This window comes from Pituophis catenifer, unplaced genomic scaffold (assembly GCF_029215685.1).
Source record: "Pituophis catenifer annectens isolate HBS135680 unplaced genomic scaffold, rPitCat1.0.hap2 SCAF_2, whole genome shotgun sequence".
NCBI lineage: Eukaryota > Metazoa > Chordata > Lepidosauria > Squamata > Colubridae > Pituophis > Pituophis catenifer.
Genome location: NW_027256882.1, coordinates 121209447 through 121316560, shown reverse-complemented (window position 1 = coordinate 121316560; position 107114 = coordinate 121209447). Strand labels below are relative to the sequence as shown.

Below are 107114 nucleotides of genomic sequence, written 5' to 3'. Positions count from 1 at the left end.
AGTGCCACATGTCTTCCAAGGCCTAGAACAGCTGCTTCTAGAAAGTCATAATTAGCCAGAATTATTAAAAATGTATCTAGTGAAATTCTTTTATTATGTGAAAGGAAGAGCAGTAGCAGGGAAAGAAAAGGGTACTATCAATCTCATGATTTTGTCATCTTTCCTTTCTACAGCAAAAAGTTTGGTCATTGCAGAGGCTTTAGGGAATTAGACTCTCTTCTGCTTAAGTAGTTCAGTGCAATCAAGATAGGACTGAAGTATTTGTAAGTGGATAATAGATGAAAGATGGCGTTGCTCTTTTGTACAATTCTAGAACAATAATTCTTCTGTTATGAACTGCAACATGAATTAGGAGTAAAGTTTCTACACAAGAAAATACTTTTCTTAAACTAAAACTGTATCCTTTTTCAGATGTAAGAAAGAAGTCTAGAGAATTGTGGGAAAATGAATTGATTCAGTTCTTAAAGGCATATTGTCAAGAATTCAAGAAGGTAGTTTTTGCTGTAGTAAGTTTTAAGTAAAGGAGTTTATTAGAAATCTTTGTAACAGAAAGGTGCTGTTTTTATTCCTCATAAGAAATTAGTATGGGTTTATTGTTCTGTTCCCTCTTGGATTTGAAATTTCAAGATATCATGGATTAGCCTAAAAATGTTGGCCTCTAGTAAAGCATATTTCTTCCTCCTTTTGGTTTCAAGAGAAAGCAAGAATAGTCTCTTACAAGGAGTTTGCCTACCTTTCAAGCATGGAAGAATCCTTTCTTCCATCTCAAAGCAGTTAAAATATAGATTCTTTGGTGGGAAGGACTTGGGGCAGTAGTAGGTTTAGGAAGTGTTAAAGACTTTTTTCAATTGTTCAAAATATGGGGTGATTTTAAACACGAAGAAGAAAAAGAGAAAAAATGCAGTTTTATTGCATTTTTAGAATTATTTTTTTAATGTATTGATTTAGAACAAATCTTCGTTAATGTTATTTTTAATCTGGGTGGCTCAATGTTTACAATCGCCTGCCTGACATCTGCTCTTAAAGTGTGTGGGGACATTGGGGTTGGGAGGGGCATCTGTGTGCAGCGTGTGATGCATGCAATTCAAATGGGGATTTTAAAACAAAACTGTAAAAAAATCATGCCAAAGTTAAGGCAGAGATTAGCTGGATAGATGGTTATATTCTAGGCATTAGCAGTTCACTATATTCTCTATATATCATATATTATAAATTTGCATGTTAAAGTAAATAGAAGTAATCTATCCTATACAGCAAGCAACTTTTAACTTGGATTCCTTGTAAATTTGGTCACCTGTCTTGATTCAGGATTGTCTGAACACCTTCTGTTTGATTTTGTTCGTTTTTGTTTTTGGTAGCTACTAAACCTTTATTTTACCACCATTTCATTAAAAGGGCATGATTTCTCCAAAGTTTCATAGAGCGAGTTGAGAGCAGAGCAACTTGAGTTTTCAGCCAGCACAAAAATTATGGTCAGTGGACATTTTCCCAGAGAGTATGTTTTTCTTCTTTGCTGGCCTGTTCTGCTAGAACCTACATGACAAAAGTATTGGAGGACTTTTCACCACTGAAGGCACCTGCTCAATATTATACTCTTCGGAAGGTCAAAAGATTTCAGTTTGGCTTTGTTTGTTCAACCGTTTGCTCTGTTGTTACTTCCAATAATTAAGGCTACATTTGTACACATTTATTTATTGCCCACAGGGAACTGTGTGTTGTTTTAATTTATTTTTTTAAATTTCCCTTTCTTTCACTTCGTACAGAAAATGTATTTTTTTTGTTGATAGCATTCACTAAATAATTAACTGTCAAAGTGGAAATGTGGGACATAGCAAATATACTGCAGTTTTTAGAATTTTGTTCTGATAAATCCCAGCACTGATCCTTTACCAAGAAATTTGTAGTATTTGAACTGTACTTGGACATGGCAGGTTCTGGAATCACGTAACTTTGAAACCCCCAGGGTTCAGTGCCCCATCTTCACGCTGTTCAAGGGACCCAAAAGAAAGCAGATCCTCAGCAAAAGGATAGGGAAGTAGAAAACTTTTTTAAAAGATTTGCTGACAGATTGATGAAATTATTTATAGGCAGTATTGGGAGGAAACACAAGATTGGAAATCGGATGCTCACAATTATGTAGAATTACCAAACTATATTGAATCAGGGGATGTTATTTTGCACCCGTAATTTAAGCTGATGTTGAATATATTTGCCTACTTGCTTTTAGACTTCTAGAATAGAATACATACAGTGTATTGTTACCAACAAAGCTTTTAAGAAAATATATATATATATATTCCTAATACAGATGATCTCCCAAAAACCTAGTTCGCAAAAGTTACGAAGAAAAACAGAAATCTATATAGTTTTGTGGGAGAGATGAAGACACATGTGATAACTAAGCTAATGGGTAAGGTGATAAGGAAAGATGAAAGAATAATCATTAAAATATTATAGGGTAAGCATTGTTTTAAAATGTTATGGAAGCTAAACTGATTGGGGCAGAGATGCAGAGTATTTCCCCATGTCTTTATTTTAGGAATGATGTTTTCCATTATTATTTCTGACAATACATACTTAGTTGTAGATTCTGTGTTTTTCTTCAGAGAAGTTTGGAGAAACTATTTCCTCTCAAAACTTTAAAATTACTTTGAAGAAGCACCTTTTCCACCGATCCTTCTTGAGAGGAGCTTTTTTTTTAAAAAAAAACACACCATAGTATATATTTTTCCAGCCATGTTTTCTTTTTCTGTCTTTTTAATGGTTTGATTCTAGTTCCATATTGGTGTTGAACAAACCATTTTTTAAAAGTAAGGTAACAGTACTTGTACAAAAGTACTAGGGTTATTTATTTAGGCTGTGATGAAGGCTGAAAACCATTTCCAAAACTCAACAATAATTTCCTTAAATCACATGAATCTATGACTTATCCCAGCCATGTCACTTGAATATGCCAGCAGTCTTCACTCCCATCTAATGTTTCATGGAATTTTGCATATATGCCATCTTGACCTTGCTGAAGGAATTTCTCATTAGCATCCTATATTTCTAGGGGCATTATTACAAACATGAAAACTCAAGTGCCAACTGTACAATTTGATGTTTTTATAATAGGGTGGGGTTGACAACAACTTCCCTAAATGGTACCCATTGATTTTGAATTGTTGTTTCAATTGCAAACTCTCAAAATCTCACGAGATAAATAAATTATGCAAAATCTGTGTGCTTGCATAAAAATTCATGAGGTTTGGGCCATTCAAAACATTGCTACCTGTTGTAGTATTGCACAAAAATCCCACATTGGTGCTTGTCCTAAAAAGGTTGATGGCTGCAGAAATCACATATAGAGTATTTCCGCAGGGCAATATGCACGTAGTCTTCTTGGAGTGAATATTACAGTTCACCTGCAAAAACAGGAAGTCTGAGTTATGGTTTACTCTTCTAATACTTGGATAACACACATGTGACCTTGGGCCCACTGAACAGCTTGTGTGGTTGGTTGAGCTTATGGGTTTTCCTACAGGCTGAAAAAAAAACAAAACTAGTTTTCCATTTTAATAATAATTGTGTCTTGGGTTTTAAAGATTGTTGAAGAGGAATTTCAGATGTCTTCAACAGTCTGGTATAAAACACCATTTTGTGTCCCTCTGTTATAAGTGAATCATCCTGTAGGTTCAATAAAGCTATGTATGGCAGTTTTGATCACCTATTTCATCTTATTTGTTTGTTAGCCATTTCTCAGGTTGGGCTCACTGTCCTGAATCCCATTGTCTTATTACTTGGCATGTGCAAAGTCTTAGAACAAGAATTTTCTTACACAGTAGTCATCATCCTTGTTCTATACCGTAGTCCAAACAGTTTGCCAGAAGTATTGTCTGCCTCCAGGTAGTGAGGTCAGTCTGGTCCATTTGGGTGGAACTTTGGGATTTAAAAATACATCAACAATAGTGTAAAGAACATTCTTCATTACTTTTGAAAAGCTTTTTTTACTGTTTGTACAAACCCTCATAGAAGCTTAAAAACAAAATAAAATGTTTTTTCCCTAAATGTCTGTGTTCATTTTACAAGTTTCATCTCTTGTTTCCAAAGATGTTATTCCCCAAATAATATTTCTGTCAGCCACTTGAATCTGAGGCTCACCACATGAGGTGGACTTCAGCCCTAATTCCTGGACAGCATAATAATTTGCCATAGTGCCTGGGAAACAAGATCTGTAGTAATAACATCTAGAAGATACTGGATTAAGATAGTGTACTGCAAGGGGATTGAAAAAAAATGACTGTATTTGCAAAATGTCAGTAGTTAGGGGCCATCTGTGGAGGATGTTCCACAGAACGCAGCCTGTTGTGGAGAAAACCTGACACAGGCTGCATACCACGTATCTCTTGAGGTGGGGACACCTGCCTCCGTGATGTGCCATGAGCTTTGATCACAAGAAACTGGCTTGTGATCCTATTTTCTATATTACTTCAGAGTATGTTTCTTATCATACTCTAAGTGTAATTCATGAAGCAACTAAGAAGATCTCTCAACATCTTTTCAAATGGAGCTGCTTGGAACTTGGATGCTTCATACTTAGCTTTTAGTTTTAATAGGAACACAGTGGGGCAGCATCCTTACTTCCTTAAAACACGAGATGCAAGCAGCGTTAGATCTTCCATGTGTTGGAGTGCAAAACAAGTTCAAGGTTCCTACATAGGGTATGTATTCCATAATGCATGTTTTCAGGCAATTTAAATGGTGTTCCTGCATTCTGTATCCAACTCGCCCACATCATGGTCAAGCAACACCGGGAAGGTGGCTTTTGTCCTGGCAACAGATGATCAGGTATCAAGATCACAGAGTTTTTCCCCTTGGGCTGGCAGCTGCAAAGCAGGAGTGCCCTTGTATGGGGATTACCTAAAAAGCTCTGTTCAATAATTGTTGGACAGCTTGTAAGTCTGCAATATCTCTACCTTATTCATGGCATTCTGTCCTGCACCAGGATTTTCAATTTTGAGATTTACTTTGCAACACTGCCCTTTAATGCCCATTACCATTTAATTTGTGACCAGATAGAAGTACAGTATGGATGATGTTCCCTAATCCATATGCCTTCCATGTATATTATGCCAATCTTCTTTAGTACCCATTAAGGTACTTGGTGTGTCAGCAGATGGTAGATTCTGGGTAGTCTTGTCTGCATTCAGAAAGTGAAGATCAGACTACATTAGTACTAGGATGGAAGACCACTATAATATACCAGGGATGTCAAACACAGTGGGAAATTACAGAAAGGCAGATTTTCCATTGTGATGCTTAGGCAATTCAAGCGTGGGTTTTCTCTCATCTGCTTGCTAGGGACTGAGTGTAGTATTTCTTTAAATCTGTTGTGACCACACCTCCTTTGCTCTGCTGAGTTTCAGTTGTTTCGCTCAGTCTAGCAATAGGGACGTGTGTTAAATTGCTTTTGCAGTTAGTGTAGTTAATTGGATTTTTTTTTGTGTTTTAAATATTTTTTAACTTGAAAGTTTGTTTTTGTTAGGAGGGAGCAGAAGAGGATTTATTTCAGGAACCAGTTGCGGCTGCAGCTGGTTTTCCTTGTGCTGCGGAGTGGGCAGATCAGCTCTGGGGCTTCAGGTCGACTGCCCACAAAGTGGATTTACTTGCAGCGTGTGGGTTATTGCCCTTTGGGAGGGCAAGCCTGTCAGGCTATTTTAGCCTGGTAGTGCCGCCAGCGGTTGAGCTGGTTACCCGGTCCGCCGGCATAACCGCCTCCGTCATTCCTCCCACATAAAGGCTTCAGAGTTACCGCTCGATGGCGCCAAGGCAGGCTCTGTGGAATTTAACCTCGCGGCACTTTTTCGGAGCGGCTTTAGCTCCGGCACCTTCGAAAGCAGCGTTTGGTGGACGGCAAGGGAGACTGGAATCACCGGGACGGAGGAGGCGCTTCGGGGGCTTGGAATTCGGCCTTGTGCCATTTTTGTAAGGATTGCAAGCCGGCTGGGTGAGATTTGAATCTCCCACCCATTTGCCTTGGGCTGCTTAGCGAGGTGGCAAATTGGGGGTGGTAAATCCTCCCAAAGCCTAAATTGTTTGTCGGAAGTGATTGGGATGCTGGGAGGAAGTTTGATCCTAGCTTCTACTTTCGTTTCTGAAGGAGCTGCTTGGAATTGGACTTTCGAGCCGTTTCCAGCAGCTAATGTGGACTTGGACTGCCTTTTGCTTCTCTGCAGCCTATGTGGTAGAGATATTTGATTCAGTGGTGACCATTTCCAGATTTAGGTCACAATGGGGGATCAGGAATTCTCTTCTGATATAGAACAGCCTATTACATCCTCCCCCCCCGCCGAGCTACAAGAGCTTCCAAAAGTAAGTCTAAGACTCTGTCCCATTGGGCAGGAAGGAGTCTGGGGACAACAGACCAGCTACTCCCCTCCCTGTATCAAAATCTTCCATTGGGGATAAGGATGCCCAAAGGAAACAATGCCTTGGAAAAACATTTTGCTAAAGCACAGCAAAAGGCACAATCTTCCAGTGTTCCTGTTTCTCTTCAGCCAGAGGTTCAGGACTCTTCTCTTCAGCCCAACTTATCCCTGCCCCAAATTAGGGCAGATTTGCCAGTATCTGAGGTTCAGGATGCCTGTTCAGTTTCCCACCAGGTTATCTCAGGAGGAGTGCAGGTAGAACAGGCCTCGGGTCACTTGGCTCCAGAGGCGACATTTACCCCTACAGCAGTGGGGCTCCGCTTGGGAGAGAGGCAGGGTCCTGCTCAGCCTTTGGACTTTCAAGCATTGTTCACTAATGCTTTGGCTCAGGCTCTTGCTTCTGGGTTACACCAAGGAGGACAGATGCAAGCAGTGGTGCCAGGGTGGCAGCCTCGGTCTCAGGCCAGATCAGCTCCCAGACCGATGTCACCTGCCCAGCAGGAATCAATTAGTAGTAAGGAGGCCTGGATGGGGGATGATAGCAGGGATTCTGAGTTTTCAGAGGATGAAGGGGTGTTACGGGACAAACTGGCTTTCACCACGTTTTTTCGTCCTTCAGTGTTTAAAACCTTACTTCGGAAGGCCAAGTTGGCTACCAATATGGGTACTAATGTTAATCCTAAAGATCAGGTGTCTGAAATGGTTAAGCCTCATGAGGAGTTGTTTGCAGTTCCTACCCCGGATCAGGATTTTATTCCTTGCCCAGAGTTGTTTTTAGAAGTTATTAAGCGACAGTGGGACCAGCAAGGTGACTTATTGGCACCTAGTGGTCATGATAAGAAATTGTACTGTGCAGATCCTGTTTTAGATGATCTGCTCAATCTTCCCTCAGTTGATCCACCTGTAGTTAGCCTTTCTTCTCCCACAGTCTTGTCTCAGGATGTTGCGGAAGTGTTAAAATCAGAGGATAGGAGAGTAGAGGTTTCCTATAGGAAAACTCATCAGGCAGCAGCTTGAGCCGTAAAAGCCGCGACGGCAGCTTCCTTTTTCAATTGCACCACCTTAATTTGGCTACGACAGTTGAGGGAACGTCTTCCTCCAGAGGACACCAGAATACAACAGGATATTAATAAGATGGTAGCATCTACTGAATATTCAGCTGACGCCTGTTTAGATGCGGCCAAATTTGCTTCACATGCTTTGGCTTCTAATGTAACTTCCCGGAGGCTTCTTTGGCTGCGCCCTTGGAGGGCGGATTTGAAATCTAAATGGAAGTTGGCTTCAGACCCTTATAAGGGATCTGATCTTTTTGGGCCAGCCCTTGACTCAATTCTAGTAGAAGGTAAGAACAAGAGGAAGGTGCTGCCTACTTCTTATTAGAGGCCGGACCGTAGATACTCTCCGTACTCCCAAAGGCAGTCCTTTCGGCAGGAGGCTGGACCTAGTGGGTCCTACTTATTCCCAGGGATTTGATCGGTCCTCAGATAGACAGACCTTCAGAGATCGGGGTAGATACAATTCCAATGCCCGAAGACCTTACAGAGGAGCAGGGCTGAGGCCCGCTAAAAGAGGCAAGTGACTTGCCATCCCAACTTCCCATTGGCAGTCACCTAAGTCATTTCCTCAGCCAATGGGAAGTCACATCGTCCGACATTTGGGTGCTTCGGACGGTGGGGCAGGGGCTCACCCTAGAATTCCACTCCAGCCCTCCAGATCATTATGTTCAATGTCCCATTTCCAGAAAACAGGAAAAGTGTCTCTTTATGGAGGCAGAAATCCAGCATTTGTTAGACATAGAAGCCATAGAGCAGGTTTCCTCAGGTCAGGAGAGAACAGGGGTATACTCAATTCTTTTCCTGGTACCCAAATCTTCAGGGAGCTGGAGGGTGATCTTGAACCTCAAATCCCTCAACAAATTTATTTAATACCGGCGGTTCAAAATGCAATCCCTCAGAACAATCTTGGGATGCATACGGGATGCCGATGTCATGGCATCGGTGGACCTACAGGAGGCGTACCTTCATGTTACAATCCATCCGGCTCATCAGAAGTTTCTAAGATTTGCTTATGCCAACCATCACTACTAATACAGGGCGTTTGGGCTGTCATCTGCCCCGAGGACATTCACCAAGCTGCTGGCAGCAGTGGCAGCGTCCATCAGATTGATTCCGGTATGCATTTTATGCTATCTGGACGATGTCTTAATTCTCTCACCTTCACATCAGCAGGCCAAACGAGACTTGGACACCGAAATCTGCATGGCTTTTCTGTCAACCTGAAGAAAAGTCATCTGCAACCCACCACTTGTATCAACCATCTGGGGGCGATGATTGACTCAGTGAAAGGTCAAGTTTTCCTGTCAGCCGACCGACAGAGGGACATCAGGGACCTGGTGGTGCACATATTGGCACAGAGACAGTGCCCTTGCTCAGCTTGTCTCAGTTGCTAGGAAAATTTATTTCATGTATTTCCATCGTGCCCTGGGCGCGCAGACATGTGAGGCCACTTCAATGGTTCCTGCTGCCATTCCAGAGGGCCAGTTGGGGCAGCTCTCAGTCCAAAGTGGTCCTTCCATCCAAGGTACGTGCTTCCCTCAAATGGTGGGCCTCAGGGACCATTCTGAAAGGGTGTGTGTTTCAGGAACCCAATCGCATCATGGTGACAACAGATGCGAGCCTCTTCAGCTGGGGGGCTCACCTGGGTACTCAAGTGGTCCAAGGACAATGGTCCCAGGCAAATGCCAAGAACAACATCAATTGGCTGGAGCTGAGGGCTGTACACCTGGCCCTTCGCCACTTTCAGAAATTATTAGTCCGTCAACATGTCCTTGTCTTAACCGACAATATGACCACAAAAGCTCACATAATTGGGAGGGGGGCACTCACTCTCGATCCCTGATGTCAGAGACGGAGAGATTGATGAGCTGGGCAGAGACTCACACATTGTCATTGAAAGCGGAGCAAATCTCCGGGGAGTCCAACCTCAGAGCGGACTGGCTGAGTAGGACGCAGCTGGATCCATCAGAATGGAGATTTCATCCAGATTTGTTTCAGGAACTAGTTTGCAGGTTCAGGCAGCCGACCATAGATCTCTTCGCCCGGCCGGAAAACACTCAGCTTCCAAGGTTCATTTCCCAGTATCCTTGCAGGGGGGCTCTGGATTGCAACGCTCTAAGATGCAAGTGGCCTCCAGGCCTTCTTTATGACTTCCCTCCAATTCCCCTCATTCTGAGGTTAATTCGGAAACTGTTAACAGAACAGGCAGAACTACTTCTGGTTGCTCCTCATTGGCCAAGGCGCTCCTGGTATGCTGACCTCGTGAGCCTCTCAGTGTCCTGTCCTTGGAGGATTCTGCAGGACAAGATCTCTCTCAGCCAGGAGGTCGTGGCTCCAGTTAACTGTATGGCACTTGAGAGGATCCTCCTGAAGAAAGACAATCTTTCAGGGAAGGTGATAAACACCATCCAGACCGCCAGGCAGCCTTCCACTACCAGGATATATGATGCATCGTGGAGGACCTTCTATCTGTGGTGTTCCCAACATCATGTGGATCCAACGTTGGTATCCATTTCTGACATTTTAGAATTTCTGCAGTCAGGTCTGGACAAAGGATTGGCCCCAGCCACGCTAAGGCGACAGGTCGCGGCCTTGTCAACGGTGCTAGCCCAGGACGTTCCCCACTCTCTGGCACAGCATCCGAGAATTCAGGGGTTCCTTCAGGGAGCCACCAATCTTAGGCCTCCTATGATACATAGATATCCTACGTGGGATCTGTCCTTAGTTCTACAAGCCCTTACGGCCTCTCCATTTGAACCATTAGCTTCCATTAGTCTACAACTTTTGCCCTTCAGAATAGCCTTTCTCCTAGCCATTACTTCGGCAAGGAGAATTTCAGACCTGGCTGTCCTGTCCATCAGGACTGATCTATGCATTTTCCATCCTAATACAGTAGTCCTGCAGATGGATCCATCATTTCTACCGAAGGTGAATTCTAATTTTCACCGGGTCCAAGAAATAGTGTTGCCTGATTTTTGTCCAGCACCCAAATATCCGTTAGAAGTTGAGTGGCACACATTAGATGTCAGGAGGGCTCTCCATAGGTACATTGCAAGGACTGCCTCCTTTAGGAAAACTGAGGCGCTTTTGGTATCTCTTCACCCGTCTTCCATGGGGAAGAAGATTTCATCCACAACTATAGCTTGCTGGATTAAGGCATGCATTTCATTAGTTTACAGCAGCAAGGACAAGCCTCTACCAGGGAGGGTGTTAGCCCACTCTACACAAAGTGCGGCTACGTCTGCGGCCTGGGCCACTCAGGCTTCAATAGGGGACATTTGTAGAGCAGCTACATGGACGTCGTTAACACTGTGAAACATTATAAGTTAGACAGCTATGCCTTGGCTGAGGCATCATTTTGGGCATAGGGTGTTACAGAGTGTCCACTCAGCTAGGTCCCTGGGGCCCGGTCAGCCTCCCTCCCACTAAGTTTGAGCTTAGGTATATCCCACGCTTGAATTGCCTAAGCATCACAATGGAAAATGGACGTTGGCTTACCTGAACGTCCCTTTCGTTGTGATGCCTGGCAATTCAACCCGCCCGTCAGGCTGCCTGGTTTGTTCTGGCCCGGAGAGGGTGTTTCTCTTTGCTCCGTAGGACACGTTGGTGGACGATGCCTTCGCGAAACAACTGAAGCTCAGCAAAGCAAAGGAGGTGTGGTCACAACAGATTTAAAGAAATACTACACTCAGTCCCTAGCAAGCAGATGAGAGAAAACCCACGCTTGAATTGCCATGCATCACAATGAAAAGGGATGTTCAGGTAAGCCAACATCCATTTTAGTTTAATGTTCAGATTAATGGTTTGACACAAAAACCACTCACCCAGACAGATAGTAAAGGCTTCCCTTTACTGAATGTGTACAAACACAAATTAGACAGCAATCTTTCTTGGCCAATATACAGTAGTGGCCAAAATTGTGGAAACCTTTTGGGAAAAGTGTATTTTCTAAAACTAGCTAATAACACCACTTTTTTTTAGTAGTATCCTAAAATTATATATCAATAGAAAGATAATTTAATCAAGAATGTAATGCAATAACTTTTATGAAGGATTTGCTATTAGAATAGCAGTTACAGTATAAAGAAGAAAAGTGAAACACGTAGAAAAAACAAGATATACAAAAATCGCCATAGAAAAAATAAGATATACAAAAATTATCTCATCAACTAAGTTAATACTTAGTTGGGTAATTTTTAGCATGAATTATGGCCTTACAATGTCTTCCCATGGAGTGAATGAAGACTTTTAGTTCTGCAGCTGTTATAATGTGAAACCAAGATTGAATGATTGCTTCTATTAACTGGGTTTTATTGCTGGGTTGCTTCTGACTAACAAGTTTCTTTAGTGGGCTCCATAGATTTTCAATTGGGTTAAAGTCTGGGCTATTCCCAGGCCATTCCAGCAATGGAATATGATTATCTTGAAACTCCTAAAAAAAATGGTGTTATTAGCCATCAAACCTCAAAAATACACTTTTCCCAAAAGGTTTCCACAATTTTGGCCACTACTGTAATTGGAGTTCTACAGAGCAGGGGGTTGTATGCCCCCCCTTCCAGTTCTGGAACCCCATGGAAAATGTCTGAAAAAAGAAAATGGCAAAGAATTCTGGATTGTTGCAAAGAACAACAATCCTGTGAAACCAGGAGTTGAACTTACAATGCTTTTGAGAGCTCTTGTGCAGTGTCATCATCTTCATCTTCATTAGAGGTTCTTTAAAACTCAAGTGTTTATTCAACAAATTTATATGGCACCCATCTCATTGAATGTGACTCTGGGTGGTGTAATGTGCGATTTACAATTAAAACAATGCCCACTTCCAACCCACAGAGCTCGTCCAAAAGGATGCCATTGATGATACTATCGAAGGCTGCTGAAAGATCGAGATGAAAGACCGACGTATTATCCCTGCTTTGCTCCTGCTAGGGATCACCCAAAAGCGCAATCAATGCCATTTTTGTCCCTTTCCCAGGCCTGAATCCTAACCGAAATGGCTTCAAATCAGTGGTGGGATTCAGCCGGTTCTCTCCAGATTGCATGAACTGGTACTGGCGACTGCCGGAGGCTTTGCCCATCCGCCCAGACATAATGCACAATTACTGCGCATGTGCAGAAGGCCATGCTCATGCGCAGAGGAGGCGCGTACGCTCACATTTGCGAACCGGTAGGGAAGGTAAGTGAATCCCACCTCTGGTTCAAATAATCCTCTTCACCCAGAATCTGCTGAAGCTGCTGTGTAACTACTTTTGCCATGACCTTTCCTAAGAAAAGGAGATTAGATACTGGATGAAAATTATCTAATGTGGGATCCAGCAATGGCTTCTTGAGGAGGGGGCAAACCAAAGCCGCCTTAAGGGGTGCAGGAACAACCATGAATTAATCATTGTTATAACTCCACCACAGATGGGGACTGCAGCCAAGAAATTAAAAGACACTTGACAGCATACTAAAAAGTAGAGACATCACCCTGTCAACAAAAGTGCGTATAGTCAAGGCTATGGTTTTCCCAGTTGCAATGTATGGCTGTGAAAGTTGGACCATAAGGAAGGCTGAGCGCTAAAGAAGTGAGTCTTTTGAACTATGGTGCTGGAGAAGACTCCTGCAAGTCCCTTGGACTGCAAGGCAATCAAACCGGTCAGTCCTCCAGGAGATCAACCCTGACTGCTCTTTAGAAGGCCAGATCCTGAAGATGAAACTCAAATATTTTGGCCACCTAATGAGAAGGAAGAACTCACTGGAGAAGAGCCTAATGCTGGGAAAGATTGAGAGCAAAAGAAGAAGGGGATGACAGAGAATGAGGTGCTGGATGGAATCACTGAAGCAGTAGGTGTGAAATTAAGTGGACTCCAGAGGATGATAGAGGGCAGGAAAGCCTGGAGAAATGTTGTCCATGAGGTCACGATGGGTCAGACATGACTTCACAACTAACAACAACAAATAATAACCCAACCATATAACATGACATATTTCTTCCATACAAATGAGAGCCAATAGATTAGGGAATTGGAAAAGACCTAAGTACATTTCACATTCATTTTGTGATGATAAGGGAGGGGACAAATTGCAAAATCTGCTCACTGGCTACATTTAGAGGTCATTGAAGTACCCCATCGGTGTCCAAGTCAAAAATTGAACTTGGGGCAGAGTGTTTTCCAGAAAGGATTAACTAACGAGAGTAAATGGCTAATCGCTGCATGCTGCAAAATAAAATGTGCTGTGAATTTTATTGTACTAAATAAAATGTTCAAGGATAGTTTATTACTGCAGGAGAAACCTTGGCCTATCTAGAAACATTCTCCAAGAATATTTGTACTCTACTCTGTTCAATAATAAAATGCTTTTGAGATAAGTTTAGTTCATAAAAATTTATGAAAGATAAGAGAGACAAGTCATAGAAATACTGGAAATGCATATATATAAATTATGGTGCTTCTTCCCCACTTCCAAATTCTTTCACGACTTTGAAGATTCTGCATTCAGAGAACAATCACCCGGAATATTTTCCAGCAGAGAAAGTTGAATATTATTTCTTTTTTTAAAATCGTTGATTTATTAAATGCGTTATTAAAGTCCAGTGGAAACAAAACACTCTATGATATAACCAATGAGAGAATTTGTGCTACTGTCCTGATGTTGTAAGACTCCCATTTTCATTGAACTTTCCCAGTCTGGCCAATGACTAGGTATAATAGAAATTGTAGTGCAGCAATATTGTATTCCCCACCCCTGCTTGCAGGTGCTGTGAGTTGCACCTTGCTGTGTGGTCATGGACCAATCGCCTTGTAGCTTGATCTTTCGAGTGACCTTGGATTCTGCCCCTGAAGCTTCGAAAATATGAATACAGTGCAAAACCCCAGGTTATTTACTTAGTTTCTGTCTGACACACACACCCAAACCCACACACTCGGAGCCTGGTCTCTTTGCTGCTTCTCAGAAATCCCTTGATGCTCTTTGAACCCAACTAGTGATCTATTGAAGCCAAATCAATTATTATTATTATTAATTATTGTTATCAAATTTAGTTGCCTCCCATCTCATAGTTTGAAGCAACTTGATTACCTGCAATGTCTCCTTCCAAGACCAATCTTACAAGTGTGTGTGTGTGGAGCGGGGGGGGGGGGGGCAGCATGTCAGCCTAACCCAGAGGGCATCACTTCAGGGGGATCAAGAAACTTGCAAATGATGCTCAGGAAGTTTCTTCCTTTGCACGCCTGCGTTAATCATAAATCCAGCTATCTCTTTAGTAACGCCCACTTGGAGCTTAGCTTTTATGCTTCTTATTTTGTGAGGCTTCATCAGGGGAAGCTTGCTGATTTAGTATCTCTCAGCCGCCACTTGTGCCCTTCCTCCAATCATGTGTGGAGAATCCAAATGCAAAGAGGGACGAAGGGGGAGAGAGGGAAATGGGAATCTGGATGCTTCGGTTGGCAGTGCCCACTCCTTGTCTCGGGAGCACCTTTCCTCCACCGCTGAATTCCTTTACAAATCAACAGCTGCCACACTCTCCATACACCCTCCCCTCCTCACTTGTAATTTGACCCTCCCAGAGCCCTACAGTTATTTTTAACTTTACATTGACCGCATAATTTTCATTATTGTTAAATCATGCTGGCCTGGGGACAAGAGGCACAGACTTGTCCATGATTTCTGCATCTCCTGAAGCAGATGGCACCCTCCCACTTCTTTCCTCCTCTTCAGTTCAGGTGGCAATTGCTCTTCTTCAGCTTTCCTAAACAGCACCTGGCTCCAAGGGCGCTGAGGCCGCTCTGCTGAGGAAGGTAAGAGGGTTTTTTTGGCTGGATCTCTCCAGGGTCTTACTTGCTTTGCCAGCTGAAGAGCCTAGAACCTTCCTTTTCTCCTGGAATCCCCAAGCGTGCAATCTTGAGGCAACTTTACTCCAAAGCACAGCAGTCCATCTTCTGCTTTGCTTCCAAAGCAGCTTCAAAAGGTGGGAGTGATAAGTGAAAGACATTGGAGGAAATCAAGTCAAAAGGAGAAAGATTATGACCAAAGATGGGAGAGAAGGTGGGGGCACATTTGAAGCATGCGGAATGTCCCCTCACATCTTGAGTCCTTGCAAGCACATGCTCAAGATGGGCCACTGGAAAATCAACTGGAGGGGATAATGAAGATTAAATGGACCAGTGAGCTATTGAAAGGAGCCAGCTTTTTCTCCTCAAAAGAGTCAATGATTTGTGGGATGCTGTATGGAGAAGTGTAATCCAAGCACACATTTCTTCTATAAAGCCCTAAAAAAAATAAGTGAGCATATCTTGTCTTTAGTAAGGCACTCAGTACATTCAGATTTTGTGTGGCTACAGCATCTAGGGAGTAGACTTAGGGTTAGGAACTACAGTTATTCCTCAATTTATGACCACAATTGAGCTCAAAATTTATGTTGGTAAGTCAGATAGTTAAGTGAATTTTGCTGCATTTTACAACCTTTCTTGCCACAGACGTTAAGTGAACCACTGCAGCTGTTAAATTAGTAATGCGGTTGTTAAGTAAATCTGGCTTCCCCATTGACTTTGCTCATTGGAAGGTTGCAAAAAGCGATCACATATCCCTCGGACACTGCAACTGTCATGAGTCAGTTGCCAAGCATCTGAATTTTGATCACATGACATGAGGATGTTGCAATGGTCATAAGTGTGAAAAATGGTCATAAGTCACTTTATTCAGTGCTGTTGTAACTTTGAAAGGTCACTAAATGAACTGTTGTGAGTCGAAGAGTACCTGTAAGTGACTTCCATTTGAGACTATTCAGACTGAAGTTTTAAGGGCAATTTGGGGAAGTAAATTCTGAACTCAACCCATAGACATACCTAAGAAATATCAGATTGTTGGGAGCCGGGGGGTGGGGGGGAAGGATATTTAACTTGGGGCTATTTCCTCCCATAATGCCTGGCCTTGGCCCCTTATTAGTGGTAGAGCTTTTTCATGCATCCGGGAAACTAAAGGTAGGCTGAAGAATATTGCAGAACAGACTTTTTTATCCAGGTGGTGGTGGTGGTGAGAATATAACCCACCCCTCCATGGAGACAGTGGAACAGAGGCGTGTTGATATGGCTACACAGGAAGATCAAGGCCGGGGGAGGCGAGGGAAACATCTGCAAGCTAATCCTGGTATTTGAGCTAGCCAAGGCCTTGGCCAGGACTTAAGGTCCAGAGATCAATGAATATGCTGGATGCACACAATGAAAAGAGGAACTTGGTTTATGGATATCTTGCATGCAACAGGCTGGTAAGAGGATTGTATGGAGTAAATGAAGAGCGCTTGGTGGTGTGTGTTTTTAGTTATTTATACCTTTGTATCTCAGGTAGCAAGAAGAGAAGTAGAAAGGTAAGTGCTTGGTAAGTGCTTATCTTCAAATCCGAACATGAAATTAAACTGTCTAGGAATTTTGAAAAGCTTGGAGGTTATGAAACATATTTTCCTTCGGCTCTCATGCTTTCTTTGGTCTTGCTTTTCTACATAGGTTGTGACTAGTAAAAATCTACAAGTGCAAATGATGTGTGGCAGTTATCAACCAGCCAGTTGTCGATGGAGATGGTGCTTATTGTTTGTCCTTTGGACTTGCTCTGGAACAGGTAAAAATGTGGTTGCTAAAATTCAGCTGTCCCTATTTTTAATCCACAATGAATGATTTGTTAGGGCTGATGCACTCTGTCCAAAAGGTAGAGGTGGGGAGTGTAATATCCCATGTATTTACCAATGTAGTATGGCTGTAGTATTATTTATCCTTCTTTTTATCCTCTTTACTCTCATCTCTTATCAATATTATTATGATGATTATCATTATTCTGTTACTTTGCATGTACAATGAGAGCTTCTGGACAGGAGACAAATTCCTTGTGTGTCTGATCACACTTGGCCAAAGTATTTAATTCAATGCAATTCTTCTTTTCCCAATCATGTCTATCATGGGATTTTTGTTTCACTTGCATCCCTGAGCAGCTTGCAACGTCAAACCATTTCTGACCACAACTATGAAAAACTAAATGGGTTGTGTAGTAGCAGCTAGGCATGCAGGAGGCATAAAACCTTTCAAACTCTTAAGTACAGAACACTGAAGTATTTGTATGTGTGTATGCATAATCAAAATATTGCATATTTGTTTGCCATAATTTCTTCAACAAGGTATATATGGAGTTATTCTCAAAATTTCAGCCGGTACAATTTAAGTTATGGTAACAACAGTGCAAACTGAAATTGGAAGGCTGTGGTTATGCTGCAAAACACTTATTCAAGGTTCATGTTCAATCTAGAGCCAAAAATAGCTGAGGGAGTTCTTTTTCCCAAGTATTCCCTTCCAACTCTTTAGATAGGGTTGAAAGAGATATTGGGACATCAAACGTCTAAAGGCAGAAATCCAGATTATCCCCAACAAATGGCTGCCTGGTTTCTGCTTAAACACACCAACTGGACAGAGCCTACCATCTCTTTGGGTAAAGGGTTCCACTTTTGAACTGCTTTCATTGTTAAGTAGCCACCTTCTTGGAATTTATATTAATTACTTCATGTTCTGCCACTGGAGCATTCGAGATTATCTCTGGGATTTATTCTTCTGTCCCTGAAGATGATTGCCAAATGCCCTCTTAGTCTCTTCTTCTTAAAGCTAACCATTCTCAGAGCATTCAAGGATTCTTTATGGGACCTCATTTCCAATTCAGTGACCATCTGCATGGCTTTATTCTGAACCTATATTCATTTTTCTAAATCCTTCTTAAAGCCTTATGCTCAGAACCAAACACAATACTAAAGATGAGATCTGATCAATGAAGAATGATGTGGAGTCGTTACTCCCATGATTTGGAAAGTGTACTTTTCATACGGTTGCAGCCTAAAAGTTCGCTTCTGTTTTTGGAAGCCATTGACTCAAATTCAGTTTCAATCGACTGTTCATCCCTCTTTACAAGCACTATATACCAAATCAGATATCTCTGATCCTATGCTTGTGCATTCGATGTCTGTTTAATAAATGAAGAACTTGCCTTTGTCCCTGCTAAATTTAATTCCATTATTTCAGTCAATTTCTCTAATCTATCAAGATGATTTTGAATTTTTATTTATTTATTTGTTATTTTTGTCTTCTGAAGTGTTGTCTATCCCATCCAATTTTGCATGATCTGAAAATTTAATTGAAATTTCTTCTACCAAAGAATTGATAAAATATGGAAGATACAAGGCCCAGAACTTATTTAGAACCTCTCCAATTTGATGAAGAATCATTGACGAGCTTTTGGAGTATGATTTTTGAGCTAGCTTTGCTGAAATCATGATATATTGTAACAGCATGATTCTCACAATCTATTAAGAAAACTACCCGATTAAAAAAACAAAACTATACAAGATTTATATAAGAGACTCTTTAAAAAGTGAGATAGTTTATTAAGACTTTTTGACATATTCATACTGGTTTCTGCTAATTATTGTATTTAGGAGCCCATGTCAGGTTAATTACCGTATTTTCTTTTCAGAGGAACAGTATTTGATCTTCTCCAATCATTCGGCTCTTCATCAATGCTACAATGCTACAAGATTTCTCAAAAACAATACAAAAAAAATTGTGCCCAGATTGTCACCAAATTCTTTCAGTACCCTAAGATGTAATTTATCTAGTCCTGTAATGGAACTGCATTCAAAGTAAGCCATTATTCCCTGAACATGTTTGTAGCGTTTTCAAGCTTCACAATTCAGCAGTGCCACAATTGCCTAACATTCACCCTCTTGTGTGGGAAAAAAAAAACCTAAAACAAAAGTGCATATTTCTGCTTTTTCTTAGTTACTAACATTTGTCATTTTGCAATTGGTAATTGGCGATTTTCCGGTTGAATGTTTTATTTTGAATGAATTTAAAGGAGCCTTATTGTTCGTAGCAACCTCTGCCAATTTCAACTCAGCTAAGGATTTTTGTCACCATTTTTAACCTTCCTGGCTACTTGTGAAGTGACACAACTGTATTGACAAGTACTGACTGCATTTTTTTATAGTGACATTTTCTATCTTCTTTTTATCGTTATTGTCACTGCTGTTTTCACTTTTTTCCTTTTCTGTACAGAAACATTGTTCTCTTTGGAATGCTTTGCAACTGTGTTTCACTAATATCCAGCTTTAATTAGTATATAAATCTAACAAATAAAATGGAAATCTAAAATCAAGAATTCAAGACTTTGTTAGTATTGTTCTTTAAAGTTCCTCTTACTTCCATTTCCTCAGTTACATCTTCTCTACTGATTAATTTCAAATTAATAAGAAGTTCCACTACTTTAATTTGAACTTAATCAATAGAGATGATTAAAGTAATGATTCTTCTTGTTCTCCTCTTCCTGATAGAGAAACATCAGAGACAAATGTTAGGGACTTCCTGAAAATAATTGACAGATTTTTGTCTCCTACAATTTTGTTAGGGTAATTGAAGTCTTCTACCACAATACCTCATGCCTCTTTGATAGATTCGGAGTTTGCTTTTAATAAGCAACGTCCATCTTTTCTTTTTATCTGCGCAGGTGAAAGTGGGCTCCAATGGTAGTATTGCATGCATTAATTCCTCTGCTTATTTTAACCTGGATGCGCTCTACAATATCCCTGAGTTCACTCTTTTGGATTTCTTGGGAGGTATGGATACTTTTAGCAATCAGCCCAATGCTTCCTCCCGTTCTACTGTTTAGATTCCTTTTAAAGGAATGATGTTTTCTCTTCAGCTGAAGTGTGGCTACTCATTGTTCTAACCCTTTGACTTGTTCTTCAAACTTTCCTATAATAGATTACTGAAAATATATCTCAGGCTGTTTTCAAGCAAAAACAGACACATGACACATTACAGATGCAGGTACTCATCTGGTAATTTTCACTTTGTTTTTTAAGCTAATGCCAGTGGAAGGCCTCTGCATCTCCTTCTCCTTCTCCTGTTCTCAGATTAGCCAAGTACGGACTGTTGATTTAAAGGGGAAAATTCCCTTCTTTGCTCAGTGATAGGAATGTCCTTTTCCAGTATTTTTTTTTAAAAAAGGCAATTTTGTTGGTCTTTTAATATCTTAATGTTTATTTTATTAAATATTAAATTTACTAATTTAATTTAAATTGCAGCATAATTGAAGGCTTCAAGTGTAATTGTTGAAGAGAAGCTGGGCTCCTAGAAGTCATGGGCTTCCCCAGGGAGCTTCTTTAATGTGCTTTCCTCCAGGCAATGAGGTTGGGCAAAATTGTGAAGCCAGCAAGTGGGGCACTTTTTACAGTATCAACATGGGACAAACTGAAAAAAGTGAAGAATGGATTCTATACTTTGCCCTTAAGCCATGCTTAAACCATCTCCCAGAAACCAATATCATCTTTCGCTTTTCTGGGGAGCAGAATCTCTATTAACCTAGAGATTGCCATCGAAGTTGCAGAGGTGTAGTAGAGCAGCAGGAGAGGTATTTCAAGAGAGGCTGGCCATCTGTCAAGCGTCTGCAGCTGTGGATTATTTTCAAGGTCCCTTTCAAACCTGGGATGGTCTGATTCCTGCTTTAGTGGAAAACTCCCTCCCACTCAACCACAATATTCTCTGCCTCTCTCTGACCATTTCTTTGCCTTTCTAAAAACACCTGATGGGGCACTGACAATAAGGGGGCTGGAAGGTAAAATTTCCACTTCTCCTGCCAGCCAGCCCTCACATTTGTCCTCTCCACCGCTCATTACCGGAATAGCCATCAAAAGCTGGTGTCACTTTGCAAAAGGGAGCAGCAGGCACTGGACAATTTGTGTTACACCAGATTTGAATGTGGAATTATTAGTAATAGTGATTCTTCTGATGGAATAATGACAGAGAAGGAGAGTAAGATTCATTACAGCTGCTCATTTCAAAAGACACTTGGTGGATCACATCAATATATATAATTGAAACAGATAATAATTAAATAATAATAATTAAGCCAGAATAGTTTAAAAAAACAGAGATTTCACTGACACCCTAATCAGGTCTGGTCTTAAGAAGCCCAGGTGAGTGCCATATATATCTTGGGGTGGGGGATGCTATTGCAGTGGGCTGGGCCAGCAACAGAGAAACGCCATAAGATGGCAACATTTGAGTGAGGGGGCCCAGTTTACACCCACTTTGCCCAAATGCAACCGGCTGGCAGAACAATTGCAGAAGTAAAAGGCTTTACTGTATTTTATGAAGGGAGTTCCCTTTGTTGGCTTTTTGTAAGCAAAAGATAGATGTGGATGTAGCAGATTAAAGTGGCCAATAGATGCTGGGTAGCTTCCAGTCTCTAACTGGGTCATCACTGCAATCATGCTAAAGCTGCAGGAAATCATGCACAGAGGAAGGCATATCTTGGGAATTTTCCATCAGTGTCACAGATACTAAGCTAAGTGGTCCCAGACATGAGCTGGGGATAATCCAAAGGCTGCCTCATGAAAACCCACCCTTGGATGATGGTCTGCAAGAACTTCAGAGAGAGGGACTGATGGAGGAGGCTGTGATCTAAATGGCAGCAATCATGTTTTTCCAGAACTGTATATATATATACTGAAAACATATAGTATAAATGGTATAAACCTGTTGAAAGTTTGTCCGGTGTTGGGTTTCAAGGTCCTTCTAATGATGCCAGCCACAGTTGCTGGGGAAACATCAGGAAATCTGTCTAGACCACAGTCACTAAGCGCTGAAGCCCAACACTGCCCAACAGATGCTGGCTGTGAAGGTCTAAACAAATGTGCTGAAAGTTTTGCATGATTATATACTCAAGCCCAGGAAAAGACACAGCTTCTTTAAGGAGCCACAAAGGGGTGCAATGCAATAGTAGTTCCAAAATATTTCAGTTTCCACTCTGAATTGCTGCACACTCCTACGTCATCCAGACATCACTCCAGCAATTTCAAACCTTACTCACTGCTCTATTGGTACAGCAACAATAAATGATATGTGTTCCTTCCATTTGGCTGGGAAAAGCCATAGAGCCAATAAATTGGGATGTACCAAGTTAAATGATTAAGTCTGCTTCCAAATTGTTAACAGGCAAAAAAAAAAAAAATAGAATATTTTGTTTAAATTCTCTTTCTCTCCAAGAAAAAGTTTGGATTAAAAAAAAGCATACAAAACATAATCATACATAATCATAGAAGGCAAAATAAGGGAGGTGTTTGAGAGAAAATCAGAGGCATTCCCACCCTAAATATACCTGATGAGGACAGAGCACACTCAGGATCTATTAGGAAAAAGAAGCAGAGAAAAGGGATATACCAGTTTGCTTAGTGCAGAGGAGAGCAACCAGGATGATTAGGGGACGGGAGACTAAAACATATGAAGAAAGGTTACAGGAACTGGTCCTGACTAGTCTAGTGAAGAGAAGGACCAGGGGAAACATGATAGCAGTGTTCCAATACTTGAGGGGCTGCCACAGAGAGGAAGGGATCAAGCTGTTCTCCAAAGCACCTGAGGGCCAGACAAGGAATAATGGATGGAAACTGAACAAGGAGAGATTCAACCTGGAAATGAGGAACTTTCTGATAATCAACCAATGGAACTTGCCTTCGGAAGTTGTGGGAGCTTCATCACTTGAGACTTTCAAGAAAAGACTGGACTGCTATTTGTCAGAAATGGTGTAGGGTCTCCTGCTTGAGCGGCGGGGGGTTGGACTAGATGACCTATAAAGTCCCTTCCAACCAGCAGTGGGTTCTAAAATTTTTACTACCGGTTCGGTGGGCGTGGCTTATTTTGTGGGGGTGGCTTGGTGGTGGGGGTAATGTGACAGTGGGCGTGGCCAACTTTTTTTTTCTTTTAAAAGCATTTTTTTCTACAATCTTAAGAAGAGGTTGTAGAAAAAATGCTTTTAAAAGCCTCTGACGACCCCAGCTGAGCCGCGCGATCATCAGAGGCTTTTTTTTTTACTTTTAAAAGCATTTTTTCAGTCAAAGAGGTTGTAGAAAAAATGCTTTTAAAAGTAAAAAAAAAAAAAAAAAGCCTCTGATGAGGTGGGCGGCGTAAGTGAGTGGCGACCAGGCCGAGGACCAGTTTGGGGGCGTGGGTCAGCCAATGTTATTACCGGTTCTCCGAACTACTACAAATTTTTATTACCGGTTCTTGCGAACCGGTGCGAACCGGGAGCAACTCACCACTGCTTCCAACTCTGTTAATCTGCTTGAAGCCCTTCAGCATATATCTGATCTGGGTATAATTAACTGAATGGTTGGAGCTGGATATAATTAACAGCACCCCCTGAAGAGGGTGGGGGCATAATCCAGATACACTTGCATGATCTAGTAGCCGAATCCTCAGAGAGCAGCAGCACTTGAACAATTGAGAGAGATCTCGTGAGCCCTGCCCCCGATGACCCTTTCTCCCCAGCGTTTGCTCCACTCCTTGCTTTTCTTGCCCTCTGTCCTCATTCATTGTCAGATGTTTCATATTCTTCACATGGGAGCATGGAGTAGATGTCATAAAGAAGTAAACAATTTCTAAGTTCAACCTCCTGACTGCTTTGGCATAGATTCAGTATTTGGGAATGAGGAGAAATAGAGTGAAGGCAGGTTTGGCACCAGTGGTACAATCTCTGTTTTGCTCTGCAGTTGCCTGGCATCATCTCACTTGTCTGCCTGAGTCTTCCTCCACCTCCCATCCTATCCTGGGTTTTCGGGAGGTCTTGCGAAAAGGCAAAGGATGCACCAGCCGGGGACTCTCCTCCACGGGTCAAGAAGTGCACGTCATCAGCCTGCGCAAGGGAAGGCCTGCCAACGCTCAGGTACAGGGCAATTGGGTTGAGGGGGCAGCCCTGACTAATGCTCTGCGTGGTCTGGCTGCCTCTGACACAGCCCACTCCTTGAAACTGGCTTGGATTGGGAGGAGTGTGATTCCCACAAAATCTTCTGTCATGGAATCTGAGAAGAACTCAGATAAGCCCTACATGTTAGGGGGCCAGGTGACCTGAGGAATTGCCATCACATCAGCCTGTCCCATCTGGTCATGCAGGGAAGCTATGCTGTGGACCCCTCTCTTAAAGAATTTCAATTGGTGGGGTGCAGGAAGAGGGCCCTCTGTGCTGTTGCCCCTGCCCTCAGAACATCCTCCCCTCCCCTCCCCTCCCCTCTCCTCCCCAGAGGAGAAGCAGCCCCCTCTCCTGGCCTTTCAAAAGAGTCTGCCAACTTGCATGGGACTTGCGGAGCAACATACAACTCTAGGACTGGTTGGTGCCTTAAGGCTCTCCACCCGTCTTTTAACTTTTAACTGATTTTAATTATGTTTCCACTTGGCTCCTTTTACCGATGTATTGCATTTTTATATGGTTTTTATACTCTTGTGCTTTTAAACTGCACACCTCCCAGAGTCACTCCAAGAATGAGATAGGCGGTACCTAAAATTCGATAAACAGACAAATCAATCTCTAGGAACTGAATTCCAACTTAAAATAGAAAGCTCAATAAATGCCCAATTACAGTCCTGCAAGTCTGGAAAATGAATTATTCTTCTCCCCACATGAAGTGGTAATTTATGCAGTAAAACTTTTGAAGGGCGACCTTAATAGCTAAAATGATTTGGTAGCTTATACATTATTTGCTTACAATGCTATGAAGAAATTAAAAAAAGAAGACCTCATCAAATATAGATCAGCTTTGAAATTTGTTTGCTTGTTTGGTTAAATAATTTATATGCCCCCCACCCCATATTTCACAGCTGTGATTCTGGGCAGCATACCAAGATTAAAATAATCATAACAGTATCAACTAATTGTGCTCTGGTTAAACAGTAACTGCCGAAAGAAAAGAATATTGCCACAAAACTCGCCTAATCCCAGGGCCAAATATCTGGAGGAAAAGCCAAGTCTTTAGAGCCTTACAAAAACCTATCAGGGTAAGGGCTTCTGGCCAGATACTGTTCCACAAGGCAAGCTATTAATGTAATCTTAATCACATTTGTCATACTTCAGATATTCTCAAGAATTCTACGCTGCCTCTGTAGATCTTGCTTCATTTCTGCCAAAATTCAAGATAAAAATTTAAGTTCATCAGATGAAAGTATTCAAAGAACCATTTTACAAAGATACATAGACAGAACATAATCTAAAATGAAGATCTGTGCCGAAGAGATTTTATCTGTTTGACCCCGTTTCAGGTAACTCTTATGTTGGCTCCAAATCTTCTGAGCAGGGCCCCCATCTTTGTATTGCATTCCCAGCAGCCTGTGCAATGGATGTTGTCAACTTCTCCTGGGAAAAATTGGACCTTCCAGGTGAGAACAGAATTTGGACTGAACATTCTACAGGACAAAGGTGGAGAATATTACATTTGGAACCTCTGAAGAGGAGGTGACTTTACTCTGAGCAAATAAAGATGACGAACAAAATCTTAGCATAAAGGATAGATTGGTAGCAAATCAATTTTTAATAGTGTTTTAAATCATATAAAATCCACGATCATCTATATTTGTCTGAGCCAGGGGTGAAATCCACTTACCTTCACTATTGGTTCACAAATGTGACAGTGCGCACCTCCACGCATGCACAGAGGGTCAAAAACAGGACGTGATGACGTCTGGGCGGGTGGACGGAGCTTCCCACCGCCGGCGCTACCGGTTTGCCCGAGCCAGATAGAACCGGTTGCATTTCACCACTGGTTTGAGCTCAGGATCATCTTGTACAATAACTTATTATTGTTCCACCATATAGATGGGACAATTGAGTTAGTGAGGTTTCAATAGGATTTTCAGACGTGGCAAAAGGAGGACCTGTCCTCCTATCTTCCATCTGGCAGGCAGGCATAGCTTTAAATTCAAATATTGTCCAGCTTTTTGAATATCTACAACAAGCATGTCCAACAGTGGTGGGTTCCAACCGATATTACCATCAGTTCTCTTTGCGCACGTGCTTTGCGCGTAATTGCCGTGCGCATGCTCGCTTTGCTCGCACTTCGCTAATGCCGAAGTGCATTAGATTTCTGCCCAGCTGAGGCGCAGCAATCCACTCTGCCACGCCTATCAGCTGGGCTAAAAAACGACAAATAAAGGTAGGTATAACACGGGGGTGGGCGGGAGGGCCCAGCTCACAGTCATAGAGAACCAGTTCGCTGACGTCACATCATCACCACTACCAGCTCGCCCGAACCGGCCCGAACCGGGAGCAACCCACCACTGATGTCCAACCTTTTGGTTTGCCTGAGCCACATTAAGTGAAGAGGAATTGTCTTGGGCTGCAAATAAAATAGTTAATGCATATACATAACTAACTTCCTTTATTTTTTTATATTTGTTATTATGATCTTGTGGGGTCACAACACTAGCTGTTCAGGGCCACAAGGGGCCTGTTGGCCACAGGCTGGACATGCCTGATCTACAAGATACTTCTTGAGCCTCCCAACCAGCTTTAGCACATTCCTGCAACTGAAAAATCAGAAGTCTTTCTGATGCTGGAAAAAGTAATTTCATATACTTGTAGACCTGGGTACTTTTTTTTCTTTTTCTTTTGCAATTTTTCACTGTTTGTCACAGATGTCAAAAAAACTAAAGAGTTTGTCCTCCCCCTTTTGCCCCCATTTGTCCTTTCCAATTGTCTGTACTCTCCTTTGCCTGTTCAGATATCTAGTAACCCTAGGGTTGAGTGGGCCTGTAAGTCTACGGCTGAGGGTAACTCTTGTCACTGTCTCCTAGAGTAAAGTAAAAATGAGATATGCTTGGGGGAATCAAATTAATTTAAGGCCAAGATTCTTTCCCCTTATTTTTCCCTTGTCTCCAGGTCTCTCTGGGCTCTAGCATCTCAGCCACTCAACTGGTGGCATCTGCAGAGACCGACTTCCCAAATACTGCGAGAGGCCTGCTTAAGTGGGCACGTAGGAAACATGGAGGGGTCACTTCATTGGCTGAGTATCATGGAGTCAATACAATCTACACACGCCTGGGATCTGGTATGGGCCACACGGAAGCAGAGCTGGCTTCAGGATTACCTGCTCTTTCTATGGGAGGATGGGATGTACTCTGGAGGGCCTTAATGCAGGCGGTAGAAGTTGTGGGGTTTAGCAGTGTAATAGAGTAGCAGTGAAATGGGTGTGAGCATGTTGTGTTTATATGGAGGGGGAGGTAGAAAGGAGCCTTTGAGTTTAGACCTAAAAAGAAGGGCTTCAGGAAGGAGGAAAACCAAGCTTCTAACCTGAATCAGATGCAAGCATGAATCCATAATTGTGTTAAAGGAATAATTTGTTATTAAATTAAATTATTATTAAATGAATAATTATGCTGAAAATATACAGGTTACAATTTGGTTCGTGTTTAGGTGGATCCTATCAGGCATAGGGGCTGAATGAAATAAAGACAAGGACCACATGAATTCAACAATGTTAAGTGAAAACCCATTGCCAACCAAAAGAGTCGAATTGGACTGAAAGGGTCTTTGATGTTGAATTAGCAGAAACAGCCAAAGTTTTTTTCCTTAGTAAGATCCTATCTCAGCAATTATATACATTCTTAATTCTCTTCTTGCTTTGTCCCTCAATAGGTGGGACAGCCCAGGCAACTTGCAAATTGCATAGGAATTTCCTAACGCCCAAGCACTTTGCTTCTGAACGCCAGCTGCAGCCCCTGAGAATTTGCCAGAATCCTGATCCTCCTCAAGATCTTGAAGTTCACATTATCCTTTCCAAAGGTGTGGCCCCCAGGTATGCACTCGCACCTTGCCCAGAGGGTCTAACATTTATGGGTGGCTGGAAATAACACAGCAAAGCCATTTATATTTAGAAGAGGCTGGACTGTTACGGAAAACTGACATTGTTCTTTGGAGTTGGGTGGGAAATGGAAAAGGATGCAAAAAACAGGCCTATGATAAACTGCATCAAAATGACATTAAAAATCACAAACATTGGGAACTGGCTTGCAAATATAATTCACTTTGGATGTTGTTGAAACCGTGTGTGTGTGTGTGTGTGTGTGTGTGTGTGTGTGTGTGTGTGTGATGATCAAGGAATCCTAACAATTCGTGGAAGCACAGATCTGATTCCATAATTTTTAGCTTGATGGTCTGATACTAAAGGTGGAGATGGCAGTCTGCTCTCTTCTAGGCCCAGGCTGGTCCATCTGACTGTTGAACTTCATGCAGTTGGAAGATCTCCACGCCAGAGGCTCCTCTTGATCCTGAAGAGTGAAGGAACTGCCCAATGGATGGTTCGTGTCCACTGTTTCACTGGACAGCTGCATGTACTGGTACGGGCAGGATCTGCCACAGCACACTTCGGGCTTCTTGGTGTTCTCTTTTCAGCAAAAAATGCTATTGGTAGATACCTGACATTGTCTGTCTCCTCATCTGCAAATGTAAATACAAATATTTGCAGAATTAGGCAGTCTTACCCACCTTTTTCTGTATGCTAGTCTGTACCATTGTTCTCCCTGGCATCAAACACTATTTCTTTGGCTGGATGTCACTCCACATTATTCCTTATTGGTGAAAGGGAGTAGTTGCTTTTCTACTAGGAGCCTTTCTAAGCACTACCATTCTGTTTGATTCCCTGGCCTGCCTCCCCTTTGAGTTGGCTGTTGCTCTTGACTTCAATGCTCTCAACGTATCCATCTGGACTGTTTTCATTCCAGGCTTCACACAAAGTCACCGTCAGCAACCCAGAAAAGAAGCAGCCTCTCACGGTGATTCAGCAGACGTCTCCTGAGCTGGCTAATGCTAGAGATCCTTTACAATATGCAGCAGAGCAGAAGCTACCGGTGTTCACCTCTTACACCGAAGCTGAGCGGGTGAACAGGTTTCTTCTGATTGTTGGACTGAAGGGTAGGTAGTTGTTCAAAGGGCTGAGGTGGAAAAGACCAATAAAGGGAAATATTTTGAAGCTCAGGATTGTAATGAGGGGTCCTTGGTGCTCTCTGAGCTTGCCTGTTTTCTTGCAGAAGTTTCATTATCCAAACTAGGTAACACCATCAGTGCTACTAAGGAGTGCGGTACAGCAAATCTATTCAGATTTTTTGACATAGCCGAACCTCTTCTGATAGGCCACACTATATCCATACACAGTATGGAGCAGGGATTAAACTAAGACCAAGGAGACTGAGGTTGAACTTGAAGCCAACTGTCATCTGTGTGAAATGATGGAAATTATTATTTGACCTTTTCCCTGCTTTTTTAAATATACAAGTCAAGGGAGAGAACTTACTTCAGTCTAATTTGCATCTCATAAAATGTGAGCACAATTCAAATCGCACTGACAATGTCTCCTTAAATGGTGACGAAACATTTGCAACCAAATTGCCAAGCTCGGAGCTCAAACCAACAGTCTAGGAAAACTTGTTAAAAAAATATTTTAAAGCTATGTATCACAGATTGTCAATGAGCTCAAAAATTGTGATCACAAGGCTCAGGTTTTATTTGATATTAATCTATTAAATTATTACATAAAATAATAATTTTAACAATTTGAAAAAACAATTACCGTATTTTTTGGAGTATAAGATGTACCGGAGTATAAGACGCACCTACCTTTTTGGGTGAGGAAAAGAAGAAAAAGAAATCTCTGCCTCTGACCAATTTTGCTTCCTTGCAACAAACAGCAAACAGCCTGCTTTACTTTCAGTTTTGTTTTCAGCATAGCTTGATTAGCAAAAGAAAAAAAAAATCTGCTCCAGTAGTTTACCTCTTTGCAGCAAGCAGCAGAGCCCTGCGCAAAACAGCTGAAAGCAAATCAGCTGAGAGTCAGGAGGCCAATCCAATCAACTTGTGCTAATTAGGCTGTGCTGAAGCTGAAAGGAGCTGTTTTTTCTTGCTGTTTGCTTGCAAGGAGGTAACTGCTGCGAGGCAGAGGCCAAAGGGTGAGGGCCAGTGGGTGGATGGGGCTACATTCGGTGTATAACACGCACCTAAATTTTCACCCCTTTTGGGGGGGGAAGTGCATCTTATACTCCAAAAAATATGGTATATGGATGAACCTTCTGACACATCCTAGGCTGGCCAACTACTCAAGAGAGCTTCAACGCAAGGATGGTTGTTCTCAGCCAATCTCTGCAAATGCCTAACGTTGCAGAGTATATTTACTTTTCCAATACTCAAAGGGCCACCAATATACTGATTTACAAATTTGTGAAATATTTAAGAGCACGTGGGGCAGGCTTAACATCTAATCAAATGGAGGAATTAGTGAGAAATTATTTTTTAAAAATTATGCAGTTGAATATCCATGCTTTATAAAGGAGTTTCTTTGGGAATCATAGAAAGAGAGAAAAAGTAAGGAAAACAATTGTTACAACTCAGATCTGCATAAAAATTTAAAAAGCCCATCCAACTAACTTAACTAGTTGCTTGTGATTTGCTTTTCATATCATGTGCAGGAATCTTTGCTGGAAGATCCATTGGAAAAGTGTATTAGTTTAACTGGCTGGATGGGCCCAAATCCAGCCAGTTATATTTTGGGGGATTTAAAGCCAGGCATCCCTTTGGTGGAAAGAGATTGCTGTTTGGAACAATTGTGATTAAAATTAATTTTCTAATGCAGATTGCCTGGTTAGTAAACCCATCAGTACTGTACTTAGTTTAGATTAAAAAAAGAAAGGAGGGTTTTTTTTAAACTTAATCTTCAGGTTAATGGTATTGGAGCCATGACACTCTAGAGGGCGCTGCTAGTATACCAGATAAAAGAGTTTGCAGATAAATTACATACTGCAGTGAAGGTGCAGTGAGGGTAACATGACACATTATATTAATTTAATTGTCCTGGCACTATGTATAGACAGCTCACCCCTGAATGTGCCTCTACATTTTTTGCTGAGTGTATAAAATATTTCATGGCACTCACAACTTAATGACCGCCTGATTTTACTGTATAGAGATCGTTCCACCTCTTTGTCCCACTGAGCGTACTGAATCTATAGAGGAGAGAATCATATCATACTGAAATTCAAACCTCTATGACTTCAGTAATACATGAAAGAGTTCACCTACTAACAAGAAGATGCTGTCAGTATCCCACACTTGTTTTCTCTCTCTCTCTCTCTCTCTCTTTGCAGAGGCCATACCTGCTGCTCCTCTGGAGAATCATGAACTCTTTGGACCCATGTTCTTGCTTCTCTCCAGACTTGCAGTTGAGAGACAGCAGTTTCCAGAAGCTGTCACCGTAAGCTGGGAAAACAAGCGGAAGGAAGAGGACAGTTCTGTTCTCTCTACCTTGGCTGCCGCTGAAACAGAGAAAGTTGAATCTGATTTCTGCTATGGGATCCAAAAGCCCATGCATGAAAAGGAGGATATAAAGAAAGTAAGTAAACTAGCTGAGATAGTTCCAGGCTTGGAGAGAGAATAGGTCTCTTAGAACAGTGTCTCCAACGTTGGCAACTTTAAACCTGGAGGACTTCAACTCCCAGAATTCTGGGAGTTGAAGTCCTCCAGGCTTAAAGTTGCCAACGTTGGAGACACCTGTTGTCAAGGTTGGAGACCCCTGTCCTAGAATATGATTTCATGTGGAAGGGTGGATGGGCAGACCTTCAGCTGCCACCAAGAACACCATTTGTAAGAGATTGCATTGCATGAATATAGGAAGCTACTTCAAAGAGTGATGCAGCTGGACAGCCAAACATTTGTTGGTAGGAATGGCTGAGTAGAATGAGTAAACAGCTACTTTACAGAAAAAGTGTCAGGTCTTTGCTGGAACAAAGCCACTAAACAACCAGGCACAAAGGGGTTCTTACAGAATATATTAATTTTTAGAGGTAATCTTAACGTACGCTTCAGTACCTTTCTGGTCTGGTTGCTAAAGGACACTTCACATGAAATCTTTCAAGCCTTAGCTTGCATGCTTGGTGATTTTCTGTTCCAACAATACTCCTTGCCCTGCTTGACAATAGCAGTTAAGTATATGGAGGTGGCAGTGGTGGGTTTCAAATTTTTTTACTACCAATTCTGTGGGTTTGGCATGGCATGGCATGGCTTGGTGGGCATGGCAGGGGAAGGATACTGTAAAATCTCCATTTCCACCCCACTCCAGGGGAAGGTTATTGCAAAATCCCCATTTTCTAATAACAACAACAACAACAACAACAACAACAACAACAACAACAATAATAATAATAATAATAATAATAATAATAATAATAATAATAGTAATAATTTTATTTCTATACCGTCCTTCTCCCGAAGGACTCAGGGCGGTGTACAGCCTATTAAAACACAAAAATATACGGATATCAATTAAAAAATAATTAAAATTATTAAATAATTTCGGCCTGAATTAAAACCCAAAAATTTATAACACCCAATTTAAAAACATTTACTTTGATAGCCTGGCCTGGCGGAACAGCAGGGTCTTGAGGGCACAGCGAAATACATGGAGGTCGGAGATCTTGCGCAATTCCGGGGGCAGTTCATTCCATAGGGCAGGAGCTCCGACAGAGAAGGCCCTTCCCCTGGGTGTCGCCAGCTGACATACCTTGGCCAATGGCACCCTGAGGAGCTCCTCTCTGTGGGAGCGGACTAGTCAGTGGGAGGCTACTGGTGGCACTTGGGAGGCAGAGAGTAGATGGGGACGGGGCCAGTCAGAATTTTTACTACCGGTTCTCTGAACTACTCAAAATTTCCGCTATCGGTTTTCCAGAATTGGTCAGAACTTGCTGAAACCCACCTCTGGGAGGTGGTTGACGGACCAATAGAAGATCCCATCTCCATCCACCCCCATCCACCCTGCCCCTTCCCTCCTCTTCTTTTAACTATAATTTGTATTTTAATTATTAGAAATATTTATTTTTTATGGTTTTTATTGCTTTTATATGTAGTAAGCCTTGCAGCAAGATAAGCAGCAAACACATTTAACAAATAAATAAATAAATAGAATATGAGAGCCAAGGTTTCTCCCAGATTTGTCACCTGAGAGTCTTTTAATTCAGGGGTCCCTCATCCCCTGGTTCATGGACCAGCACTGGGCCACAGCATGCCAGAGAGAGGGGGGGAGGGGGGAGGGAAGGAGGGAAGAGACACTGCTAGTAGTCCACTGCTGAACTTGCTTTGGAAAAAGTTACAGCATTTAATTTCCCTTTCAGGCTTTATTGGTCTTCTTGGATGAGCTATGGCTTACCCTAACTGTTGGTATGCCAATGGCACAAACAAATAGCAAACGGACTGGTGCTTCAGTGTACTACTTATCTGAGATTTAAAAGAAAAGCCTCATAAAGCATGTTGAGGTTCAGACTTTATGTGGGCATAAAGTTGGTCTGTGATTCTTACAATTAAACTCTTGTGCCAAATATAAACCTCTTTCTTTCCTAAAGTTTTCCTTGTCTTTTCTACTTCAACCCAGGCATTTTCCTCAGAAGACAAAAAGTTACAGGACCGTCCTTTTCACCATGTCCAGCTCAGCCTAGATGTGTCCAATTCTGAGGCTTTTGTCAAACAACCAGGATTCTGTATCGTCTCTGCCAACAGCCGGGTTTTTGTGGAAGTAATACTGATATTCAGTTTGAAAAAAATTGACTTCTGGTGCAAAAATTCAAATTTCTTATCCCTTAAATAGTGCAAGGCCACTTCACATTTTCCAAGTTGCATTATTTCAGGGGTTGTGGCCAGGACTTCCAGCATCTCTCACCTTAACTAGGCCAGAATCTGCTTACTTCTTTTAAAGCACCAATTTAGATACTACTTGAGATGATGGGTTTCAAAATCCTACATATCTGGAAGGTATCAGCTTTGGAGCCTTTTGCTCTTTTCCCCAAAACTTGGGAAAGAAGATCCTCAAAGACTATGTTAATTAGAGGCTACTTCTAGGCTCCTTCAAGGATTGGTCACTTGCGTGAATATTCTTTTTTTTTTTTTTTTGTAGCAGTTATGGAAGAAAAAGTGAGTTTTCAGGTTGCATTTCCTCTATTGGGAAGCCTTCAGTAAATGGGCCTTCATTTTGCCAAATATGGTTGTTGGGATTGCCCTGTTTTTGCAAGGAAATAGTATGGCCAGTCAGCATTTTTGGGAGAGTTTTTTTAGAAAAGCAACTACAAGCATATTTATGATAACCATCAAGAAAAATCCATATGATTGTATATATTTGGGCTCCATCCCCCGCAGGCAGAGCCCCGTGATGCTTTCTCTGTTCCTTACTCCATTCTTTCAAGATCAAGCATTGGGTTTGCTAACTCTATGGTGGGGTGTTTTTTTGTTTGTTTTTTTTGTTTGTTTGTCCTTCAGGCATCTTTGATCACGTTTCACTTCTGTCTTGGCTTCACCATCCAACAATGCTTCATCTCTGCCTCTTCGGATTCTTCAGTGATATCTTCATACCTGCTTATCCAACATGGCTGTGCAGCTGATTCCCATGTCAACCTGTTAGCACCTCAACAGGCAGTTCAGGACCAGGCATCGCGCCCAAGATACCACCAACGCCAACGACTAAGTTTTGTGCTCCAGCCTCGCTCCAATCATTCCATTCATTTCTTACATTGTCGCCTGATACTCTGCAACAGGGAACCTCATGACTCCAGCAAAACTAGCGGTTCAATCCCCAAGGTCTCTATAGCCTTTTAGAGCAAGGAAATAAGCTTTTAACAGTTGCCCAGGAGCTCTGTGCAAATACTCACTTTCTGTCTCTGACGCTGCCCTGACATAAGAAGATGTCTTGCGTTAGGTCAGGCTACCTGCCAGGCTTCGGGTTGACCATTTGGATAGAGAAGGTATTAGACACCCATGTTTCTTCCACCCATCTTGGAGTTTTTGTATGCAGATCAGGTGCTCGATCACTGAGCTATGGCATACGTTTTGTCCAAAGTGTGGAAAAGTAGTGCTTAAGAACAACTGAGAACCTGGGGGCAAGGCAAAAGGGAAGCTTCTTAATTTATCTCAAATGAGTTTCTGCACAAAATTACTTAATGTAACTTATTTGGGAAATTAGATGCATGATCTTATTGAAAAAGATAGTGGCATTTGGTTCAGACTTTTTCCCCCTTGCAAAGAGATACTCTTTGAGACAGATTTTTGTTTCAGTGCCAGTTTGAGAACAAAGCCTGCAGGAGAGAAGAGCCAGCCAGCGGGGACTTCCAGCGTACCATCACAAAGCCCATCATGGTGACCATGGAAACTCCACTCAGACCAGCTTCTCCTAGTCTGAAGCCAGGTAGGTGCTTGGCTGTTGGCTCGGGAGAATGGCATCCCTCGCTGCAGAGAGATTTCAGTGCCTGCATTTGGGGAAGATAGTCTGCACCACCCCTTTCCAGGATATGAATGAAAATCCAGAGATATATGACCCTTTTTTTGTGCATCTCCTCACATCTAGTTATAGGCAACACACAGCAGTGATTGGGTGGGCCAATGTAAACTCAAAAATATGCACGTATTTTATGGAAGACATTTCCAGATTTTTGTTTTTCTCAGCCTCTCCCTCCTTGACTCTTACATTCTTTGCCATAGATAAATCCCTGGCTAACCAGCAAGGAAAAGCAAAGAATGCCAGGAAGTTGCAGAAGGCACAGCAAGTTCTGAGTGAGTATGTGCTGATGTCTTACTTCTTTAAGCATGTATCCTGGGATTTGGAGAACAGTTCTGAATCCGAATTCCATCTCCTCGCCTAGAAGAGGTCCCAGGGCTTTTCCCATAGCTCAGTTCAAGTGCTCTACTCCCATCTGTGAACCAGCACAGGTTAAATGCAATGGGGAACCTTGCTCTTCCCCATTGCATTTAACCATGGCTTGCAGCCAGAGGACAATGTCATTTCCCACACAAAGAAGGCCACCTTTCTCACACTTTCTCAGTGTCACCAGCTGACAAGGAAAGAAATTGCCAATCGCAGTACAACCACAACCAGAAATTATTTTGACAAATGGCTGTACTGTACTATGTGCTGGAGCTTGATTCTTTTTCATTTGCTGCCTCTCCCAGAGTGGAGATCAGCTGCCCAAGCAAGGTGATTGGGATGAGGGACTGTTTATCTGCTGGTTCTCAGGCCTAGATCAAGCAAACTACAGACAGGCCTAGATCAAGCAAACTACAGACAGGCCTAGATCAAGCAAACTACAGACAGATGTAGAGTCAGCAAGCTGATTCTAACACAACTCCGTGTGTTAGACTTGTAACAGACTTATAGCTGTTGTTTGTTCTGCTATTGTGCCATGCACAGTTAGGGGCTGTGCTGTGAAGCAGTAGAGAAAGAGAACAATCTCTCTCGTACATTTCATCTTGCAGCTCCCCATCACTGCTGAGCAAGTACAATTCAGGCAGATTCAGGTCTTTGAGCTGAGGATTAAGAATTAATAAAGAAAAGACACCAGATTGATCCTACCCTCCTGTGGTCCACCTGATAGGTCTATCAATAAGATGGACAACCAAACACATGATTGTACCCATGATTATCATGGTATTTTTGCTGCTCACAGGTCAAAACAGTGCTTTAACATCAGAACATTTAAGGATGGCTTTAAGCAGCCTGAGGTAGGGTTGGGCACAAAGTGAAAGCAAATGTCTTGTGAATATAGCAAAAGAAGCAAGGGTAGGAGGGGTGATGGCACATAGGTATCATGGAAAGGCTCAAATATGGCCGGATCAATGACTCCTTCTACAATGTTTTTCTAGTTCTTCAAGGTATATATTTGGCTCTATTTCCACAGTAGTGACCCCCCCCCCCAAAAAAAAAAGAAAAGAAAAAGGAAAGCTTCCACTTGTTTAACAATATGATTCCAGTTACTTCTCATTAGGGATGTGCAAAACTTACCGATTCAGGAGCAGACTGTACTGAATCTCCTCCTGATCTCACTCTGGGTATCTCCTGTGACAGAATGTCCAAGGTTATCAGATTTGTTCTTGTCATGTTGACCTGAGTTGCATGAATCACACACATAAGAAGAGGCAGGGAGTCTAAAAGAGGTTGTTATTAGAAATTTAGCTGCTGTTTGGGGGAGAGGTGAAAGACAAAGACTGACAAGAACATGGAAGTACTGTCCATCACAGGAGAAGTTATGATACATCTTGGTGACAGAAACAGTGGAGTTCAAAGGACACTTCAAAGACTTCCGAAGAGACATTTGATGGTTGGGATTCCAGGGGAAGAGGCAGTGAGAGGGAGGGTGAGTTATGAGCTTAAGATCCTAGAGAGAAGGAAAGAAGAGAGCAGAGAATAACAGAAAATAAAGCAGCTGGCAACTCTTTGTCTCTACAATGTTATCTATAAGTCAACTCTTCAATGTTATAAGAAGGAGTTACCCAGGGCAGGGAGGAGGAAGGGAATTGTTTAAAACCTGTCTAGCTATCTGAAAGTTAAAATAACTCTCCACACAAGGAGGAAGGAAATAAATACAAACAAAATAAGATCTTTTAATGAGGGAGAAAAGAAAGGAAGAACTTAAGAGATAAGCAGTGAAGGAAATACAATAGCGATAGATTTATACTGCTCCATAGTGCTTTACAACATCCTCTGAGCTGTTTTCAGAGTCAGCAAATTGCTCCCACCAATCTGGGTCCTCATTTTACTAACCTCAGAAGGATGGAAGACTGAGTCAACTTTTGGCTGTGAGCATAGTTAGCCTGCAATACTGCATTCTAACCACTGTGCCACCAGGGATCATAATATTTAAGAAAAAGCAGAATCGCAAAAATAACAGGAGCAACAGTAAAATAAAAAGAATTTTGAAATATAAATTCACTATAAAGAACTGCCACTTGTGACAGTTCCAAACAACTTAAGACATCTATTTAATTTGTAAATAGCCTGATAATAAAAATAGCTGTTTCACTGATAGAATTGCATGCCTGGTTTGTTGCCATTCTAAAATGACTGGAATAGTGTGCAGAGGAAGAATCAGATATTCCAAAGTTCCCCAGAACATACACAAATAGGTTTTGAATACCCTTAATTATCATACTGGAAAATATTAGCTGGCTTATAATTCTTTAAATTCAAAGTATATGCGTTATTTGCCAGGTTTCCCAAAATAACATACCTCCCACAACTCTGAAATCTGCCCAGTTTTGATCTGATGAGTTTGAAATAAGAAGATTCTTTTGCAAGAGTTAGAACGATCTTCCTCTTTGTTTCAAGAAATGAACTAAAATGAATGGAACCTTGATTTTAGGGTTTTTTTTTTCCTTGCAAATCTTTAATTTTTGGGACTTGTTTCATATTTTGCAACTGGTTTTATTGGGCAAAGGGAACAAGACTTCTCAATTCCATGTATTTCCAACTTTTCTGCAGCTACTCCTTCCCCAGTTCTGGAGCTCCCCGCTGTCTTTGGCATAGCCTTTTCAGCATTCATCATTGGCATCTCCCTCACTGGTGGCCTCTGGTTCATTCATTCTCAGACGCGTATGTAGAAGGACAGTTTTCAATGCTATTGCTAACATTATTCCATGTTCCTTCTGGCTGCTGCCAAAGTCTGTGACAAAAAGTATCATAGTAGACCAGATGAAGGGCCTATTAGTTCAACCTGAAGGAGCCGAGGTGGCGCAGTGGTTGGAGTGCAGTACTGCAGCTACTTCAGCTGACTGCTAGTTCAGCAGATCAGCGGATCAAATCTCACTGGCTCAAGGTTGACTCAGCCTTCCATCCTTCCTAGGTGGGTAAAATGAGGACCCAGATTGTTGGGGGCAATATGCTATTTAGTATACTGTCTTTGGTGTAAGCCGCCCAGAGTCCTCGGAGAGTGGGCGGCATAGAAATAATAATAATAATAATAATAATAATAATAATAATAATAATAATAATAATAACAACTTGGTGTTTCCCAGAATGGTCAACCAGAGGACAATGAAGGCCCATTAAGGGTTAAGTTTAAATGAGCACTATTGCATCCGTACCCCTCAGATGAGAACTTCCAGATAATAACTTTTATGAGCTGAATAGCATTATAAATATAGGAGACCTGTTTCCTAGTTTCTCCACATAATTTTATACAACTCTATTATTTCTTTACTATTACTAGTGTTGAAAAGCCAAAAGATAAACTTTTTCCCTATAGAAATAGCTCCAGCTCTTGAAAACTTTTTTGGTGATGTATTTATCAGAACGTCTACAGTAGTCTAAACATAATTGCATTCTAGATTTATAGAAACAAATAAATGAATCCCAATATAGATTTCATATTTTTTATGGCTACTGCATATGAATTAATGTTTCAAGCTCTTTAGAACTGACATGACAGGCTATTGAAAGATGTCCTGGAATTGCAATAATCTTATAATCCTGATTATGAAGCTGCAACATTTGTCTCCTGGTGTATCCTCAATATCAATCTACACAAATTCTTCAAGAAGCTCTAATAAGACATATTTTCAAATGCTTTTTGAAAGTCTATCCATTGGATCAGAAAGAATTGAATAAATTAAATATTGTTCAATATAAAAATTGTAAAATGTTGTTAAACTATAAGTAGAAACCCAATATAATCCAATAACAGTTTTACTGTAATGTAGAAAAAGGTACTTTATTATAACCAGAGACCAGACAAATTAAATGCTTATCAATACTAAACAATAAAATAATTCTGACAATTGCAGTAATGTCATTAAAGGATTAAGGAATGCTTCCTAGGTAATTATTCCCATGCATAGCAACTTAAAACCACTCCAAGACATTCAAGATAAAAATTAAATTGTAACTGACAAGCAGTCAATTGGCCAGTTTACAGAGGTAGCTTAGATGTTACAGATAGTCCTTAATGTATGACCACAATTGAGCCCAAAATTTATGTTGCTAAGCAAGACAGTTGAGTTTTGCCCCATTTTGCGACTTTTCTTGCCACAGTTGTTAAGTGAGTCACTGCAGTTAACTTAGTAACATGGTTGTTAAATCAATCTGGCTTCCCCAATGACTTTGCTTGTCAGAAGGTCACAAAAAATTACCCCAGGACACTGCAGCTGTCATAAATACGAATCTGTTGCCAAGGGTCCAAATTTTGATCACATGACATGGGGATGCTGCAATGGTTGTGTGAAAAATGGTCGTAAGCCATTTTTTTCAGTGTTGTTATAACTTCGATCACTAAATGAATGATTGTAAGTTGAGGACTACCTGTATTTCTTGACCCACTACTATCACACAAATTTTGGAACATTTTTGTCTAAAAGCAGCAGAAAATGGCTTTGACTAGTTTGGAGGATAGAACAGAAAAGCTGTGATGTAGTTCATGCAATAATCACCGGATTATAAACTACTGGTCCCAGCAATTTTCTTGGCAATGTCTTTCAGAAGTGGCTTGCCCTTACCTTCTTCCTAAAGCTGAGAGAGAGTGAATGACCCAAGGCCACCCAGCTGGCTTTGCCATGGGGTTCAGTGCTCTCTCATTTCCTGTTTAAGAGTTATATGAAGCCATAGTCATCTGTTGGTTGGATTGAAGTGTCATTAGTATGCTGATGATATCCAGCTATGTATACCTGGGCTGAATGATGCCATGGAGTGATGCTGCAGAGTGTCATGTCATGTGTGATGCAATGGCTGTCCGAGGGATGCCATGGGGCTCCTGTCTTGGTGCTCTGGGATCCGGATGGGGAAAAACAGGCTTTGACTCAATCGTGTAAGACCAAATGTTTTGGAGTTGTAGGACCTCCAAGTTCCAGGGACCTTTTATCTTTTGTTCTAGAGAACGTTGCACTGTCCATACAGACCTTGTGCCTAGATTGGGGATTGTGTTGGACTAATGACTCTTCTTCAAATAGCAGGCTGCGCTGTGGCCAGAAGGCTCTTTGTAAAGTTTTGTGTGATGTGCCAATTGCACCTGTTCCTGGATTGGGAGGACTTGCTCACATCACTTATGCCTTTGTCACATCCTGTTTGGATTACTGAAATGGGTCCTACCTGGGGATACTCTTGAAGAAGAGTATTCTGGAAACTTCAGATGGAGCAAAATGCACCACTGTAAGGCAGGAGGGATATGCAGTGGGTTCCCACTCCAAAACAGCTCCATCTGGCAGGGCCAAGGCAGTGTGCCTTTTCTGCTGTGGCCCCCATCTCCTGGAACATCATCCCATCTCTGTTAGCCTTCCAGAAGTCCCTTAAACTCCACCCCGTTATTCCACCAGCCTTGGGGATTCTATGTAGCTGAATGAGATTGAGTGTGGTTTGTTCTCTCACTTTCTAGGTTTTTATCTATTTATTTCAGTTGTAACTGATTTTAGATTGCTAAGGAGTTTTTAGCTGTTGTGGTGGTTTATGCCACCCAAAGTCACATATTTGTGAGATAGGTAGCTATATGCAAGTAGTCCTCAACTTATGACTGTAATGGAGCCTGCCCATTATGGTACCTACTATAGGTGGTACTGGTTGTTAAGAAAGGCATTGTGATCCCCTCACTTAGCAACCACAATTTCTCGTCTCCCTATTTTGTTCATTAAGCGACTGTGAAAGTTGTTAAACAGAGCATGGGATCTTTATGTATCACCCCATAGTGCTTTACAGCACTCTCCAGGCAGATTACGATATTGCCCCCAACAATCTGGGTCCTCATTTTACCAACTGTGGAAGGATGGAAGATCTTGAGCATGTCAAGATAGAACTCCTGACTGTGGGCCCAGTCAGCCTGCATTCACTTTGCCACCAAGGCTCATTGTTTCTTCTGTGAGAATATTTGCCTTCTTGAAAAATATAACTTCAGTCACAGATTGCTGTTCAACATCTTTCTTTTAATGCATTAATGTTTACTGTTAGTCTTGATGTTATTAGCAATAAGTTTTTGAAAAATCATTTTTAGAAACTGTTACTTTCTTGCATGATCCTCCTCCTCCTTTTCCTCCCACTCACTGCCCTCCCCCCCTCTATAAATTTGTGTCCATTTTGGTAATCCTTGTTTTGACAAACATCTATTTAAAAAAAAAAAAAACCTTTCCCCCCTAAAAAGACTCCTTTACCATGCTTGGTACCTATGCTCTACTGACCTCTTTTGGGACTATATATAACAATATAGTAATAACCAAATTGGCGCAGTGGTGAAGGTCTAGAAACCAGGTTTCTGTGAATACTAGTCCTTCCTTAGGCATAAAAGCCAGTGGGTGACTTTGGGCCAGTCACTCTCTCAGCCCAAATCACCTCGTAGGACTGTTGTAGGGAAAATAGAAGGTGGGAGGATTATGTTTGCTGCTTTGAATTGTACAAAATAAATGTGGGATATAAATCTGATAATTTTAGCTGAATTGCCATGATCATGGATTTGAACTCCCCCCCCACCCCCAACCCTTCTGGAAAGATCTGATCCACTTAAATTTCCCATCACTTTGTCTTTCTTATATTGGCTGTACAATTATTGTTCATAATTCTTTAAGAAGGCCCGAGATTCAACACAGAAAGTGGGAGGGGGGGACTGGAAAGAAACCAAATTATGTACTTAGGCTTAGGTATAGTAAGGGTAATGAATTAAGATGTTAAAATGGAGAACAAATAATTGCTGTTTTATTAATGGAAAGATCGTGGAAAGGAAACATGGCATTTAGGTGAGGATCTATAGTTAAAATTACTCAGCCTTGTGGTTCTGCCACATTTCATTTTTACTCATATAAGAAATGTACTACAGAATGTTACTTTATAATAAGCAGACAATATGTCACAATGCTTTCTGTGCATCAATGTAATTTTCAAATACAGTTCTCACCATGAAGAAAAGACAACTAAAATGACACAAAGTAGGGGTCAGAAAGTGGAATTAAATCTATGGGATAGTGAAATCTATGGCCCTTTTCTTTCTTCAAAATTTTTAGCAGATATTGTATATCCTTTTCCCAGGATATTCCTGGGCTTTTTTTGCCCAGGAAATAAAATTAATTCTAAAAATTAAAAGTTTCATATGTTACCATTGTCCTTGAATTCTTAGGTAAGATGGCTGCCAGAAAGAAGGCCCAGCTTGCAAATGAGAAAGGTAAGGTAGTCAGTCTTGGTTATTGTATTTATTGGTATTTGATTCCTAGTTTCAAAAAATAATTAAGCTCTGCATGTGAAGAAAGTCAACCTAGTCAATTTTATTGGCTTTATATTTCCCTGGAGTGTTTCCCCCAAAGTATTATGGGAGTTATAATTCAGTTATAAGAATGCACAGATCCCTAGCTTCTCTCCCCTCACACAAAATATGGTCTTGTTCACTCTTCCATGGGAATCCCTAGTTTGGCTTGAACACCTTAAATGCAGTTTTCTCTACCCAAGTGCTCTTCAAATACTTCAGTAAATTACTTGCTGCAAAAGCACCTGAGCCAAATCAGGACTGTTGCGCATTTCAGCTAGTTTTGTTTGACCTCATATGTAACAGTAAGAAGCCGGAGTTACACATAGATGATCATAAATAAACCCAGAACAAATAGGAGAAGGCAAGTTTGCCCATTTGTGGAAGAGGCAATAATCCTATATTGAAAGCAAGCAAGCAGAAGGGGTTGCTGGAGAAAGAAAAAGAATGACACGTTTATATTTTATTGCATTTTATCTACCAGCTCCTGAAGAAACAGCTGTTTCCACTACTCTGGATATTTCCTCAGCTTTGAATGTAAACAGCCCTGCAGATAATTTCCTGTCCTAGAAGCCTCTCCTGAACACAGGTAGCTGAATTTTTTAAAGTTTGTGGGAAAATATGACTGGGATTCTATGTTGACAAAAGCAATTAAGGCCAACTCTGTTGTCAGATGATACATATGTGGAACTGTCTTTAATTTTCAATGAAATATTACTTATTCCATGGATTTGGTTGAGAATGAAGAACTCTTGAGCAAGTATTAGATTGACAATGAAGTAACTCACAAGTGACTGGTCCTGCAGCAGCTGCAGCCATCTACTTTTCATTGCCTGAAAAGCAATGTTATTTAAAAAAAAAAAATGGGTGAGCGCCATAACGATCTAGCATTTCCAAACTATATGGCATACTAGGTTCAGTTTCCTGTGCCACTGAACTAAAATGGGCAGCCCTGTGCAAGACCAAACATGTACTAACAGTAGGTATAATCCCTTTCATCTGAACAGAACCGAAACTGCTAAGACATATTGTATGTTGTATTTGTGACTGCTTTATAGTATAGATCTCAAAAATAGTGAATACAGGCTGTTGGTTTGAGCTCTGAGCTTGGGAATTTGGTTGCAAACGTTTCATCACCATTCGAGGAGACATTGTCAGTGTCTCCTCGAATGGTGATGAAACGCTTGCAACCAAATTCCCAAGCTCAGAGCTCAAACCGAGTTACTAATATTCAAACACATTTCATAGTGAACATAGCTGATGAATATAGAGCAGTTTGTGCTACAAGCACTGTTTCCACCTATTGGAAAATGCAATCCTACCACAGTTTGTGAAAGATTATGCTAAAGAAATGGTGAAAAGTAAAGTTGATTAGTATGTTAACCTGCAAACCAGCCACTTCACCAATTACAGGTAATTTACAACAGTTCATTTAGTGATAGTTCAAAGTTACAGCACTGAAAAAAGTGACTTATGATCATTTTTCACACTTATGACCATTGCAACATCCTCATGGTCAATTGATCAAAATTCAGATGCTTGGCAACTGGTTCATACTTACGATGGTTGCAAAGTCCTGGGGTCATGTGATCTCCTTTTGTGACCTTCTGACAAGCAAAGTCAATGCAGAATCCAGATTCACTTAACAGCTGTGTTACTAACTTAACAAATGCAATGATTCACTTAACAAATGTGGCAAGAAAAGTCACAAAATGGGGCCAACTCACTAAACAAATGTCTCACTTAGCAAACTTTGGGCTCAATTGTGGTCATAACTCGAGGACTACCTGTATGGAAAGAGACAGAAAAGAGTTGCATAGCAGCTGTAAAATTTATCCCACTGAGTTGTATAAAATTGTTACTTTTGTATTACTGGGCAAAAAAAAAAAAAAAAAAACTGCAGAGGAGAACATGAGAATTGTAACAGGGTGGTTAGAAGTACAGAAACCATTTTTCTATCCACTTTTTTTTTTATCTTAACAGATTCTGGGATGAATTTTCAAGCTTCTATGAATCTACTAGCCTTCTCCCTCTATTACAAATGGAAGCTTCAGTATCTTTTTACTGTCCCTGAATTGGTGCTTGATGGTCCAGCTTCAATAAGTACATGAGCAGCAAGAAGATTTTTCATTATGGAACAAGGTGGAAGACTAAAAAGTTGTGTGTCTCTTCATTGAAGTGTGCCTCCTCAACTGGGCCATCATCAAAGGGAACTGTCCTGCTTGAGTCTGTGCTGAAATATCTACATTCCTCTACTGTGACAGATGTGCTGCTGTTGTTATACTTGGGGAAGTTATCAATTAAACACACTGGAAGAAAAGATAGACTAGGGAACATTTAATAATTCCTACTGAGTGTTATCTGGCTGTGTTTTCCTGTCCAATAGTGCTAATACTTTGTAACTGATATATGTACATGACATGCCCTAGCCAACAAATAAACTATTTTAGATCTTAATGTATTGATCCATTAACCAAGTGTACTAAGAAAAGGCTGAATTTCCACAATATGTTAAACTACTGCCTACCCACAATCATAGCCCAGAATCTTACACCATTTCTTTATTAAATTATATTATAAAATATAACTATATTATATTTATATTACAAATTTATAATATATATTATGACATAACTATATTATAAAATATAAACTAAACCAGCTCCAAAAGGTTTTAAAGAAGCAAGTAGCAAAAAAAATGGTCATAACAGGGGAATTTTGTTAGTGATAAAGCAAAAGATAGTGTTTCCTATTAAACTGCTGAGCAGACTAGCAAAAAAAGCATTGTGACTCTTCAGCAGCAATAGTAGTCTTCACGCTTTATGCTATTATTTGGAAATGCCACTCATTTGATCCACTATAACGTAACATATGCTTTGTTCCCAAACCCTTATTTAGTGGTCAAGTAATTAACAGAGGTAGCTGTTGACTTACAATTGGAACCAGAATTTCCATTGCTAAGCATGGTGATTGTTAAGTGAGTTATGATATTTTTTGGCCACAACTGTTAAGCAAATCATTTGAGTTGTTTTTTAAGCAAATTGGTTTCCCCCATTGACTTTGCTTGTTGGAAGTTGGCTGGGAAGGTTGAAAATGGCAATCATGTGACCCCAGGATATTTCAACCATTGTAAAATACATGTTGGTTGCCAAGGGCTCAAATTTTGAGCACACGACCAAGGTGATGCTGTGCAAGTCCTAAGCGTAAGGACTAGTTGTAAGTCTCTTTTTTCAGTGTCATTGTAACTTTGGCCACTAAATGAAGTGTAAGTTGAGGAATATTTATTTATTTAAAAAAATTATTGGCTGCCTATCTTACCATAGGGTAACTCTGGACAGCTTACAGTTACATTTAGGTTAAAACAAAAAGTTAAAATCAAACATTAAAACCAAAGACACATGAGTAGGTTGGGGAGAGAGGGGGGGAGCTGGGATCTGTTATTACTCAATCAACCACCTCCATTGCGCTGTTCCCCCACTTGGGCCCCAAGCTGATTGGCACAGCCACATCTTTAGGCCCTTATGAAAATATAGGAGGTCAAGGCCAACCTCACATCGAGGGGCAAGGAGCAACAGCTGAGAAGGCCCTCCTCCTGGACCCCACCAGCCAGAATAATAAGGCTGACAGGACCAGCAGTATGCCTCCTCTACAGCACTGGGCCAATCCCAGTGGGGTGAGATGGTCCCTCAGGTAACCTGGACCCGTGACATGAAGAACTTTAAAGGTGATTACCAACATCTTAAATTGCACCCGGAAGCAGACTAGCAATAGCAATAGCACTTAAACTTACATACCGCTTCACAATGCTTTACAGACTTCTTTAAACGGTTTACAGAGTCAGCATATTGCCCCCAACAATCTTTGTCCTCATTTTACCAACCTCAGAAGGACGGAAAGCTGAGTCAACCTTGAGACTAGTGAGAATCGAACTGCCGAAGTGCTGGCAGTTGGCAGTCAGCAAAATTAGCCTGCAACGCTGCATTCTAACCACTGCACCACCATGGCTCTGGTAACCAATGCAGCTCGCAGAGCAGTGGTCTTACAGGGGCCATTTTTGGGGGGCCCAAAACTACTCACACTGCTGCAGTCTGCATCAGCTGCAGCCTCCAAATGCTCTTCAAGAGTAGTCCCATATAGAGCACATTAGAAAAGTCCAGTTGTGAAATGACTAGGGATTGAACGATCGAGTGCAGGTAATCCTGGTCCAGGAAAGACTGCAACTGGCACACAACATGAAGTTTTGTAAAGGCTCCCCTAGCCTTGACTGCCATCTGTTCCTCAAACAGGAGTCATGAGTCCAGGAGAACCCCGAAGTTGCGGACCGGGTCTTTCTGAGGAAGTGGCACCACATCAAGAGTCAAAGATAACGAAGTCCCGGATCCCAGGACCAGTGTACCCAAAGCCATTCGGTCTTGCCAGGGTTCAGTTGAAGCCTGTTGTCCCCCAACTAGGTCCCCACAGGCTCCAGGTATCCCAAAACAGCGGCCACAGCATCACTTGGGTCACCAAGAGGGGAAATATACAATTGGGAATACCTGTTATGTTTGTTTGTTTATGTGATTATTCATATATACATTATTTATATTGTACCTTTATTATTTCTACATATCACTCAAGGCGGTGAACATATCCAACACACCTTCCTCCTCCTACTTTTCCCATGACAGCCCTGTGAGGTGTGCTGGGCTGAGAGGGAATGACTGGCCCAAACTTTGTTTGTTAACAGCTTCTAATTTAACCTTCATTATTGGCCCAAATTTTGGGAGAAAAGATAAAGTGGGCTCATTCTTCAATGTATACACAAACAATAACATGGCATTGTAGAAAATTTTCTACCTAGAGCATCCCTGCTTGATGGGAGCTAATGCCTGCCGGTTCTCAACATTCATGCCACAGCAATTATCTTACTTTACATTTCCCAGAAGTTGTCAGGTATTCTGCATAAAGGACCTATATTTCTTTTTCAGCCTATCCTAGTTTGCCTAGCAGAATTTAGGATATGATGTGGGACTTTTATGAGTAGTAAGAATGGTAAGATAGGCCTTCCAGTTGTGATTACAACCCACAATGTTTTCTTGAAAAAGCTAAAAACTTCCCAATTTTGGAACAACTGTAAGGCAGATGTTGACACCCCCTAGGTACATTAAGTACTTTTTCCCAATAATGAGTATTGTAGTCCAAAAAGGCCTGAGACACAAAGTTAAAGACCGTGTAAATAGTTTATTATTTTTTTTTTTTAGTACAGGTACTTTGTACAACAATATTTGTTTTAAAATGAGAATGGGCTGGAAAGAATGGAAGTTATATTCTGAGTAGCAGAGAAGGAACACTGGTACGTACTTACACTAAACACATGATTTTTGGAACCGTTTGGGGGGGTATGAGAGAACAATACATTCTAACCGGAAAGCAAGCACACACTGTTACGGGCAGGCTGCTTCTGGATATTCAGCAGCTTGCTAGCGTTCAGTGGTCTAGCTGTACAGGATAGGAGAAAGTCAGTATATGAAGATAAAATGTGGGCAGGGAAGAGCACTGTGCACAGCCCCAGTATGATAGAGCATGTCATTGGCTTCACTAGCTCTTTCACTTTCAAACATGAGAACAAGAAACACAACAAAGAAATGGTGAATTTGCATTGCTAACTTCAATGCAATGTGGCCAATTTAATTTATAGCAGCAGGCAAGCTGATCCCACTCGAATTTTGTGCATTTCAGAAACTACCACACACATAGCAAGAATATTTTTACATACACATGGCAGAACATGTTCTTCGAAACAATGGTTCCTCAGGATTCTCTAGGCAATAATTTCATAGCCAAAGAGAGAAGCTGTCTTTTTTTTCCTCACGTCAATATCATATCTGCTTAAGCAATTTGCATAATCAAATGCAAGAATGCCAGATTATTCACAATCCAAAACGTGATCTCCTATTGTCTATCCTGATTAAATAAAATTCTTAATCTGGGCTACCATCTCAGATTATTATTATTTCTTCCTTTCTATCATTATTTTGCCTGAACATACATTTTTATAACCCAAAGCTCTTGCTTTATTGAAATCTGTTGCAAAGTCATTCTGATCAAGCTTAATTTTGGTACCGTTTAAAAATTCTCTCTTCACAATACAAAAGTGTGTTTGTATGTGAGGAGGAGAAATACAGAGAGGACAATGTATCCCAACAGAATAATAAACCATTTTGGGGGAAACAAATCCCACAGGGATTAGATGGTTTTCCTCATTATATTTTCTTAAGAAAATAATAAAAAAAATGGATGTAATGAAAAAAAAACATGTCTTTTAACAGTAGTGTTTAACAATTTTAGGTAAAGACTAACAAAACATTTTACAGGCATTCATAGTGAGATTTTGACCTGTTACATAAAATTAATTTACAACAATACAGAACAAGAGCATTCACACTCTTACTCTTGCCCATTAAAAACAAAAGCATAGTTTTTAACCGTGTGTGCTGGCAATTTCACAGATACTAACCAGTACACGCCTCAAATAACCAGAGTAGATTCACAGAATTTAGTCCCAGATAGGAAATGTACCTTTTCTTGGTAGAAAGCACCATGACCTCAATTTGGCTCCAATACTCTTAAAATGATGTGGTTTCTGTGATCAAAAGCTAAATAAACTAGGACCTTGGAAATACAGACCAGTTTCCCCTTCCTCTAATTTTAATTCCACCCAGTTCCCTAAAACACATTGTTTTTTAGGTTGCATTGCAGCCCAAGATAAGAGTGGGGAAGAGAGGTACCTCTTTAGTGTAATTTACAATATGTCGTCCAAAGTTAGGAAAGTTAGAAGCTAAGTAAATTCAATGGATCCTGCTTAAACAGGATGGGACAATGGCACCCAAAAGAGATGCATTCAAGCGAGTACAGGTAGTTCTCCACTTACAACAGTTCATTTAGTGACCGTTCAAAGTAACAAGGGTAAGTCGAAGACTACCTATAACTCAAATTCTAGTGTCAATCCTGGGCGGAGAACAGAAGTAATAATCCCAATCCCAGTCCTAACAGAGCACCATGTTGATTTCCTTCTGTGTAGAAGAAAATCTAAAGAAAACCCCCACAAAAGTGCAAATTGAAGTATGCTGGTAGCTACCATGAGCACCAACTTCAGCCTGTTCAAAATAATCTGCTGGGGCAGCATAACAATCTGCTTTAAGATACTAGGTGTGTTAAACTACTTTATAAGTAGGTCCTCTTTCTCAGCAAAAGAATGTGAGGCCTATCACAAGATTCCTCATTATATTGTGTTCATATAAATACTTGGGGGAGGGATATACAGGGTAGGCCACGGAAGATACAGTAAGAGAAGAGATACCTGTGGATACTCATGACAGAAACAAAAATGCACCTCAAAGTGGTGTTTTGCTTCCTCCCGGTATATATGGCTGCCCCACTGGCCAAAGGACAGAGTGGGTTTGGCACCTTCACTGGGAAAAATAAATAAATAAAGGCCCGAAAAATAGCCACAAAAGGAAATACAAGGGAAAAAATGCACACAAGAACCACTGCATTAAGAACTGGCTTCATCCTTTAAATTTTGTTTGTAATACTTCTTGTTAAAGGAAATAGAAAATTTTAAAAGCAGCAAATGACTGGCTCACAAATAACTTGGCTTGGAAACTCACAACTATGTTCAGAATAGTTCCTACAAATACAACACCCCTCCCCCCAATTAGGCAGTTACTTTTGCTGGAAAATACAGATAAAAAGCAAAGGTATTTGATTCTTGGTTACCAAGATTGGCTCGGTGCACTTTTCTTCTAATGGGCTTGCTATGTATTCTATGGATTGATGGTTTTTAATAGGCCTGTACTTTGAAAAAGAATAAATAAAATTCCTTGGAGATATTATAATTTATACCCAGCAGACGAATGGGGTGGGCTGAGGATTGTGGATAGCTTGATATAAATGGATTTTTTAAGAAGAACTAGACACTTGGTAAATCAAGCTCATTCTGCTAAAATTGAGGCTATGTTTTTCAAGGCCTATTGTAATTCACTACATGACATTTGGTATCTAACCAAACTCAACCAAAAACAACACATTATGCAACTCGAACAGGTGAGTTTTCTGCACTTTGCTGTGATGAAATTAATTTCCCATCTCTTGCTCCTAATATTTATTTTATTAATTTTCTACAGGTTTCATTGCAAGTTATTCGATATAATATTTATCACATGGTTTTATGTTTATTATCCAGAGCTCCAAAAGGATACTATACTATTTCCTGGTATGGTATAATCTTCTTCTGCACAAGGAAGATTTAACTCTTATTCTCTGATGTTGCATGCATCTCTGAGAAATTAGACCAAAACACTCCTAATATATCCTGTAGTTCCTGGTATTTACTAGCATGGAAGAAAAAGAAAGTTATCATTTTCTTCAAGTTTTTATACAGTAGACGCAGTAAAGAGTGGGAAGTCGGAGTTTGTGGCATCATTTAATGAGCTGTATTATAAGGCTCTACAGCTGTGATCTAAACACCAGAAAAAAACTGCACTACCATGAATAATTTGTATAGAATAGGTTAGCAGTCTTTACTTTCATCAAGGTTGTGCCATAATGAAGTTTAAAGGACAAATCAGCCAAATTAATCAAGTCTAAATTTAACAACAATTTTGAAAATTGTTATTTCAAGATTGAAAAAAAATTGGATATGGTTTGAACCATCTCCTTTTGTTTATTCCAGTGCAATTGCAAAACCCTAAAGTCAATGGATTTACTTTATATTTAAAAAAAATAACATGTTAAAGGTCTTCCTAACTTGTAATTTTGGAGGCAGTAAGCATTCAGATAGCACTACACAAAACAAATATCCACAACTGCTAGGTATTATGCACAACTGGCAAACAGTTTCACAAGCCATCCAACATTGCAAACATGTGCCCACTGCTAGCAGGGGGAAGGGGAGCTTCAGACCAATGCAAGCAGATCAAAACAACAATGCAAACTGAACTCATCCAGACCACGTATTATTCCGACTCTCTCTATGTGAGACTGAACAATGAAAGGATAAATTACAAAATTTTAGTATTACAGCATACTGTGGATGTATCGGTATGTGTGTAAAATGTATATATAAAATATGCAAGATTATGCCAAACTGGTGCCTTTCACTAGGCATAACTATATAAATACTTATCTGTACATGTGTGTGTATATGTGTGTGTGTGTGTTTATTTCTGTTCACTAGTTCAGGGGCCAGCCACATGGTAAGTGGCTAGGCAGTTGCAGGTCTGTTTCCCGTTTCACAAATGCTGGTTTACCCTCACTGATTTGGAGCTAAAAAAGCCCTTGGAAAATCCAAGCAGCTTCTCCCTTGCCAATCCCTTCCAAACCCATGCCAAGGAAGGGGTCGTGGAGAACTCTTCCAAAAAGAGAGGCCTATGTGTCTGATACAGAACACGGTCAGTTATTAATAAAGTTGCAAGCTTTACAATTTTAGGTAAACTTAAAAGGCAGATTGGTTCACTACAGATGAGAAAGGAAAGAAAATTGAGCTGAGGATGAAGAAAACACATCCGTAGCAAGAAATGGCCCCCTTCCCTGAGAGGCGGAATATTTCATTCCCCAGTTCCAAAAACCTGTTAGTCGATGGCCATCCACAACCAGAGATCTTGCTTAACAACATCGCCTACCTTCTTGGCAGGGTCAAAGCCTCACATCTTCCACGTTCTGCACTTGCCCAGTCTTTTTCATAGACCTTCTGTGAAACCCTTTCCATCTTCTAGTGTCAGGTGATCTTTATTTTCAGCTGCAACATCATCAGTGGCAACAATACCTTTATTCAGATACCTTGCAATACTAAGTATTTCAAAACCCGCACAACTTCTTAATTTAAATGGGAAGAAAGTGCTGCATATCTTTCAAAGGCATTTTCTGTCCTGCCCTAACTTTTTTGGGGGGTGGGGGTGGGGTAGAGTCTGGAATCTTACTTGCAGTGATGTCTGAGTGCTACACCAATCTCCAAAATCATGCTGTGGCATAGTAGGCTTAATACTCTTAAACATGGACTCTATTAAGGAAAGGGGACAAAATTAAACTACCCTCTTCAGTTCTATACTTCAAAAATGAAGAGGCGGTCCCAACTGCAGCATTATTTGTAGCCTCAAAAAACATGCAGTGCTCCTAAGTAATACTCCACTGATGTTTCTCAACTACTGATGCCCATCCCACCCCGTTTTGTGAAAAACAAGCCTTTTTGCAGCAAACCGAGTATGAACTGAATTACAAATAGCATTGTAATGACTGTAGTATTTCCAACTGAAATACGCATCACTTTACAGTTTTATTCAAACCATTCTTCATCAGAATCCCCGCATAAATTATGGGTTCTTTCTTTGCCAACTGTCATTAAGTGGGCCGTCAGCAATCCTTTCGCTGTTAGAAGCTAATTCTGTTAGGAAAACATGTTCTTTTCTCCTCTGCATTGCCTTGCCCCCAACCTCCCCCACAAACACACACACACTTCAAGAGGCGGCTTGTTTCTGCAAGGAATTGCTCCTTGGAGCAGAACTACATTTAATACAACCCAATACTCCCAATGCTTAATGGAACCGAGGAGCATTTGCACAGAATCATCAAAAAATGCACAAGGGTTAAGTGGAACTTTCCTGCTGGTTCTCCCTTGCTACCCCTACCCTAATAACGTTTGGAGGCAAATGTAGTATTAGGAAATTGATTTTTACTTAATATGTAATTCAAATTTGAACCTTTAAGGGCCTTCATTTTTGTTATCTTGGCAGAATCAGCTATCTAGACATTCCACAGTATTCGTCTCTTGCCACACAGTAACTTTGTTGAATTCTCAGCTGCCTGATAGTTTAGCAATTAATACTGATCTCATGAATCAAGTAGCAGTTTACTAACATCTCTCCCCCCCAAATTATATAAGTGTGTATGTGTGCACACATGTGCATGTGCACTGATGGACTGTCTTCCTATCCGAGCCAATTAGGCACTGAGCCAGAATGCTGCAAAAAACAGAGTTTGAAAATATGATATAAAAGTGGAGTTAGTAAAGCATATCCCTTTACGTAATTAAATAGAAAATGTTGTATGATTACGTACAGAAGCAGTTTTGGCTCCTCCATATAAAAGCCCTCAAAATCATTGAACTTTTCAAAGATCTGGATTAGTAATTGCACTCTAAAAATAAATAATAAACAGGAACAAAAATATTATCTCCCTCACCAAAACAAATAACCTCTTCAGAAGCTCATTTCTCCTTCCTGTCCTTTTCCAGGGTGGAAAATTACAAACAAGTATGCAGGCACTCCATTTTCTCCTCTGGATGCAGAGCAGCATGCTAGGAGACAAATATAAATAAAGGGAAGACCAACCCCTTTCCCTTCTCCAAGCACAGCAAGGAGACAGAGATGGAACACAGCTAGGCTGCATTTTAGGGAAACAGTGGATTGATTGCTTCTGCTGCCCCTTCACAGTCCTCATCTGTGCAAATCTTTGTGTAGAAAAGGAAAAAAAAATGTGTGAAAAGCAGGACGTGGATGAGGCCAATACCTGGATTTGGATTTTAACTCCCAGTGGCAAAGCTGAAAAAAAGGCAGTGCTGATAACAATCCATAGTTCATGTGGGGCACTCCATGCTGCATCTGAGCCAGGACATGGACACTCACTGGACCGAAGACTCAGTTACATCTGATCCCTGACTTCTCAGTACAACGTGGCCAGTGGCTCAACAGACTGAGCTGGGACGGCAGCATCACTCCTCATTTGCCCAGGGCCTCTGCAAAGATGATCTCACCATTGGCCTCACCATTGGCAGAGGTAGGGTCATCTGGATCGCTATCTGTGGTGCCATCACTCTCCTTACCAGAGCTTTCAGCCCCATGCAGAAAGTGTGTGTTGTGAGGAGACAGTGGATACAAAACATCCTGCAGGGCACCCACTACCATAGGGCTGGTCAGCAATTCCTCATCTGAAGAATGTAGCGAGTCATCATCCACTGCCAGATGACTCACAATATGTATACCATCAAAACCCATAGAGTCCTCAAAAGGCTTCTGTCCTTTCATTAGCCGAATCTGCAGGAGAGAGAAAGAGAAGACACTGGGGCAGCCACGATGGCTTGGCATTCAGCACTATGAAACCCGCTTAAGTGCTGGAATAGCTTGGATTTAGGAAAAAAATAATCTACAATGGACAAAAGAAAAATTCCTGCTTTGATGTAACAGAAGCTATGCCTTGGCTTAAGACTTACTAGAAGTGTGAGGTTGTATAGAGATATCCTCTTTTTCCTTGGACTGGCAAGGCACTGCAAGCATAAAAGGGTAACAGTAGCAACCTACTTCATTTCTCTCTAGGTTATTTTACAAACCTAAAGAGATACACTCTTAAATCAGAACAGATGTTTAAATCCCATGATATGGGGCCTTTGAACTTTGTGTCTTCTAACATGACATTTTCAGCCACAAGTGAAAGAAGGGGTTTGTTTATGTGGGGTTTCTTTTTCAATAGAAAACTGATCTGTGCTTGACAAAGTCTGAGAATTCATAGTTGCATTGCTCATAGCGCCTGTATTTCGTGTAGAAACAATAGCTGTGACTTACTAAAGGATGATAACACAGTCTATCAGAAACTCCTCCATGGTTTTGTCTGCTTTCTCCCACTAGGTTGGGCTTACCTCTGCCTTGAGTTCATCAATCTGCTCCTTGAGTTCACGGATGTATTGCGAGGCATCAGAATTGTTGAGTTCACCTTGGATCATTCCTTCTTCTCTCTGCATGTGAAAAGAGAGGGATAAAAATGATAATTGCCAGGAGAAGAGGGCACAGGTGCTTCAGACCTTAGCCCAGCCCATATATTATTTCACAACCTGCATAAATAACTAAACCATTGTTGAAAGGATTTTAGAGAGCATCTAGTCCGCTGTTTTTCCTGCTTCCCAGTGCAGGATCCACTAGAGCAGGGGTATCAAACTGGCGGCCTGTGGGCCGGATGCGTCATACACAGGCCAGGCCCACCCCAGCTCTGCAAAGGGAAAATACGTCGCGAATCATCACGTGACGATTGGCAATGTGATGCTACGAGTTTGAAACCTGTGTACTGGGGCAATATGGGAGATTACTTTTCAGCCAATGAGTTTGAAGAACTCAGGCAAAGGCAAACAACCATTGTGGGATAACTCTTCAGGTATCTGATATCTCTCAGTCTTTTCTGTAGTCTAAACATATTATTATCAGACCTTTCAATAGTTACACAGAGAAGTTAGTTCAGGAGATCATTCACTAGCTTAGTGCAAGAACATTTGCTTTTTCTTTTCAGATGCAACTCGCTGTTGGCCTTTGTTTCACTTGTGGCTGAAAAGGACACCCATTGGTTACTCTCCCCGAACCTGAATTTCCAGTTCAGCAACCCTCTGCCGCATCTCTGCAACAGCAGCCATGCTATCAGCTTCTCTCAGGCGAACAGCCATAACTTCTTCTTTGCTCTGTAAGAGAGAATACAAACCAATGGCAGAAGCCCATCAGATTGAAATCTGCATGACAGGTGGAGCAGAAAAAAAGTCTGAATTCCTAGAATTCCTCGTGGCAGCTACAGATGCCATTTAAACCCATGCCGAGTCACTAAATTACCTGAAAGTCATGATTTGGGTCATTTTGACAGTAAGAAGGTTTGCACACTGTGGTGCACTAGTGCCGGGTAATTCCAACATCCCAAAGCTAAAAACAAGCTTAGTTTTACAACTCAGAAATCTGCTTGCAGCTCCTTACCTTTGAGAAGCAACTGAGCAAGCCTGACTCATTTTCTGTGGGAAAGCCACATGCCTTGGTACTGTTGAATGGGCAAACTCACCTTGCACTCGGATTCAGCATGCTTGCGCTTGGTCTCACTCAACTGCGTCTGCAACCCTTTGTTTTGGGCGGTGAGATACTGCACCTTTTCGTGCAGCCCAGAACACTCCTGTTCCATCCGATTGAGGAGGTTGCTGTGAATCTGATCCTAGAAAAGGAGAATTAGGGGCCATTGATACTCTGACACCTATTGAGCCAGTTTGGTGGGTTAAGGTGCTGGCCTAGAAACTAGGAAACTGTGAGTTCTAGTTCCACCTTAGCCATGAAAGCTGGCTGGGCCAGTTACTCTCTCTCAGCCCAACCTCCCCACCCCAAGGGTTACTGTTCTTGGGAAAATAGGAGGAGAAAGTAATATTTTGTATGTTTGCTGCCTTGAGTTACTTATAAAGCAATAAAGGCATGATAAAGCTCAAATAAATAACTACATTATTGAATTTGTTGCCCAATGTGTGTGCACACTCATATAGATGTGCATAGATAATTCCTTATGCATGAAAAACTTTGCACTTCCACATTCAATATAAAACTGCACGTTTTTAAAAAAAGGAAGGATTGCTATAACTATGATATAGTTAGGAAAGAAAGAAATTACAGATAGAAAGATCTTATAAAGTCTAGCCATAACTGTCTAGACTCAGAAATACTCTTAATGGAGAGAACTACCACAATTGTCATACCCTCACCTGGGTTTCAAGCTCTACCACTCTTTGACGCAACTCCCGGACCTCACCCTGAGCCTGTGTCTCACGCAGGCGGAGAGTCATCAATTCATCTTGGAGATCATTTATTGTGTTCTTTCGTGGAGAGTCCTTCCACCGCCCTCCGGTCCTGCTCAGATGGGCCTAAAGTAAAGGCAGCCAAACAATTATCTGCAAATCTAGGCACAGAATCCAGGGGTTCCAAGGTACCAGTTTCCTCAACACATGCTTAATATCTGTTGGTCCACCATGTACAGCGACAAGCCATTTGCTTCCAAGATCTCAGAGAGACTTTTTCAATCCTATATGAAGAAATTGCTTAACACATTGTAAGCCGCCCTGAGTCTCCGGAGAAGGGCGGCATATAAATCAAATAAAAAAAAAAAATTGGGAACAATCTACAACATAAAAAATTATGTGCTATACAAGGTTCTCTCACCTGTAACCATAAACACATTTCTGCTTTATCAAATATTTAGGACCTTGTTCCTTAAAGTGATTTATGCATCAAATCAGATTTTATTAAACTCCTGGAGTTCCCAAATTTAGGCTACAAAACCCTGCTCACCAGTAGATGGTAGCAAGGAGATACAAGAATTTCTAGTCACGTATTGCCATCTAGTGGTTATCCAAACATTTGCAACCGCAAAAGTACTTATTAACTGCTAAAGATCAAAGGACTTACAGGATCAGTCTTTGTAACCTTCTATACAAAGATTTACATTAAAACCATGAACCTGGGCAACAAGGCCCAACAAGTGAGGTGTTGTCAGGTGTAGCATCCTTCAACTATAGTATACCTGCCAATTGTCATTGAGCTCCTTCACTTGCTGTTGCAGCTCTCTGAAGGATTTCATTGCCTCAGACTCCCGCAACTTCATAGCCTTCAGTTCTTCCTGTAGACGGGCCACATTGTTTTCATCTGGAAGCAAGCTGTTTTTCTGAAAAGGAGATGATTTAGTATTAACACTATATACCTCTTTAGGTATGCCACAGCACAGACAGAAGAACCTTTGGCCTGTTAGGTCTCCCTATGCAGCTCTTGGCACCTCAAGCAAGTCTGCCCCTCCTTTCTCATATTTCCTCGCAGCAGTGTCACTGCTTTGGGCCCAAAAACTGTCCAGTAGCATCGAATTGTTAAAGATGGTTCTAGGCATTCTACCAAAGGACCTGCAATGTCAGATCTGCACCCAGCGGTGGTCTTTATTTGCCTTCCCAACACAAAATCTTGAGATGAATTTGACAGCCCTGTCCTAAAAGAACAGTGAGGAAGGAAAAAGCAGTCCTGGAACTTTCACTTGTTGGAACAAAAAAATCTAAGCTTTTGTTGCAATCTTCACCAAAATTCATGATGCAGAAAAGACTCTATCAAAGCATCTATTCTTAAACTTCAGCTAATTCAAATCCTGCTATCTGGGATCCTGCCGTGGTTACTTTCTAATACTTGTATGCTTCTGTATAGTCTTTGAAAGAAAAGATACCTTTTCCATGTCCAGAACTTTATCCTGCATTTCTTTAAGAGCACCCAGAGTCTCAGATTCCCTTAACCGGGATTGCTCCAATTCTGTTTCTAGGTGGCTCACAAATTCCTCAGAGTAGCGGGGATTTCCCTACAGAGTAAAAGAAATGTTAGTAAATCAACGGAAACCATGAATGAATGAGTGCTGTCTCTAACGTTCCTATAGTTTTAATTGTAATCAACTAACTCTAATTTCTACAATCAGAAGCCAGAAACGCATAAGTTGGAAGGTAGGTAACTTATAAATACTCTGAATGGGTTATTTTAAAGGGATGCCAATACGGAGAGCAAAGGAAAGAGATGCTTAAGACTTTTCCTGAAAGCCGTTTTTCTAAACAAACTACCATATATCCTTGCCCTATTTTAGTTGCTCTATCTTTTTGACAGAAAAAAGCAGTGCAGGGAGGATGACTTTGACTGCAAACTAAATTATAATCCATAGAAAAAGAGGATAAAATTACTCTGCTCTATTAAAAACCATGGCCTCCTTGTGGATTACAGTTCAGTTGTTCCTTTTTTTCATTTCAGGAGACTTATGTATAGAATTCTCAAATTTGGCCTTCAGTCATAGGTTATAATTATTAGGAATAGCCAGGTGTAATTTTTTTTCTAGATGGGACTTCCTCAATTTGGTGCTCTCGGGATGTTTCATACGATAAGTAATATTAGCAGCCAAGCTCTCTAATGGGCATAAAAGCTGGGGCTAGGAGTTTATTAAGGAGCCTGGTGGTGCAGTGGACTAAACTACTGTTAAAGTAGTATTTAGCTGCCAGCTGCCTGCAATTACTGCGAGTTCAATTCTCACCAGGCTCAAGGTTGACTCAGCCTTCCATCCTTCCGAGGTAGGTAAAATGAGGACCCGGTTTGTGGGGGCAATAAGCTGACTTTGTATAAAATAGAACACCACTTAGGGGGGGCCAAAAGCCCTACTAAGCAGGTATATACAAAAGTATGAAGGCTATTGCTTAAAAGCATTGTAAGCCGCCCTGAGTCTCCGGAAAAGGGCGGCATATAAATCAAACTAATAAATAAATAAATAAATAAATATTTTCGACACGTTCAGATGCACCAGGTTAAAGGAAAGACTAAAGTAGGGTAGATATTCAAGCAAGACTTGGAGTAGATACAATCTTCCCTAAATCTAATACTGAGAAAAGAGGAAAAGAAAGCCCTGCATCAGTGGTGGGTTTCAAAATTTTGTACTACCGGTACTGTGGGTGTGGCCTGATGGGCATGTCATGGCTTGGTGGACGTGGCAGGGGAAGGATACTGTAAAATCTCCATTCCCTTCCCACTCCAGGGGAAGGTTACTGCAAAATCCCCATTTCTTCCCTATCAGCTGGGACTAGGGAGGCAGAGAATAGATGGGGGCAGGGCCAGTCAGAGGTGGTATTTACCGGTTCTCCAAACTACTCAAAATTTCCGCTACCAGTTCTCCAGAACCTGCTGAAACCCACCTCTGCCCTGCACTGGTGTGACTGATCTCAAGAAAAAAACCTGAGAAAATCACCCCAGTAAAATATATAGTTTTGTATATAGCCTGTTCTAACAAATTGCCATGGGAATGGTAATCTCTAGACTTGTCCGTTCCAGGCGTCCCCCACAAAACAAGTCACATGAATTTAAAAACCCTGTGGTTTAACCAATTGGGCACTTGTATGTAATTTCACCTCTATGTACCCCCCCTTCATCATACATCCCCTTTTACTCTTGTATCTTCCACTCTTATAGTTACTTGTTGGTCCTGAAGTTGCTGAATGGTGCTTCGCGCCTTCTGCAAATTCTCTGTGGCAGAGCAGCATTGTTGCTTCACAACTGCCAGCTCCCGCTTGATAATGTAATTCTCTTCAGCCTCCTGTGCACGGGTAACTTGGCCCTAAAGAAGAGAAGACTCAAAGCTGTTTTTTTCTTTCAAGACAGTGACATTCATGTGGGGTTTCTTTATGAACAGCAAAACAAAGGAAGCATTTGTTTGATGATAGTAAGATGAATACAGTTAGATTTAAAATAAGACTTTCGCATCCTCACTAAACTTCAGCATTCTGAAGTGTCACTCTAGTATAATGCAAGAAGACTTTTCCACTGCTCATACACCTTAAAATAGTTTTACTATTATAATATATATAATACTATTATATTATATAATAAGTTTGACTCAAGACTTTTCAGAATGAGTAATGAGTTATATTCAAAATCAGAACCATATCATAAAGCAGGTAAGAGTGATTATTGCTGGTATGTGCTCAAAGGATTTCAAAGTCAAAACACCCTGCTTGGGCTTGGAAAAAAATTGTCCCAAAGCTGTTCTGACTAATCTGAAAGCGGCCCGAGCTCAAAATGATTAATATTATCCATTTGAAAGTATCCTAAGCCTTCACTCTTAAGGCAAAACAATGCCTTAAAAAGGGAGACTAACTTTTCAATCCTCTGAAGAAGTTTCACTGTGAAAAGTGAAGGGTGAGAAGATTATATAGAGGGCATTTGGACTGCTCTCCTGCCTGACTCATTCTCTTCTATGATTTGCTTGATTTCTGCACTATCCCTAGCATCCCCAAATTTGCAAATTCCCAATAAGTACAACTCCCAGCCCACAAGCTCAACGAGAATTTAGTCTTTAGTTGAAATATAAGATTCTACCACAGGTTATTTTTCAGCCACGAAATCTGTTAGTTTAAAAAAAACCTGATTCCTTTGATCAAGAGGCAAAGTTTTAGAGATTAGAAAACTGGCAGTGAGCCAAAGCATGCATTTGTAATAATTAGTTTATTCATGCATTAAAGTCATTTGACATTTTGTCCTTGCTCTCACAAAACTTCATTGAGTTTCCATTGGACCCTAGTGGTCAGGGAACCCAGCTTGAAAAACCTTGCTCTAGCTTTGGAGAAACAGAGATTGTTTGCATGACAAGGATCAAAGAACAAAACAAGGACAAATAATCAAGATCTGAAGAGACTCCCACATTAATTTGAAATATTAAGTAGCTTGTATCAGTTTAAAACAGTAATTCATACTAGTATGCTTCAAATTCTTATAAATTCATGTAGATACTAGTGTTCTTCAAATACTAATATATTTTCTAAAGCACAGGAAATCTGTTGTACTTTTGTTGTTGTACTCAAATTCCTATTGTTCCAGCAAGCATGGCTAATTGTGAATCAGAGGCTACCATTCAGGATTTCTCTTTTTTAAGTCAAGTATGAAAATATTATTCAAGATATTCTTCTTTACAAAGAGCCTTTTAAATAGAACTTATTCTCAGACATGTTGTCTGGATTACAAAAGTAATCTGCAAAAAGCCAAATAGATTCAGTAGCACAGCAGAAAACCAATTATGTTTGGGTTGGTTATTCTAATAATAAGGCAGCCATCCCCAGTCAAATTGCTGGCAGAAGAATTCTGGGATTTGTGACTGATCTGGAGGGCATTCAGACTGAGGAAAGCTGTGTTAGAGCAACACTCAGCTTTAAGACTAATACTCCTGCCATCCTCCCATCGTCTGGTGCACTCACACAGAACGGGCCTCCTCAGGGTGCCGTCAGCCAGACAGTGTAGGCTGGCGGCCCCCAGAGGGAGAGCGTTCTCTGTGGGAGCGCTGACCCTCTGGAATGGGCTGCCCATCGGCCTCAGGACAGCCCCTGACCTCCTCTCCTTCTGCCGCGAATTGAAGACGTGGTTTTTTCACCAAATGGGCTGAATCCGTAGGGGTGATTTTTAATAATTTTAATTAAAATTTTAATTTATTTTAACAAATTTTAAATTGACTTTGTTATGTAATTTTTTGTTCCTTCTTGTAAGCCACACTGAGTCCTTTGGGAGAAGGCGGCATATAAATTACATAAATATGTGCAGATCTTCATGTGCAGATCTATTTCTGCAAGAAAAAAAATCAATGCAATAGATTTATAGAGATGTTAACACATCCTAGGTTTTATTTATAGTTGGAAGTGATGGCACCAAGCTCTCTAATCTCTGCCTTTCAAAGAAATGAAATCAAAGGATAAAAGGTGCTTCACACATCACAAACATTTCAGAGTAACATGGCAAAATTGTTAAGGACTTTGCTAAGTGAAATGTCTAAAGAAATAGTTAAATTGTGCCACTTGTTGGATTGATGAATAAAAAGGAGGTTACTTTTGAAAAAAAAATGACTGTAGTGAATGCATGAAAGATCTGGGTCTCCTAGAAGCATATCTTATTCCTTATTCAAATGCACTGGATATTAAATTTTTATATGCAGATCTTTAAATGTATTACACTGTTATTTTTCTAATGAGCTGAAAACAAAAATTTAGGCTTATAGCCATAATACTTGAGAATATTTCAGCCTAATGTAATTCACCCAAGGCACCCAGTGACTTGATAATATAACTTGCAATGATCATAGTTCACTTCTATACCAAAATTAAAAGAAAATTTTAAAGTAGATCAGTTTTAGTAGAGTAAATAATGGTAATTTGCCAACAGCACCGTCATTTCAACATTGGAAAGCATTTTGTACAAGCTTTACCAAATACTTTTCTAAACCTAAATATGTGACCTGCCACATCACATCAGGAGAAACACGGGTAGATATCGGGGGGGGGGGGGGGTACCCCCTGAATATGGCTTGGCATATTTTTATCATCAAAATATGACTGAAATAATGCATTATTTGGATATTTTAAAAGCTTGTAGCCTTGTTTCCAATACCATTTTTGAGATACGTCAGCAAAATACGTTCTTCATATGTAGCAGAAAGGCAAAATTGCTTACGTCTTGATTGATGATTAACTCTCACTGCACTACTATCAGGAACATTAGTCTTAAAAAGCAACAGGCTTATTTCAGGCTTGGTCCTGGGCAGATGGCCTAACTACAGCAAACTTCAATGTGGGGATGGCATTCTTTCATTACATTAAAACCAACAATTTACTGTGCATTAACTCACAGCAGTTGCCACGTGCAGTGATTCCTCCTTCTTTTTCAGAACTAGCCTTCAACCAAAAAGCTCCTCTCCAGAATCAAACATTCCAGAAGATTTCCATTGCAAAATAAAACAAAATAAGTTTGTGTAGGTATTTGCATGAATTGTTAGCAAGACCTATTTTCACATCCCATTATCCTTCCATCACCCATATCATTTATTCAAAATCAAAGGCGGCTTGGTTGTGGCTTCTAAAAATAACTGCCCAGCTAAGAATCAATTCTACCATAAGTTAAGAAGATCCTCATTTTAACTGATATTTAGCTGAAGGAAAACCAGGAGTTTATGTTCCCTCCAGCTTATACCTCTTAATACATTTAATTTTATAATAGAAGATTGAACAAGGCATCAAGAAATGAAAACCATTTTTGTTACTATAGACGTTAAGCATAGAAACAATGGTAAAAAGAGAATTGGGAATTTAAATTATTGTTCCTCCAAAGAACACTCAGTGAAACGTAACAAAAATGTTGTGGATGGAGGTCTCTTTTTGTTACAACTATACTATTTCCCATCTGAGGAATGGAGAAATAGATTTTTCAGTAGGTTAATTCACCACATTTGAAGTAATAAACAATGTTATTTAAAAAGGACATCTGCCCCACACCTGAGTAGGAATATTCTGTACACTGGATAAAATTAATGAACTGCATCATGCTAGATTCATTTTTAATCAGTTTTGATCTCAAACTATACGGATTTAACAACAGATTCTTTAGATCTCTCTTAATCCCTTATTAACAGATTAACAGAGTTGGAAGGGACCTTGTAGACCTTCTAGTCCAACCCCACTGCCCAAAGAGGAGACCCTACACCATTTCTGACAAATGGCACTCCAGTCTCTTCTTGAAAGCTTCCAGTGATGAAGGATCCACAACTTCTGAAGGCAAGCTGTTCCATTGGTTGATTGTTCTCACTGTCAAGGAGAAAGCAAATTTCTCCTTATTTCTAGGTTGAATCTCTCCTTGAACAGTTTCCATCCATCATTCCTTGTCTGGCCTTCAGGTGCTTTGGAGAATAGCTTGACCCCTTCCTCTCTCTGGCAGCCCCTCAAGTATTGGAACACTGCTATCATGTATCCCCTAGTCCTTCTCTTCACTAAACTAGCCATGCTGAGTACTTGCAACCATTCATTGTATGCTTTAGCCTCCAGTTGAATCATGGCAGTCTGCAATTGCCTGTGGTTCTATAACATCTTGTCACATATGCACAAACATGCAACTGTTGTTCTTTGTAGTCAGTAGTGTGTGTGTGTGTGTGTGTGTGTGTGTGTGTGTGTGTGTGTGTGTGTGTTTCTGCTAGGATAGCAGAGGGAAGAGAAAGGTGGAGCCTTAAAAACAAAAGGAACATTGGAAAAAAGGGAAAGGAGATGGGAGGTGTAAGGTCTGGCAGAAACAAGATGGATCTATACAGTATTGGCTACTGAAGGACTGCTGTTAGTTCAAAGAAAAGTTGGGCTAAGATTCTTAGAAGTGGAGCAGGGTGTAACCTGAAGAATAGGAGGAATCTTTGTGGGACAATTCTAAAAATGGTGTGCGGGAAACTGAGGAAGATGTGGAAGGGGATACCCTACCAGAAGTGAGAATGTAATTTTTAAACTGAAGGAAACAATGTCACGTAGCATAATTTCCCTCTACGCAGGAGTAGGTAAAGTAAAAGTTTCTCCTGTCCAGTCATGTCCCTCTCTAGGGGATGGTGCTCATCTCAGTTTCTTAGCTGAGAGAGCCAGCGTTGTCTGAAGACATTTCCATGATCAGGTGGCCAGCCTGACTATATGTCTATGTGCACAGAATGCTGTTACCTTCCCACTAAAGTGATACTTATTTATCTACTCACACTGGCAGGCTTTCAAACTGCTAAGTGGGCAGGAGCTGAGGCAAATAATGGGAGCTCACCCCATCACGCGGCGTTCAGGTCGTGAACCCAGGCTGTCAGCTTTCCAATGGACAAGCTCAATGTTTTTAACCACTGAGCCACTGGACCCCATAATAGGAAGTAGGAATAGGAATACCAAAATAGTACCGTAGTATTCAATAGAGAGACAACCCTCTAACTATACACATAACAAGATGAAGCTTGCCAGGAGCAGGAAACTACTTTAATTGATAAAGAAGTTCTTGGCTTAGTAATATAATTTATTCATTTATTAGTAAGCCTCTACTGATTTGTGACTCTACAACCATTTCTCATTGGCTAATCAGTAAAGGAGAGGGAGGAGAAAGAAATACTGCCTCAGACTGAAACTAGAGGCTTGTGTCTGCTTGCTGAAGTAAGAGAAAAAAAAATAGAGCAGTATCTGATGTGCTGGGACTTAAATCAAATCTGGGGAACTCGCAAAAAGCTATGACATGCATCTTTCAAGGAATCTCCAAATAAGTAAAAGTTGATACAGCTATATTAACACAGTAACGTTTAACACATTTGAATGCATAATGAATATGAAGGTGTTTTTTTTACAGAAACAGTAACTACATTATAGCTGGTGCAGACGTTTCGGCATCATTTCATCGTCCCCTTTGGCAGAAATAACAGCTTCCAAAAGTTTCCTCTATCTGGTTAAGTTTTTCTAATCTTGATTTCAAAAAACTTTCCTCCCTCTCTCTTCCTTTCAGAACTCTTTCATCTCTGATTTAGTGATATTTCTTTTTTGGAAGTGTGAGCTCTCCTGCAGATTTTCAGTAAAATTCAGTTCTACAATGATGAAAGAGATTCCCAGACTTTTCTTTTAAGTATTTTATCATTGATTTGGGGTTTATGTTTCAGATTGGATATTTTAGCAAGACAACAAGCTTTTTCTCAGCTGCAGTTTCTTCACTGACTATGGGACATTCGCTTCTAGATAATGTTGGTATTTAGATAATGTTGAATCCTTTCTTCCTTCTATTTGCACAATATTGCCTGTGAAATTGTCTTCCACAAAATCTGAAAGGATAACCCGTTAATAGTTGCTAAACTATTCCGCCCCACAATGCTTTCACCCTTTTATCTCCAAATGGCCAGAGTTCAGTTTTGATTTCATTAGTTCAAACTACTTTGTTCCAAAATGTTTTCTGACTTATCAGTATCTTATTTTGTATATTTTAGTATTTGGGGGTTATGTCAGAGAAAAGATTTCAAGCTGGCATCTTAACTATACAGACCACTGCAGTATACATAACATATATTGCACACCTGTGGATAGACTACTCCAGTGTCAGTTAAACTTTTTAGTAGATAATTTTCAATAAACTGTGGGTTCTGGTTCACATATTGTACCAGTGTTTGGATAATTCTAACAGACATTTTTTCTTCTAAATATTCCTACTACATCAACAGTTTCATGAAACTTCCAATTGAATTGAAATTCCTAGTTGGAAGAGTTCAGAGATTTTAAAAATATCCTTTTCCTGCTTTGTAAAAGATATTTTCATTTTCAAAAGCTGTTTAGAGGAGCCAAAGGATTGGTGAAGAACACAGAACAACTATCATAATCTGAGATGTTAGAAGGGTTAGAATATTTGTTCAATTTGTTAAATGCAAGCCTAACAAAGCCACAATCCTAACAACATTAATGTTAAAACAAATGCCTATAATGGAAGAATGGTGAAGCTAGTAGAATTGGCAGAAATGATGAAGCTGACAGCCTTGATAAAAAAATGACTTTGACAAATTTTATTTTTTCTTCGAAACCATTTTTGGACTTTTTTGCAAGAAACTAAAATAAATGAAAAGTTGACTTTGGGATCTGATGAATTATGGAAATAAAGCAGTCAAATGCTAATCTTAGTTTGATGTATTTAATGTTAATTTATATTTTGTACCAAAAGAAGTCAGAAGTCATTCTTTTTCTATTTTTCTTTTTTCTGCCTTTTTTGCACTTTCCTTTATTCTTCCCCAAGCCTTTTGATTTTTTAAAACCTTTTGTTTATCTTTTATCTTTGTAATTTTTTTTTTTGAAAACTAATAAAGCTATGTAAATGTTAAAAAAGTAACTAGTACTGAATTGAAAGGGTCCAAAATTTTACACCTCAAATATCTGAATCTGTAAACAAGTATATTTAAATATTATGCATGCAAATTTGCAGAAAATATCATGTTTAACTTTATAAAATTATATTAACTTCTGTTCACTGAAACGTACAATCTGATCAGAATGCCTATGTTTTGTCTTGCAACTGTAATCTCACCAACTGTAAGTCAGCTGCTATCTCCCTTGTTTCAATAGTAATTACAATTATCAACCAACTCTAAACACAAGAGTAAGTGTTCCCAAACTCTATACTCTTTAGCTTTCAGTTAATGAGCCTTCTTTTATTCACAATCTTATTTTTACTATGGCTGAATTCATGCAACGAATTTAACCCTGAGGTATTGAATAAGCCATAGTTAACCGGATTCATACAATACACAAATCTAAATTAAACAGCATTACAAATAAATGAAATACTCAAAGGCTTAGCATACTTAAAACCCTACTCACAAAGTATTTTCAGACACTCAGTCCAGTAAAAGCTCTGCCTACTTCTTTGGCATCTTTACACCACCCTCCACCCCCTTTGCTACCCACAATGAATTCACAGAACGGCCTCCAGCTTCATAAAAGTTGCTGCCTATGACATATCTCATCCTATACAGAAATATTTTGATTTAGTAAACTTTACCACAGGATGTGAGATGAGGGGAATAGTTTTTCTCTTTCAAAATATCTGCCCACTTAGCATCCTCTTAGCATTGTATACACCAATAATTGGAAACAGCAAGGCCTGACCACAGTGGCATAGCAATTTTTTCCCTTTGGGAACTTTTTTTTAAAGGTTCATTTCACAAGGGAACACTGTGGTGCTTTTCAGACACTTATACTAGTCTTTATTTACTTGCACACAGGATTGCATGAGAAGAGGAACTAGAGATAAAATGTCCTTCTTACATTCAGGTAATTGCTATAAGATGTTGCAAATGGATATTTTGATCCCATTATTCAATATTTCAGACTTAACACTTAAGCTACTCAGTAGATTCCTTTATGAATTGTCAGAGAACATAGGAAAAGGCAAACAAAAAAGTAATTAATCATGATTGTTAGGTGAAAAACAATAATTACTCTAATGAAATACCTACTTAAAATGCAGCAATTTACTTATCACACACCTAAACAGGATTAAGTGATTAGAGAGATTTGAGAAAAGGCTACTGAATACCAATACTTTATTAGTAAATTCAGCCATATTCGTAGATTCTGATAAGATACTCTTCTTTGATAATCTTCATGTTTATATCCCTTGATTGATAAATAAAATGTCTAATTCCCCTGCTGCTTCCATATTCAAAGTTTAAAATCTATGCTTGTTCCATATTTGTGCATAAATAAACAACTGGAAAAGCATCTGCTTGCTGTGTGGTATCAATGTACATTGGAGTTGCCTGTAGCTGTAAATTAATGTGTAAGAGAGTATGTAAATATTAGATCTATTCAAAATATTCATGCATCTGTATTCAGTCTCCAAAAAAGCACTATGGAACACACAGGAGTGTGAATGTAGCATCTGTCTACATAACAACCTTATGCAAATTCATTGAGATATTTTCATATAGCTTTTTCAAACAACAAGTACTCAATTCAAAGCTTTTCTATGGCATGACCTTAAACATTATGTTCATTTGGTTGTTATGCTACTTTAACCATCATCGTATGCCAGACCATAGCTGCACTATTACGTTCTGTAAGGATGCTTCCTATATTCAGGACAAATTCTAAGCTTCACGCTTCTTTTTAATAAAGAGCAGGAGCTTTCAACAGAATTCATGCACTGCTTCTCTGCTTACAGAATCTGAAGCAACACAGAACACAAATTAGGTTGTTTGAAAGCCAAGCTGAAAGCCAAGTTAATGTTATTGTTCAGCATGATCTATCCTACTGTTCTACACACAGAAGCATGTAATCGGTGTATATAAGTATCACATGAAATTCCCAATGGCAAATTCTTTTTCCTCATTCTAATGTAATCGCAGATAATGGCAGAATTTCCAGACAATTGAGACTGATGGGAAGGACTATGTCTTCATCTTCCTACTTGTTATTGTTGCAGGTACTTGTTTAAGAAAAGTGGTGGTTGCAAGCATTGGATGGCACCAGAAAGTCACAGGTCTTTTAGCAAATTGCCAAGGCCATTCCCACAATATATTTTCTCCATAAAAAACTACTTTTTAAGCATAAATATCAATTTTGGGTAGTGATTAAGTTGCAGGTCTAGAAATCAGGTGAGTATGAGTTCTATTCCCATTTTAGGCATAAAAGTCATCTGAGTGATTTTGAGCCAATCGCTCTGTCTCAGCCCAATTAATCTCACAGGGTTGTTGTTGTGGGGGAAAATAGGAGGAGGAAGGAGTATTATGTACCCAGTCTTACTTTTTGTAATCTTCCATAAAGGGCCTGATCTCCCCCATAAAACTTAGAAATGTTTATACTTCTTTATAGTGTTTTAAAAGAAAATTTATGCTTAAAATATAAAACGGAAATTGCAGATTAGTTTTCAGTCCCACTGGGACACTTTCACATCTTCCAACAATTCCCATGATGTAGCTACACAGTTTTAATTGTGCCTTGGTTTTCCTTGCAGGTTTATGCTGAATTAAAAGGATGGCATTCATACTGATGATGTACAATGAGTTTCTAGTAGTAGAACTGCTGTAAAAATATGGAAGCTCCAGTATAAGAAATTAGACTTGTTTAATTTCTAAGAATGCAAAATGTTTCCCTTTCTATAGTGATTTTCACCGGGAAAAATGCCCCAGTGGCATTCTTCTTCTTTCTCTGTAATCCCCAATTATAATTCAGACAGCAGGACAATTCAGAGATTTGAACTTTCTATAACATTTAATACTAAAACAAATATTTCACCAAGTAGGTTTGCCATAATTTGCCAGAATAAAATATTTAACCTGTCCTGAGCCATAAATATTGGCTTGTGTATAAGCAGCATAATTAATTAGCCTCATGCTAAAATAAACAGTGATGTGTTAAGTCAACATTTCAAAATCAGCTGTTTTGTATAAAAAACAGCTGAATAATATTGCAGAAAATTAAACAACCAAAATAGAATTGTTAGTCTGAATTTTATTAAATGTGAGCTACCAATAACATTAAATGTTGCAGACACTATTTTTCAAGTGAAATGAAATGGAAAACTAAAAGGAGAGTTGGGAATTAAAAAAAATATATTTTACTGTACCTGGATCAATCTATCTGCCAAGGCAGCACTCTCCTACAGACCCAGAAGAGGAAGATCCAGACAAGGAAGGAAAGATGAAGAAAAGAAAAAAGATACAACAGCAGGGTCACACAAGCACACAGGAAAAAAGATAAAGAGCCCAAAAGACCCCAAGAAAAGGAACTTCCAGAATTGTCTTAAATTTGCAGCATGTCATTTCCATCATGCAGATCATAAGAATATTCCTCTGCATAAGGAATGACAGATAACTCTCAGAAGCAGCTTCGCATATTAATTTTGCCCCAACACTGCAAGAACTATCAGGATTCATAATTTGCCTATTTCACCAATGGACAAGAATCTCATTGCATTTCAGAAGTCACAGAAATTCAAAGAAGCCATAAGTAACAAGGACGTTTTTTAAATGGTTATGCTTTTGTTGGGCAATTAACCAAGATGTCCTCAAGTTAACTATTAGCGTATTTATGCTACAATAAAAAACATCCAAGGAGTTTTGACATTTTTCATGAAAGCGTTTAATATTTAAACACAAAAACAAGATCAGTATAAGAATATGGCACAAGATGGCTGAAAAACAGTCATTATCAACCACAAGACAAATAAATTACTTTGGGTCCATTTTACCATTTTGATCAAAGTTTTTTGGATTGGCAGAGAAACTACATCTAACATCTTTACAGATTAGTTTTTTTTTTTTTAATCTTAAGGAATCCTGGCAGCAGATCACTTTTTAATTATTTCCAGTAGTGATAGGATGAGAAATACTCTCTTGGGTGCTTACATTAAGAATGATTCCAGAAATACATGTGCAGGGTAGTCCCTGAGAGGATGCACAAAGACTAATGGCTGGCATTCTGTGTATTGTCTACAGTCAACTGAGACAGAGAGCTGTGTAAGGCCTCATTTTTGGTGGCCAAGCTAGTCTGGAAGCGGAGGAAGTGGATTCTCATGCGGCTGGGTACACTTCTCACCTTCTCCAGGGTTTCAATTCGCTGTTTCAGAAGGCGGTTCTCAGTACGGAGCCTCTGCAAGCAAGATTAGAATCAGCATGTGCTCTGCTGTGTGAGCATGAGCTTTTGTCAAGTGAAAACCAGCATATCAAAATATTATGCTGAAATCTTGACTCCTGAACTAAAGCCAAGCGTCATAAATAACTAGTAGAGGAAAAGTCACGCCACATCCAGATTGATGGATCTAAAGTTCAAAAAAGGGAATTCTTTAATTTCACACATATTACCCCAACAGAAATAAGTCGAACGCTTAAAATACATGCCCACTATAAATAACAAAACTACTAATCAAGATGTCCAAGATGATATGGAAATAATGTGACCTGAGAATTATTTAAGAAAGATTATTTTTCTGATAACACATTACACCAACCCTTCATTTTGATTACAGTATTGCAAGACACAGACAAGATGGGTCTTACCTTGATTTCAATCTGTTCTTCCATTTCCCGGTTTTTGATTGCCGTATACTCTTTCTCCAGTCTAGAAAATAGAGAATAGGGTTCATTCTGCATCAAACATAATATGGTGGCAGAAAAAGTATGGTAATGATGGAAAAATGCCCTTTTTCTAATAACCTCCATTTTAAGATTATCACTTGTATTTAGAAAGTCAGCACAAAACTGCAGATTAAGCATATTTTTCCTAACACATTTGATGTCCAGTTTTTGTTCAGGGAAATGCGTCAAGATAGAAGGGATAACTAAGATCTCTTTTATATATAGACTTGGAACACAAACATTGTGAACTGGTCTACCTCATGAGTTTTGCTTAAATCCTGTATTCTTTAATATTTAAGCTATATATGAGGAATAAAAATTGAAAACATACCGTTTCATTTTCTTAGGGTTGTATTTGACTTGATAGGCCTTTAAGATCAGCTTATCAGGACAGCTGTCAAACTGATGAGGAATCACCTTCTGAAAATACTGCAGTAGACAATTCTCAAATGAATATGCATCAAGATCATATAGTCTTATTAGCGAATGTAATTTCTGACATTTTTATTGGACAGGTAATCCTCAATTTACAGCCATTCATTTAGTGAAGAAGTTACAACATATCTTATGACCTATTTTCACACTTACAACCGCTGCAGTACCCCCTGCATAGTCAGTGAACAAAATTTGGGCTCTTAGCAACTGACATGTATTTATGACAGGTGCACTGTTCTGGGGTCATGCGATCACCATTTGTAACCTTCCCATCCGACTTCCTACAAGCAAAGTCAGTGAGGGAAGCCAAATTCACTTAATGATTGCATGATTCACTAAATAACTGCTTAATAATTGTGGCAAGAAAGGTCACAAAATGGAGCAAAACTCACATAACTGCCTTGCTTGGCAAGATAAATTTTGGGCTCAATTGTGGTTGTAAATCCAGGATTACCTCTTTCTCAGTTATTACACTGGACAACAGAGGGATGGTTAATCTCTGGAATGCTTCTTGTGAAAAGATTCTTCCAAATATGGCCCATTTGCCTTAAACTAAAATTGAATGCACTGAATTCAAATATTCAATGATTGTGAATTAAAATTCAAGTCTAACACTATGATAGGGCAGCTTTTAGAATAGAATAGGTGTAGAGGTATTACTGACCACATATATTATTATAGCTCATTAAAATATTCTAAGTCCAGATGCTTACATGAGCACAAATACACAGAGAACAAGATTTTTCAGAACAAAGCTTTTTACTAGTTACAATCTTAAATCATGCCTATAGGATAACTCCCAGCTTCAAGGAAAACTTCTAGCATATTGCTAATACTTGGGTAGAACAAGTCTTGGCTAATATATGTTGTGCATTTGCTTATGAAGCCAGAGCCTGATAGAATGCAGTGTTTTTAATCATACAAATTAGAACTTATTTAGATGAAGATAATCTCAGCTATTAATACAATAAAAATCATAAATCTTTTCTCTACCCAAATAATTCTTCATACAATGTAGAAATGTTCAATATTCCAATTTCATAAATTAGGAAGAAATAGCTTAATTAGATTTCAGTTTTTTCTTCATTCTCTAATTCTATGTTACAATGAATAAAACATTTTTTCAAAGCCAGTTTATTGAGTTGTATAATGAAAAAATAAATCTACCATATTGTAGGAAGGGAAGGAAGGTAGCTTAGAAGTATCATACTTGTTTGAAGTAATTCTATATTTTTGAAGAAAAGCTTTCCCAGAGATTAAATCTGATATATACAGACTTGATTTAGCTCAAAGTGTTCACCTGTTAAGCACAAACAAACCCATCTGTCAATATCACAAATGGAAATGTTTTGCAGTTACTAACTCCATGGACCTGAAGCTTTGAAATGTACTTGTTCAATTTGTAAGTTGCCAGTCATCTAGCTCAGGGATCTCCAATTCCAGGGGCAAAGATTGATACTGGTTCATAGTCTGTTAGGAACCAGGCTGCACTGCTGGAGGTGAGCAGCAGGCAAGCAAGCGAAGCTTCATCTGTATCTGCAGCCCCAGCACTAGCATTACCGTTCAGCTCCACCCTCAGATGATTAGGCATTAGATTCTCATAGGAGCCCAAACCCTGCTGTAAACTGAACATCTGAGGGATCTAGATTACACACTCTTCCTCCCCTCCCTTCCCCCACCCCAGTCCCAGTACATGGAAAAATTGTCTTCTACGAAACTGGTCCCTGGTGCCAAAAAGATTGGGGACTTAGGTGAGTAGGGAAATACATATTTTTTATTTATTTATTTATTTATTTATTTATTTATTTATTTATTTATTTATTTATTATTTATTATTTATTATTTATTATTTATTATTTATTATTTATTTATTTATTTATTTATTTATTTATTTATTTATTTATTTATTTATTTATTTAAATTTCTATACCGCCCTTCTCCAAATAGGACTCAGGGCGGTGAACAGCCAAAGTAAAAAACAGGACATACAAAATTTAAAAACAGTTTAAAATGATTAAATATTTTGGCCGTAAATTAAAACAACCCAATTTAAAATCAATTTAAAATTTAACTCAAGCTAGCCCAGCTAGTTGAAATAAATAGGTTTTCAGGGCCCGACGAAAAATCCGGAGGTCTGTCATTGTACGTATCTCTGGGGGCAGGTTGTTCCAGAGGGTGGGCGCCACCACAGAGAAGGCTCTCCCCCTGGGGGTCGCCAGCCGACATTGTCTGGCTGACGGCACCCTGAGGAGGCCCACTCTGTGCGAGCGTACTGGCCGGTGGGAGGCTATTGGTGGCAGAAGGCGGTCTCGTAGGTACCCCGGCCCTAAACCATGAAGCGCTTTAAAGGTGGTCACCAACACCTTGAAGCGCACCCGGAAGACCACCGGGAGCCAGTGCAGCTCGCGCAGGAGAGGTGTCACATGGGAGCGCCTCGTCGCCCCCATAATCCCCCGCGCGGCCGCGTTCTGGACCAGCTGGAACCTCCGGGTGCACCCCAGGGGGAGCCCCATGTAGAGAGCGTTGCAGTAGTCCAGGCGGGAAGTGACGAGTGCCTGAGTGACTGTGCGTAGGGAGTCCCTATCTAGAAAGGGGCGCAACTGGCGTATCAGGCGAACCTGATAAAAAGCCCCCCTGGCCACGGCCGTCAGATGATCTTCTAAAGACAGCCGTGCGTCCAGGAGGACGCCCAAGTTACGAGCCCTCTCCGTGGGGGCGAGTGATTCGCCCCCAATAGCCAGCGATGGCGTCAGCTGGCTATATCGGGACGCCGGAAGCCACAGCCACTCGGTCTTGGAGGGGTTGAGTCGGAGCCTGTTTCTCCCCATCCAGGCCCGCACGGCCTCCAGGCACTGGGACATCACTTCAAGGGCATCGTTGGGATGGCCTGGGGTGGAGATGTACAGCTGGGTGTCATCAGCGTACTGATGGAACTCCACCCCGAAGCCACGGATGATCTCACCCAGCGGCTTTACATAAATGTTGAACAGAAGGGGCGAGAGGACCGGCCCTTGTGGCACCCCACAAGCAAGGTGCCTCGGGGTCGACCGCTGCCCCCCTGTCAACACAGATTGCGACCGGTCAGAGAGGTAGGAGGAGAACCACCGCAGAACGGTGCCCCCCACCCCCACCCCTACCAACCGGTGCAACATGATACCATGGTCGATGGTATCAAAAGCCGCTGAGAGGTCTAACAGGACCAGGATAGAGGAGCAACCTCTATCCCGAGCCCTCCAGAGATCATCCACCAACGCGACCAATGCCGTTTCCGTGCTGTGCCCAGGCCGGAAGCCGGACTGGAGTGGGTCTAGATAGACAGCTTCATCCAGGTACCGGGGAAGCTGTTGCGCTACCACACTCTCAACAACCTTCGCAACGAAGCGAAGGTTGGAGACTGGACGATAGTTAGCCAAAACAGCCGGATCCAGAGAGGGCTTCTTGAGGAGGGGCCTCACAACCGCTTCTTTCAAAGCGGCCGGCAGGACCCCTTCACTCAAAGAAGCGTTAACAATCTTCTGGAGCCAGCCTCGTGTCACCTCCCGGGAAGCCAGTACCAACCAGGAGGGACACGGGTCCAATAAACATGTGGTCGCGTTCAGCTGTCCCAGGACCCTGTCCATGTCCTCGGGAGCCACAGGATCGAACTCCCCCCAGATAACACTCTCAAGACCTGCCTCAGTCATCCCGTCCGGACATACCCAGTCAGAGGCCAGCCCTTCCCGAATCTGAGCGATTTTTTCATACAGATACTGCACAAAGTCCTCAGCTCGGCCATGCAAAAGCCAGCCCATAATACTTGCCACTAGGTAACCTCTCACTTTACTCTCAAATATCCACCCAAGTACTGAGCTGTTTTTTATAGCTGGAGAAACACATCTCTGTAGCATTTCAGAAAAAGGAAATACTCATGGGTATTTCAAATATTCTGTCAATTCTTTAGAACTATTTTAAAGGATGTAGACACAATAGCTGTTTATATTACCAGAATGACAGCATATTTACTATACAATCACACTTACATCTATTTTTTACATACACATATGGAATATGTGGAATCCCACTGGAATCCTCCCAACCCTTTTGATCACACTAGGAGAGGCAGCTTGTCATCCCACCATTTTGGGGAGGTTATGGCGAGGTGGGTGGGTGGTGGGGTGGGGAAGAGACATGTTTTGTAGTTGGCCAGGCCTTCTGGATGGCCTCCCATGAGAAGTGCATTTAAGGGCTGACACCAGATGTTTTATGAAATGTAGGTTTGTTTATTTTGGCTGTTGGGCTTTTTATATATTCAATTTGATTGTTACTGGGTTTTTTTAAATTATCATGAGCTACCAAGGACTTGTATATGATTACAGTGGGATATAAATGAGTGGGTGCAGTGTGTGTGTGAAAGTTAGAATATTCCTTCCCATACTTGATTTCATTCACCAGAGGCTTGGGTCTGCCCACTGACTATTAGAGAGTCTCATGCTCTTCACTGACCAGTAGATCATCACTGGGCAACAAAAAGTAGTCAGGAACCAGTAATCCTGTGAAGCTGCTCTTAGCAGATGGCAGTGTATAGATCTTTGAAAGATACCTTGACAATATACCATTCCCATGGACTCCTAATGTAGCCAAGATAAGTTTTTATTGTTGTGGCAAGAGTACTACTATAGGGAGATTACAAACATACTTCATTCTAGGCCATGGTTTGTTTTAACTGATTGATGAAAGATGTGACTGAATTTTGAAAAAAAAAGACTAGGTTAAAGCCACAAAAATTGAATTATGGCTTGGCACAGTGCATGGGCTAAGCTTTCATGTCAGCTTACAAAAGGCAATGGAGAAACACTATATTTGATAACTAATATTGAAACCATCAAGAGGAGAGAACTCATAGCTCTCTCCCTATCTGCAACTCAGTGGATCTAAACCCATATGATTCTCAGGAATCTCTGCCTGGTATCTAGTATAGATAATCCTTGACTTGCAATCGTTCATTTAATGATTGTTCAAAGTTATGATGGCTTCAGAAAAAAAAAACTGATTTACAACCTGTCCTTACAATCATCACACCATCTCCATGGCAGTGGTGAAATCTAAAATTTGCCCGGTTCTGTGGGCATGGCTTGGTGGGGGGATAATGTGACTGGGTGGACGTGGCCAATTTTTTTTTTCACTTTTAAAACCATTTTTTCTACAACCTCTTCGGCGAAGAGGTTGTTAAAAAATGCTTTCAAAAGGCTCTGACGATCCCAGCTGAGTTGCCTGATCGGCAGAGGTTTTTTTTCTTTTAAATGCCTCTGACGATCAGTCAACTCAGCTTCGATCGTCAGAGGCTTTTAAAAGAAAAAAAGCCTCTGCCGATCAGGCAACTCAGCTGGGATCGTCAGAGGCTTTTTTTTTTTTACTTTTAAAAGCATTTTTTCGGCTAATGAGGTTGTAGAAAAAATGCTTTTAAAAGTAAAAAAAAAAAGCCTCTGATGATTGTGCAGCTCAGCTGGGTATGGGGGGGGGGGGCAGGGATTTTTGCTACCGGTTCTCCGAACCACCCACCTCAATCGCTACCAGATCGGGTGATCTGGTCTGAACCGGAAGCATTTCACCCCTGCTCCATGGTCATGTGATTGGAATTTGGGCACTTGGCCCTGGCTCATATTTACGACCAGTTACATCATCCTGCTATCAAATGATTGTGATTTACAACCTTCTTAGCTGGTTTCTGACAAAAAACATCAACTAGGAAAGCTGGGTTCACTTAACAACCATGGTAAAAATGGTAGTAAAATCAGGTTTGATCGCATGGTGACTCATTTTATGATCACCACAACTTATGACAGAAATTCCAGTCCTAACTGTACCCCTAAGTCAAAGATTACCTGTAGGCAGTTAATAGATGTTCTCAATATTTGGCATATTGATATACTGCCACAAAAAGATGGAAAAGACATAAGAGACTTTTTCTAAATAGAAGGAAGAATAAAACATACAGGCAAGCGGCAGATGAGTCATTGCTTCTCCATCTCTCTCTCTCTCTTTTTTTTTTTAATTTGATTTATATGCTGCCCTTCTCCGGAGACTCAGGGCGGCTTACAATGTGCTCAGCAATAGCCTTCATCCTTTTGTATATTTATACAAAGTCAGCTTATTGCCCCCACAAACTGGGTCCTCAATTTACCTACCTTAGAAAGGATGGAAGGCTGAGTCAACCTTGAGCCTGGTGAGATTTGAACTTACAGTAATTGCAGACAGCTGGTGTTAATCACAATGCTATCAGTCTGCTGAGCCACCAGGCCCTCTTGCTCTGGTCATTCTGGATATAACTCTGAAACTACTTTCTAGGTCTTCATAGCCAGATATTAAAATAGCTGATTCTGCCTCATCACATGCAACAACATTGAATATCAGTTCAGAAAACAGCCAGGGTTTGAGTCTCTTAAGTTTTTCTTCTTTGAAAACTGACTTGAGTTTTTACACTTTGGAACCTTTAGCATATTATTGGAATCAGTTCTTTATTTCAAACTATCCTCAATCCTGTAAATCTCTTCATTCATACAAGCCTAAATATGGAATTGCGGACAGCTGAAAGTTTGTTGTATCAACACCGAACAATCTTTCTTCTAGTCCCACAATGCATGATAGAACTGACCTGTGACATTCCTTCCATGTCCAATTGCATCAGTTCAGCTTGGTTGAATTGAAGAAGAGCCATTCCTACACGGAAGATTATTTCCAATCCCTAAAAGATGTTACAGAATTTAGATAGACTCCACCTGTAATTGAATTTCCTATGGTTTATAATAAAGGTCAAACACTCCTTCCTATGTGAAGGGAATCTAATGCTTTAGTTCCCCCCTCCCCCCGGACTCAACTATCCACTTGCATACACCATTTAAAATGTCCCTGTTTCTCATTTAACCAAGTTATAACAAGAATTCTAAATTAAATTTACAGAAGCAAATATTTATTTATTTATATCTCACCAAGCTGGTTTCATACATAAGGCAGAACTAGAACTCACAGTATTGCTAGAACATTCTGTGACAAATCAATCTGAACTATTTATTCAGATATAATTATTGGAAATAGACGAATCCATGGACAATAAGAATAGCAATGACTACTACCTATGATTGTCTCTCCTTCCCCCGCTGCCCCCGCCTAGAAGTAGAAATAAGAGTTTTATTGCCAGGGTGCAGCAAGATAAAAAAAGCTGTTGCCCTTATATCCTATTTTTCCTGTGAAAATTTTAACTATCAAATGCAGACCACTCAATTTCTTTCCCTTCTGTATTTTTAATTACATGTTTTACCTCATACATGAAGATGTCAAATACTCGTGTGGCCACAGGCAGAGGAAAAGTAGTGAGGAAGAGTGTAAGAAACCAAGATGATGCATACATAGAGGTGAGAAAGCTTTGGGAGCGGAAGTGGATATTCAGCTCAGGTAGTTGTTCCTGACAGAAACATAAAACATAAGTCTTAAATTATTAAAAACTCCAGTTAACATTAATTGCTACACAGACATTAAGATTTCTCAGCAGGATTCTCAAAGTTAAAAGTAACAGATACAGCAACAAACATTCCTAATTATTTGCTAAGTTAGTAAGCTTTGATACTTCAGACCTCTGATGGATTTTAGGAATTCATCTAAAAAGAAAGTAGTGCGTATTTAAAATCCAATATTTGGAAATTTATTTACCTGCAGCATGTATTCAAACTGATAGATACAAAGTCCTAACTCGGCCATAGTGGGTTTGAATAATTCCCGTAGTCTATACTCTTGCATCAGCCGTACAAATACACAGAAGGCCTCCTCTTCTGGCATCTAGAAGCAGACAGTGCATGTACATGAGTCTCTGTCAAACTTAATGAAGGACAAAAACATTCTTTTCATTAAGCAGCACGCAAAGCCTGGATTTGTCTTACTAATTATGGATTCCATTTTTAAAAAGGGAAGTAAGTAAAAGGCAAAATAGAACACAAGGAGAAAACTTTAATAATTCAAATTCTCAAAAATTAATAATAAAACTATAAAATAAAATAAAAATAAAGCCGCCTTGAGTCGCCATGGGCGAATAGGCGGCAATATAAATCTAATAAATAAATAATTAAAAATATGTTTTTCATATAGGGGTTCTTTAACTGGGTCTGTGCTATGTCCTTTGAAACAGGGGTCCCCAACCCCTGGGCTGTGGCCTATTATCAGGCCTTGGCCTATTCGGAATTAGGCCTGAGTGACTGGATGGAGCATATATGGCTGGATGGCAGGCACTCGCGCAAAGCATTCCAGCCGGCTGCTTATACAAATTGAGCCGCATGTGTGCATGCTGGCCCACCACTTGTGTAAGGACTGTGTGTGCATTTGCATGGCCCAGTTCCCCTTCCAAGCCAGACCGTCAAGCCACAAAGGTTTGGGACTGCTGCTTTAAAAGGAAGCAGTTTATCAAAACTAACAAAACTGTTGCCTCCATTGTTCAGCTCCAATGTATAATAACCCAAAAATTTTTAAAGCAATATGATTATTTAATATGAATGGTTTTGAAAATAATAAGCATAAATATACATTGGAACTTATTTAACACAACCACATGTCTTAAATAGGATGGAGATTAAGGAAGCAATATATGTGACTGTTTTTGTAATATTTTTATTAATGCTACATTCATGTAATAACTCGTTGCAATCAATGCACTGCTTTTAAGTTATTGTATTAAAATAAAGTGACTGATTTGACCTATTTACTGCATATACAACACTGCAATGTTTACACCATGTATTATGGTTATATGTCTTTTTTTTCATACTATCCTTGAAAAAGATACACATCCAAAACATAGCAGACCTGAATAATTTTCTACAAGGGCATTTTGGCTTTTTTCTCTCAGTTTTCAGCACCTACCCTCTCTTCCTTGATGACTACATGAATACATAACCACACAGTTTCTTGGCAACAGTAGTAAAATGTCTTCCCACTGCCTTTGTCAGGAAAGTTTTTGTAGTTCCCAATTTATTGATAAGGTGACCTGAAAGTCCAGCTCTTAAGCAGGCAATTATATTACATTCATTCTAGCAGTGGTGGGTTGCTACCGGTTCACCCTGGATCAGGCGAACCGGTAGCAGCTGTGGCGAGAGGCTCCACCCACCCGCTTCTGTGCATGTGTAGAAGCATCGTGTGCGCCCATGAGCGAACCGGTAGCGACGGGTTTTGAAATCCGCCCCTGCATTCTAGGTTATACTTTTTGTAGTATAGATTGAAAAAAAAAATAGATGTCACCTATTACAAACTGACTATCAAGGATTTGTAATCTTCAAAATGGCATTTCACTATGAGGGAAGATCTAAAGCCTTCCTTTCAAAACAAGGCTGCAGAACAAACCAATCAACCTCTTCTAAAGGTTAGAATAAGCTGTTGTCCTATTTCATTTCAAGCCAGTAAAAATAAGTATGAAATACACATATAAAATTGAACCAGTTTGGCCTCAACAGTTCATTAAAATAGCATATATTAAATGTGCAATGCGAACTGAGTATAATCTGTAGAGATTGACTATTTAAATTCCTTGAAAAGCAGAATACTCAGGGACCTGCTTCTAAGCAAACTTTTTGAATAATGAAAAGCTTTTAAGTAAGTTTATACTGACAAAAATTTATTTCTATATAAAACAAGAATTAAACTTGGTTCCTATTTTTAAATAATAAATTCATGCTAATATTATAGTTTGAGAAACTAGATGAGAACCAAAGTCATCCACTTTTAGCCACGGAAACTGAGCAGGTGATAGTGGACCAGTTACTCCCCAGCCTTTGCAAGGTAGTTGTTTTGGGGACTAATTGGAGCAGCGTGTGATTAGGTATTCTGCTCTGAGTTTCTGAAAGAAATGTGGGATTAATAAAACAATTGCATAAAAATAAATTACAGATTACAGACCTGTAATATTTTGTAAGATAATGAACTGATCTAAACATTCCTAACGTCTTCCTCTCTCCCTCCCCAACTCATGTAAGGTGACTCTGGGTGGCGTACAACATTAAAATTTTACAACCCATATATCCCTCTCCATCCCCAGCAGCAGTAATTACATAATCACATAGCCACCTTGACTGTATTAACCTGGAGGCCCCAGGTGACAAGCAGAACTATGTCTTCATGGCCTTCCGGAAAAATTAAGGTAAGGGCCAATCTTATATTGAGGGGAATGGTGTTCCGAAGGGAGGGAGCCATCACAGAGAAGGCCCTTTTCTCCTGCCTCACTAGATGAATTTTCCTACTTGTTGGGACCCCCAATATACTTGCCTTCCCACTCTGGTGGGCTGGGTAGAGGTAGCTGAGGAAACAGTCCTTCCAATAGCTTGGCCCTAGTGAAAGGTGACAGCCAGCACCATGAATTGTACCCAGAAGAAAATAAGTAACCAATGTAGCTCCCGTGAAAGATGTGACAAATGTGTAAATTTTGACTTGTGCCGACATATGCAAGCCATTGCATTTTGAACCAACTGGAGTTTCCATAGACTCTTCAAGGGCAGCTCCATATAGAGCACATTACAGTAGCCCAAACTGGAGATGACCAGGGCATGGGTGAAGAGGACACATTGGTCCAGGAATTGGCATAACTGGGGCACAATTTGCAGTTACACAAAGAGCCTCCTTACCATGACTGCCACCTGCTCTTTGAGATTTTTAATGAACAAACCGCACAAACCTGCATGAGTAGTAGTCCCACGATGAATGCACTACCTTGGCAGTACCCAACCTCACGGTCTACTAGCGAATAAGCCTGAAAGATAAGAATTTTAAGCCAGAAAAAATTTATAGCTCACAATTTAGCCATTAATTTATTTGAAAGAGATAAAACAAGATGTACACAACTATATTTTAAAATATGCAAAGATTTTTGTGATGTCTTGAAGTTTAGTCAATGTATTATTGAACAAGGCTTCATGAATCACAGTTCTTTTTATAAGATGTATAAACTTAGCCATAGAATTTTTCTCACCATGACAACTTTTCAGATATTAACTATAGGAAATATAATGAATCTGGAACTTGATTATCCTGGAAATTTGATATAATATGAAGATAGGTGAGTGGTGATATGGTAGGGAGGAATTAAAATCAACATTTTAGAAAACAAAGATAATAAAAAATGCAAAATATTGTGGAATTAAGTAGCAGGTTTAACTTAAATAAGGTGCCACATATATTAACTGAGGGATGCATTTCAGGCAACTCTTGGGGAATTTAAGAATTTGCGTGTTCTTTGAATGTGAGACACTGAGGAATTAAGCAATACAAGGTAGCTGTTTCTGGTTCATTCAAGTCAGTCTTGACTTCTGGTGACCACATGAATAGGATATATAAGGAACAAGACTATATTGTCAAAATTGTAATAAAAGATGAAAAAGTTTAAAAACATGCTTTGATTTTATAGGGTTTAACAGCAATTAGTTGTCCCACTTAAATTTATTTTCCTTATGTCTTTATCATGCCCTTTGTTTTAGAGTCTCAGAATGTTTCTCATTTCATTCTTGAAATCTGAGATAAATCCAAAAGAGAATATTTGTAGCTCAGGGTTGAACTGTGGATGTTTGGTGCTTTCTGAGTTTGGTTGTTTTCTTGCAGACATTTCATTTTCAAACTAGGTAATATCGTCAGTCCTAGCAGGGAATAAAGTTTGCTCTCATTTTATGCATTTGACGGCCGTGGCCAGGGGGGCTTTCTATCAGGTTCGCCTGATACGCCAGTTGCGCCCCTTTCTGGATCGGGACTCCCTATGCACGGTCACTCATGCCCTCGTTACTTCCCGCCTCGACTACTGTAACGCTCTCTACATGGGGCTCCCCTTGAGGAGCACTCGGAGGCTCCAACTGGTGCAGAATGCGGCCGCGCGGGTACTTATGGGGGCGACATGGCGCTCCCACGTGACACCTCTCCTGCGCGAGCTGCATTGGCTTCCAGTGGTCTTCCGAGTGCGCTTCAAGGTGTTGGTTCTCATCTTCAAAGCGCTCCATGGCTTAGGACCCAGTTATTTACGAGACCACCTTCTGCCTCCGATAACCTCCCACCGGCCAACACGCTCCCACAGAGAGGGTCTCCTCAGGGTGCCGTCTGTCAGGCAATGTCGGCTGGCGACCCCCCAGGGAAGAGCCTTCTCTGTGGGGGCACCCGCCCTCTGGAATGAGCTACCCCCAGGGATACGACTAATCCCGGACCTCCGGACCTTCCGCCGGGCCCTGAAGACTTTTTTATTTCAGCAAGCTGGGCTGGGTTAAAATTTTTAATTGGGTGAATTTTTATGGGTAAGGGGTTTTAAATTGGAGAAGCCTAAGATAATTTAATTTTGTTTTAATATATTTTAATATTTGTATTGTGTGTTTTTAATTCTGGCTGTTCACCGCCCCGAGTCCTTCGGGAGAGGGGGCGGTATAAAAATTTAATAAATAAATAAATAAATAAATATATACTAAGGCCTGCCCTGTCAGTGTTGGTGGCGTGATGGTGGTTCCTTGATTGGGCTGCTTACTGTTAGCTTTGGCAGTTCCTTGATCGGGTTATTGTTTGTTTCTTGATTGTTGGTCTAATTTTAATCTTGGTGTTAATCTCTGCTCATCTGAGTATTGATTGCTGATAAGGAGGTGTTTTGGTCTTTTTATTTCCTTTTTGGAAGTTTGATTGTCTCTTTTGAATGGTATGTAGATGTTGTTTATGTCTATGTTCCTGCTGGTGGCCAATTTGTCTGAGGGCCAGGCTTCCACTATAATTCAAAAAACCACTTTTTTAATGGAACCAACAGTAATGATGATAAATACAGAATGTGATATTTTAATTTTCTTGTACATGTTCCTCTGCTCTAAGTACAGACACATTTCTATAATAACAATAGCAATAGCACTTACAGTTATCTACCACCCCATAGTGCTTTATAGCACTCTCTGGGTGGTTTATAATGTCAGCATATTGCCCCCAACAATCTAGGCCCTCATTTTATGTACCTTGGAAGGACAGAAGGCTGAGTCTACCTTGAGCCCCATCAGGATCAAATTCCAGACTGTGAGCATAGTTTGCCTGCAATACTGCAATGAGCCACCAGGGTTCCTATAAAGTTCCGGGAACCCTTAATGGACTTTTGCTGATACCAGGACTGAAATGTTAACAATTTGTGGATTTTCATATGGATAAGGGATGGTTTATAGGAAGATGAGAAACTTGCATGTAGTCTTGTAGAGGAAGAATTACTAAATTTGTATTATGATGAAGATCAGAAGTCATTTCTTTTCCTCTTCTTTCCCCCTCTTTTCTTGTACTTTCTATGCTTTCTTTTCCTTTCTGAGTTTAGTTTATATTCTTTTGTTTTTTTAAAAAAACCATTCAATACTACTGATATCATTTAAAATATAAAGACTTCTCTCTTCCAATTACATATTTATTACATAAAAAGTATTTCCAAGACTACAGATATTGATTTAGTACGAAAAACCTACAATAGTACTATTGCTCATGAGAGACAAGGATAAAGAGAAGAATGAAAGAAAAAATACCTGGTAATACAGGAGACTGTAAATATTCACAGATAGATTGGATATATGCATATATTACTCACAACAAAGAAGGAAAAAATCTGGATGTTCTAAATAACTGTAATCAAAGGGGAGGTAACGTAATCCTTAATGGTACCTGACACCAATTATAAAGTGTGAATGTTGTTGAACCACATGGAATTAGTTATACACTGAGGTGTAAATGAAATATTGCCATAAAAATTCAAGAATCACACGGGGAAGGGGAATTGGTAAAAAGGAAACAGATACCATAGAAAGAGTTTTACTAAAACAAATAGGACAGTTTGCATGTATGTGTCTCCCATCACAGAAGGCCAACGGGTGATTTTGGGCCACCTGCACTCTCTTAACCCAGACTACCTCACAGAAAAATCAGAGAAGAGTGATTTCATCTATAGAAACTAGTCAATTTGTTAATTATGTAACTGTGAATATATAAAACCAAAATGAAATGAGAAAGTGATAGGCCTTCAGAAATTTTCATCAGGCTTATTAGTTAAAAAAAAGCCAAGGACATACTGAGAGAAGATTCTGGGAATTTAAATTCCCCAGCACTCCTGGAGGGCCCTATTTTTGAACAGACTAATTTTATAGTATGTCAGAAATATCGAAGAGATGAAACTGCCTCATCTGTAGCTATTACACAATTCATTTTCTAAACCAATCTCTGCATTTGATCTTTGCTGCATATACAGTCTTACACGAAAAAATAATTTATTAGAATAAGACAATTTTTTTCCAATTAAATTCCAATACAATTAACATGCAAAGCAGTTTTAGTATGATCTGCGAGGATAATTATCGACCTAGAAATATTATAAACATCTATCAAGGAGATGCCAAATGAAGAAAGCTGACATTCTAAATAACAAAAACTTGTTTAAGTTGAGATGCTGACGTTAATTTCATGAAATAAACCTCTATTCCATATAAAGATATATACATTGTATGTAATTTTGACAAAAAAGTGTTGTCTTAAACTTGCCTTCATAACATTGAAGAGAACCTCCTGGCCCAGACTATCTTGCCCCTTGAAAAACTCATGTTCGGGGTATGTTCTGGCAATGTCTCTTCTGATTAACTTTTCACAAGGAGAAGACATTTTCAACAACTCTGAATATTGATTCTTCACAGGCATGTCTGTGGCACTGCACAAAAGCTGCCAAACAATTGCTCGGAAATGGTGAGGGATTCCTTTCCTTATGAGTTCCTAAGCAAAGGAGAAAAAAAGACTACAAGATACTCTAAATGATATTATGCAAAGTTGGTTCACACTTCATGTATTTTCCAAATTTCTATAAAGGGATATGGTCAATTTTAAACCCTTGACATAAACTAAGAGGAATACTGGGTACAATGCTGTCGTTGCATCCAAAATTACAACACATCAAGATGTTATCTTAATATAGAGTCTCTAAATTAAGGTTTTCATACTTATCCTGAGATTCTTCTAGAATATCTGAATCCATAAAATAAACATTCAATACCTTAACCAACTGGCTTTTAGAAAACAATTTGTTTCTCCTCTGGTTCCTGCCCTCGGCTTTACAGAGTTCTTGCATCACCCTTTTACATGCATTTGTTGCAAAGAGCCAGTATTCGTGTAATACAGTTTATTCTTACATAAAAAGAATTTTGTTTCTCACTGCCTTATTTGTCCAAGTCCATAAATATAATTCAGAAATACACAATCAAAAAAGGAATTATTGGATAAGATGCAAGTATAACATATATAACAAATATAAACATGTCTATTATTTACAAGTCTTATAAAATACGTCTACCACCAGAAAGGCAATTACTTTCCTCACCTTGAGTAACTTCTCTTTTCTTTTCCGCCATTCTTCCCATTCATTGACAATCCTTCCCCACAAGATCCAGGTATCTTCTTCAAGATGGCTCAGATTGGATGATGCAGAAGAACTGGATACCAAAGATGACCCACTATTCCTTCGTGAGCCATTCATAGAGCGTAATGACTTTGAATCAGCTTCCAAAAGTCTTGAAAAATGTAAAAAAAAAAAGTATTTGTCTCACCAGTTACATAACTAGGTTAGAATGCAACAAATGCTCTAGTCTAGAGCATTATGAAACTTCCACATAAACAAGTTTCTTCAAACATTTCAACTAAGTGGCATTATGACACTTGTAGAGGTTAGGATTGCCAATCAACATGTTGAAAATTCTCTTGTAATGTTGAATATTCATCAGAAACTCTTCCATCTCTGAAGAGGAATGGAAGGATACATGCATAAATTTGTGCAAATTATTCTGTTTGAGGAGCAGGATAGAGAGAATATGACAGAACATGGCATACTTCTTAGTTGTAAAAGAATTTTAATATATATTTAAAATCAAAGCTATAGAGAAACATTTCAATCTTTAGACTGCATCTGGCTTTACCAGTTTAAGATGAATGAAAACTATATTCTGTGACAAAACAAGAAAATTAAGGACCCACTTTTTTGCTTTATTGTTAGTTGATTAACTATCTTGGTTGTTGTATGTATTTATTTTTGAATATTTTTATTATTTTATTGTTTTTAATTGTTTTATCAGTTTTATAATTCTAACTGTCTTCAGAATTCTAAGTCATCCAGAGTCACTTGGCTGAGATAGACAGTGAAAGAAATTGAATAAATAAAATTAAAACAAACTGAATTCAGTTATTTTTTACAAATCATTTTCAATTTCATTTTGTACAAGGTTGTATCATGTACCATTTCACCTTTAAGCCAAATTTTGTACATTTATAGTCAAGAGCAGTCTGTACAGTACTATACTTCAATAAGTAATCTTATTCACAGCATAGAGCAGTGATGGCTAACCTTTTTGCTATCGCGTGCTGGGAGAGGGGTGGCGGGGGAGGGTCATGCGCGCACGTGCCCACGCGCATGCGTGCGCAACCCCCTCCCCCCTCGCTCCTGGCACATGATGGCCTGGTAGGCCCGTTTTTCTTTGTTACCTGGTTCCAGATCCTCTATGTGTATCTGGGAAGGGCGAAAACAGCCTTTCCCACTCCCTTGGGGGCCCTACGGAGGCTGAAAGGGCCCATTTCCCAACTCTCGGTGGGACAGGAAGTGACATTTTTTGCTGTCCCCAGCCTCCAGAACCTCTCTAGGAGTCTCTAGGAGTCTCTGGAGGCTGGGGACAGGAAAAAACGTCACTTCCTGTCCTACCGGGAGTCGGGAAATGGGCCTCCAAGGGAGTGGGAAAGGCTGTTTTCGCCCTTCCCAGATACACAGACAGGATCTGAAGCCAGGTAAGAAAGAAGAACGGGCCTTCCCCACCCCGCCCCCAGGCCCTCCAGAGGCAGGAAACAGCCTGTTTCCCTACTTCTGGTGGGCCCAGAAGGCCCGAAAATCAGCTGGCCGGCACACGCATACGCCCCAGAGTTGAGCTGGCGTGCCCACTAATATGGCTCTGCGTGCCACCTGTGGCACGCGTGCCATAGGTTCGCCATCACGGGCATAGAGCAACATAAATTTGTTTATTCAGATTCTCACTACTTCAATTATATAAGATTTTTCACTACAATAAAGCATTTGATGTTACATTGTCACAACATGATCATATACAATCAAATAAGATATTAATAGAAATAAGCTAACCAAAGGGCTGTATATTCTTACATGTTTTAAGCAACTGTCAAATCCAGGCATACCAATTAAATGAAGGCAAACTCAAACTAGGATTCCCACTAATAGCTGGCTCAGTACTGGATCTGGATCTACCTAAATCAAATTCTATTCTTAGTTTGGATGGCGTTTGAGCAACACTAATATACAAAATATTAATAAAATATTAATAAATAGGTAGCCATTCATCCATCCCCATTCCTTCCATGTCTGATTTAGCATTTATGCTTTAACATCTATCTCATGGGAAATACAATAATTAATACAAGGGAAAACATTTAATTTCTTTAGAACAAGTATCATTTGATTTTGTGAATGAGAAGTAGTCAATCCTTACTAAAATATTATCAAATTGTACCTCTGGCTATCTTTTGATATTCTGGAGGAATTGAAGCTGAACACTACAGAATGCTCAAGGAGACTATAAAATGACTTTTAATCATTAATAAGAGTGTTCATTCGCTATAGAGATTGTTCCATATGATTAAAGTTAATTACTAAATGAAAATGCTGGTTATAAATGGGAGGGCTGACCTGATATGACTAAAATTTAGCTGAACATCAGTGGGTGGGGGGTGGGGGAATTCCCTCTCTAAAATATGCCATTCTAGGTTGCAGGTATAGCACCAACTATGATTCCAGAGATAGGTTGAGGCACAGCTACTGAATCTCTGGCAGAATACATACAAAGTCCAGTTTTTGGCTCATAGCAGTGGTAATCTGATCAGATATTGTGGGATGTTGATATCAAGATCATGGATAAATCACTCCTGTCAGCCCCACTAGGTAGCTCAGACCAAGAAAACAACTTCCCAGGAAGGCTAGAACTATTATTGAGACTGGATATAATAATAGAATCTTCCAAGTCTGAATGTGCTGAACCCTAAATTAGGAAAATGTCTGCCTTAGCCACTTCCAAATAGTATCTTGTTCAGGGGTGAAATGCTCCCGGTTCGGACCGGATCGCCCAATCCGGTAGCGATGGAGGAGGGTGGTTTGGAGAACTGGTAGCAAAAATCTCTACCCCCCTCCCATTGCCCAGCTGAGCCGCGCAATCATCATCCATTTTTTTAATTTTTAAAAGCATGTTTTCTACAGCCTCTTTGGTCGAAAAAATGCTTTTAAAAATTAAAAAAAAAGCCTCTGATGATCGTGCGGCTCAGCTGGGATCATCAGAGGCTTTTAAAAGCATTTTTTCTACAACCTCTTCAGCCGAAGAAGTTGTAGAAAAAATGTTTTTAAAAGGAAAAAAAGCCTCTGCTGATCAGGCAAGTCAGCTGGGATCGACAGAGGCTTTAAAAGCATTTTTTTACAACCTCTTCAGCAGAAGAGGTTGTAGAAAAAATGGTTTTAAAAGTAAAAAAAAAAACAAGTTGGCCACGCCCACTGTCATATTACCACCACCCCAGCCACGCCCACAGTACTTGTAGTAACAAATTTTACATTTCACCACTGATCTTGTTGCTCTGAACTTAAAATGTTTCCGCCCATTTTGCCTAACTAATGATTCCTGCATACCTGCATCAAGGTCATCTTCCTTACTATCTACAACTCTCCTTTAGCCTTGGGGATTCTCTGCAGCTATTCATCACTGTGCAAAAGGATTTTGCCTGATTTGATTTGATCTGTTCCAGGCAACTGATTAATATGAAAGCATTCCAGAGGGAACTTTATGGTTTTGTTGAAGCTTGGTTGCATGGCCTTAGATGTAGCCTGGAGTGAATGAGCAACAACAGTCTTAAATTGGATCTCATCTGTGCAGACCCTGTGATTTTGGACCTTGAAATACTCCTTGGTTTTCACAAGTACCCCAGGAAATGAAAGGATACAAGATATACCTTGAGCACCACTGGACGAAAACAAAGTGTGATCCAAACCAAGCAGATGAGAACATGGTTTACCTTGTACCAAGGTAAAAGTTGAAAAACTTTACTTCTTTGCTCTTATTGAATCTGTAGAGAGCTGAGCAGCAGCCCTTTTGGATAACCAGTTTCCTTATTGGTAAGGAGTGGGCAGGGGAGCCCTTGTGAGATAACTTGAGGATTATTCTAGACATCTGACAGATCAAGTTACTCAAATTTGCTTAGAGATGAACTCTGGCTGGAAAAGTCCTATGGAACTGACAGAGGCATGGGAAGGGATGGTTCCATTTGTTCTGAAAGAAGCGGTGATTTATGTCTTCCTGAAGAAGCCCTCCTTGTAGCCAACTATACTGGATAGTTTTTGTCCAGTTTCCAACCTTCCCTTTTTAGGAAGTAGAGTACCTGGACGTATCCAGTTGGATTTCAGATCAGGCTGTATTACTCAGATGGCACTGATCATACTAGATGGCTAATAATAGAGTGGTGGATCCATCCTGATTCTTTTGGAAGCTTTAAATATTGACAACGGCATTGATTGGGGTATTACTCTGCACAGGCTCAGGAAATTGGGAAGAGTGGGGCAGAGTTCTGCAGTGGTTTTCCTTTGGAGGCTAGTCCCAGGTGGTATAGATGGGAAAAGAAGAGGTCTAGAAGCCACTAAGTGAAATTATCTATTGCCATGGGGTGAAGTATCCTCGGAATTTATGCTTTGCAGTTATATATCTCTGGTGCAGGCTATACAAGTGTTTGTTTATTTATTTATTTATTTGCACAAATTTATATGCCGCCCTTCTCCCTAAGGACTCAGGGCGGTGAACACAGGTTAAAAACATACAATAATAAAAGAAAACGTAATTAAAACCAATTTAAAAACAGCGACAATAAATAATAAAACCCAAGGAATCAGAATCAACCCATTTGTAGAAACAGCCAAGTCTTTAGATCTCGACGGAAGGAGTGGAGGTCAGGCGCCGTCCGAAGCTCGGTGGGTAACTCATTCCAGAGGGCAGGAGCGCCCACAGAGAATGCTCTACCCCTCTACAAGTGTTGCCATAAGATCTATTTAGTATTTGTACATTTTTTTTTAATTGAAAAAGTTTTACAAATACATTTTCACCCCAATTTCCCCCCCAACCCTCCCTAACCCCCCCTAACCCTCCCTAACCCCCCCCCTCCCCCCAGGACTTCCACAAGATATAATCCAAATCAAGGCCACATTTTATAAAACTTGAACCCCTCCACCCCCTGTATATTATTCAAATCTTCACAAGATTCAGTTATTCTATCCCTGTATAATACATTCAGTTAAAAGCTATCTGATATTTCCTAGTTTGATATTTATTCTGCACATAATCTATCCACTTTTTCCACTCCCATACATAAGTCTCTTGTGTCCGATCTTTTAGATATGCTGAAATCTTCACCATCTCTGCAAAATTAGCCATCTTCAAAGTCCATTCTTCAATAGTGGGCATAGCTTCATTTTTCCAATATTGACCTATCAACAATCTCGCTGCTGTTACCATATACAATATCAATTTTGTTTCACCCACTGAAAAACCCTTAACTATACCCAGTAAAAACAATTGAGGAGAAAATTGAATTTTTTTCTTTAAAACATTTTGCATAACCCACCAAATTTTTATCCAAAAAGCCTTTGCTTTCTTGCATGTCCACTATATATGATAATATGTAGCATCTAAGCAATCACATCTCCAACATTAGTATTTGTACAATAATGCTTCAAGAAATACTGTATTTAAACTGTTGTGTTTACAGGAGCCATCTGGTAAAACTGGAATGTTTGACAAATATTTAAACATCAAACTATTTACATCCTCTGGCTTTCAATTAGTATCAGAGCAGTACTGGACCTTCAGAATGTCCTACCTGTTTTGTTCTTCCAACTTGGCTAAGAGCTCCAACTCATCTGGGCTCAGGTTCTCAGAATCGGAAGTAGGGGAACATGCAGGCATAGAGTTGACAGAAGAAAGTGCTTCATGGGAAGAAGAGTCAGGGCTGACGGCTGGACTTGCCATCTCCAGCAATTTGAGAGTAACAGGAATGTTCATTTAGAAAGTATTTGGAGACAGTGATCAGGAAAGTTAAGGAATAACCTGTAAAAGACAACATAGTACTTAAAACAGCAGTGGTTTTCTCCCTTCTTTATAATTGATGCCAAAATAAGATGTTCACAAGATTGGAACATAATTGTTCTAGTTCAAGACTAAATTGCTACTACAGACCAAATAAGAAACAGTATAACAGATAACCAAGGGTTCTTTCTTTCTACATTTATTTTGTGAAGAAGCATTTCTTTTCAGATAATCATTTGGATTTTCCCAATAATCCTTAGGAACATTTGACTGCAAAAATTGTAAAATATTCAGAGGATGTGAATTGCTTTTCCAAAGACAAGCCACTATAATTTGAATGTAAGTCACAAATTTTATCCTTACCAAACACTCAGGACAGGTCATTGTATTTTACAGCAGAATTAATATTATGAATATTCTAAAGCCTTCTTCAAAAAACCATCCACATAGTTACACTTTCTGCTTGTAGCATTAAACTAAAAAAATAACACAAGTAAAAACTGGTTTCTCTTAGAGAGTAACTAAATCAATATAATTCATACTACCATAGATTAATATAGTTAATTTGAAAAATTATACAAAAACTACGGGAGCAATTTGGAGGTGCTGCTGCTGCTGCTTGGAACTAAGACAGCTAAGGGACCACATCATAAATGTAGATTACATTTCTCTTTCACAGCTCTGTTTCATTCTCTGACTTTAATCAGACTGAAAAAAACTTCTATTGTGGGGTTTTGATGTAGAATGCTTGTTAAGAAGTCTGCCAAGCACTAATTTGTGGAACCATTTCTCCCAGATGGTTTCTGCTCACCCTACCAGATAGGGCAGACTAGATATCCTCCAGATCCCACTGGTGAAGCAGTGTCACCTGGTGGACTCCAGGAAGCATGCCTTCTCTGTCAGGGTGCCTTCCTCATGGACCAGCCTCCTAATTCACAATGAATCTTCATGATATAAAGGTTGCATGGGGCTGGTCTCCCAGTCATAACTTAATCGGCCAGCGCCCCACAGCAATTTGAGGGGACTGGGGAGGGTGGAGGGAGCTGACCAGGCCACCCCACTAGTCTCAAATCCGCCGAATGGAGAGCCCTCCCCAACGAAATGCCTGTAATATAACACCAATGCAAAGGAAAAAGGGAAAAAAATTACCAGGGAATTATAACTAAGCTCAACTCAAAGCTCTGGAGCTGAAAAAGTTGCGTCCATGAGCATAGGCTGAGTTGAAAAAAAACTGAAGGAACGTCACCAGGGAGGCGGATCTTCAGAAGTTTTCAACTCAGTCCATAGAGCTAGAGCATAGAATAACCCAGCCTGGCACCTCCCATTTCTACACTATGGAGAAGCATTATTTTAATAAACATTAATTAGTTTATACTTAAAACATCTATTTGAATCCTGCTGAAATCATGAACAGTAATCTCTGTCTAATTTTGTACCCCTGAACCTTCTGTTATCTCTTGATTTTTATAAATTATAATTTCAATGAAAAAACACATTTATTCTAAAAGCTGTCAAAGAAATGCAGTAGCCAAGTGTTTTCTCATACAATTGATGTACATCATACTTAAGTGGTCAGTAGAGGGGGTGTGCATAAGTGCACTAATGTGCCTATCGTCCCTGTCATTGTATTTTTATTCTTTTATTCTTGTTCTTGTTTGTGTTTGACAAATTCTAATAAATAAATAAATAGATGTTACTGCATAATTTTTCGGCGGGGAGTACAAGAACAGCTAAAAAGTGTTAAGGTCAAACAGAAAACTGATTAAACTTTAAGAGAAAGGCAATTATAAACCTAGACAAGACCTATCAGGTATTCTAAATGCAACCAAAATCAGACTATTTAAAGCAATTGTTTTCAGTGTAATAATGTATTGCCTTAAATATCTGATATTGAGAAACAAGCAAGAGAAAAAAGGTATCTCTTAACTATACATTTGGCGATAACTATTAAAAGTATCATGGACTACAAGAATCAACAGGTCCTGGAGGAAATAAAAATTGCCCCTTTGAGACAATGATCAGCAAGGAGAAACTCACATATATGGGGCATGTGATGCAAAAAGATAATGGACTAGAAAAAAATAATTACACTTGGCAGGATTGATGGAAGAAGGGAAAAGATTACAAACATGATAGATGGAGAAGATTGGAAGATTTACCAATTGTTGCTAGGCTGAGATGGTAAATTTTTGTCTATACAAACAGATGGTGGCCCATGATTCAATAGCATCTAACAACTAACTAAATGGATTTATAGAGAATTACTGAAAGGCTACTATTACCATCTCCTTGTACCCTTTAAGGCAGTGATGGATAACCTTTTTGCCATCACATGCCAGGAGGGAGGAGGGGTCGCGCGTGCGCACACATGCCCACACCCATAATTCTATGTGCCCCACCCCTGTGTATGCAACCCCCCTCCCACTCATCCCGCTCCTGGCACGCGATGGCCCTGTAGTCCCATTTTTCTCTCTTACCTGGCTCCAGAGCCTTTCTAGCAGTCTGGGGAGAGCGAAAACGGCCTTCCCTACCCCCGCGGAGGTCCTCCACAGGTCAGAAACAGCCCATTTGCCAACTTCCAGTGAGACCGGAAGGCCCGTTTTTTGCTATCCCCAGCCTCCAGAGCCTCTCTAGAAGTCTGGGGAGGGCAAAAACGGCGTTCCCCACCACCCCTCGAGGCCCTCCGGAGGCGGAAGACAGCCTGTTTCTCTACTTCTGGTGGGCCAAGAAGGCCTGAAAATCAGTTGGCACGCACCGGAGCTGAGCTCACGTGCCCACTGATATGGCTACGTGTGCCACCTGTGGCACGCATGCCATAGGTTCACCATCACGCTCTTAAGGTATCATCCAAGAGAACTGTTTCAAGTGGCTGAGCATATTGGAACTGGAAATATATAAATAAAATAAAATAAATAATAATAACATTATATATATTTGTGTGTGTGATATGTTATATGTACAACATTGTACATATAACATATCACACATACAAATATACACACATAATGTACACACATTGTGTACAATATGTACACTGAGAGCTTATGCACCCCAAATTCCTTGTTTGTCCAATAACACTTGGCCAATGAACGTAGTATTGTATTATATTGTATTTCTATTTCTATTCTATATTCTATACTTTTCACAATATCAAAAGAAATATTTAGAGTACCACCAAATCAGGATTTTGGAGATCAGCTACAATTGCTGCAATCTATAAACAGAACAAAATGCTTGAATCAATACATTTCATAGTTTATAATCTCAACATACAATCTGTTTTATCTGACTATAGGTACCAAAAAGGGATTGGCAGGGGGATTCAAGAAAACATAAATTTCCTGTATCATTATGCTAGGTGTTTTGAGACAGGCAGTAATTAAATCTCCTTTGGAAAAAAATCATTGTGGATCCCAAACTGAGAATTGTTGTCCTGTGATTCATATTGCTTTTGAGTACAGATTTCTGAATGTTAACAACTTGAGATATACTCTTGCCAGTACAGAGATATAGGTAAAATTGCTGTGGTCTGGAGGAAAAGCTGAAAACATAAAAAATATATGTGACACTAGACTAGAGAATTGTTTATTGGTTTGTTATTTTTAATGTTTATTAGTTTACATTGTTCTTTATGATCTCTTCCTTTGTAACTATACAATGAATAGATATATAGTGAAACTTTGCATTACTAAACTCAGTTAATTGTGGTACAAGGCAAACGCTTGAGGAAAAATTTCAAATAATTTTAAAATATAGAGTCAATAGTTTTACTGAGTCTGCTAAACCGCTGTATAGTTTATAGGATCTCATTAATCTGCCTTTCTGCAGTTCTTACACTTTTATAAGGTATGTCAGATCAACCTAATTCTACCCTCCTGTCTTATTTTGTTCTGTTTTTACTGTAAAGAATGTTTAGGGGCAAAGGAACAGGGTACAAATCATGTAAATAAAAGTCAAATGAAGGACAGTTGTGAGAAATGCAGTTAATTTTTGGCAGACTGTAGCAAAAAGACAAAAAACGAAGCTCTTTGGTTAAATCTATCATTTTCCTCCAGTGAATTGGCAAATGCAGTTTCAAACCCTTTTAGTTTCAGAAGTACGTCTCACCCTAGAACCTTGTACCTCTTAATCACCCAGTTTGGCCTGCATTATGATAGTTTTAAGAAATTAGAGCAGGGGTGTCAAACTCAATTCCATTGAGGGTTGCATCAGAGTTGTGTTTGACCGCGGGGGGCCGAGGTGGGCATGGCCAGCTCAACATCATTCATGTCAGGTGTGCCTGTGGTGGTCCGAGCGCTTTGCCAGCGAAAATGGGCTCCTGAGATCCATTTTTGCCTGCGACAGCCTCCTGTAACCTCTGCCAGTGAAAACGGAGCTTGGAAGAGCCATCTGCAGCCTTCGTGAGCTCCATTTTTGCTGGCAGAGGCACTGTGGGCCGGCCCTTCACTGTTTCCAGGGTGGCCCCACTGGTCAAATCTAATCACCCCGCAGGCGAATCCGGCCCCTGGGCCTTGAGTTTGACACCTCTGAATTAGAAGCACAGGTTTAATTAGACAAAGCTATGGGATAGGATGATATATCCCTGTAGAACTTGTACAACTGGCAAGTCTAAAACTGACCACTGCCTAAATTTCAACAGCTGGCAGAAAAATACTGTGGCAACCTTTATGGTGCCCTTCATGCTGCCTTTATTGATCTTGAATTTGTCTTTGAGTGTATCCCAAATGACAGACTTTGGAAGAAGCTAGAAATTTCAGTCCTAGATTAAAAGCTTTATTTTCAGATATGAAAACTACATAAACACAGTTTTGTCAAGGTCGGTTGAAATGCCCAAGGACATTTGACACAAAACATCTCTGAAAATAAGTGAAAGATTTCTTTATTATAAAGTATTTTTTCCCCCTAGAAGTAACAATCTTACAAAGCAGACTGTCTGATTGACTTATGCTGATATATTGTCCATAAGGTCTAACCCCCTTAGCTCTGTTTGATCAACATCACTCCAGGCATACGATTTTCTTGGAATCAAAATCAAAGGTTGCAGCCTTTTTCATTTCTTATGGCATCTGTTACATATACAAAAGTCAAAGACTTTATAACACATGTCCGCAGGATACTGATAAACAATTACATTAGCAGAACTCTTGTGCAATCAGAATTTCAACTAAAATTTTCATCCCATCCTATTTTTAATGATTTGTTCTCAAGGCACCAAAGTGACTTTTCTTTAATCTGTTTGAATGTCTTACCCTCTGCAATTATGCAAGGTAAATTTGATAGTGTCCTATGAGACATGTCCATGTTTTTCTTGATCTGCTAATGGTGTGTGTACTATGCAAGGACTCGCATATTTACTCACAACACCTCTTTCTAACGAAATACACATGTAGAAACTTTTTATGTTAATTATCTTAGATTTAAGGTGACAAATCTGTCTGTGAAACTTGGATATTAGGTCACAAATAATGTTAGAGATGCTACACAAGTATGCATCTATGTTTAGATTTAACTTCATGATTGTCTATTTTCCAACTCCTTTCTCTTTTTCCATTTCAAGCTTACTCTTGTACCTTTAAGCACTCTTTTTATCTTCTATATATTTGATTGAATTTAGTTAACTGAATCCACATTTTAATGTTGATAATGCGTAAGTCTTAATTTAATGTAATTTATAATCTAGAGAGCTAGTTTAGTCTAGTAATCAAGGCTAGAAACCAGGAGACTGAGTTCTAGTCCTGCCTTAAGCATGAAAACTGGCAGGGTGACCTTAGGGCAGTCACTTTCACTCAGCCTATGACATCAGTCTTGGGCAACAATCCTGTTACAACCAATGGATGAATGAATATTCGGTTGATCCCCTCCAAAACAAACCCTGCACTTGAAAAAAAGAAAAAGAAAAAAATGATCGGCTGACAGATCAAATGCCAAAAAAACTTACCATTGTTCCAATATATATAAACCTGACTATAAGGGCTCTATTTTGGAACATTTTGTTCAAGGGCCTCTTTGTGTTAAAACCAAGAAATGTATATATTTATCTCTCTATACGTGCTTTAGTGACCTTTATTCAAGAAATCTACCTATTCAATTTTAATATGGTTTCATTTCACAATAGTTGTTCCCAGTTTGTAGATTTTGAGCCATAAAATGTGGACTAGAAAACAATATTTTTAAAACACCAACAAACTATCTGTAGCCATTTTATTATTGCTGACAAAACCTTGAATTTCTCTCTAAAATTCTTTGATACAATCACTTCCAGAAGACAAAAATCAGTACATACCACTGACATTCTTTCACACTAGAACAGTGTTATAAACTAGCCATTAGAGTCAGATGTTTATATTCCTTAAAACTGTCTCCTAGACAGAGAGGTTCTTTTCTATTACATCAAGGAAGTAAAAAGTAAAGTATGTGAGGGCGGGTGCTCTTAGAAGCATTTGTATACTTAATTTTTGTGTATTATTAATCCTAGAGCAGAGTCTGATCATATTTCATTAGAGAATAAGGAAAAATATCCTTATCAGGCTTTTACTACATTTCCTTTTATATATTTCAATCTTTAATATACATCTACGTTTTCTTGGAGCATCCAGGAGAAACCAGAACGGGCTTGTTGGCTCCCAAACAATAAAATCATTTGTGGCCAGACAAGAAGTCTGACTAATAGAGAAAAATTTCATTAACATTAGTCAATCCTTTCTGATCTAATGATGACACAACAAAACTGTTTGCTGTTTGTCACGGTATTTTTGTGAAATCCAGAAAGTAAAATTTATAAAGCAAATCCAAGATCCAATAGTTTGCTCAACTGTACTGCTCAATTAAGAGCAAGTCCAGTGAAAAAACACAGGATGAAAAAGAAATAGTATGAAGGTGCTAGGATTGAGAAAGACAAATTTCATATGCATAAGATTTCATCCTCTTATAACCCTGTCTTCAGCAGACTTCAGTGAAGCACTTGAGAATCATAAACAAGGTCTACAATATTACACAATGGATTCTGAATGTGGGTTTTGAGCCTGTGGGTTTGGTTTTTGTTTTGCCATTATTAAGCAATTAGAACATGTGGGAATTTGCTTTGCTTTTTATGTTCCAATTAAGCATAATTTAAATAATAGTATTAAACAATATTAATTTTGTTGTAATAGACTACATAATCATACCCCAAAGCTGTAATATTAGTTATTTTATAAGAGAAGGCACTCCAATTCAAATAATAATACTATTTAACTATAGTCATATAACAATTATGACTATGGTGGGCCACCAAATAAAACATTTCTCTAAAAATTATTGAAAAGCAAGCATCTTCTTCTTAATTCATAAAGACTACGAAGCCAGCTGGGTGACTTTGGGCCAGTCACTCTCTCTTTGAGGTCCAACCTACCTCAAAGTGTTGTTTCTATAGGGAAACAAGATGCAGGAGTGTTTACTATGTTCACTACGTTGGGCTATATATAAAAAGGTGGGATAAAGACCTAATAATAATATAGAGATGAACTGGAACCAATTTCTACTTAGCTGATGTTTTTAGACTAATGAGACTTCAGACAAGTAACAGAAAACATGAACGACAATATAGGAAGCATATCACCAATACTGGAAATAAAACCTCACATTTTATATTGTGGTATTTAATTTTTCTTTTTTCTAAAATGCTTGTTTACCAGAGACAAATCATACATCATAAAAGATCTCTGATCCCATTTCCAGTTCAACTTGAGCCATGATTCTAAAACTCAGTAATAAACAGTAATAATATTTAATTTAAATATTAAATTTTAAGTATATCTGAAGACAGATTCCAAGTAATCATTCACTCTTAGCTTTCTAGCCTCTGCTATAATTCATTAATGTTAGCAGAGGCTAGAAAGCAATGTTTTTTTACACCAGCAGTTCTCAAATTTGGTGCATGGACTATTGGGAAACCATGAATGATCCTCAAAGAGGTTATGAACCAGACACAAAACAATAGCAAGAAAACAAAACCATTCATTATTTCTCCAATTTCTTTCCTATTACTTTGAAAAACATATTTGGGAAAATTTTGTATTTATATCTAATTAAATTATTAAGGCAGTATATTCTATACTTTGTTTTACTCCAAAATATAGAATATACTAGATCAGGGCTATCAAACTCCAGCCCCTGGGCTGGATGCGTCACGCGCTGGCTATGTCCACACCCAGTTTAGGAAAGGGGGAAAAAGTCCCAATACTTCACGTTATGACACTGTGACGATGCGAGTTTGACACCCCTGTACTAGATATATAATTATCACTGACATGTTATGATGTCTTAAACTCTTTCTTTTTGATAAAAGTTAAAAAAAAGTACCCAGCCATTAAGAACATTTGTTACTCAATCAAGTCAATGTGAATGAAGTAAAACTATAAATTTTTCAAAAGTTCACTGATTTTTTTAATGCCCAACAAATATCATATTTAACTTATGAGCACTTGATATTAAGGTGACAAGGAACCTTAATTTATTTACAATTTATTTACATTTTAACATAAATTGTGCATATAAATTTATTTATATTTTCCTGAAGATGTGTGTGTCCACAACTTTCATTAGATACTCAGAAGGATTGTGAACACAGAAAGATTAAGAAACTCTGGTTTACATCATAACTAGCTCAGATATAAGACAATTCTACCATTTAAAAAAATCAAGCTAAGGATTTCTAAATAAAATAGAGCTGAAGAAGAAAGACATCCTGATCTAGGATTGTTTTCAATAATCATCCACTATATTGGTAGCCATCTGTCCAAGATTTTTACAGATAGTTAACCATGTCCAACAACCAGAATTACAATTCTTTTCAATAGTTGTTTTTTCAGTGTATGCCACTGAACAAAAGTCTATACCCATGAATAGATTAATTCTTCTTTCTTTTGACAGACATTGCTTGGAAACAATTCCCCTTTGTTTAAGCTAAAACATTGGGCTTCAACTAGCTAAAATCAAATGTCTTTTAATATTAGAAAGATTTCCACTGGTCCTTGATGGTATATAGGCTACCCCAATGTTCAATTTCTGTTAAAAAGTTTAAGTATCCTTCAGTTTACACTCAACTTCTGTAACTCTTTGGGCATGATTATGCTTTTAATGTAAGAGTGGTTTGCTCTTTTCAAGTTCACTTTACAACTTGTTTATGATTTTCCATCTAAAGCTACAAATCAATAGATTTTCAATAGATCTGGTTGTGGATAAAGAATCTCTGAGGAATGAACTAGTACAAGAACAAGATAATCCACAACCAAATGATGCTGTAACCATCCTATTTTTTCAGCCAGGCAGGCTGCTTGAATCTTTATATAAAGATTGAATAGAAGATATTACAATTTAACATTTCCAAAACCAATTGCTAGTATTTAGATACAATGTAATAGGTTTCATTTTTACATGTATCTCTATTTAAATGAATATTCATATATTAGACCATGCATGTACAACACCATTTATTTAAATTGAGGTTGAACTTTTTTATAAATTAACTTAAGATATATTACCAATCGTCTTCACTTAGCAAAACATGAAATAGCATGGTTTATAAACACTGCTTTCAACCATTACAAAATGCAGAGGTCATCATAACATACTATGGTTAAAAATGGCTAGACGTAGTACTTCAGTGTTTGGACAAATGCTTAACTGTAAATTAGCCATGTTGTCACTTGTAGCAAGAAACAGCAAGAATTAACAACAGTAAAATATAAGGTAGAATTATTTTATGCTTAAATTTGGTCCTCTTGTGCTATTATTATTATTCCCAAATGAAACTCTCCAGAATCAAAGGCATACTCAACAATAAAATGTGGTTACAGTTTGACATATTACAGATGTTTTGTGAACAGTCTTATGTCAAACCAAGAGAAACATTGAGCCTTCATCTCTGGGTTTTTAAAAAAACTTCTTAGCCTATTACATATCCAATTCAAGTATTTAACCAGGCCAATCCTTTTGCCAACCAAGTTCAATAACATACCGCCAATTCCTGAACCCAATTTCTAACCATCCTTTAAAAAGATTCAATCATACTTTTTCAAACTATTATTTCTCCTTTGAAAAGAAATAATTATAGCAAATAAACTTCTCTGTATTGATCATTTTGCACAAATTATTGACCTTAACACTAAAGTCAAATATGTGTGGTAATCTTTCAACAAAAAGCAGTTGGTAACATGTTGTGCAAAAGTTGTATCAAGAGAACAAATGTCAGAAGTTTTTACAAAAGTAAAAACAATCTGAATATTAACAATTAGACAATGTAAGCATCTACTTTGGGTGTTCAACAGTCAATTAGACCATGAAAAAATGTACCTAAAATTAGTGTTCGTAAAATCTTTGAGACTGAATTTAATAGAAAGTCTAAACCTTACCCACATGAGCCCAATAATATTTCCTAAAAGTTTTCAAGAATAAAATCTTAATAGTAAAGAAGATAGGTTTTAACTATTCTTAGGAGAGAATAGATTCCTCTGTCCGCTTATTTCAAAAGAAAACAAAATGAATTAAAATAGAAATACTAAATATAAAGGAATTGTAAATGCCAATTGCATTGTTGTCCAAGACAGTGGTCCCCAACCCCCGGTCCGCGGACCGGTGCCGGGCCGTGGAGTACCTGGCACCGGGCCGCGCAGCGGCCGGGGGACATGAACGCTGCAGCGCAAAGGCTCCTGGGCCGTGCGCAAAAGCTCCTGGGCCGTGCGCAAAAGCTCCTGGGCCATGCGCAAAGGCTCCAGGGAAGAGAGCCCCACGCAGGTACGCACGTGTGGCCCAAAGCCCCCACCCCTGCGCGTGCTCAGCGGGCCACGGTAAAATTATCAAAGGCTGATTGGTCCGCGGCGATAAAAAGGTTGGGGACCACTGGTCCAAGATATATCAGTGACAGTAGGAGGGAGAACATTTTAGGTTAAAAAAAAAAAGCTTCTAAATGCAATTGAACCTGTGTCGATCCACACAGGTCATTCATGGAGGAATGTAAAAAACCTTCATGTTAGATCCAAACAAAGGTTATTTAGAGACCAATGGTATATCTATCCCAAGCAGGATATGAGCATAATAGCACCTTTTTGCTTATGCTTCCTAACAAGTGGTATTGAAGGACCTATTCTTTCCAATATTAGAGGTAACATACTAAGATAACCTTATTTTCCAGCAAACCTCAGATCAACAGGGCCCACCTTATCCACCTCTAACGTTTTCTTAGCCCCAAACAAGCTAAGAAAAGCTCTTAGAAAAGAGCTTTCATGATATATGCACGAAGTAACTGAACATGGTGGAGGAGCAACACAGTTTACATTCAGAGTGCTTGATGATTATCATAATTACTGACCTAACTAGCGGGGGTAAAAAAAAGGCTCTCATTCCCGAGTTGGCGGAGAGCAGGAAATGAGAAATCTCTCCTTTTAGGGGTGGTCGATGCGGTCCCCCCCCCCTTTTTGAGGACTAGGGGAATTACTGGGTTCAGTAGAGCATGGCTTGCTTGTCCTCCTTCGGAGTGAGAAAATGATACACTGGGAGAAAAGCCTGGCTTTTTCCCACCTCCACCCCACGGAAAACTCCCAAGCAAGGCGTGGAAAGCTACAGAGGAAATCGGGAGGTCCCAATCCGGGCAGGCCAAGTACCCCTCCCCCTCCATCTCGTAGACAAACGGAGGCCTTACCCTCGGAGGCATGGAAGGAGGGCGAGAGTGAAGGGGCAGGAGGAGAAGCGGCTCCCCCGAAGGAGGTTTTCTCCACGGGGAGAGAAGGGATGGAGAGCAAACGGCGGCTGAAGGAGGAAAGCCTTTCGCCCCCTTTGCAGCAAGGGATTCATTCCTCTGCAGCTACTCAGCCAGCAGAAGCGGGGCGGGGGGGGGGATGGAGGGGAAAAAAAGAGGGGGGGAGCCGGGCGCCCTCGCCTTCCTACCTGCGCGGCCGGCGTTGCCATTTCGGCTCCTTCTGCTCAAGGAGGCGGGGGTCCTAAGCCTCCGGGCCTGACCTCCACGGCCACCGCCTCCCCCACTACCGGAACGGCAGGGACAACCGCGCCAGGGACCGCAGCGGCCATGGAGGAGCCGGAGCTGCTGCGGACAGCGGCGGAAAAACGACCAACCACCGGAACCGCCGCCGCCGCCGCCTCCCGCGGCAATCCCAATTCACTCCCCGATTGATGGGCAGCGAACTCCGCCCTCTGCTCCTCATCCTTTGCTCCGTCTGGCCAATTAGGATCCGGGCCCCGGCCTCTCGGTTCCCTCCTACCTGGCCACATTCTCCAATAAGGATCCAGCTTTCGCCAAGGCACCGGATCCTGGTCCCGCCCCTTTAGATGCCTCCGTTCATAGAGCAAAGCGAAGGAGATGAAGCCACCCGCGGCGCCAAGCTCGGCGATTGAGGAAGGAAAACCTGAGAGGGGCGGGAATATTAACCCCACCTCTAAGACTTCCACCAATAGGGCCTCGGGAAGCAGCAATAGACAGTTCTTTCCACCTATCTTGGATTTGTAAGGCAAATGGGGCGGGGG

The 107114-nt window shown here is 40.0% G+C and overlaps 2 protein-coding genes across 2 annotated transcripts; one reads left to right on the top strand and one right to left on the bottom strand.

Moving 5' to 3' along the window:
• The first annotated feature begins 16637 nt into the window (after positions 1 to 16637).
• On the top strand, positions 16638 to 45310 carry LOC139312534 (transforming growth factor beta receptor type 3-like). The gene is made up of 17 exons (XM_070937403.1): positions 16638 to 16706; positions 16942 to 17053; positions 24015 to 24187; positions 25555 to 25671; positions 27170 to 27338; positions 27926 to 28085; positions 28470 to 28626; positions 29011 to 29200; positions 31423 to 31667; positions 33699 to 33839; positions 34577 to 34894; positions 35369 to 35498; positions 35792 to 35863; positions 38565 to 38675; positions 43168 to 43212; positions 43775 to 43879; positions 45274 to 45310. Exons 1-16 carry the CDS (start codon positions 16638 to 16640, stop codon positions 43858 to 43860), a joined length of 2295 nt encoding a protein of 764 aa, XP_070793504.1. The 3' UTR covers positions 43861 to 43879; positions 45274 to 45310.
• A 9530-nt stretch (positions 45311 to 54840) lies between these two features.
• Positions 54841 to 106709, bottom strand: EVI5L (ecotropic viral integration site 5 like). The gene is made up of 20 exons (XM_070934375.1): positions 106521 to 106709; positions 94393 to 94619; positions 88814 to 89003; positions 87988 to 88212; positions 84146 to 84220; positions 81145 to 81270; positions 80756 to 80899; positions 80093 to 80182; positions 73358 to 73455; positions 72949 to 73009; positions 72488 to 72541; positions 71517 to 71549; positions 61081 to 61221; positions 59308 to 59436; positions 58627 to 58767; positions 57812 to 57970; positions 57130 to 57276; positions 56669 to 56764; positions 55958 to 56053; positions 54841 to 55358 (listed from the first exon to the last, which is right to left on the bottom strand). The coding sequence occupies exons 2-20, from the start codon at positions 94572 to 94574 to the stop codon at positions 55044 to 55046; spliced, it is 2502 nt and encodes an 833-aa protein (XP_070790476.1). The 5' UTR covers positions 94575 to 94619; positions 106521 to 106709; the 3' UTR covers positions 54841 to 55043.
• Positions 106710 to 107114: the final 405 nt, after the last annotated feature.

What these genes read in the sequence shown, in the direction of transcription:
- LOC139312534 (XM_070937403.1), top strand. Translation starts at nt 16,638, where the DNA reads ATGAATATGCTGGATGCACACAATGAAAAGAGGAACTTGGTTTATGGA. An exon ending in AAAAGGAGGATATAAAGAAA is followed by an intron (nt 31,668 to 33,698) that starts GTAAGTAAACTA and finishes ACTTCAACCCAG; the next exon opens with GCATTTTCCTCAGAAGACAA. An exon ending in CCAGCTTGCAAATGAGAAAG is followed by an intron (nt 43,213 to 43,774) that starts GTAAGGTAGTCA and finishes TTTATCTACCAG; the next exon opens with CTCCTGAAGAAACAGCTGTT.
- EVI5L (XM_070934375.1), bottom strand. Translation starts at nt 94,574, where the DNA reads ATGAACATTCCTGTTACTCTCAAATTGCTGGAGATGGCAAGTCCAGCC. An exon ending in TTGACATCTTCATGTATGAG is followed by an intron (nt 80,183 to 80,755) that starts GTAAAACATGTA and finishes AACATCTTTTAG; the next exon opens with GGATTGGAAATAATCTTCCG. An exon ending in ACATGGAAGGAATGTCACAG is followed by an intron (nt 73,456 to 80,092) that starts GTCAGTTCTATC and finishes TGTCTACTGCAG; the next exon opens with TATTTTCAGAAGGTGATTCC.